Here is a 144,179-nt window from a genome sequence, read left to right on the forward strand (position 1 = left end):
TCTGATCTTTAGAGTTTGCCCGCATGCCACTTTCATCAATGAGACTTTGGGTCTGCCGAGGACCAAGCTGTCCTCGGCTGTATCCCCGGGCCATTTTGAGCTTCTTATCTTTGAGCTTGGGCCATGGCCTTCTTCGGCTTGGGCCTGTGGACTCCCCATAAGCAAGCGGGTGGGGCCCATAAATTATTGGGCCCCACATTACTAATTTTAATTTTTTTTATTTTCCATGAAAGCTAACCGTCTAACACATGCCAAACACTTACGTCCAGCTTTTTCCTACTCCCAATAAAACATTAGTATTTTAATGTAATTTTATACCATATTGACAAGACCCATTCAATAAAACTATTTTGAAAATAAATTGTGCCGCATTCTATCATTTCAATTAAAGAATGGAGGCAGGTATGTCAAATCTTCTGCGGCAGAGTAAATGGGAGTAGGACAATACTGAAAAAGTGAGACGGGTATCGAAGCCAGATACCATGACTGACGTGACCAGCAAAATGTTACTAAAACAAACTTAGTTTAGTTAGTTTAGCTCCTCAAAAAAAAAAAAAAAAAAAAAAGTTTAGTTTGTTTAGCCGTTCAAGGCGGTTCGAGGATGTCCTGTTGGCTGTGGGCAAGGTACATGGGCCGTGTAAAAAAAAAAAAAAAAAAGTTTAGCTCTTCACAAAAATAGCCCTATTTAATTCGAAAATGAACAAAAACAACACCACTTTACTGATGCTTGTCATTGTCAGAGCATAAAAAAGAGCAAGTATTGTTTACTTTTACTTAAATACCCTTTCAACCATTTTTACCATTTTTTTTTATCTCTACCACATCCTATAGCTTCTTTATTCATTCTTTTTTTTTTTCACCCTCTCCCACGTAGCAACAACATCTGGGTGAAACTTAGTTTAAAAAAAAATATTTTTAACAAATTTAATTCAATTTAAATTGCTTTTTTATTATTATTATTATTGTTGTTGTTGTTGTTATTATTATTATTATTATTTATATATTTTATATATAAAACTGAAGTCTCTAACTTGTAGTTAACATCTCTCTAATTTTACAAATTAATAATTTTTTTTTCTAGTTTCTAAATCTAATTTATTTTTTTCTATTAAATATATGCTCTCCTCTCTCTCAAACCCGATACTCTCCTCCCAATAAAACATCTTTCTTATTTTTTTTAGTCAACCTCTCGCCTGTCTCTTAATTTGACAAGCCGATGAAAAATTGCAACGCGAATGTGATTGATCGGTCCTTCATCAAAAGATTTTCTGAGATATCCTAGATACGATTGGACTGTTCATGACTCTGTATAGGTTTGGTTGCTTCTATACATAATCTTTTTCAGTCCAGGGTGTCTTCTGTTCCCAAAGAAGTTTGACACCCTAGAAAGTCTCAACAAAAGTAACACTAAATACTAATGCCCCAAATTCAATAGTTCCTTGTTAAGGTTATATCAATTTTATAACCAATAAGTCAACTTAATAAAATTATTATCAATAACAATAGTAAAATTAATATTTTTTCATTAATAACAATATGTCACTACACAAATTTTGTAATCAATTAATTGGAGCTTGCATTATCCTTTAAAAAAATAAATATATAGAAGAAATGGAAAGAGGACAAAAAAATAAAGTTAGGGTCTATTTGGGATCTGCATATTTTGCTGAAACTGAAAACTTTTTGCTGAAAGTACCGTAAATAAAGATAAAAGTTAGCTGAAATAGTAAAGTGGGATCCATGAATAGTACTAAAAAGTGTAGTGAAACTCATGAATAGTAGTAAAAATAAACTAAGTAGTAAAATAAATTAAAATAAACAAGTGTTACCAAACGCACACTTAGTGACTTTAGATATATATATATATATATATATTTCTAATTTTAGAAACAAACTTTAGATAAATCTAATTTGGTTATTCCATGGAGCCGTTTAATACAACAATTTTTAGTATTTATATAAAACATTAGTACAGATGAATTTTTTCAAAAAATACAAATAATATTACTAATTTTAATTTTTTTTATTTTCCTTGAAAGCTAACCATCTAACACACGCCAAACACTTACGTCCAGCTTTTTCCTACTCCCAATAAAACATTAGTATTTTAATGTAATTTTATACCACATTGACAAGACCCGTTCCATAAAACTAATTTGAAAATAAAATTTGCCGCATTCTATCATTTCAATTTAAGAATGGATGCAGGTATGTCAAATCTTCTGCGGCCAAGTAAATGGGAGTAGGACAATACTGAAAAAGTGAGACGAGTATCGAAGCCAAATACCATGACTGACGTGACCAGCAAAATGTAACTTAAACAAACTTAGTTTAGTTAGTTTAGCTCCACACAAAAAAAAAAAAAAAAAGTTTAGTTTGTTTAGCCGTTCAAAGCGGTTCGAGGATGTCCTGTTGGCTGTGGGCAAGGTACATGGGCCGTGTAAAAAAAAAAACAAGAGGTTTAGCTCTTCACAAAAATAGCCCTCTTTAATTCGAAAATGAAGAAAAACAACAGCACTTTATTGATGCTTGTCATTGTTAGAGCTTAGAAAATAGCAAGTATTGTTTACTTTTACTTAAATACCCTTTCAACCATTTTTACCATTTTTTTTTATCTCTACCACGTCCCATAGCTTCTTTATTCATTCTTTTTTTTTCCCCTCTCCCACGCGGCAACAACATCTGGGTGAAACTTTGTTTAAAAAAAATATTTTTAACAAATTAAATTCAATTTAAATTGCTTTTTTTAATATTATTATTATTGTTGTTGTTGTTGTTGTTGTTATTATTATTGTGGGTTATGGGGCCTGAAATTTGAAATCCTAGCCCACTTCACATTAAGGGCCCAAAGCCCAAGCCAAGGAGGCCTACTGCCGAGGGCGATCTCACACTCAACACCTCACAAAACGCCTGAAGAAACGGACAAACCCAGTACAAGAGCAGTACAAACGAGAAAGCTGCTAACACCATAATGTGGAGCCCAACGCCTGACGAGCCCATACTCCATACCATGCTATCTAGCTTTTCCCAACCACTCTGACGTATGAATTGATAGGACGAGTAAATACCCCAAACCAGGAAAAACTGACACGTAGATGAAGAACGGGAGGTAAATACTAGTATAAAAGGGAAAGAGAGCAAGGAGGAAGGGGATCCTGGAAAAAAGGGAGGAAGAATGGTGAGAATGTAATGCTCCTCGGACTAATTCCGGGGAGCCAAACCTTTCGAATCACATCAATGTAAGGCTCAGCTATACAGTCCAAGCCTACCTTTGTATGAGTTCTCATGAAACCAGGATCAGACCCTGCCCAGCGCCCAGGGGCAGGCCTTTCCAAACCCACTCTCTACAAATCGTATTGTTCGGGCCCTTTACATACGAGCCCAATGTCATCCTTGGGTCGTTAAAAATCGTGTCCCTACAATTATTATTTATATATTTTATATATAAAACTGAAGTCTCTAACTTGTAGTTAAAATCTCTCTCATTTTACAAATTAATAATTTTTTTCTAGTTTTTAAATCTAATCTATTTTTTTCAATTAAATATATGCTCTCCTCTCTCTCAAACCAGATACTCTCCTCCCAATAAAACATCTTTCTTATTTTTTTTAGTCAACCTCTCGCATGTCTCTCAATTTGACAAGCTAGATGAAAAATTGCAACGCGAATGTGATTGTTCAGTCCTTCTTCAAAAGATTTTCTGCGATATCCTAGATACGATCGGACTGTTCATGACTCTGTATAAATTTGGTTGCTTCTATACATAATCTTTTTCAGTCCAGGGTGTGTTCTGTTCCCAAAGAAGTTTGACACCCTAGAAAGTCTCAACAAAAGTAATACTAAATACTAATTACCCAAATTCAATAGTTCCTTGTTAAGGTTATATCAATTTTATAACCAATAAGTCAAATTAATAAAATTATTATTAATAACAATAGTAAAATTATATTTTTTCATTAATAACAATATGTCACTACACAAATTTTGTAATCAATTAATTGGAGCCTGCATTATCCTTTAAAAAAATAAATATATAGAAGAAATGGAAAGAGGACAAAAAAATAAAGTTAGGGCCTATTTGGGATCAGTATATTTTGCTGAAACTGAAAACTTTTTACTGAATGTACTGTAAATAAAGATAAAAGTTAGCTGAAATAGTAAAGTAGGACCCATGAATAGTACTAAAAAGTGTAGTGAAACTTATGAATAATAGCAAAAATAAACTAAGTAATAAAATAAATTAAAATAAATAAGTACTACCAAACGCACACTTAGTGACTTTAGATATATATATATATATATATATATTTCTAATTTTAGAAACAAACTTTAGATAAATCTAATTTACTTATTCCATGGAGCCGTTTAATACAACCATTTTTAGTATTTATATAAAACATTAGTACAAATGAATTTTTACAAAAAATACAAATAATATTACTAATTTTAATTTTTTTATTTTCCTTGAAAGCTAACCGTCTAACACACGCCAAACACTTACGTCCAGCTTTTTCCTACTCCCAATAAAACATTAGTATTTTAATGTAATTTTTTACCAAATTGACAAGACCCATTCAATAAAACTATTTTGAAAATAAATTGTGCCGCATTCTATCATTTGAATTAAAGAATTCTATCATTTCAATTAAAGAATGGAGGCAGGTATGTCAAATTTTCTGCGGCCGAGTAAATGGGAGTAGGACAATACTGAAAAAGTGAGACAGGTATCGAAGCCAGATACCATGACCGACGTGACCAGCAAAATGTTACTAAAACAAACTTAGTTTAGTTAGTTTAGCACCTAAAAAAAAAAAAGTTTAGTTCGTTTAGCTGTTCAAAGCGGTTCGAGGATGTCCTGTTGGCTGTGGGCAAGGTACATGGGCCGTGTAAAAAAAAAAACAAGAAGTTTAGCTCTTCACAAAAATAAGCCTCTTTAATTCGAAAATGAAGAAAAACAACACCACTTTACTGATGCTTATCACTGTCAGAGCATAAAAAAGAGCAAGTATTGTTTACTTTTACTTAATTACCCTTTCAACCATTTTTACCATTTTTTTTTATCTCTACCACATCCTATAGCTTCTTTATTCATTCTTTTTTTTTTTCACCCTCTCCCACGTGGCAACAACATCTGGGTGAAACTTAGTTTAAAAAAAAATATTTTTAACAAATTTAATTCAATTTAAAATGCTTTATTATTATTATTATTGTTGTTGTTGTTGCTGTTATTATTATTATTATTTATATATTTTATATATAAAACTGAAGTCTCTAACTTGTAGTTAACATCTCTCTAATTTCACAAATTAATAATTTTTTTCTAGTTTTTAAATCTAATTTATTTTTTTCTATTAAATATATGCTCTCCTCTCTCTCAAACCAGATACTCTCCTCCCAATAAAACATCTTTCTTATTTTTTTTAGTCAACCTCTCGCCTGTCTCTCAATTTGACAAGCCAGATGAAAAATTGCAACGCGAATGTGATTGATCGGTCCTTCATCAAAAGATTTTCTAAGATATCCTAGATACGATCGGACTGTTCATGACTCTGCATAGATTTGGTTGCTTCTATACATAATCATTTTCAGTCCAGGGTGTGTTCTGTTCCCAAAGAAGTTTGACACCCTAGAAAGTCTCAACAAAAGTAATACTAAATACTAATGCCCCAAATTCAATAGTTCCTTGTTAAGGTTATATCAATTTTATAACCAATAAGTCAAATTAATAAAATTATTATTAATAACAATAGTAAAATTAATATTTTTTCATTAATAAAATATGTCACTACACAAATTTTGTAATCAATTAATTGGAGCTTGCAATATCCTTTAAAAAAATAAATATATAGAAGAAATGGAAAGAGGACAAAAAAATAAAGTTAGGGTCTATTTGGGATCTGCATATTTTGCTGAAACTGAAAACTTTTTGCTGAAAGTACCGTAAATAAAGATAAAAGTTAGCTGAAATAGTAAAGTAGGACCCATGAATAGTACTAAAAAGTGTAGTGAAACTCATGAATAGTAGCAAAAATAAACTAAGTAGTAAAATAAATTAAAATAAATAAGTGTTACCAAACGCACACTTAGTGACTTTAGATATATATATATATATATATATTTTTTTTTTTCTAATTTTAGAAACAAACTTTAGATAAATCTAATTTGGTTATTCCATGGAGCCATTTAATACAACAATTTTTAGTATTTATATAAAACATTAGTACAGATGAATTTTTTAAAAAAATACAAATAATATTACTAATTTTAATTTTTTTTATTTTCCTTGAAAGCTAACCGTCTAACACACGCCAAACACTTACGTCTAGCTTTTTCCTACTCCCAATAAAATATTAGTATTTTATTGTAATTTTATACCACATTGACAAGACCCATTCCATAAAACTAATTTGAAAATAAAATGTACCGCATTCTATCATTTCAATTAAAGAATTCTATCATTTCAATTTCAGAATGTAGACAGGTATGTCAAATCTTCTGCGGCCGAGTAAATGGGAGTAGGACAATACTGAAAAAGTGAGACGGGTATCGAAGCCAGATACCATGACTGACGTGACCAGCAAAATGTAACTTAAACAAACTTAGTTTAGTAAGTTTAGCTCCTCAAAAAAAAAAAAAAAAGTTTAGTTCGTTTAGCCGTTCAAAGCGGTTCGAGGATGTCTTGTTGGCTGTGGGCAAGGTACATGGGTCGTGTAAAAAAAAAAAACAAGAAGTTTAGCTGTTCACAAAAATAAGCCTCTTTAATTCGAAAATGAAGAAAAACATCACCACTTTACTGAACAAACTTAGTTTAGTAAGTTTAGCTCCTCAAAAAAAAAAAAAAAAAAAAAAAGTTTAGTTCGTTTAGCCGTTCAAAGCGGTTCGAGGATGTCCTGTTGGCTGTGGGCAAGGTACATGGGCCGTGTAAAAAAAAAAACAAGAAGTTTAGCTGTTCACAAAAATAAGCCTCTTTAATTCGAAAATGAAGAAAAACAACACCACTTTACTGATGCTTGTCACTGTCAGAGCATAGAAAAGAGCAAGTATTGTTTACTTTTACTTAAATACCCTTTCAACCATTTTTACCATTTTTTTTTTATCTCTACCACATCCTTTAGCTTCTTCATTCATTCTTTTTTTTTTCCCCCTCTCCCACGCGGCAACAAAATCCGGGTGAAAATTAGTTTAAAAAAAAATATTTTTAACAAATTTAATTCAATTTAAATTTCTTTTTTATTATTATTATTGTTGTTGTTGTTGTTGTTATTATTATTATTATTTATATATTTCATATATAAAACTGAAGTCTCTAACTTGTAGTTAACATCTCTCTAATTTTACAAATTAATAATTTTTTTTCTAGTTTTTAAATCTAATTTCTTTTTTTCTATTATATATATGCACTCCTCTCTCTCAAACCAGATACTCTCCTCCCAATAAAACATCTTTCTTATTTTTTTTAGTCAACCTCTCGCCTGTCTCTCAATTTGACAAGCCAGATGAAAAATTGCAACGCGAATGTGATTGTTCGGTCCTTCATCAAAAGATTTTCTAAGATATCCTAGATACGATTGGACTGTTCATGACTCTGCATAGATTTGGTTGCTTCTATACATAATCTTTTTCAGTCCAGGGTGTGTTCTGTTCCCAAAGAAGTTTGACACCCTAGAAAGTCTCAACAAAATTAATACTAAATACTAATGCCCCAAATTTAATAGTTCCTTGTTAAGGTTATATCAATTTTATAACCAAAAAGTCAAATTAATAAAAAAAATTTTAATAACAATAGTAAAATTAATATTTTTTCATTAATAACAATATGTCACTACACAAATTTTGTAATCAATTAATTGGAGCTTGCATTATCCTTTAAAAAAATAAATATATAGAAGAAATGGAAAGAGGAGAAAAAAATAAAGTTAGGGTTTATTTGGGATCTGCATATTTTGCTGAAACTGAAAACTTTTAGCTGAAAGTACCGTAAATAATGATAAAAATTAGCTGAAATAGTAAAGTAGGACCTATGAATAGTACTAAAAAGTGTAGTGAAACTCATGAATAATAGCCAAAATAAACTAAATAGTAAAATAAATTAAAAAAAATAAGTGTTACCAAACACACACTTAGTGACTTTAGATATATATATTTTTCTAATTTTAGAAACGAACTTTAGATAAATCTAATTTGGTTATTCCATGGAACCGTTTAATACAACAATTTTTAGTATTTATATAAAACATTAGTACAGATGAATTTTTTCAAAAAATAAAAATAATATTAATCATTTTAATTTTTTTTTATTTTCCTTGAAAGCTAACCGTCTAACACACGCCAAACACTTACGTCCAGCTTTTTCCTACTCTCAATAAAACATTAGTATTTTAATGTAATTTTATACCACATTGACAAGACCCATTCAATAAAACTAATTTGAAAATAAATTGTTTCGCATTCTATCATTTCAATTAAAGAATGGAGGCAGGTATGTCAAATCTTCTGCGACCGAGTAAATGGTTGTAGGACAATACTGAAAAAGTGAGACGGGTATCGAAGCCAGATACCATGACTAACGTGACCAGCAAAATGTAACTTAAACAAACTTAGTTTAGTTAGTTTAGCTTCTCAATAAAAAAAGAAAAAAAAAAAGTTTAGTTCGTTTAGCCGTTCAAAGCAGTTCGAGGATGTCCTGTTGGCTATGGGCAAGGTACATGGGCCGTGTAAAAAAAAAAAAAAAGTTTAGCTGTTCACAAAAATAGCCCTCTTTAATTCGAAAATGAAGAAAAACAACACCACTTTACTGATGCTTGTCACTGTCAGAGCATAGAAAAGAGCAAGTATTGTTTACTTTTACTTAAATACCCTTTCAACCATTTTTACCCTTTTTTTTTTATCTCTACCACATCCTGTAGCTTGTTCATTCATTCTTTTTTTTTCCCCCCTCTCCCATGCGGCAACAACATCCGGGTGAAACTTAGTTTAAAAAAAAATATTTTTAACAAATTTAATTCAATTTAAATTGCTTTTTTATTATTATTATTATTAATGTTGTTGTTGTTATTATTATTTATATATTTTATATATAAAACTGAAGTCTCTAACTTGTAGTTAACATCTCTCTAATTTTACAAATTAATAATTTTTTTCTAGTTTTTAAATCTAATTTCTTTTTTTCTATTAAATATATGCTCTCCTCTCTCTCTCAAACCAGATACTCTCCTCCCAATAAAACATCTTTCTTATTTTTTTTAGTCAACCTCTCGCCTGTCTCTCAATTTGACAAGCCAGATGAAAAATTGCAACGCGAATGTGATTGTTCGGTCCTTCATCAAAAGATTTTCTGAGATATCCTAGATACAATCGGACTGTTCATGACTCTGCATAGATTTGGTTGCTTCTATACATAATCTTTTTCAGTCCAGGGTGTGTTCTGTTCCCAAAGAAGTTTCACACCCTAGAAAGTCTCAACAAAAATAATGCTAAATACTAATGCCCCAAATTCAATAGTACCTTGTTAAGGTTATATCAATTTTATAACCAATAAGTCAAATTAATAAAATTATTATTAATAACAATAGTAAAATTAATATTTTTTCATTACTAACAATATGTCACTACACAAATTTTGTAATCAATTAATTGGAGCTTGCATTATCCCTTAAAAAAATAAATATATAGAAGAAATGGAAAGAGAACAAAAAAATAAAGTTAGGGTCTATTTGGGATCTGCATATTTTGCTGAAACTGAAAAGTTTTTACTGAAAGTACCGTAAATAAAGATAAAAGTTAGCTGAAATAGTAAAGTAGGACCCATGAATAGGACTAAAAAGTGTAGTTAAACTCATGAATAGTAGCAAAAATAAACTAAGCAGTAAAATAAATTAAAATAAATAAGTGTTACCAAACGCACACTTAATGACTTTAGATATATATATATATATATATATTTATTTTTTCTAATTTTAGAACCGAACTTTAGATAAATTTAATTTGGTTATTCAATGGAGCCGTTTAGTACAACAATTTATTTTGTTCGTTTAGCCGTTCAAAGCGGTTTGAGGATGTCGAGTTGGCTGTGGACAAGATACATGGGCCGTGTAAAATAAAACAAGAAGTCAAACTGAAATGATAGATTTCTTATCACATAAATGAGTGTCAGGAGGCTATGGCTCTAAGAAAGGAGGAGATATAAGTACTCTCCCTGACAGAATAACCTAAAAACTCTAATCGAATCTAATGACTTTTGAATCATTCAGATCGTAGAGTCGATGCGAGCTTTTAGAACTTCCCATTTATATAATAAAAAGTATCTACATCAGGCTTAAAAACACTTCAAAGAAAGGCTTAGAAGACATCTACGACAGACTACAGTTACTTAAAAAAGACTACAAGTATTTTTTTTTAATATATTTTTTAAACGGCATTATTTTTTTCTTCGGAAGACACAAGTTGCAAGACTGTAACCCTGTAACCCATAGGGCAAGACTAGAGTCACTAGGCAAGACTGGAGTTAATTTTTTTAAATTCAAGTAAATAGAAGCAAATGCCATTTTTCCTCATACGGACTACGGAGTCATATCTCTAGAAGAAAAATGATGCTGCTTTAAAAGCCAGCTATTATAAAGTTAAAATTAGCAGAAACACACGTACACAGAGTTTAGACGAGAGAAGTGTTAGCAAATTGTCAAATACATTGTCAAGTCCGACTTGGTATTTAGAAACATATTTGCAACAAAACAAAACTATATTTTTAAGGTACTGTAGACCGTGGCATGAAGTCTTTTATTCCTTATGTATAAGCCTTATGTATAAACTTTTTATTATATAAATTTTTTTTGCCCTATCAAGAAATCCTCTACCGTGAATTTTTTTTTTTTTTTTTTTTTTTTTTTTTTTGAAACCGAGAGTTTTAATGAGTTAAATGACATCTTAGTAATTACGTTCAAATTGTCACACTTTAATTTTAGACCCAACCTTCTTTCTTAGTTTTTTTTATTACATTTTTTTGGGAACTTCATCTTATATTTCTGGTTGAATACTTGAACAAATTCTGTTGGCCCTTATACTTACAATAGAGAATAATTGTGGTTTAGAGTGCATTGAACAAACGATGCTGGAACAATTGATTGATTAGTGCCTGTTGAGAATTCGTTAATCAGAGACTTGAGAATCTATGGGACTCTATAGTTACTGCATAAGTGATTATTGCACCAACACTGTTTTTTTGATGAACTATCGCACCTACACTGTTAAGGTCTAAAAGAACAGCAGCTTTATGTTAAAGTTAAAGGTAGCTTTTCATAAAAATAATTAATTATTGTGGGCTCTTATGCTACACGTTTAGCAAAATCTATTTATTAATTTCTTTCTTCAAGAATGTATATTAGCAAAATTCAGTACAGATATGTTTTTTTTTTTTTTTTTTTTTTTAAGACTTGGTACGCCGACCTCTATTTTGTTGACAGAATTAATAGTCATATTAGAGTCCAAATCATCTATCCTACTCTCCCTGCAGCATTATATATTTTACAAATAAAAACATGACACATATTTATTTATTTTATTAAATGCTAAATTTATGCATTTCATTATTTCAATTACTTAAATATGATAGATTATTTATTTATTTATTTTAGAAAATAGAAATAATAGAAAATATAAATTTAACATTTAATAAAAAAGATAAACATATAATATATTTTTATTTGTAGAATATATAATAGAGTAGACAAAAAATTTAGACTCATCACATCGTGCTCTAGTCTTTAGACTCTATACTTCATAAAGTTTTGATTCAAAATATAATTTTAGCCTTTTGTTGACAGGATTGGGTAGTCACATATAATACTTAAAAAGTCATCTTGAATGCTATTAACTTTTTTTTTTTGGATTGAAAATGCTATTAACTTTACAAAAGTACAAATAACGAGTAGTCACATATAATACTTAAAAAGTTTGAACGTTTCACTTTCACACCTACCAAGTTAACTACGTGGTCCATATATCTGTCCTTAAAATTGTTTTTTTTTTTTTTTTTTTTTTCGAACTTCACACATTTTGCTTTCTTTTATGGAATTTTTTTTTTCTAAATAACAATAAATATTAAAAAATTTAGTTAGTTATCACGTTTCAAAACAATGTTGAAAACTAACATCTCGAGTATCTAAAACTCGAGTTTTAAGATAGAACTCGAGTTTTTAAGTCTCGATTTGTAAGAGGATGGGTTCATAGCAAGAAAAAAATCGACGTGAAAATCGAGTTTTAAAAACTCGATTTCCATAAATTACAGAACAACGCCGCTATAGGGCTTTAAAACATCACTATAGGACTTAAAAACGTCATTATAAGACTCCTTAAACCTGGTACTTATAAAAAAATTTTTGCAAGAAAACGCCGTTATAGGGTTTTAAAATATCACTGTAAGGCTTAAAAACGCCACTATAGGTGAAATTTTTTTGGCATAAAACTCGAGTCTTAAAAACTCGAGATCTATGTGGCATTTTCACACTCGCAACGCGAGTCTTTCGGACTCGAATTCTAATATGGATCTCGATTTTCTAAAACTCGAGATGCTATTTTCCTTTATTGTTTCAAACGTTGTCTAACTTACTATATAGAAAGGCTGAACAATGTTAGAATGCTCAAAACCTCTCTTTTATGTCTTGTCACTTTGCTTCACCGCATTGTCTTGAATGACTACTCAATTTTACGTGATAATTTATAGTAAGCAAAACCAAAAAAAAAAAAAAAAAAACAGTAATTGCAGGGTTGAGAGGTGTACTATGCACTACCTTTCAATGGTTGAAATTAAAAAGTCAATTTTTAATATCAACCATCCAATAAGAAAGTTAAAAAAAATTAAAAATTAAAAATTAAAATATAATTAATAATTTTACAAAAGTACAAATAATGAGAGAGAAATTGCATGATGTAATAACTCTCCATCCATAATTGTACCCTAATTCATTCCATACACACCCAACAAGAAAATCCCACAGGATTCTGTCCACATATATATATATATATATATATATATATATACCGCAAGCAATACCACAACCAAAATGGTGTCGTTTTCTACGTCTTCTCATGTATTGCTGGTATGTATTGCTGGTACTTATTCACAAATTTAAGTTAATGAGATTGGTGGAGATGAGCAAGCAAGAGAATGGGCGAAAATTGGAGGAGAAATAGTCTTGGCCATGGAGCACAAAGAACAAAGCTAGCTTGGCAGTTAGAAAGGAGAAGATGAGGATTAGAGAAAATTCAGCAAAGGAAGATAAAGTTCTCCTTTGGCTTAGGTTTTTCTGTGAGAGAGAAGATAAACGAAGAGTACTTCGGAGTTTGGAATGAGAGGATAGTATTCTCTATTTTCTGAATCTGGAAAGGATGTGAGGAAAAGAAATCAAGTTGTTTGGTGAGAGTTTGATAGAGTAAATGAAAGTAAATGAGGGTAGGTAGTAAAAAAATTCAAAAAAATGAACATTTTTTAAGCTTAAAATAAATATTTAAAAACTAAACATTGCTATTATGTAAATATGTAAATATGTAAATATCTAGGAGTTTTGTTTATGTTGATCTTGTAGTTTAAATTTAAACATCTATATTGTAGTTATCCAGATCTGTAAATCAAATCTAGCGTATAATATCTATACAAAAACCTTAACCATTGTTTTGGTAAGGCAGAACATTACCTCATATTTGTTCAGTCACAATGGCCTAATGCTTGTCGTGCTGCTTTATCTCTTAAGCTTTATCTTACGTCTGGCTTCCTGGACAGCTTCTACATCTGCTTGCCTTCATGCTTCCACTCACCTTAAACTAATATCAGAATTAAGAAGCAATTGACCAAAAATTCAGTTCAAGCCTTTCAGAAACAAAATTAATGGCAATGCAGGCAATCCATAGTAAAAGGGAGAAAAGAATAAGGATTTCCTAAACTCTACACCACAAAACACAATACCACTTCCAAAATGACAATAAAATGTGACATGCAGGTTAGGAATTAAAATAAAATTAAAAAAAAAAAAAAAAAAAACTGACTTTTCTAAGTTTTCTCTTTTAATATGTACATGTGTTAGAATTTTAAACGTGATTTTCTCTTAACTTGGCAGCACCTCCTCCTATTACCTGTGCTATGCATGGGGTACCCTTCTATTCAAAGAAACCATCTCTAGATAGATGCTAAGATTTGAAAATATTTGACCCAATACACTAACATATTCCATAAAGTTTCAATTCCTATGAAAATCAAATGCCTTTATCTAAAATATGAAATTCCCAATAAGAGAGAGGATAAATGTCCAATTCCATGCAAACCAAGAAAAGAAGACATACTGGACTTCAACCAAAAGATTCTCTCGATTACACTAAGCAGGAAAAGAAATGATAAAAAACAGCCATTCACATGTATTTAATCGTGACATATTTAGTAATCATGTGCCTTGTGTAGATGATTTAATGAATAATACGATTTAATAGATGTAGATAGTCATCTAAATCTCTATGTAATGTAATTGATTGGCAGAGATTCCTTCAAACAAATTTGGCAGAAATGTTGTCCAAGAAATAAGGCTGCATATTCTAGCAAATACAATTGCAAAAAGAGAACCAAAACAGATGAAAAGCTTTGCAGTTCTCCACTGTTGAGAAACTGAAGCACCACTTCAAAAACCAACAAAAGCTTTTTAATTTCTCAAAGCTTTTCTAATCAATCTAATGAATCACAAAGTCAAGCAAAAAACAAAAGTTAGCATCTTGTTATATTTTAATAATTTTCCTCACACTTTTAATAGCAATTGAGAGACTACAAATGCCTACTTTTGGATCAGTACAACAACAATGTAAGAAAAGGGAAAATGGAAAGTTTGAAGCGAGGATTTTCAGGCTTGTCATGATTCTTCTCATAGCAATTAGTTTTTAAAGGATCAACTGTGTTAGTTCAACTCAAAGACATTTTAACTTCAAGTTCAATAATATGATGGTCATTTTATTACCAATAAGAACTGCCTTAAACATTAAGAACTTCCAAACAAACTCAATGGTATTGGACATCCTTCGAAATGACCACATCCTTCAAATGACCTGTATTTATTATTTAAGAAAACTTGCTAATAAAGTTATTATGATTTATGAAACCACTTGCAATTATGATAGCATCACACAATAAATTTTAAAATTTCAATCATAATTAATAGAAAAGATCACCCAAAAAAGAAAAAAAAGCCTACTCGGACAAATTCCAGCAATGGAATTACACAGTTGGTTGGAGTTTCGACCGTCCATCTAAAACATACATGGGAAGAAAAATACAAATTTTCTCCCATTTCCATTGAAAAATCAATACATAAAAACTAAAAAAAGAGGGTTAAAAAATTGAACAAATCTCACCTAGATTCTTCAGTTGGGATATGATTCCAATATCTTCAATCACCTATCCTGGTGATTGCTAACCCTTTTGAAGCAATGGACAAACAAACACCACCCGTTCTTTTATGCAGCCAAACTCTGCATAAAGCCAATTTTTCAACAAATTCATCAGAAATTGATCTTGTGGGGCCCGGCCCAAAATAATGGGCTAGTTAAATATAGGCTCATCCGAGGAGCATCATGTCCGAGGAGAAGTCATAACCAAAACATTATTCAAGCCCAACTGCGGTAAAATAAACCTGTCCGAGGAGTAACACCTTTTCGGACAACACGAAGTCCGGATCAAAAAGCTCGCCCCAACCACTGCAGCTCGTCCTCCGAGTATATAAAAAAGAATAAAACCCAAAATATCTCATGGAAAGCTGCTACCACCACATTAAATGTGCCACAACCACTCTCTTGGCCGCATTAATGAGGAAAAGACCCCTGAACAGTACTACCTTGGCCACTGCAACTCACAAAGGAGTGATAAAGGTGTCTGATAGGACAGGTGCTCAAGTGGGGGCTTAGATGATCAACAAGTGTAAGGTTCAGATAAGAATGAGAGAGCTATATAATGTAAGGGAGTCCCTCAAAGAAGGGGACGGAAAAAACTGTATTCAGCATTCAGGAAATAGAACTTTCTGTGGAGTATCCATTCTGGTGTTTTTATACTTGCAACAACATTCTCCATACCTTAGGCCGACTAGGTTCACTGAGGCTAAGTTCTTTGACCCATCCTCTACAAGTATTTATTGTATGTTGTATCTTGGGCCAGGGCATGATCAAAAGGGTTTGGGCCAAGAAATCGTGCAACTACAATTGGCGCCGTCTGTGGGAAGAACTACAGCATCAGCTAGCACAACGGTCGAAGTATGGCAGAACTAGGCCCACACCAGGAGAATCCTCACCAGGCAAACTCCCAACAGACACAACCCGCCGAGTCCCAGAGGCAGAATAACCCCACCAACCCAGGCAGAAGGGGGAATCGTGAGGGAAGTGTGCATACTATTCGGACGAGCCAAAGTCACACTTAGACAGGCAGTCACGTGTCCCAGAGGCGAAATAGTCATCAGGCCATGCAGCGGGAGATAGATGACCTGAAAAGGGAGTTACGACGTGTGCGGCGAAAACAATCCCCCTCTGACTCAGACGAGTCTTCTAATGTGGAGGATGCGAGTTACCGACGGAGGTCAAGGACCCCCCCAAGTGAAACCTTTTCCTACGAAAAGGAACCATGCCCTGTACGGAAATATGAGAACCCATCCAGCAAGGGTTCAGGGAACGATGTTATGAAGAAGGCGCTGGACTAGGTTTCGAGATCACCCTTCACGTACAGAATTGAAGGGGCTCAGCTGCCCCGACGCTTCAACCAATCGGCGTTCGCCATTTATAATGGCCGAGCAGACCCGGTAGAGCATGTGAGCCAGTTTAACCAGAAAATGGCAATCTACTCCCAAAATGAAGCCCTAATGTGCAAAATCTTCCCATCCAACTTGGGATCAATGGCGATGAGGTGGTTTAACAGCTTGAAGACAAATTCCATAGGCTCCTACAAGCAGCTCACTCAGGCTTTCTGCTCCCGTTTTATCACAAACACCAGAGTCCCTCGACCCCTTAGTTCATTATTGTCCTTATCCATGCACGAAGGAGAAACCCTAAAAGCATACTCGGATAGATATTGGGAGGTGTATAACGACTTAGATGACAACCATGATGATGTTGCTATCAGCACGTTCAAGAGCGGCCTCCCCACCGAACATGGCTTGAGGAAATCAGCACGTCCTTAGGGTGATGCTTTGCGCCACCCCATTTGATCTCTTTTGCAGTGTGGGACCGGAACCAGAACAGGAAATCCCTTTTTGTGATATAAGCAACAGCCATTCCACAAACTTCATCTCCAAGTAAGGCTACTCCATCGTACCCAGCATCACCCAAACTGTCTGTGCTCAAACCTGTGGAATCTCCATGGAAAGCCAACAACCACTCTACTATGTCCTTTATCTGGGCCTCAGTTGGGGTCACACCCAGAGGGTAGTACTTCCCTTGATAGTAGAGGGCTGCCCCATCACACTCACAAGGTCCATAATACTAGGGCTTTGAGTAACAATTCCAGTAGGTGAGTCACGAAGAAGCATATCACACAAGAGGGTCTGTGTCCTTAAAACAAGTTTCTCCAACATCTGTGATGACAATTGCAACTCCATATTCAATTGGAGTCCAAAAGCCTGCATTAAGAACTCACAAGCATGGCGAAGAGGGAATGGAATACACCTAGCAGAAGTGTGATGACAAACCACCAAACCCCATAACCTCATTGCACTCCGCCCACCAACTCCTTCCTCATCATTTCCATTGATAATATCCACCATTGCCAATGAGGCAATTGAGCCCATATTAGCCATATACTGAGCATGACAGCTATGGGGAGCATGAAGCGTTGAACCAACCAAACATGAAGGCTGCATAAGCCTATCATCCTGAATCACCCTAACTAGCATGGCATTACAATCCACAACCATCCTAACCCTATTCTGCTTAAACAAAAACCTCAATGCCTGAGGTATATCCGTGGCCAGATAATGCAACCCAATATACGGCTCCAAATCCGCCCTTTTACTCTCTGCCACAACCTCACCATGCTCATCCTCGTGGAACTTATACACCATAACCCTATCATACTGAGTAAGCTCCCTCACACTCTCCACTTTATAATCTTTTACTATTATGAAATAAAGGAGCTAATAGTTACATAAGTCAAAACTGTAATTAAAGAGGATACATGGCAAATATGAGAAGTCAAAATAAGGGGCTGCTGGCTGCCCTAAGAGGTCAGAAAGGTTGGCTGGCTGTTTGGCTTGTAGAGGTTGGCTGGTTGTCAGTCCTAATGGTAGAGGGGGGGTTGGTTGGCTGTTTGGCTTGTAGAGGGTGGCTGGTTGTCAGTCCTAATGGTAGAGGGGGGGTTGGTTGGCTGGCCTGCATCAATGAGTTACTCAGAAATTACCAAAGGGTATAGTAGTAAGAAATTTTGAGTTCAATGAATCAACTATTACTCTAACATTCCCCCTTCACGTGTAGGCCCAAACTCCCCTCCAACATCTAGGACCCAATGTGTGTAATTTCGAAAACTTAAATGGGGTTAGAATGATGAAAAAGTTTGAACCTCAAGACCACCTGCTCTATTACCATAATAAACCATCACTTGTCCCAAAAGAGGGAAATATTCGGAAAGGATGAAATTCATCATTCAACTACTATTTTAAAACTTGTCAACTAGAAAGAAAACAAAAGTTGCTCCCCTGAGAGAAACTTGGCACAAATTAACTAATGAGAGGAAAATTTAAGATGAGTCAATAACATGAAACAATGGCTGCCATTCATGCACCAACTCAGAGAAATCTGTTTTGCTCAAGTTGGAGGCAGCATATACTCAAGAGAAACTCTAAACGTACGTCAACAGAGGCAAACTAGGATTTGACAGAGGATATGACCAAAGATGAAACAAATTCTTATAAAAAAAGTTGAACTCAAATATATTGTACATGGTCTTAATATGCCCAACGATCAGTTGTAATGATGGCACCCTATGTATGTTAAGGGAGAACTTCAAAAAAGTGAAAGCAGCTGCCCCTTAATAGCTTTCCACCCAAAAAAAAGCTGAGGAAGAATGTGTAATCGCACTTGAGATATTTATAATTTTTAGAATTGATAGGGGCAAAATGGTGAACCAGTAATCAGCATTGTCAAATAACACTCTCTATACAGTAACACCCAAGAGTACATTACTGTATAGGAAAAAGAAATCATTGATAAAGCAGAAATGAGGAGTTGCAAAAGAATGTACTTCCCAAAAACTTAGCATAGCATCTACAATGTGCGATTGGTTTGGGTTGGAAAATCTACAGAAAAAAACTATTAAGAAACTCTGACCAAGAAAGTGTTCATTAAATGCATTATCTTCCACAAACATGTACTTCAAACTTATCTACCTAGCTCATTTAGGTAACTTATCTACCTCTGCAGAGCAATACTCTTAAGCTCATTTAGGTCACCAACAGGGGGAACCCATATCTCAGTAATTACACTCATAAGCTGACAAACCATCTCCATTGAAGCTAAAGCCTAATTAAACCTAAGATTCGCTTGCACCATTTAAGAAGATCCCTGCCATTAAGAATCAATAGCTTCAATTATAATATTCGAAATGAAGTCAACATGCGAATTAGCAATGATAACAGCTTTAGACACCTTAATGAGAATCTGCTGAGAAAACTAACAGCAGAATTTCTGGGGTGGAATCCCGCTAGTTGATGTACAGGAGAAGAGTTAACCCTTTCAAAGGTTCCTATAAGAGAAATCATTCAATACATAGGTAAAAATCATTCTATATGAAGCTATTAATTCACAACATATATAACCCACCTATGAGTTTCTCAGAAATTGGCTCTAAATTTGGATACCAGGCTTTTATTATATTTTGCAAGTCTTCCTTACTTGGAGGCACAATCATCACTTTTCCTCCAAAAAACACCAAGTTTTCCACCTGCTTCCAAAGAAAAACATCTTCTAATTCATATGAAAAACAATTTTTTTTTTGTACTTTTATATAATATTAATAATAAACACAATAGGCACTATAAAAAGTAAAATACTATGAAGGGGGGGAAGACTGATTTACATTGGAAGGCAACAGGCAGGGTTAGGTGAATTTCTTCAAACCCATTCCCACCATGCCAATCAAACAGCCATTAGTATTCCTGTTCCATAACCAAGAGAAGACTACATTGATCCCAACCCTGCTTATCAATATATATATATATATATATATATACCCGTGCCCTGCACCCACAATGAACTCTTCATCAACCCTCACCACCCCATTTGTCAAAGCAACAGATTGGGTTTACAGTAATTAACATGGAACTGGGAAAACCAAAATGATAGTATAATCATAGTGTGGTTGGAGAAACAATATCCTCTTTGAAAGACAAAGGTTAAGCCCAAGAATAAGTGTCGTTGATAATTAATTAGGTTTTTTTTATTTTATTTGGTTTTTTTTTTTTTTTTTTGTTTGATAAGTAATAAAATATATTGATAATTATTTTTTATTTGGTTTTTAAAGTTAATGGTATTATAGTAAAGCAGTAATTGTTGGGTGTAGGTCATAGTTTTGGGCATAGGGTTTTATACACAGGTGTGTTATTATACTCGAACAAAGGGAAGTTGATCAATAAAATATTGCGAGAATTGAGAATTGAGCCACATTGGCCTTATTGCTCTTTTCTTCTTATTTTTCTCTCTTTACTGCCTCCCAGGTTCAGTCCCATGTCTTGGTGCTTACTCTTCCTTAAAGATAATTCCTTGTGCGTGCTATTGGGTTTCCATTCCCCTTCTGAGTACTGTACACAAACTGTGGACATTCAATATTAACTCCTGTAAACTCTATGCAACCCCAAATCAATTATTTGCTCTTCCCTATAAAAAACCCTAGTCATTCTTGAAACTTAACCCTTCTTTCTAAAGGTTCTAAACCAGAAATTCACAAATCCTCTGAACCCAAAGCCTACCACAAGTACGCAAAGACAATTTCCACAATTTGTCCTAAGTCTCAACAAGAAGAAGCCTGTATAAGTTGGATAGAAAGGGGGGGGAAGTGAAAAGTAAGAGTGATGTACTGGATCTGCATTTGCAAAAAATTGAGTTGGTAAAGAAGAAAAATATTGCAATGAACTGACGAGTATCATGAAATATGGTCCATTGAAGAAATCTTTGCATAAAGAATTTGAGAGCAGTTATAGAGGCAGTTCTACAGAAACCAAAAAAAAACATCTTGCAAGAATTTTACAATAATTCCAAAAAGCCTCTATGCAGCCCAAATCTGTTCAATAGAAGGATTACTATCTTACCAGATCCCATATCCAGTGGAAATAAGTCATAAGAAAAATATTGCAATGAACTGATGAATAACACAAAATATGGTCAATTGAAGAATCTTTGCATAAAGGATTTGAGAGCAGTTATAGAGGCAGTTCTACAGAAACCCAAAAAATATCTTGTAAGAATTTTACAATAATTCCAAAAACCCTCTATGCAGCCCAAATCTGATCCGTAGAAGGATTCCACACTTACCAGATCCCGTATCCAATGGGAACTAGTCATAATAAAAAGTGGAGACATGTACACAAAGTCCAAGAATTGCAAAGAGTAACACACCTTCTGAACTGTGTGATATATCAAATCTAAAAGTTGAAATTGTGGAAAATAGTCAAAAACTTTCTGCCACCATTATTTCCTGCAAATGTAAGAACAATGCTTCAACATTAAGGCACTACATATGTTTTATAAATTCAATTAAGCTAAAAGCGAAGTACATTAGACTATGGGGTTATAAAACAAGTCGTACTGAAAAATACCAAATAAGTAAACATTCAACTGGAATCATGAATCAAGAGAACAAAAAATTTGTGAATAGAGCAGAAGGAAAAAATGACAAATCAATTATTGAAGTAGACACCATCCTCAGAAGCCTATTGAAGCAGACACCATCCTCAGAAGCCTATCTTTCTCTTCTATGTGTTTTTTTTTTTTTTTTGGGGGGGGGGGGAGGATGGGTAACTTGCCCAAGCATAGATGATAATTGTGACTTTTGTACCCTAATTATTTCCCTATTTATTGTGACTTGCACTACTTAGGTTACTTGTGAGAAAAATATCATGCAATTATGAAGATTAAATTGACAAGCAAAATAAAAAATTATAGTATATAATATACTCACATAAACAGCTCATAGTAGACAATAATTACAATTACCATTAAAAGAGTTGAGTGGCATACATACTACTTTGGCAACACTAAGTTTGATTCAAACACAGTTATGTAGCATTGGGGGTTACCATCTCAGATTAAGGACAGCCCTACAGGACCTTTTTCAAGCAATAAAAAGACAAGCAGTTACCTCCCTATGCCCATTTGAAAATGATTTTGCACCTTCCAGCAAAGGTAGTATGATGGATTGCACATCAGATGGTGCTTTGTCAACATCCTCAAATACAACCCAAAATCCATTCTGAACAGCCTGTAGAGAAGAAATTTTGAGGTTACCGTACATAAAAATCTCCAATTTTAAGGTATTACACCAATAAATCGTGTTTCATTCATTCATTTCAATTAATGGGACAGTACACTTCAATCATTCATGAAATGGAGGTTATAAAAATTTTAAAATTTATATATAATAATAAATTTTCTTGTCCAGGTGGTCACTAACATGAAGAAGTCGGTGACCTCCAATTATATTATGGTCAGTTTAAATAGAATTTATTTTGTTAAAATTAAAAATTAAAAATATTATAGTAAAATAATTTATATATATATAAATAATACCATAAATTCTACTTTTAATAAAAAATTACTGAAAAGTGGAATTGGTGAGTTACATAAACAGTATACAAAACCATTAATAAACTGAAGAGTCAAATTCATAACTACTGTTAATCTTTTGCTCTTGAAATGCGTGCAAAAAAAAATACGCTACAGAAAAAAAAATCAGTCAGCCGTGGATGTGAATCTAAATCCACACAAAATTCGAAACTGGAGTAGTCATTCAAAACAAAGTGTCGAAGCAAAGTGACAAGTCACAAGACATAAAGAAAGCAAAACGTGTGAAGGTGAAAAAAAAAAGAAAAAGAAAACAACAACTTTAAGGACAGATGTATGGGCCACATAGTTAATTGGGTAAGATAAACATGGATTCATACCTAGGTATTGCACGGGGTGCAATAGTTTTAATATCAGCCATTGATTTAATCCAATGGTTTTAAAGGGTTGCCACGTCATCGATCCGTGTCTCACTAATTTTTTTCTCCACTTTCTCCTACTTCTCTTCCCTTTCTCTTTCAAATTCACCAAATTTCAAAATTTTTCTCTCTTCCACCAAGCGTTGCGTGGGACACCAGCATCGAATCTCCATGATCATGCCTATAAATGGAAGCCTCTAAGGCCAACACGACCACCACCAGCGGTGCTTGCCGACTTGACCTTCTCCTCTCTCAAGGTCTCTCTGTTTTCTCGTTCTCTCAAGTCCAGCTGTGGCCAAGCTTCTGCTTGCCCCTTCTCTGGCAGTGCTTCTCAACGGCGTCACTGGCGCTGGTGGCCATTGGGTCCTCTCTTTTTCCTTGATTTATTTTCTCTTTCTATTTTTTTTATTTCTCTTTATGTTTGCTTTTAAGACATGATTGAAACCCATGGTTTTATTCATTTAGTTTTGATTAGTTTGATATTGGGTTTTCTTTATGCATGTAAAGTCTGGTGATTTTTCTTGGGTTGGGTATTTTTTGGGTATGGCAGAATATACTGTGATTAAATGTAAAGTGGCATATGATAAAATGGAAAGTGGCATGCTTGAAGGTTGCTGTATCTATGGGTCTCTTGGCTTTTCCATTAAAACATTTTGATATTAGATTTATGAATTCAATTTTTCTTCCCTTGACTTCTTTACCAAAGATCATTATCTTTCATTTATAGGCATAAAGATTATGACTTTCATTGAAACATTACTATGCTTCTTATCTCAATAATAATTTTTGAAATTGGAATTTATCACGGTGTGTCAGTTTTCTCTCATTGTCTTAGTTTGTTATATTTTATAGTTTCTCTCATTGTCTTAGTTTGTTACCATCATGTTTATTTTATTTTAAAGTTGATTTGGAAATGCACGGAAGATGTTTGTCAAAAAATCTATTTGAAACTTTGAAGTTAAGCTAATTTATATGCATATTGTGTAGTCTTGAGGGAGGTCATCAGATTGTGAAATGCACCAGGATGCTCCCCCAATAGGTTGATTCTTTTCACTTCATGCTAACAAGAGAAGGAACTAGGCTCTAGCTAAGGTGGGGAACAGAGTTAACGGCTGATTTGTTTCACTTCCTGCACCAAGAAGACTGTCAAGTTCTTGTATTTTCAATTTCAATTGGCCAATTCCTTGACTATGGGGAATCCAAGAATCAACTAACGGCTTTGTCAACAATAATGTATCTTGTATTTATCACCATATATCTTTTGCAAATGAAAAAAAAGAGAGCATGAAATGGACTTGTTCTGGCCAAGGTGTTGTGTTTTTGCCTTCTGTTGTTGCTACGGAATTGAATAGCTAAGCAAGTTGTTGCATCTTCCTAACAATGAATTTTAGTTTTTCTCAATTCAGCTCGAATGTTATCAGTTCCGGTCTTTTATAGCTGATTTTGTGTTGCTAAGTTGATTTTGTGTTGATGAATATATGTGAGGTATACAATTTTGTTCGTGTTATAAGCCTTCTTAATACATTTCAAAGTTTTATCTAGACTAAATGGTGTTGCTTTTTGTGTATGAATTTGCTTGGAGCAAGAACTAATATTGACAATGACTCAAAAACACAAATTATATTAAAGTGTTTACTTGACTGTTATTCTTTCGAAAACAAGGAAAACATATCAAGAGTTTTCAAAGGATGCTTGGCCAATTTTACAATCAAAACTTAATTCAAGAGAGTAGACAAGAAATGAATTTGATATAAAAATGAACAAAACTTTATTAGAATGTACACCTTGACCACAAGGCCATATAACAATAGTTTTGTTGAAATATACACTTTGTTAACAAGAAAAAATTATTCCCATCATCATAAATTCATAATACACAATTCCCACAAAAGAAAAAAAGAAGGTCTTGTAAGCTTCAAGATCAAGTTCTTCAACAACCTTAAATGGCATGACCTGCTCATTAAGTTCCAGCTGGTGTGCCTCCCGCTTCTTAACTGTACGTTACAAATGTAATTATAAGTTTATAACTAAGCCACACATCACATGCATAGACATAAGCAAAGTAAACCTTTTAAATTTAAAGAAGCCTACATAACCTCTCTAGCTTTCAATGTTCCAATCTAAAAGCATTGTTTATTTATTTTTAACTTTTACATATATTTAACAAAACAACTTCCCCCACCCCTCCATAGGTTTTGCTAGCATAAATATTTCTAGTTCTTAAAGAGATTTGTTGTTCTACTATTGACAGAGAGCCCCTTTTACTTCCACACATGTAGTCAAAATGGAATTTCAACAAGCATGTTGTTCATGTCTATATACAAGAATCTAGGGAAACAAAAATCACAATGTGGCCAACAACTTTATTTTAAGGCAAACAAGAGGAACAAACCCCACATACCAAAACAACAAAAATTAACAAAACCCCCAATTATTTTTATCATTAGTGAGCTTAACATTACTTCAAAGTTTCTATCATACATTTTCACAAACATCTTCTGTGCATTTCCAAGATCAACATTAAAATAAAATAAAACATTGAGGTACTGCCAATTGTACATTCTGCCATACCCAAAAAAACGCAACCCAAGAAAAATCACCAGACTTTACATGCATAAAGAAAACCCAATATCAAACTAATCAAAACTAAATAAATAAAAACCATGGGTTTCAGTCTTGTCTTAAAAGCAAACATAAAGAGAAATAAAAAATAGAAGAGAAAATAAATCAAGTAAAAAGAGAGGACCCAACGGCCACCAGCACCAGTGATGCCGCTGAGAAGCATTGCTAAAGAAGGGGCAAGCAGAAGCTTGGCCACAGTTGAACCTGAGAGAACGAGAAAACAGAGAGAGAGAGGAGAAGGTCAGACCGGCAAGCACCGCTGGTGGTGGTCATGTTGGCCTTTGAGGGTTCCATTTGTAGCCAAGATCATGGAGATTCGACGCTGGTGTCCTACCCAATGCTTGGTGGAAGAGAGAAAATTTTTTGAAATTTGGTGAATCTGAAAAGAGAAAGGGAAGAGAAGTGGGAGAAAGTGGAGAAAAAAATTAGTGAGACACGGATCGATGACGTGGCAACCCTTTAAAACCATTGGATTAAATCAATGGCTGATATTAAATCTATTGCACCCCGTGCATAAACATTCAAACTTTCCATTCTAAAGTTTTTTATTTTCTGGTAAATAAGTGATTGTTTTTGTCAGAAGTGGGATTTGAGAACCCACGCCGTTTAGAGGGCCAGAACTTGAGTCTGGCGCCTTAGACCACTCTCTCTCTCTCTCTCTCTCTCTCATGCCTCTAGGACCTCTTTTCTCTTTCTTTATTCTATCATTCATGCCTAGAAGCTACTCTGTCACGCAGAGTCCTCTCCAAACTCCTCTCTCTCCCTCATTCACAACAGATTCATAAATTTTTTGATTCAAATCCTACTTCAGATCTCTTAACAAATGCTTCCCAGCTTTCTCATAAATTCTTTAGACTCCTCTATCCACCATTCCCAGAGCCAACCTACCACTGTCCAGTCTCCCCTCTTTCCCTTTCGTCTTCTTTTCACTCTCACATTCTCACTCCCCAGGATTCTCTCTTTCCCCAATGGCCTGCTGATCACGTTGTCCTTCACTCCTTCTCCCCCAAAATCAAAGCCCTAATCTGCTTGCACAGCCCAGCTACACCCTTGATCACTGAGATTTTGATACTAATTGGTTTGCCAGTTTTGGTATTCGCAATTCAAATTTCAAGTTACGTCTGGCATTACATATGGAGCTCGTTTCGTCCTTCTCAGTCTTTGCACCATCTTCATCATCCTCCTCCAACGACGTTCCTGCACCTAAGGTTAGTGTTTAATGTTTCTGTTAAATTCAAAAATGCTATGTTTACCGTTACTGAAATTTGTTCTTGGTTGCTATTCATTGTTGCTTGTTGCTCTTGATGTTGGACACCTTTTTCCTCCATGCCCTTCTAACTGTTCATATATGTATAATTTCTGAAATGGGCTTCCTGAAGCTAACAAAGGTCTAAACTGGTTACTTGCTTCCCTGCAATTAATTTTTAATTGGGATTCTGGATTTGGTTTTTTTTCCCTTGCTGTGTGTAACTTGTCTGCAAAAGAATGTCTTCAAAATATACTTGTAATAACTGCTTTGAGTTAATCTTCACTCTGTGTTGCTCTGGATGCATCACTTTCTTTTATACATAACTCTACAACTTGTTTGGTACAGTTTTCTGTTCAAATGACCAAATATTTAGGGCTCAAGTGTGTATGTCCTATTAGATGGCAGACCCATCCGCTGCTGAGGGTTTGAAGTTATCATGGACTGCACCATTAGAAAAGCAGTTTATTGATTTTTTGTTGGAAGAAAAAGCTAAAGGGAACATTCCTAATGGGAAAATGAAGAAAAAACGTTGGCCATTTGTCACAGATGTGTTTATCCAACGAACCGGAAAACACTGTCGCCAGGAGCAAATAACCGAAAAATTTAAACGGCTTAAACAGAAATACCGTGCGTTTTCCCTACTAATTGGTAGATTCGGAATGGAATGTGATCTTGTTACCAACACCGTCACAGGTAGTGAAGCGGCGTGGTCAGAAGCAGTGGCCGTGAGTGTTATACATTTAATTTATTTTCATGCCATTCATTATTTAAATTCTTCATGTAAACAATCCCATATATACCAGTGTCTCTAATCCCATGTATATCACATGTTGTCTGTTTCTAGTTGAACCCTAGGTGCAAGGGCTTTTATAAAAAGGGGCTGGACCACTATGAGTTGCTAAGACAGCTCTTCCACACGGGCATGGCAACCGGATTTTTACAAACATCCTCTGTGCAGGGAGTACATGTCAGTGTTGAACCTTATAGTTCAGATGATGTGGTCAAGCTTCCCCCCCCAGATATGGGGCAATGCAGCAACCCAAAAGGGAAGCAGCCAGCTCACCCCGACACCTCAACCGGGAAGAAGAGGAAAGCTGGGTCCTTTGATAGAGCCACTAATGCTATCGTGGAGACGGAGATGTCAAGAATATCGCGTGATAAGGACAGCGAAAGTCGAAAAACCATAGATTCTGCACAAGTTCTTGATCCCTTATCAATGGTAATGGCCACGGAAATTGTGAACTCTATGTTTGACTCTCTTGGTGATGAAACCATGTTCGAGGTCCTCGAAAAATTAGAAAAGCCCGAATGCAGGCAAGCTTTCATCAAATTGAAACCGGAAAGACGACGGGGCTGGATTGAGCAATTGACTAGTTTACCCTAGGGGAGTTGGTGAAGGAATGAGTAGGTGGGTTCATTGTTTTTTTTCATTGTTAATAAGGAGCCCCCATGTTTTTCATTGTTTTCTCAGAATTATAATCAATGAATTGTAAAAATTCTAAACAAGGATATAACTAAAGCCTGGAATCCTAGTTGTGCTTCTATCTAGACTAGAAACACAGTGCAAAAAGGGTTTTTTGCAAGTTGCAACCCCATAGAGCACAACTTTCTTGATAGTTACATATCATAATGTTTAGAAATATTAAGCAATATTTGAATCTCTTCTTGCTGTATTCGTGCTGGCATTTGTGTAATTGTCTATTTTGCTATTTGGATATATGTTTCACTTGTCTGCTGAACCACTATGACACTATTAAGGTCAGTCAGTCTTTTTGTTTCGACTTTGTAGATTTCTTTTGCCTTGTCAGATGTTCTGCTAATAATTCATGCATATGTGGCATAGTTTTACTTTTATATATAAGTTTCTTAATGCATTTTATCTACATTTAAAGCATAACAATTACTATACTGTTTGTGTCATGTTCCATAATATTTAATTTTATTGTGGATGATATTGGGAGATGGCATTGTAAAGAGGTGTTTGCTGTGTCTTATTTTACTTCTTTTAATGTGTTCTGTTGCTTTACATTTCCAATTCATGGTGGCACTGTTGTAGGTGCTTTGTTTTTTATTTTGGAAATTGTGATTAATCAGAAAAAGGAATTCTCCTGTTGTTTAAGTCATCGCGAATAGTCTTTTTTTGTTCAAAATTTCCAATTACCCAACTCCAGTTTAAACTATGTTTTTCTGGGTTCAGTCAATTTCTTATGACTATTCTTATTTTAGATATTTGCATTTTTTTCTCAACGATATCTTTAACCATATTGAAATAGCTTTGCTATTTGCCTTCATATGGCCATTTTCTTGGATATTGATATGTTATAATGGTTGTTGATTCCCCAATTAAATGTCGATGCTGAGTAACTTACTGGATAATGTTTAGAAATATTAAGCAATATTTGAATCTCTTCTTGCTGTATTCGTTCTGGCATTTGTGTAATTGTCTATTTTGCTACTTGGATATATGTTTCACTTGTCTGAAAGTTAGACTATGAAGAACTTGCCAGGGTTAACATTGTCTGCATATTATGTAGTCATTATTAAGTGATTGTTCTTCGTTGACTAATTAATTGTTGTGTGAGTGCTTTCTAATGCTTTTGAATCTCTTTGCTCCTGCAGGAGCTTGAGAGGAAGAGAAAGGAGAGAGGTCAGGTTGCATATGAGAGGAAGAAGCAGTTGACAAAATTGAGGGTTAAAGCTGAGAAGACTGCTGAGGAGAAGCTTGACCCCCAGCTTGAAGTTATTGCACCTATCAAGTACTAAGCATTGAAATGCGGTTATTTATATTGAAAAAACCTTGGGACAGCTGAGTTGCAGTTAAATTTCTTTAGCATTTTGTTACAATGTTTCTGTCGGTTTGTGCAGGGTACATCTGCCTTGCTGCAATTTTTCAAGTAGAAGATGTCATGTTATAAATTGTTATCTGGGTTTTCAAATTAGCTATGTTTGTGTCATTAATTGTCTCGTACTCCATTATACATTTTTTACTTAGTTTGTGATATCATTTGTATTTTTTGCTTGTGGATTGGATGATAATATTTTCATGTTATTTCTAGAATGTTTACTTTTTTGGGTATGTTTGTGTATTTTTCTGTGCATGTTAAATGTGTTCACCTCCACTGTTGATCTGCCTCCAAGTTCCCACTATTTGTCATTCATTGGACCAATGATTTCCCTAACTAATTCTGGGATTAGTAGAACCTACAGCTAGATATTAGTAAGAGAATACAGGTTCAGATGCTTGGGGTATGCTATATCAGATTGCCTGGTCTCTGGAAATGCTAAATCAGATGGCTGAATTTTGTGTCTTATTATCTCCTTGTGAACTCATTCCTAGAAGAATTACCGTTTCATACTTTCATAAATATGGAAATACACACAGATGACCTCAATCAGCAGAACGAATACAACTTTGATTGCCAATCCTCAGCTGCTTGACATTCTTTTAGTAAGCATATGAAACGTTTTTCAACCCCCAAAGAAAAGGGTGTCAAAGAATTTTAAAAATAATGTCACGTTCTTACAAAATTGCAGATTAGCTTGTATATTCAGTTAGATAATTTAATGAACGTATTTTACATGACGTCTACCAAGCTCACTGTAGTTGGCATCTGCCATACTTGGTTAAGAATTTTGTATGAAAATTTAAATTCATTAATGAAATTACTTTTTCGTCTGCTGTTAACAGTTAATAACAATTTTTTTTTTTGAGAAGAAACATCTCGTAACAACCTGTTACTTAAGATTTGTTGTGAAAATACTGTAGGTATAACATTTCACATTTTATCTAAATGACTTATTGGCTATACACTCTTGTGCATAGTTACAGCTTTCAAGGTTAGATAATCAAATCTAACTGGGAAAATTTAAGCTGCAACCTAATGAATTGTACCTTAATTTAAAAAAAAAAAAAAAATCCCTTTTATCTTTTTTCACCAATGGTGTCAATATCTTTTTTTTCCACTTCAAATCACCCGTGTGTGTTTTTGTATGTTTTTCTTCTTGGGTTCGCTTAAAAGCAGGTAATAATGGAAGAAAAAAAGGAATTAAAACTGAATTTAAGCTTGACATAAGCTAAAATAAGAATAAATCAAGCTTGGGGGTTGGATCGAATAATATTTTTATGTAGTTTTAATATCCATATAATTTGGATATTGGATAATGTGTCTTCTTGAGAGAAGTTACTTTTGAATAAATAAAAAGCAATAATCCAAGAAGATTGAGTAAAATTATAAATAGAAACTACAATGGGAATTGCGTTTTGCTTTTATGATAAAGTAGTTAATGTTTACTAAGTTAATGACCACTACCACCTTTTGTTTGTTCAGTTGCTTGTATTGTGCTAAGGAACAATTATGTTATTATATTTGAATATGTATGTTAATGACCGTACTATTTGGTAGTTTGTTATGTTTATTACCTTCTCTTGTTTCAAACAGTCTGTGTTGCTGGCTTATTATTGTATAAAAAAACTTGTGACTTATCTTTTAATGCACTATTTCTGCCCAATTTCTGTTTTCGGCACAATATCTGTTTTCTGCACAAAGTTACAAACTTGCAATCTGCTCCTTTTCTCTTTGCTTTATCAATTTTATCCTAGAAAGCAAAACAGTGGACTAATTGAGTTATATTTTTAATCTATATTGAAACAGGGTCACTAGCATTGCCTCCTCTACAGAGCACAACAAATACCTCAGTAGTTACAAATCATTCTGCTTCTGGTAACTAGGCAGAGTGGTCTTTTACTCTTACTCACCACTATTTTTAGTTAAATTTACAAGTCCCTTAATGCACAGATATATTTGGATCACCAATTTCCCATTTCTTTGAATGATTTACTCTTTTTTAAATCTTAGCAACTCATGCAAATATTAATTAGAAATTAGATTTTAGGGTATATTTTATATGCTTCATTTGCTGTGAGATAGTGTCAACTTATCAGAGAATCAAGTGAAATTCTTGTTTTCACAAAAAGAGTTAAACTTTAGGGGCAGAGGCCATAGTGGTTATTTGACTTATCTTTTTACTTAAAATTGCATAGCTCTCAATAATTATTATATATAATATATATATTAGTTAATAAACCAATTTATTTAGCAAACTATCTTGGAAATTACATTTCCTTTAATGCAATTATAGTTAATAAACCAATTATAGTATCACCAATTTTCCATTGGATTGAATGATTTAATCCATCTCAGTTATTTATTTATTTATTTTATTATTATTATTAGAGTATATTATGAATGCTTAAATTGTTCTGAGATAATGTCAACTCCTTAGAGAATAAAGTTTTTCATTTTAAAAAAACTTGATAGTTGGGTGAATTGTAAGGGGGCATAGGCCATAGGGGCCATTTGTCTTATCCTTTTAGTTAAAATTATTAACATCATGCCCATGATACCCAATGTAAATAATAAACTGATCAATTATCACACTCTGTAACCATGTCAATAAATACTTATCTTAAATCCCAATTGTAACCAACTCATTTCACTGTTATTTTGCTATATTGTCATGCATCTGTTGAAACCATAATTTTTTCTGTTTGTGTTAAGGGATTTGGATTGATTGCTGTTATTAGTTATTATGTAGCCAAAGCTGGCAGCTTTTTTTAAGCTTTTGTGGATAAAAGTAGCCGCGTTATATACACATCACCAATACATTGCAGGATTCATCATGACAGGAGCTTTCTGCCTTCATCAAGTCAATAGGAAATAGGGGGAAAATTGATCAATTTTTTTTTTTTTTTCTAAAGAATTTTCCATTTGTTTCTTGGACCTCTATATATGCTACCTACAAAATTTCGTGCAAAAATGACGACATTGCATTTCGGTTAAAATTATAGACCAATGGGACATTGGGGAATTTTCATACAAAATTTACCCGAGTTTTTTTTTTTAATTTCTATTTTTTCTAAAGAATATTCCATTTGTTTCTTGGACCTCTATATATGCTATCAACAAGTTTTCATGCAAACACGCCAATATTGGATTCAGGTCAAAATTCTTGACCAGTCTGACCCAAGGGCATTTTTGTACAAAATTGATACTTTATGGGGTGAGTTCGAGTCTTGAACTCATGGGATGGGCAACCATCCATTTTAAACTGTATTAAAAAAATGTTTATAATGCATAGTTGTGTACGAATATTTTAGACTCTAAATATGGTGGGTGGATATCCTAAATTATTCTCAAATTAGAGCTAATGGTTTAATTTGGAATTGTATCTCACACTTTTACCTCCAAGATGCAAATTCCATAAAATTGTATATTTCATTTTAAATGAGTAGACAAACATCATCACCACACGTGCCTTTACATTTAACTTTTAGCTTATTTTACTAATATATAATTTTTTAAAACCTTACTTCTTTTTAAAAGTACAAATAAATTTTAAACAGTTTTCAGTTAAAAAAAAAAAAAACAACAAAAAGTCAAATAAGTTGAGACTCTTTCTTTCTATCTCTCTCTCCAAAAAAAAAAAAAAAAAAAACTAATATTCATTTGAAAATTGTTTATTTTCAATAGTTTATTTGCATTATATAAACCAAAAAGTTAAAAGTAATGTGAGACTCGCAAACACTTGCTAATTTAAAAAATAAATAGTAAAACTTATAATTGGTTGCCAAATGCACACTAAAGTGAAATGCACTTATAAGTTAGTTTATTACTTTTTTTTTCCTTACTATTTACAAATATCAAAAAAAAAAAAAAAAAAAGAATACAAAAAAACAAAAGCCTAGAGGGCCCAAAATGAAAGGGGTATCAGAAGAAAACCACCACAAGAAGCAACCCAATCCACAAAATTCTAGAAAACACCACAAGCACCACAGAATTCTAGAAAGGGGTATTTGTTGCATGGGTCTAACCGTCCAGGTCTTAATTCATTTGTGACTAAAGTTGGTAACAAGTCCAACTATTTTTGCCTTTCCCAGCAATTCCATCAAATAATCTTGATGTCAAATCATTCAGATTTTTTTTTTATTACAGTGGATCCAGACGAGCTGAGAAGACGAAACTCAGAAGGGTATCCTACACTTTACGAGACCAAATATTATTATTGCCTTAAAGGATACCAAGGAAATCCTTATCTTCCCATGGGATGTCAAGGTCAGCTACTGCAATTACCAACAAGCTTTAATTTTCTCGCTTTTTTTTTTTTTTTTTTTTTTTTTTATTCGTCTAGTTTTTACTACTTTTATTTATTTATGTGTAATTATATGAATGAAAACCATGTAATTTGGGGGAAATTTTTCTTCATTTCATGCTCCTTTGAAAAGTACTTAGCAAATATATTTGTCAAACTCAATTTAGATTTTCTATTATATTTAATGTACGTACTTTGATTACTAAAAATGAAATAATATCATGAAAATGTATATGATATTGTAGGGACACGATTTTAGTTAACCCGGTCTTGGACGGTCAGGCCCTGGCCCAAAAGGTCGCACACAATGTATCTTGTAGAGTATGGGCTGAAGAACTTGGTTCCAGTTGGCTTAGACGGTCCGTTGCACGTTCTTAGCAGAAGTAGAAATGTGAATTCAGAAAATGGATGTGAAAGTGGAAGTTTTATTCATGGCTATGCATTCATACAATGAATCCTTGCTTTTCTCTCTTCTCTCCCCTCCTTTTCGTCCCCCCCTTCTGAGGGACCCTTACATATTATATAGGCCCTCTTTTATCATCTGGGCCCTACACTTGTTGATCATCCAAACCCCCACTTGAGCACCTGTCCCATCAGACGCCCTTACCAGTTCTTTGTGAGTTGCAGTGACTAAGGTAACACTGTTCAGGGGTCTTCTCTTCATTAATGCGGCCAGGAGAGTAGTTGTGGTGCATTTAATGTGATGGTGACAGCCTTTGTTGGGATATTTTGAGCCTCCTTTCTTTTTACGTGTTTGGAGTGAGGGCTACAATAACTGGGATGCGTCATTGACCTGGACTTTGGAATGTCTGAGGAGGAACTACTCCTCGGACGTGTTTTCTTCGCTCCAGTTGGCTTGGGCAGGGGTTATGGGCCGTGACGTCTCCTCGGACAGAATGGTCCTCGGACGGGCCCAAGGCCTAGCCCACTTGTTATTCTGGGCTGGTCCCCACAGATATATTTTGTTAAATTTATAAAATATATTTACACAAAATAAAACTCATTGAACAATACAGAGACGGGAAGTTAATATATATTATATTAGATCTAACCTCATAGCTTGAAAATTTGGACAACCCTTTTTTCCCCTTCTATTTGTTATATAACCTGTGGGGACCGGCCCAGAATAACAAGTTGGCTGGGCCTTGGGCCCGTCCGAGGACCATTCTGTCCGAGGAGATGTCGCGGCCCATAACCCCTGCCCAAGCCAACTGGAGCAAAGAAAACATGTCCGAGGAGTAATTGCTTCTCGGACATTCCAAAGTCCAGGTCAATAACGCATCCCAGTTACTGTAGCCCTCACTCTAAACACGTAAAAAGAAAGGAGGCTCAAAATATCCCAACAAAGGTTGTCACCACCACATTAAATGCGCCACAACTACTCTCTTGGCCGCATTAATGAAGAGAAGACCCCTGAACAGTATTACCTTGGTCACTGCAACTCACAAAGAACTGGTAAGGGCGTCTGATGGGACAGGTGCTCAAATGGGGGTTTGGATGATCAATAAGTGTAGGGTCCAGATGATAAAAGAGGGCCTATATAATATGTAAGGGTCCCTCAGAAGGGAAAAAACGAAAAAGAGGGGGGGAGAAGAGAGAAAAGCGATTCATTGTATGAATGCATAGCCATGAATAAAACTTCCACTTTCACATCCATTTTCTTGATTCACGTTTCTACATTTGCTAAGAACGTGCAACGGACCGTCTAAGCCAACTGGAACCAAGTTCTTCAGCCCATACTCTACAAGATACATTGTGTGGGACCTTTTGGGCCAGGGCCTGACCGTCCAAGACCGGGTTAACTAAAATCGTGTCCCTACATAACCCTTGGAATGTTGCTACATGATATACTTCATTATTTGTTAATTATATTTTTGAAAATTTTTGCGTGGTGTTTTAATTTTCCCAGTATTGCATTTGCTCTTCTTTGACTTTTCTCTAAAAAATTCTCAAAAAAAAAAAAAACTTTTCCCTACAAAAAAACCCACTTTCAAATTTATCCCAAAAAATACCCTACTTTCAAATATTTAACAAAACTTTCAGATAACTACGGCTGGTCACAAAAAAAAAAAAAAAAAATCTAGAATTTTGATGTGTATTATGCGTTTAACTCCCAGCATTACTCCATGTTTTCACTTTTCTTTCTTCAGTTTAGTTTTTTTTTTTTTTTTTTTTTTTCAAGAGATACAGATAGACTTGGTGGAATTTCTTGACCCCACAAGAGAGCTGATTAGTTTTTACCTCTATCATTACTTTTGAGAAAATTTATTAGGGAAAGAGAGAAACTGACGTTAAGAGAGAGAGAGAGAGAGAGAGAGAGAGAGAGAGAGAGAGAGAGAGAGAGAGAGAGAGAGAGATTGAGACTTTTCAAAGAAGGTTCAGTCTTTCCAAAAAAAGCCTAAAAATTTAGGCTGCAGAAGATGATTGAGGCTTTTCAAAGAAGGTTCAGTCTTTCCAAAAAAGCCTAAAAGTTTAGGCTGCAGAAGATAGACATTGAGTGACAAGCACAAGTGAGAATCTCAGTCTAACTGAATTGTTTTTTTTTTTTTTTTTTTTTTTTTTTTTTTTTTTTAAATAATATAAGTGAATTGTAAAGTTTAACATAAAACCAAAAAGAGTAAACATTAGGTCCGGAGCTGGTTCTTTTATGCCACCAATAATAATGCGCCACGTCATCCAATAACTTTAAACTTAATAAACCTTATTACACATGATTATAACCCACAAAATATCCCAAACTCAAGTGTATTCTTCTCTGATCCCTCTCATCTCTGTTGCTTTCTCCCTCTCATCAAAATCCAGCGTCGATCTGCCATCACCCACACCACCTCCGATTTGCCATCACCCAACGATGATGCTCCAGCAACTGAGTCCAGAAAATTGGGAAGCACGACAGCGGAGTGCGAGAGCGTGTTTTTCCAGAAAATCTCTCATCTTTACTCTGAAGGGCTACTGGGTATGTTCAATTAAAATTTAAAAAAAAAAAAAAATCTTTAAAATTAGAACAAGCAAATACCAAATGGAAGTAGAGAGTCAAAAAAATTCCCCTCCCTTTTCACATTGTATCTAAAAATTTCTCTCATTACAAATATATCTAATGTATCTGATGCATTAATCTTTAGCTTCAAGCTTCTTGGTCAAATTGGTTTTACTTTCTGAGCCAATAGAATCTACGAAACTTCTTGAATCGAGAGAAAGAGAGTGAGAGAGAAGGAATAACCAGAATTTCACACCATGGAAGGTAATTTTTTTTGTTTGATTTTTCAATCTCAAATTCATATTGGCGCATTGGGTTTTCATTTTCTGATTGATTTGTGTCGATTGGCTGCAAAAAAATTCTTCTTTGCTAAAATTTGTTTGATTTGCTGGGTTTTTTGTTGGTTGGGTTGTTGGGGGGTTTTTGTTGCTAGATGCACAGAATGATTAGGGGGTTTTGTTGATTGTGTTTGCCGGCTCAATCTGGATTATATATTGTCAAAAAAAGAAGGAAACATGCAATATGTGCTTAGCCTTCCATTGCTCACAAATGATATGTAGGGATCTGGAATATAAAGCTTAAATGCTTTGGTCTAAGAAGCTCTGGCAGATCGGCGCTAGGTTTTGATGAGAGGGAGAGAGCAACAGAGATGAGAGGGATCAGAGAGAAAAATACGCTTGAGTCTTGGGATATTTTGTGGGTTATAATCGTGTGTAATAAGGTGTATTAAGTTTAAAGTTATTGGCTGATGTGGCACATTATAATTGGTGGAACACATATCAGTAAAATCCTATTAAAAATTGGTGTGAAAACCCAAGAAGTAAATTTATTATTTATGCGACAAGCTTTTTGTACTGATGAGCATGTGAGCAGTTTTTTTATTAGTAATCGGTAAGAAAATCATTTTCTCCAAGCAAAAGATCTGGAGGTTGACATTTAAGACTAACGCAGGGCCCCAGAGAGCTATCTACCATGCAGTCAAACTTTTTTCTTTTTGGAAGTTGTTGCAGTGCCTTAAATCGTGCTTCATTCATTCATTTCAATTAATGGTAATTTCAATTAATGGGACAATACACTTCAATCAAAACAAAGTGGTGAAGCAAAGTGACAAGACATAAAGAAAGCAAAACGTGTTAAGGTGAAAAAAAGAAAAAAACAACTTTAAGGACAGATATATATGGGCCACATAATTAACTGGGTAAGATAAACATTCAAACTTTGAATTCTAAAGTTTTTTATTTTTTGGTAAATAAGATTGTTTTTGTCAGAAGTGGGATTTGAGAACCCACGCCCTCGTTAGAGGACCAGAACTTGAGTCTGGAGCCCTAGACCTAAATAAAAATTGATTAGGTTAACATTTTTAAAAAAATTACAAAATAATTTGACATAACGAAAAATTAACATTTAGATAAAAGGATTTTATTAATGTGTGTCCTAAGGGCACACAATAGTAAACCAATTTTGGAAAAGTTTTATCAGAAATTGAAAAAGTTTTGACAACTTTTTCAATTCTCAATTCTTTTTTTAAGCATAGAGTGATGGTACTGAATTGACGTTTGAAATCAAAACTCTAAGCTTAGAGTCCATAGACTCTATGATGTGACTACTTAGTTCTCAGTAAAGCTGCTTCTTGATTGATGAATTTGCTATGGTAAGATTCTTAGGTGATTTTTTTTTTTTAGGTTGCTTTATTAAATGGATTTTACTAACGTGTGCAAAATTTTGGAAAGGGTCCGGTTAATGTATGCTCTAATAAATTCATTTTTGGATAAGTTTTATTGGAAACTGAAAAAGTTGTCAAAACTTTTTCAATTTCTGATAAAACTTTTCTAAAATTGGTTTACTATTGTGTGTCCTTAGGGCACACACTAGTAAACCAATTTTGGAAAAGTTTTATCAGAAATTGAAAAAGTTTTGACAACTTTTTCAATTATCAATTCTCTTTTTAAGCATAGAGTGATGGTACTGAATTGACGTTTGAAATCAAAACTCTAAGCTTAGAGTCCATAGACTCTATGATGTGACTACTTAATTCTCAATAAAGCTGCTTCTTGATTGATGAATCTGCTATGGTAAGATTCTTAGGTGATTTTTTTTTGAGGTTGCTTTATTAAATGGATTTTACTAACGTGTGCAAAATTTTGGAAAGGGTCCGGTTAATGTATGCTCTAATAAATTCATTTTTGGATAAGTTTTATTGGAAACTGAAAAAGTTGTCAAAACTTTTTCAATTTCTGATAAAACTTTTCTAAAATTGGTTTACTATTGTGTGTCGTAAGGGCACACAATAGTAAACCAATTTTGGAAAAGTTTTATCAGAAATTGAAAAAGTTTTGACAACTTTTTCAATTCTCAATTCTCTTTTTAAGCATAGAGTGATGGTACTGAATTGACGTTTGAAATCAAAACTCTAAGCTTAGAGTCCATAGACTCTATGATGTGACTACTTAGTTCTCAGTAAAGCTGCTTCTTGATTGATGAATCTGCTATGGTAAGATTCTTAGGTGATTTTTTTTTGAGGTTGCTTTATTAAATGGATTTTACTAACGTGTGCAAAATTTTGGAAAGGGTCCGGTTAATGTATGCTCTAATAAATTCATTTTTGGATAAGTTTTATTGGAAACTAAAAAAGTTGTCAAAACTTTTTCAATTTCTGATAAAACTTTTCTAAAATTGGTTTTCTATTGTGTGTCCTTAGGGCACACACTAAATAATTTATGAAAATTTATGAGAAAGCTGGGAAGCAGTTGTTAAGAGATCTGAAGTAAGATTTGAATCAGAAAGACTTCATTTATGAGAATAGGCCGTTGGTGGATAGAGGAGTAAATATGAATCTAAAGAATTTATGAAAATTTATGAGAAAGTTGGGAAGCATTTGTTAAGAGATCTGAAGTAGGATTTGAATCAAAAAATTTATGAATCTAAAGAATATGAGGTAGAGTCCAAATGAATCTGTTGTGAATGAGGGAGAGAGAGTAGTTTGAAGAGGACTTTGTGTGACAGAGAAGCTTTAGGCATGAATGATAGAAGGGTTCGGTTAATGTGTGTCTTAAAGGTACATATTAAGTTTTCTATTTTTGGAAATATTTTTTTGGGAATTGAAAAAACTGTTATTACTTTTTCAATTTTCAAGAAAATTTTTCCAAAAATGGAAATTAAATTCTTAGAGCACACATTAGTAAAATCCAACTTCAAATTGAAACTTTAAATTTCAAACAAAAACAAGAAACAAACAAACAAAAAAAAAAAATTTACAGCATACTTCATCTTATTTAATTAAAAAAAATTACTATTTCCAAACAATCCACTCATATGTGATGGTGCCAAACTGCTCTCTCATATTATAAAATCTCAGTGCTCACAGTGCTGTCTCATATTATAAAATCTCACTCTCCGTTCTCTCTACTCTCATTCTCAGTCTCAACTCTCTAGTCTCAATCTCAGTCTCCGTTCTCTCTACTCTCAATCTCAACTCTCAAGTCTCTCTAGTCTCAATCTCAGTCTCTTTTCTCTCTGCTCTCAATCTCAAGTTTCTAGTCTCAACTCTCAACCCCTCACTCCATACCCTCCACCTCCACGGATACAGCCATCTCGTCTTCTTACGACAAAAACCAGTGAAATAGATGGCAGAACCATCATCCAATGCTGACGATGCGAAGTTATAGCCCGATGCAATAGAGAAAAAGTTCATTCTTTTTTTTGTTAAAGGAAGCAGTTGATGGGAACGCTCCTTACAAATGGGCAACTGTCACAAAAAACTTTAACGGCATATCCGAAAAAAGCTATAGCCTCCAACAAATAAGTGGAAAATATAGTCGGCTTAAAAAGAGATACGTTGCGTTTACCTATCTAATGGGTTGTGATGATATGAAATACGATTACCGTACCAACACCTTCGAAGGAACTGCGGACGCGTGGGCAAAAGCAAAGGGGGCGAGTGGTATACATTTATTTAATTTTCACGCAGTTCATTCTTTAAATTCTTCCTATAAACAATCCCATATATAACGGTGTCTTTAATCTCATGTATATCACATCTTTTCTGTTTTTAGGTACACAGTAGGTGCATTGACTTCAAAAATAAGGGACTGGACCACTACCCGTTGCTAGGGCAGCTCTTCCAAGCAGTTGCACAAACATCCTCTGCCCGACGGGTCCGTGCAGCTGATGTGGACTCCTCTGCCCGACAGGTCAATGCAGCTGATGTGGACGAGCAAGGCAGCGACCCCAAAGGGAAGCAACCAGCTCGCTCCGACACTCACCCCTCTGGGACGAAGAGGAAGGCAGTGTCCCAAAAAACTGTAGAATCTGATGATCGCTTCTCATTGGAAAGGGCCACGAATGTTTTGGCCAGTCTTGATTTTGATAATGAAACCATGTTCATGGGCCTTACCAAACTAGAAAATGACGCAAAGAGGCAAATTTTCTTGGCCTTGGATCCGGACAAACGACGGGACTATATCAATTATCTGCGTCGTTCTCAATAGGGGAGTTGGATGTATTGTTTTACTAATTTCTTCCCAATAGGAGGGAGGTGAGTGAACTTTATCGCATTCCATGCTTTTAATATCATCGTTATTGCTTAGCTAAGAGTTGGGCATATATTATGGAAGTAATAAGATATATCTGACCTATATAACCAGCACAATAGTTCAGCAAAAAATATATGTATCACCAGCACAATATTGTGAAAGTTAAAACAGACTTTAATAATAATAATAATAATAATAAAATTAGAACGTACTACATCCAACAAACAGACTTGTTCTAATAACAATTCATTCAAAACTTTTACATAAACGAATTAACAAATAGCCTTTGGTGCATATGCTAAGGAACTTTCACATGCATTATCATATGCTAAAAAACAAACCAGAATTTGGTCTTGTATCATGTTGATGTGCTCTACATCCATTTCAATGAAGCAAATACAGCCTGAATTAACTTACTTGCTATGATTCTCGGACTTTATAAATGTGGGCCCCTAATTTTGGTTTTAAAAACAAAAAATTGTAATTATATATAGATACCAAATAGGCCTAAATGCTCTAATTTGAATTTTTATTTATTAATATTTACTAATTAAATATATTTTATATAAAAAAAATTTTCAAACTTCCTCTCACAGTATTAAAATATATTTTATACCTTTTTTGTTAACTCTTATATTACCATGTAAATTTCTGATAGCATACATATTTTTATTTTATATTATCAGTGTGAGACCCAATAATTTATGGGCCAGGCCCACTTATTCATGGGGAGTCCAAAGGCCTAAGCCAAAGAAAGCTATGGCCCAAGCTCGATAATATAAAGCACAAAATGGCCTGGAGATGCAGCTGAGGACAGTTCAGTCCTCGGCAGACCCAAAGTTCCACCGAGAAGAGGGGCAAAAAAGGTATAGGAACAAACTTGAAAGAAAATCTAAAATATCTAGGGAAAGCTGCCCTTACTACCCTTCCCATACAATACTCTGCACCTAACAGAGCCGTATTCTTCGGCTTTTTCAACCACCCCCAACGACTTTGGGTTTGGACTGACGGGACAAGTATCAGTCTTGGAAAGGTTGACCCTACACGTGGACGAAGGACAGCGAACGCAGGCTAGTATAAAAGAAAAAGTAAGTAATCTGGAGAAGGGGGGGCTGGAAAAAATGGCCAAAAATCAGGGCCTCCCAGCCCACCTCCAGGAGAAAGACTCCAGGGGTGAAAACACCTTAACCATGTATGAACACCACAAAAAACCCACCGCCGGATAACCAAGGTCTAGCCTTTCAAAACCCACGCTCTACAAATGATATTGTCTAGGCCTTTTCACGTGCGAACCCAACACTGTCGTGGTTCGTTGCGAATCGTGTCCCTACAATTGGCGCCGTCTATGGGGAAGGCTTGTGTGTTGGCATAGGCAGTGGGTCGAGAGAGTTTCCTTTGCCATTTCTAACTGTTGATTATAGAGTTCTTGTGTAAAGTTCCGCTAGGGGCTACGTTTGCTAGCGTTGATCACTTAGATGGCTCTAGGGGCTTGGCCGAGGATCTAATTCCCCTAAAGCCAAGCTCCCATTCCAAAAACTAGGTTTTGGACAGAACCAAGGCATTGCATGGTCCTCGGACTCAAGCCTGTGGGGAAACCAACTACTTGGATGAGAAAACTAGGTTTTGGACAGAACCAAGGCATTGCATGGTCCTCGGACTCAAGCCTATGGAGAAACCAACTACTTGGATGAGAAAACTGGGTTTTGGACAGAACCAAGGCATTGCATGGTCCTCGGACTCAAGCATATGGGAAAACCAACTACTTGGATGAGAAAACTGGGTTTTGGACAGAACCAAGGCATTGCGAGGTCCTCGGACTCAAGCCTGTGGGGAAACCAACTACTTGGATGAGAAAACTGGGTTTTGGACAGAACCAAGGCATTGCGAGGTCCTCGGACTCAAGCCTGTGGGGAAACCAACTACTTGGATGAGAAAACTAGGTTTTGGACAGAACCAAGGCATTGCTTGGTCCTCGGACTCAAGCCTATGGGGAAACCAACTACTTGGATGAGAAAACTGGGTTTTGGATAGAACCAAGGCATTGCGAGGTCTTCGGACTCAAGCCTGTGGGGAAACCAACTACTCGGATGAGAAAACTGGGTTTTGGACAGAACCAAGGCATTGCATGGTCCTCGGACTCAAGCCTGTGGGGAAACCAACTACTTGGATGAGAAAACTGGGTTTTGGACAGAACCAAGGCATTGCATGGTCCTCGGACTCAAGCCTATGGGGAAACCAACTACTTGGATGAGAAAACTGGGTTTTGGACAGAACCAAGGCATTGCATGGTCCTCGGACTCAAGCCTATGGGAAAACCAACTACTTGGATGAGAAAACTGGGTTTTGGACAGAACCAAGGCATTGCGAGGTCCTCGGACTCAAGCCTGTGGGGAAACCAACTACTTGGATGAGAAAACTGGGTTTTGGACAGAACCAAGGCATTGCGAGGTCCTCGGACTCAAGCCTGTGGGGAAACCAACTACTTGGATGAGAAAACTAGGTTTTGGACAGAACCAAGGCATTGCTTGGTCCTCGGACTCAAGCTTATGGGGAAACCAACTACTTGGATGAGAAAAATGGGTTTTAGACAGAATCAAGGCATTGCGAGGTCCTCGGACTCAAGCCTGTGGGGAAACCAACTACTTGGATGAGAAAACTAGGTTTTGGACAGAACCAAGGCATTGCATGGTCCTCGGACTCAAGCCTGTGGGGAAACCAACTACTTGGATGAGAAAACTAGGTTTTGGACAGAACCAAGGCATTGCGAGGTCCTCGGACTCAAGCCTATGGGGAAACCAACTACTTGGATGAGAAAACTAGGTTTTGGACAAAATCAAGGCATTGCATGGTCCTCGGACTCAAGCCTATGGGGAAACCAACTACTTGGATGAGAAAACTAGGTTTTGGACAGAACCAAGGCATTGCGAGGTCCTCGGACTCAAGCCTGTGGGGAAACCAACTACTTGGATGAGAAAACTAGGTTTTGGACAGAACCAAGGCATTGCATGGTCCTCGGACTCAAGCCTATGGGGAAACCAACTACTTGGATGGGAAAAGTCCTCGGCTCAAATATTGTAAAAGGTTAAGGCCAATAAGAGTGTTAAGAAGATGGTGAAACGCCCCACTATTCAGTAGCCTAAGGGGGCTGTTCATTTTGCAGGTGATATGCCTTCGGATGGTTACTTCGTACACCGCATCGAGCATTCAGTTCTCATCTCGGCTAGTTTTGGGGTAAGTATCGTTCTTCACAGGTCGGCATTGTTGTGCCAAGCAACTCTATTAAAGTTATGGTGACATCTTTTTCTTAGCAAGTATTTTGGCCCTAGTTGTCATTGATTCAAATGCTATATTATTGTGCCGAACAGCACTTGCAAATTCGTAAAAACGCCCTTCTCTTGGATAAGGGGTTAAGGCCCCAAGTATTGTACTCTGAGGTCGGCGGTATTGTGCCCGGCCGATTCAGTAAGCTCATCATAATGTCTTTTCTTTTCCTGCCTAATGAGAGTTTCAGCCCTAAGTATCATTTATTCGATTCAGTATTATTGAGCGGGATTATTTTTATAAATACACAGCAAGATCTTTTTATTAATTGGAACTTCGGTCCTAGATGTCGGTCACGGTTTAAAAATAAAAAGAATTCATAAGATTGTATGTCTATGCATTGCGCTATCATTTCGGAAACATAGAGATAGAACATGCGAAGTAAAATGATAACAATTTTTATTAATATAAAGATGTATTACAACGTACAAAGAGGGGCTTAAACAAGCCTATACAAAAGGTGAACTGCCGAAACAATTAAAAAAAAAAAAATCAGCAATACAGATAAGTAAACAGTCAGGTGTCTTTTAAACTCGTCTCCGAAGTCCCTCCAAACTCTGCCTCAGTATCGCCCATATTGAGAGAAGGACCTTCTTTAGAAAAAGATGGAGGAGATGAATGAAAAGAAGGAGGAGAAGAAGAGGGAAGAGATGAAAAGAAAGAAAAAGGAGCAAAAGAGGGAGAAGGAAAAGCACCAGGATGGATCTGGTGGTGGAAAAAAGAAGAAAGAGAGGCAAAAGGAGGCACCAGTGAACGAAGAGAGGAAGAAGCAAGGGCACTTAGTCCCTGCCTCAGTCCTGACTCCTAACACACTGGTGCCATGTTAGATATGCTCCTGAGAGAACAGGTGGTACTGATAATGGGTGTCCTCGGCTCAGTCACGCCGAAAATGTGACGTGACGAGTCCCTATTTCGGATTTTGGCTGAAAGGAAGGTGAGACAAATCTTGAGTCTCCGCCATCTTTGCCCTGACCGAGCCATTTCGAGCTTTATTAGAACATGGTGTTTTTGGGAGGGGTATGGCTCCTTCATTGCTCATTACTATGGTGAACGTATTATAGGTTAAGGTATAACTAGAGGGTAAAAGTAAACTCTGGGAGGAATCTAAGGGTTTCAGATTTCGGGGGGATTAAAGGGATTCATGTATGGGAGAAACAACTCTCGTCTTTTCTTTTTATATGAGGGACGAAGAGGAGGGTACTTAATATGTTCAGATCTCCAAGGAAATTTGCAAACAAGAATATGCCCGTTCCGCTCCCCCACACCATCAGTAACCATTAAATCTGAGAGGTCTCGTGAAGGGAAACTATTAAAGACACGCTTCGGATAACCAAACGGCATGAGCGTATCGTGAATAAATTAAGAGGAACATCTCGTAGACCGGTACATTTCCTGGGCAGGTGGAGAATCGCCAACGTCAGTCAAAGGCTGAATTAAATGAGCCATAATAAAGGCTCGGTATTACCAAAATCCCCCTCTCCAACCAGGAGGTCGGACAGCAGGGTTTTGAGGGGCTATTGTGAGGCCTAATAATTTATGGGCCAGGCCCACTTACTCATGGGGAGTCCAAAGGCCTAAGCCAAAGAAGGCTATGGCCCAAGCTCGATAATATAAAGCACAAAATGGCCCGGAGATGCAGCCGAGGACAGTTCAGTCCTCGGCAGACCCAAAGTTCCACCGAGAAGAGGGGCAAAAAAGATATAGGAACAAACTTGAAAGAAAATCTAAAATATCTAGGGAAAGCTGCCCTTACTACCCTTCCCATACAATACTCTGCACCTAACAGAGCCGTATTCTTCGGCTTTTTCAACCACCCCCAACGACTTTGGGTTTGGACTGACGGGATAAGTATCAGTCTTGGAAAGGTTGACCCTACACGTGGACGAAGGACAGCGAACGCAGGCTAGTATAAAAGAAAAAGTAAGTAATCTGGAGAAGGGGGGGCTGGGAAAAATGGCCAAAAATCAGGGCCTCCCAGCCCACCTCCAGGAGAAAGACTCCAAGGGTGAAAACACCTTAACCATGTATGAACACCACAAAAAACCCACCGCCGGGTAATCAAGGCCTAGCCTTTCAAACCCACGCTCTACAAATGATATTGTCTGGGTCTTTTCACGTATGAACTCAACACTGTTGTGGTTCGTTGCGAATCGTGTCCCTACAATCAGTATAAACTTATTTTATTTTATTTTTTATTACATTAATTAAAATGTATAACTATAAGAACTCAATATTTTGTCATTATCTATACTACTATTTAACGGGTTTCCCCTATTTGGATTCCTCATTTTTTAGTTTAAAAATGTCCTTACACCCCTATGTTTAAGAAGAGACAAAACTAAAGGACAATCTGATAAAAATGCAACCCTAACTCTTACTAAAACATTGTCTAAAATACCCTCATCATATTCACATACAAGTTTTCAACTAACGAGGATAAATATGTAAATTAAAAATCCTACACTTTAAGACCCACAAATTCACGTACACTACCAGTTTCTATCTCTCATTCTTCTTCAGATTGAAGACATTTAGTTTAGCTCTACATCCTTCTTTATTTTTCTTCAGATTGAAGACATTTACTATCAGAGGCTCAAGCAACTTTTCAAGTTCTATCTTTTGCAAGGGTACGGTAATTTATTACTGTGGTTGACTTCGAGATTTTAAATAGGAGGGTTTGTGCTTGAACTGGTTGCTTGAAAAAGGATATTGTTAAATATTGTTTCTTTTTATTTTGGCCTAGAATTAAACACAAACTCCTTTTTTAAGTTTTTTTGTGTGGAATTTACTGTATTTTTATTAAGGGAATTAAGCTACTTGGATGAGAATTAAGATTGATTGGTGTTGCATTTATGTGTGTAGGTATTGGATAAGAATCGATTTGAGAGCCTCATAGACACAGTCAACAAGACTCTCTCTATTTATGTGTGCAGGTACTTATATATTATTCTTCTCTGTTTTGGTCCAAGAACTTAATATTTAATGTGATTTAGATTGCTAACACTTTTTCTAGTTTTAGGGTTAGAGATTTGGTGAACAATTTGGGTACAATTGCAAGGTCTGGGACCAAGGAATTTATGGAGGCATTGCAGGCCAGAGCAGATATAAGCATGATTGGTCAATTTGGTGTTGGGTTTTAAGGGTGGTAATTTACGCTATTCTTTTTAATGTAATTTACGCTATTTTTTTTAGAGGGTATTATGTAAACAAGTTTTTCCATGTAATTTACACTACTTTAAAAAAAAAAAAAAAAATAATTTATGCTACTTTTTTAAAAGGGTATTATTATATTTTTGATGTATCGTGTTAATGGTTATCCAATTTAAACCTCACATGAAGTGGTTGTTATCTAAGAAATTATTGTAAAAATATTTCTTTTGTAATATAAATTATATTTATCATTTGTATAATTCTATGTGAAATTCAATATACTTTTTTTATTTTATAATTATTAATTTACTACTCTATAAAAAATGTTACGTATCTTTTCTCAGTTTTAAGGGTAGTTGATCTCTTTGAAATTTAAACTCTTTTTCACTTTTGTTATGGATGTGTAGTAAGTAGCTAACTTTTAGGATTATAATAATACATGTAGTTATCTACAAATGTGTACAGTTTTTAAACTTTGAATACAATACCAATATATCTATCAATAATCATGTAAGGGAAATGAAGAGACCACATTTTATTTCTTATATCTAACTGTGTATGTGATGTCATTGATTTGTAATATTCAATCTAAAACATGAAATTGAGAGTAAAAAAAAAAAAAAAAAACCATTATGTTGCTACGCATGGACAAAGCAAAATGTACGGATCAATTACTTGATTCTAATGTTAGTACTTAATGAAGAGCATATTATATGTCAAAAAAAAAAAAAAAATGAAGAGCATATTAATGTTTAATTGATCCTAATGTTAGTACTCAATGAAGAGCATATTAATGTTTTTGTTCTTTGATATCGAAATTTGTTTGAGATTCTGGAGCATAAGAGGGAGATGAGCAAGAAGGCATTGGCCGAATGTTTGAAATGTGATATCCCATTAGTTAGATGTTGAAATTAAAATGAAACATAGAATATATTCTAGAGAAAGTAAAAGTGAGAACATAGAAAGTTGTATAAAACCATTGATGACTAAATTTTTTGGTATAAAAAAAGTGATGACTACGTCGATCTAACAAAATAGCATCATATTATCAATTATTTCTTACAATGAACCCTCTATAAGAATTAGGATTTGTTCTATGTGGGTTTTAGACTAGACTAGGGCTCTTGGGCCATTGTACATAATACACCATAATCCATATTCTTTTAACATTAGGTGCCAACTATATTGCTCACATTGTTGGGCGTAGTAGGCCTGCTTGAGCTCTCCTCCTAAAACCGGTTTTCCTAATCGATAGTCAGTTTGTCATTCTTACCGATCAGGCTTGTTTGATCCACAAAAAGTGTTCTTTGCCTTTGGTGTAGGGAACAAGTTTGAGCGATCGACCTGACATGTGATTTAGGTGTGAATTGAATCGATGGGCTTAAGAGTCCAAACAAATTTGATTGGTGGGCTTAGGAACTTAATCCCCGACAAAAATATATACAATTTTCATGGAAGACTAATTAAATGGGTCCTTAAAATATTTAATAATCTTAGAAGTTGATTTTGTGTATAATTAATATTTAATTTATATATATATATATATATATATATAAAATATTAATTTTTAGTTAATTTGAGTGCATAAGTATGGGAAAAAAAAGAAAGAAAAAGAAATTATAAATTATTACAAAAAATACGTCACAGGTACCTTCTATTAGGGGTGTCCACGGGTCGGTCCGGGTCGGGTTTGTGCCCAACCCGAGACCGACCCGATAGAATCGGGTTGAGAAAATCCTGACCCGCCGCCGACCAGCGAGGGAGTCGGATCGGTGCGGTCGGTTTTGCGCCGGAAACACGGTCGGTTCGGTCGGAATCGTCCACGGTGAAAAAACCAGCCAAAATAGTTGATTTTAGGAGAAAAACGCCAAATCCGGCGGAGATCTAACCGAATCTGGTGAGATCTCGCTAGATCCGGTGAGATTTCACTAGATTTGGACGAAATATCACTAGATCTACTTGATAAGTCGCCGAAATATGAAAGTTTGCACTAGATCTACTTGATAAGTCGCCGGAATCTGGAAATTGTGCCGGAATCTGGAAAATATCACCGGAATCTGGAAATTTTTTGATGGAAATCTTAGTATATCGGTCGGATCGGGTTTTTTCGGGTTTTGGGAGGAAAACCGAGACCGACCCGCCGGAGTCGGTTTTTGGAACAAATGACCTGCCGCCGACCGGTGACTTGATCGGGTCGGCCAGTTTTCGGGTTGGATACAGTCGGAATCTTCGGGTGGATCGGGTCTTCGGATTGGATGGACAGCCCTACCTTCTATGGACCCTAAGGTTAATAACCTCTTCAATATGGTTAATAAACCATGGATTCTCTCTTTTCCACCTTAATTTTCCTCCTAATTCCAGCTGATTAACCATCCTAAAGGATGTATTAGTATTTTAATCATCTTTGGCCTTATATAATGGAAAATTTCACTCCCTTATCCTCACCTTTTAACTGACTCATTCTATTGTTATCTTTTTCTTTAGCTGCTAATCTATTTCTTTTCAACTAGTGAAGTGTCTCTGTTCATCATAGGCAAGGTGGTCTAGTAGGACTTATATACATGTTGTACCCAAATGCCTCACAATCTAACTCGAAGACATCATAATTAATTAATAGGCCCAATCATCATATAAGTAACAGGCTACAGATATGAAATATTGACCAGGTTGGCCTGTACAAAGTACAAACTAATGTCTATTTGTGAAGCTCTTCTTAGCCATTAGAAATATTGGTGTTGAGAAAGTGATTATTAGGACGTGCTGTCTTGCACATATTTGCTGTTGTTAGGTTGGAAAGTCCCTTTTCTCCTAACTTTTTGATTCCCTCCACTTATGATATGAACCCATTGTTTATTTGGTTTCTCTAAAACACACTCAAAGAGACATGGCCGCCAACTTCCCATTTTTCTTTGGTTGACCATTATGCCCTCTACCTTATCGTAGAACCCTTTTGTTTCAGTAATTATTAAACCAAAATTATAGGCCTTAATTAGATAGATTATCAAAAGGTTAAATGAAGAATATCACTGGCTTTGCTTTTACAATTTGAAGATTTTTTTTTCTTTAATATTCTATAATTATTATATCACCAATAATGCACATAATATTCTTTCCTGTAATAACCTGATGCTTGTAGAACAGAAAGAAAACTGCATACACTCGAAGAATTATTCAAATACTTGAAGAGGTTTGAGTACTCTTATTTATATTAAAATATATATATATATATATTGGTTAAAATGATTTAACAATAATGCACCATAATAATTTTAGCTTTTGAGATAATTGTTAATTTATCCATAGATACCCTCTTCAAACAGAGTGAATATACATCCCTTTAAACACTAGTTTGGACATTTCACCGAATTAAAATTATGTACTCCTAAGTCCTAACACAAGGCAATTATGGAGAATTGGGCCAGAAAAGCTCATTCTAGCCCAGCTAGTCCCCATTTAATGGGACTAATTACACTTTCCTATAATGGGCTGATTATTTTTATTGAGGCCTGAATCCAGCCTAACCTTATTAGGAGTTTTTCCTTTTTAATTTTTCCATTTTCTCAGGTACAAACCATGCGTATGTGAAGTATTTTAATTTTTAAGCCACCAAGACTCCAAGAGGGTTTTTTATTTATTATTATTATTATTATTTTTTAATATGGCCACAAAGAGGAATTTATTTATGTAGTTTAGCAAAAATCAAATTAGAGGGGAAAAAATTTTCCAAATATCATTTTGGAAAAAATAAAATGACACTACTTGCTTAGACTTGAAAAATCTTATGTGAAATTAGATGTTAATTAAACATGTTAATCTCAGGTAATGAAGTTATATTGCCACCCTTCCTTAAAAGTTACCATGGCTTTTGAGTGGAGTTGTGGTGTGCCTTTGTGTTAGAACCTGTAAGGCCTGATAATTTGTGGCCCACACCCATTCTGCGCTTGGGCCCAAGGCCTAAGCCGAGGAGAGCTATTGTCGAGGACGCATAATGAAAGCCCAAGAAGGGCACGAGGACATGGCCGAGGACGATCTTATGCTCAGCACCTCTCAAAACGCCTGAAGGAAAGGGCAAACTCTGTACAGGGGTAGGGCAAGGGAGAAAGCTGCCAACATTGTAATACAGAATCTTGCATCTGACAAGCCCATGCTCCAAACCATGCCATTTAACTTTTCCAACAACCCTCAACCACTCTAGGTATGGGTTGATAGGACAGGTCTGCACCCCAGAAAGTAAGAACTTACACGTGGACACTAAAAGGGGAATGAACACTAGTATAAAAGAGAAAGAAAGCGAAGAAGAAAGGGGCCGCTGGAAGAGGAAAAATCCTGCAAAGGGGAGAAAAAGGGAAGGGTACAGAGCTCCTCGGACGCTGTCCGAGGACTTAAACCTTGCAACTCACTCTAATGAGAGGCTTAGCTAGTCAAGCTAAGTCCACCCATAGAGAAGCTTCCATAGAAACCCCGACTAAACCGTTAACTTGCGGCTAAGGTCCTGCCTTTCAAGCCCACTCTCTACAAATCATATTTTTAGGGCCCTTTACTTACGAGCCCAACGTCATTCTTGGGCCGTTAAATAAATCGTGTCCTTACAATTGGCGCCGTCTGTGGGAAAGGCTTGCTCGTTGGTACAGGTAGCGGTGGAGTTGAGCCTCTGTCGAGCAAATGTCTGTGAAGGTTCCTACATTTCCAGCGACGTGCTGTTGTTGCTCCGACATAGATTTCCACTAGGGGCTACGCCTCACAGTGCCAATGGCATGGGCAATTCTAGGGGCTTCAAACATCAAGCTAGCTCCCCCCACCTTGGTCGAGGGGCTAACCTTCGGAAAATAAATAAATAAATGAACGAATACAAGTTTTGGACAAAACCAAGGCCTTGTATAGTCCTTAGACCCAAGCCTCTGGGGAAACCAACTACTTAGAAGAAAACTACAAGTTTTGGATAGAATCAAGGCCTTGTATGGTCCTTGGACTCAAGCCTCTGGGGAAACCAACTACTTAGAAGAAAAACTACAAGTTTTGGACAGAACCAAGGCCTTGTATGGTCCTTGGGCCCAAGCCTCTGGGGAAACCAACTACTTAGAAGAAAACTACAAGTTTTGGACAGAACAAAGGCCTTGTATGGTCCTCGGACTCAAGCCTCTGGGGAAACCAACTACTTAGAAGAAAAACTACAAGTTTTGGACAGAATCAAGGCCTTATATGGTCCTCGGACCCAACCTCTGGGGAAACCAACTACTTAGAAGAAAAACTACAAGTTTTAGACAGAACCAAGGCCTTGTATGGTCCTCGGACCCAAGCCTCTGGGGAAACCAACTACTTAGAAGAAAAACTACAAATTTTGGACAGAACCAAGGCCTTGTATGGTCCTCAGGCTCAAGCCTCTGGGGAAACCAACTACTTAGAAGAAAACTACAAGTTTTGGACAGAACCAAGGCCTTATATGGTCCTCGGACCCAAGCCTCTGGGGAAACCAACTACTTAGAAGAAAAATTACAAATTTTGGACAGAACCAAGGCCTTGTATGGTCCTCGGACCCAAGCCTTTGGGGAAACCAACTACTTAGAAGAAAACTACAAGTTTTAGACAGAACCAAGGCCTTGTATGGTCCTCGGACTCAAGCCTCTAGGGAAACCAACTACTTAGAAGAAAAACTACAAGTTTTGGACAAAACCAAGGCCTTGTATGGTCCTCGGACCCAAGCCTCTGGGGAAACCAACTACTTAGAAGAAAAACTACAAGTTTTGGACAGAACCAAGGTCTTGTATGGTCCTCGGACTCAAGCCTCTGGGGAAACCAACTACTTAGAAGAAAAACTACAAGTTTTGGACAGAACCAAGGCCTTGTATGGTCCTTGGACCCAAGCCTCTGGGGAAACCAACTACTTAGAAGAAAAACTACAAGTTTTGGACAGAACCAAGGCCTTATATGGTCCTCGGACCCAAGCCTCTGGGGAAACCAACTACTTAGAAGAAAAATTACAAATTTTGGACAGAACCAAGGCCTTGTATGGTCCTCGGACCCAAGCCTCTGGGGAAACCAACTACTTAGAAGAAAACTACAAGTTTTAGACAGAATCAAGGCCTTGTATGGTCCTCGGACTCAAGCCTCTAGGGAAACCAACTACTTAGAAGAAAAACTACAAGTTTTGGACAGAACCAAGGCCTTGTATGGTCCTCGGACCCAAGCCTCTGGGGAAACCAACTACTTAGAAGAAAAACTACAAGTTTTGGACAGAACCAAGGTCTTGTATGGTCCTCGGACTCAAGCCTCTGGGGAAACCAACTACTTAGAAGAAAAACTACAAGTTTTGGACAGAACCAAGGCCTTGTATGGTCCTTGGACCCAAACCTCTGGGGAAACCAACTACTTAGAAGAAAAACTACAAGTTTTGGACAGAACCAAGGCCTTGTATCCTCGGGCCCAAGCCTCTGGGGAAACCAACTACTTAGAAGAAAAACTACAAGTTTTGGACAGAACCAAGGCCTTGTATGGTCCTCGGACTCAAGCCTCTGGGGAAACCAACTACTTAGAAGAAAACTACAAGTTTTGGATAGAACTAAGACCTTGTATGGTCCTTGGACTCAAGCCTTTGGGGAAACCACCTACTTAAGAGGAAAAATGCAGGGTTTGGACACAACCTGGACGTTATATGGCCCTTAGAATCTACCCCGGAGAAGGGTTACCCATTGATAGTTGGGTTAATCCCTAGACTGAATAAAATCCCCAGCCTACCCTCGGATCCTCAATGCTAAGGGAATTGGTGCAACTGTTATAGGGTCAAATGTTATCAAAAACACGGCCGAAGTCCCTCACTGCTCGGCAACCCTCTCGGATGGTATATTTAGAGTTTATCGTTCTCGGACGGTCGCCTCGCATGCATTACGGAGTATTCAGCTGTTATCTCGGTTAGTTTCATGAGTTTAATCTACTGGGAATTATCATTATTATGCTTGATAATGTCGATAAATTAGAATTAGTAGGGTTCTGTTTCAAGGTATCTTGCTCTAAGTATCATTAAAGGAAAACACACATGTAGCACACCCATTCACAAAATAATTGCTGCAGAAAGGAAAAGTATTTAAAAAGAAATAAATTCATCTTTTATTAAGACAAAGAAATAATACAACGTATAATGAAAGAGCTTGAATAAGCTAATACTAGAACTGACTACATAAGCAAAAAGAAAAAATACAAGGGAATGAAGAAAAAGCCGAGGAAGAGGCGCAGAGAAGGGGGATGCTGCCGTTCCAAGATGTTTTCTAAGGAAACCATTCCTCAATACTTTTACATGCCTATAACTCAGGCAGCAAAAGAGCCCAACTTAGGGCTTGCACCGTTGAAGAAAAGGTGCAGAGAGCCCAACTTCGGGCTAGCACCGTTGAAGAAAAGGTGTAGGGAGCTCAACTTGAGGCTAGCACCGTTGAAGAAAAGGTGCAGGGAGCCGGAAGTTGATGAGCCTCCGTAAAACCACGCCTGCAATAGAGCAGACGGCGCTGATGGTGGAGAACCTTACTTCTGACGCACCAAGAATCTGATGTGACCAGTACCTGCTTCGGATTTTGACTGAAAGAGAGAGAAATACCATTTCCCCCTTGTCAAAACGGAGGATAACCTTGAATCTGTGCCTCCCCTGTCCAGACCACATCACCTTGAGTCTCGGAAGAACCCGGTGCCTCTGTGGCGGGTGTAGCCCCTTCACCCCAACCCGTGCCTCAAGCATATTACACTAAGGGTGGATAGCACCGGATATGGAGGCTGTGATTATGGCTGAAGGATTATGATTTGGGAGTGAGCCAAAGGATTTATGTGTAAGTGGAACAACCTCCTATCCTATTTATTTAAAAGATAAGGAGGTGGTATTTAATTCACGCAGAGTTCCAAGGAACGCTACAGAAAAAATGGTTTTGGCTTAATTCCCAACGCCACCTGCAACCATAAGATTAAAAGATCCTCGTGAAGGCGCGCCTCAAATACTGAAACGTCAAAGGGCACCGCGTGACTAAAAACTAAAGGGATGCCTCTTAATTCGGTGCATCTCCTATGCAAATGAAAAAGCCCAAACATCAATAAAGTACATAATCTGAGTGAGTTGTGATGTGGGCCCAGCATTATCAAAACCCTCCTCCCCAACTAAAAGTCGGGCAGTAGAATTTTGAGGGGCTATTGTGAGGCCTGATAATTCGTGGCCCAGACCCATTCTACGCTTGGGCCCAAGGCCTGAGCCGAGGAGAGTTATTGCCGAGGACGCATAATGAAAGCCCAAGAAGGGCACGAGGACATGGCCGAGGACGATCTTATGCTCAACACCTCTAAAAACGCTTGAAGGAAAGGGCAAACTTTGTACAGGGGCAGGGCAAAGGAGAAAGCTGCCAACATCGTAATACAGAATCTTGCATCTGACAAGCCCATGCTCCAAACCATGCCATTTAACTTTTCCAACAACCCCCAACCACTCTAGGTGTGGGTTGACAGGACAGGTCTGCACCCTAGAAAGTAAGAACTTACACGTGGACACTAAAAGGGGAATGAACACTAGTATAAAAGGGAAAGAAAGCAAAGAAGAAAGGGGCCGTTGGAAGAGGAAAAATCCTGCAAATGGGAGAAAAAGGGAAGGGTACAGAGCTCCTCGGACGCTGTCCGAGGACTTAACCCCTGCAACTCACTCTAATGAGAGGCTTAGCTAGTCAAGCTAAGTCCACCCATAGAGAAGCTTCCACAGAAACCCCGACTAAACCGTTAACCTGCGGCTAAGGTCCTGCCTTTCAAGCCCACTCTCTACAAATCATATTGTTAGGGTCCTTTACTTACGAGCTCAACGTCATTCTTGGGCCGTTAAATAAATCGTGTCCTTACAGAACCCATTTTCCTCTCCCTTGTGTGTGTGTGTTTGTTTCTCCAAAAAAAAAAAAAAAAAAAAAAAAGGTTAGTTATATTGTTTCATTACATCAAGAAAAAAAAAAGTTACAGTGCTAAAAAAACCTTACTAATGTTTAGTATTTAATATTTATATTGATAATTTGATATGTTCTTCATGTTACCCCCTTGCAGACACTCCTAGATGTTTCAAGATGGGTATGTGATATGAAGGATATGGAAAATGTACAGAAAGAGGAGGTAAGCTTTCTTAAGGGGGGTTTCTTTATTGCGCTTAAAGATCAAATGCACACCGTTATGGAACTCAAGCCAGGCAATAATGGGCCTTCCATACCTGCACATAGGGCCTTACTGGTTAGTCTCTCTTTCTCTCTCCTTGTCTTTTATATATAACTATGTAGGCGATTTTGGCCCATTAGCATTGATTTTTAAAATATTTAGGCCCGAAACACTGTTTGGGAAATATATAGCAATATATCACTTTTTTAGGTACTCGAGATTGACAAGCTCGAGTACCATGTTTTTTTAATCCACTATCGCCCCATATTCAAGGAGCCCTATAGTGGCGTTTTTAAGCCCTATAGTGACGTTTTCGGGCAAAAAAACGCCACTATAGGGCCCCTTGAGGTTATGGGGACTTATAAAAAATTTTGCAGGAAAACGCCGCTATAGGGCCCAAAAACGTCACTATAGGGCTTAAAAACGCCACTATAGGGCCCCTTGAACCTGTTATGGGGACTTACAAAAAAATTTTTGCAGGAAAACGCCGCTATAGGGCTCGAAAACGTCACTATAGGACCCCTTGAACCTGTTATGGGGACTTAAAAACGCCGCTATAGGGACCGAAAACGTCACTATAGGGCTTAAAAACGCCACTATAGGGATCCTTGAATATGGGCGATAGTGGATTAAAAAAACATGGTACTCGAGTTTGCCAAGCTCGAGTACCTAAAAAAGTGGTATATTGCTATATATTTCCCAAACAGTGTTTCGGGCCTAAATATTTTAAAAATCAATGCTATTGGGCCAAAATCGCCTAACTATGTATATAAAGTGGGTCCTCTAATAATTTATAATCTCTATAGAAAAATCTGAAGCCAGAAGTAGCTTGATTAACTCACTTGTTTGTTGCAAATTAATATTCTTCAATAATGATTGTATTTTCTACCTTAATTATGAACTATTACATGTTTAGTATATAAAAAATAATCTTAAAAACTTATGTGTAGTCATTTATTTAAGATGTTGTTCAAGTTGCACTAATCACATTTATTATTACATTTTTTTTATAAGTCTTTTATGATAAAACTAATTAATAGTAACTTTAGTATTTATTCAATAAAATAGTAATGAAATCATATTAATGTCATGTATTATGTAACAGGTGACAAGATCACAAATATTTAAGAATATGCTAGAGTCAGATGTATGTAAAGCGCCACCAAAGGACAATATAATTACAAAATTGTCTGAGTTAAACCATGAAGAGCTCGAGTCTCTTCTGCAATTCCTCTACACTGGGAGCTTGCCTGAAGAGAAAATGGAGAAGCATGTCTACTCACTATCACTAGCAGCCGATAAGTACGAAATCCCATACTTACAGAAGTTTTGTGAGCGACACATGCTAAGGTCTTTGAAGTCATCCAATGCTCTTAATGTACTAGAGATCTCAGATGTTTGTTCCTACCTATCTTTGAAAGAGACAGCTTTGAAATTCATTGTCAAAAACATTGAGGATATAGCCTTCTCAGATAGATATGATGAATTTGCACTCAAGAATCCGCATCTTTGTGTTCAAATTACAAGGGCATCGTTGATGGAAGCCAGGAAAAATTGAGTTTATTGTAAGGGCATAATGTGCATACTTTTCTCTAGTAAAAAATAACTAGGTTATGCATGGAGCTGTTGAAATTTCTTTATAAAATCAACTTACATATTGAAAAAGTAGTCAAGCACCATAAGGGATTCTTTGTAGATGAGATTTATATGAGCCCGTTTGGTTCCACTTTTTGTGCCCAAAAAGGGCGTTTTCAAAAAAGCTCAACCAACTTTTGCGTTTGGTAAGCTCAAAACGCAACTTTTTTTTATAAAAGTTGCGTTTTGAACTTTTATAAAAAACTGAGGACAAAATGCAGAAGGAATATGGACCCTCAGGGGTCCATAAATCAAAACGCGCTATGCGCGTTTTGTATATTACCGTTGCAAACCCCAAAAAGACCGAAATACCCAGCACTTTCTCTCACGCCCCTCATCTCTCATCTTTGCTCTCCCTTCGCAGTTTGACGCCTCCATCTCTTCTCTTTGCCTTGCTCTGCCCTCTCCGTAAGTCTCTCTACTCTCTGTCTTTTTTCTTTGTCTTCCTTTTCTTCTTCCGCTTTGTCTTCCTCTTCTTCTTCTTTCTTTCTTTCTTTCTTTCTTTCTGGTTCTTCCTCTCCGTAAGTCTTTCTGTAGTTTTGGATTGTGGTTTGTTTTATGGGTAATGATTTTTCTGTGTGTTCTTTGGGTTGATTTCTCATGGGTATGGGTTGTTTTGATTTGGACCGAACCTGGGTTGATTCTCATGGGTCTGATTTGGGTTGTTTTGGTTTTGATTTCTCTGTTCTTTGGTTGATTTCTCATGGATTTGGGTTTTGATTTCTCTGTTCTTTGGTTGATTTCTCACTTTTGGTGTGTGGGTTTTGATTTCTCAGGTACCAAAAACACTGATCTGCTACCAAAAACCAGGTACCAACACTGATCTGATTTTTTTTTTTTTTTTACCGAGTGTGAGAAAAAAAATTTCGGATCTTGCTATGAATGGGTATTGTTCCTTTACTTGTTTTGTTATTTGTTTTTGCTGATTGGAATATATAATGAAGTGTTTAGTTAGTAAAAATATATAATGAAGTGTTTAACACCGATCTGATTTTTTTTTCTTTTTCTTTTTTTACCGAGTGTGCTATTTTAATAGATAATGAAGTGTTTAATGAGTATAGTTTGTGAATCTGAAATAGCCGAGATTAATCTTAGCTAGCTTCTAGCATGTGTAATTTGACTTCTTGTTATACACTAATGAGCTTAATAAGTACCATCTTCAATCTTCAGTGTATGTCTGCTAGGCTTGCATACTATAATAAAGGGGATTAGAGTCTCTTTATGATCTAAGACGCAATTAGAGAGGATAAGCTATTATGCTTAACTACGAGTAGATTTTACTATGTTATTGACATGGTAATTGGATTAGATACAAATAACTGACTAAGGAACTTTGTAATGATTGGAACTTTGTCAAGTGTTTTACTGTATTTATTAAACAGATTGGAACTTCGATTATGATATTGACTTAGTTGGGTGGTAGTTTTTATTCTTTGGATGATGATATTGTAGACATTTGTAATGTATTGGTTTGGGCATAACAATCATTACTATTATATTTGTCTATTTGAAGGAGAGGTGGAAGCCCTAGAACTAGATATGAAAAATTTAATCATGCTCACTCATCTCTTCGATGTACGATTGAGCGCACTTTTGGTGTGTGGAAGAATAAATGGAGAATTATTAGAAACATGCCATCTTTTCCATTCTATATCCAAATGCTTATTGTATCTGCTACTATGGCTCTTCATAATTTTGTTAGACTAAATGATAGGGATGATAGGGGCTTCATAAACGCTAATCGAGATTCAATTTCTAGAAGAGAAAATAATAGTGAAGCAGATAGCAGTTATGAGCAGAATTCAGGATCTTTAACAGACCCTACGATGGTGGTTCTTCGTGATTCCATTGCTAATTCCATTTGGGGGGGATAATAATTAGTAGTTGTCTTTTTTTTTTATAATATCCTGTAGTACAATTTAAACTTGGGTTATTGGTATGTATTTTATCATCTTTTTTACATTTTTGTGTTGTACAATTTAAACTTAGATTATTGATATGTATTTTATATGTTTTTACATTTTTATGTAGTACAATTTAAACTTAGATTATTGGTGTATATTTTATCATCTTTTTACATTTCTATTTTGTGCTTCATGTTGATGGAAATTATTTAGATTTAATTAATATTATTATTATTATTGTTTAGTAAGTATATGAAATAGATGATTTAATAAGTATGAAATAAACTCACATCCACAAAAAAAAAAAGTTTGAAATAAATTCCCTTATATATACATTGTCCTTTTTGGTCATTTACCCATCAAAAAGCCACTTTTATCAGCTTTTGCCAAACACTTAGCTTTTTCATTATGCACTTTTTAACAGCTTTTACCAAACACTTAGCTTTTTGAAACTCCACTTTTTCATTATGCACTTTTACAAAACTCCACTTTTTCATTATACATTTTTTCAAAAAGCTGAACCAAACTCACTCATAAACTATTAGTAAATTTGTATTGGTTTTTTATATGCCTCTGACATGAAAATCACTAATGTCTCCGAATACAACACATCATTTATTTGTTTAATACACCATTTGATATCAACTAATTAATTTTATATACGCCCTAGCTATGGCTATTATACTGATCACCTAAAACAGTAAATTCCTCTAAAGATCCTCTTAAGGAGGATATACTATCTTTTAATCCATTGTGGTATTATTCTAAGTTTCTTGGAATTGCTTTCCCCGCCATATGGTCATAACCAAAGTCCCTGTTATATCACTATCGAAAACAAAAGGTAACTTTATTTGAAATTTAAGGTCAAACTTAAATTTTAAGCTTGCTTGGTCTTTTACTTCAAATTCTCTATTTCTATCTCCGTGTCCATTGTATTTTAAGGTCATTTTTCTTATATATATATATAGATTAGATATGTTTTTTATTAATAAGGTAAAAGATCAAAGTTTCTTTTTTGGTCAAGATTGAAACATCGTAGATGAAATTATATTATATCAATAAGATAATTGATAACTTGCATGCTATGCACGTCAAATACTCATGTTTTATGTTACAGGTTTTTACTTACCGTATCCATAGCAATTTATAGATACTTGTAAAAAAATTTTGTTCCTGAAATATTTTTTAAATATCAAAAGTTCCTTTGTTCTTATTACCAACACATAAGATACGAGCGAGCTATAAGCCCATGACAAATTCCTATGGCCGTGATGATTAGTTATGAGTTAAGACAGGTTGAATATAGTCCTCAAGTGATAATTAAGGTCCTGATAAGTATCCTATAGGTCAATAAATTGTGATCATTAAATTCCTTGTTTGTTTTTCCCTCTATCTTCTCAATTATTTCAAACTATTAGCCATAGATTCAAAATTATGTACAGAGACTTTTTAATTTTGGTCAGACCAGTTTGAGGCTTAAAGCAGACATGCACAATAAAAACATCCATTGCGGAATCTACGAACTTCCTCACTGCATAAACATCAGAGGAATAAAAAACAAAGAAAGTAGTCTTATGTATGGCTTTATTGTTGTGCCCGTACTTCATGTTATACAATCACTGCTTGTTTAGTCACATGACTCTTACATGTAGCGAATATTAGTTCTACTTGGTCAGGAAGGTGTCACATGTACTTCCACGTTATGTGCAACTCCATGAAGAGACAATTTGTTTTGTTCCTCTTTGTGTAATTGCTCGTAGCTAGCGGCTCTGGTTTTATAGGATACCGCACTGTATTCAAACCCAAGTGGCAACTTTTTTTAGGGTGTTTCTCAATAAGCATAAATTACACAATCTAATAAAAAGAAAATTTTGTATATTGACAACAACAACAACAATAAAAAAATACGCAAATACATAAAGTTTATAATTGCCTTTTACGAGTTTTCATATTTTGAAATCGTTACATGATAGTCTCATTATCAATGCTACAATAATAATAAAATTATTAATTATTGTTGTTCAGTTGTTTCATTAATTTGTTTGTCTTTTATAAACTATAATTTTTTATATTGTTGTTTCATTAATTATAAAATTATTAATTGTTGTTTAGCCTAACATAATTTAATTTGTTTGTCTTTTATAATGTATTGGTTAATTAAATTATTAATTATTATTTATTAATTGCACTAGCACACACCCCATGTGTATTTACTTTCCCCAATTAAAACCTAGAAGTGTATTATTTTCTGAATTATTATATTTCTTTCTTTTGAAGAATGAATTAATGATTATTATCTTTGCTCATATTATCAATTAAATTATAACCCACTAAGTATAATGACTGAGATTTAGCAAATACCAATAGTAGACAAATTGTTTTTCAAATTTCAATGTCTAAAATGCTTATAAAAAATTTAAATGTATAAAAATCTTATTAAATACAAATAATTAAATTTTCTAGTATTATTTTAGATATGATATACTGTAGTATATTATATTCATTCATAATGTTATATAATATAAAATACTTTAACAACAAATAAGCATGAAAAGGAAAAATCATATGGCCCATACCTAACCACTCTGTGGGTATTATCAATTGCTTTTGAAGACTTCAAGTTCAACCATACACGTGGTAGAGGCAATAGGCAATTGATAAGTGTTTCTTGGTTGGGCAAAATATAACACTCTAGTACTCTACTTCGTAAACAACGGAAGAACCAAAGAAGTAATGAAAAGAAAAACAGAAGGAAAAAAAAGGGCAGATCAGATTAGGATGCCAGAGACTGAGAAAAGTGTGAAGACTCACTTGTTATGGTTGACATCGTTGCATCATGCATATGTTGTTCTATTGCTTTAGGTACGTTGGAATGAGATTTTAGCGAACTTGTGGCTATGGATGAAAAGCTAGATGAATCTGTTGTCGTTGATGTGGCTCCCCCCTCACCCCTCAGCCCCACCAACGTGGCTCTGCCACTAGCGACGTGACCAATCCGATCTCCATCTGTTGGCTTAAGGCTCAAGCGGCGTTGCTCTGAGGGATTGAGGCGTTGTTCTGTCTTTAGGTTTGCTTTAGGCCTTTAGTGATTTTTTTATTTTTATTTTTTAATTTTTTTTTAAATTTTATAAAGCCTTTAGTGATTTCTGATTTAAACCTTTAGGGACTGAGGCGTTGCTCTGTTTTTTTTTTTTTTTTTTTTTTTTTTTTTTTTTTTTTTTTTTTTTTTTTTTTTTTAGAATCCGTGGGTTTGCTACCTTTGTAATCTGTTGGGCTTGCTGTGGGCTAGGCTCTATTACAATAATTTTTTTTTCCCCAAATTTTAGTTCAAAAATTTTTTTTGGGCTTTTTTTTTTTTAATAATTTGAGGGTGTTCCTAATTTTATGATTAAGGGTGTTCCTAATACAGAGCAAATATAAAAAATTAAAAAATAAAAAATTTCAGGTTTTTCTTCAGGCCAGGGTGTTCCTAGGAACACCCTGAGTTGCACGTGGCGTTGCCACTGCCAATACTCCAACCCATTTAAAGTTTTGAAGTGGAAAAGATCTAACCACAAAGAGGGGAAAACAATGACCAACTAACATAGGATTAACTTTAAGAGCAAAACTTAAATACAATTTTTTAAGTGTCGTATATTAAGTTTTCAATTAAATTCAAATACAGAATTACATTCAAACACATGATTGTATTGAATTTAATTGTATTTGTAAAAGGTAACATTGTTTATATTGCATTGGTTGATTAATTTAACTAATGTCAAGATTTAATTGGAAAACTGAATGTATAAGAATTATATTTAGATTTTGCCCTGATTTTAATTCATTGAACTTTTCCAAAGGCACAGATAGAATTATATACATAATTCATGCAACTAACAAAAAGTTTAGTGAAAATGTACCGAGGCATTAAGTGGAAAGCAGATTGAAATTCCATGGAATTTAAGCAATAAACACTTCCACAAAACAAAACGATAAGCATACATGATAAGGAATCATCTCTCAACTCAAGAAATTTTGTTGTTGTTGTGCAATATATATTAAAAGCCAAGAAATGCACGTGCCCACTGCCTAATAAATTCTGGTAAACCTAAAGTTATTTGTTTTCTTGGTACTTGTTTGTGATCTTCAATCTACTTCATAGTAAATGACGAAAATGCCCCCAGAAAGACAAAAAAATGTCCAAAACACACCCGACACCCAGAAAAAGACCGATACACTCCCGAAACATAAAAAATGACCAAAATACCTCCTAAAAGCTAGAAAATGACAAAAGTACCCCTATGCCTGAAAAAGGTGGAAAACCCCTCGATTACTTGAATAATACCAAAATAGCCCTATAAATCGAAAAAATGACCACAATGCCCTCGTAACCACAAAAAATGTCCAACATACACCCGATACCGAAATAATGACCAATGCATTGCAGGAAAAAAGGAAATGACCAAATTACCTCTGAAACCTAAATAATGACCAAAACACTTTCGAAACTTTAAAAAATGACCAACTCCACCCCCTAAAGCGCATAAAATTAGCAAAATACCCTCGGAAACATGGAAACCGACCATAAATATCCCCCAATGTTTAAAAAAGACCAAAATACCCGATGACTAAAATAAGACCAATATACCCCTATAAATCAGAAAATGACCACAACACCCCCTAATCGTTGGAGCTGTCTAAAAAACACTCAGAACATAAAAAATAACTGATACACCCCTAAAGCATAAAAAATGATTGAAGAACCTATGAAGGCAGCATTATAATGACAGAAAAATTAGAGAAATGTTATAGCATGATCGAAAAAATAATATTTTTCCTTCAAGTTCAAAATAAAGAAGATATTTGAGGTGAAAAAGAAAAAAAAAACCAAACCACCAAACCGATTAAACCAAGCTGATCAAACTGCACCATTATAGGTCAGAAAACCGATCCTAATCAGTATGCATTGGTTTTAATTATTACAAAATTGATATCTATCGGTTCGGTAACAAATTTGAAAAAAAAACCATGTCGACCGAAATGCGCACACTCCTAAATGTGAGGATGATTTTTTAGGATAAAGTAACCCAAAAACAAGGAAAAAATTGCCAAACAGACTATTTTTAGGAAAAAATTAGGCGTGTGGCACGTGTTCAAAGTTATTTAATAAGTTAGACTGTTTTTGAAAGTCGAGTTTGGCAAACTCGACTTTGGGCTGGAAAACGCACACTATAATGGCGTTTTTTTTAGTGGCTATAGCAGCGTTTATAGAAAACGCCACTATATAGAACCTATAGTGGCGTTTTTAAAAACGCCACTAAAAAAAAACGCCACTATTGTGTCTGTAATCCAGCCCAAAGTCGAGTTTGCCAAACTCGACTTTCAAAAATAGTCTAACTAACTAAATAAGTTTGGATGCGTGCTGTCCGACTAAAATTTTTCAGAATTTTCACTGTTTGGCAAATTTTGCCCAAAAACAACAACAACAACGTAAGCTTCTTTTGAATACAGAGTGTGTGATTGTGACTGCCGCCAATGAAAATTCAGGGTTCCCACTAAATTAACTTTTGGTCTCCAACGTGTGCACACTTAAACAAAACACTCTCTCTCTCTCTCTCTCTCAGTCATGAAAAAAAAATCAGACCTCACTCTCTCTCCCTTGCCGATTAACCTACCTTCGAATCGCTGTCCATCACGCCGCCGCTGTCCTCCGATCTAAGGCTTTACAGCGTCCAATCCGGCGCTGCAGCTTTTCCCACCCATCTCGCCATCGCCGTCCTTCATCTCCACTGGGAATCAGGCCGGTATAATCGGTCCTACCCTCTGCCACCGCGGCCATCCCCGGTCTCTTCCCCTCCCTCAGCCGCCCAAAACGCTCCTGAAGGTATACGAATCCCTAAACTTTTGTGCATTTATTTGCTTTGATTTTATTTAAGTTTGTGATATACTGATATTATTATACCTGAGTTTGTTAGGTTTTCAGCACATATATGGTATGATTTTGGACTTAGGGATTTCGGTTTGGATTGTTAAATGCTTGAATTTTGATTTAATTATTTCAGTCCAAATACTTTATTTGTAACGTGGTATATATTGTTGAACTTGGATTTATATTGCAATAGGAATTTATAGTTTTGTGTATTGTGTGCTTGGTCCATTGGATGCCACTTAGGCCTCTTGACTACAAAGTGGTGGTGGCTCTTTAACCTCTGTCCTTGGTGAATGAAGGCGTTGAGCTATAGGTTCTTTGTGTGGCAGTAGTGCTAACAAAAATTTGACCATAGGCAATCTTGTTAAGGGGAGTATACCATTGATCACTTGGTGTTGTGTGTGTAAGGCAAGCACTGAATCAGTGGGTCATCTTTTGCATAATTTTTATTTTGTAGACTTTTTGTACTTGTTATTTGTCACCAAGTATCTGATTTCATTAATAGGCTATGATACTTTACAAACCAAGTACTTTCTTTGGCAATGAATGTTGTCTGAGTCGTGTTAAGGATGTTTATACTCTACATGCTGTATTTTTATTTTATTTTTTTAATTTTAGCTACTCTATATGTTAGTGTGACTATGGCTATGCTAGACATGACATGAAATTTTTTGTTTTTATGTAAAATTGAGTCAAATACACTAACACTAGGCAACTAATTTTGTTGATTAAGATCATCTTTCATGTGTATCATGTATGGAACAAGACATAATTAATTTAAGATTGCATGATGAATGGCATAATTAACTAATCTTCTTTGTGTTACTACTTAAACCCACAAAAGCTTACTCCAAATGCCGTTCACTCCATCTGGCATGGCATGGGTAAACTGTGTATGTATAAATTACCAAATCCTAGTTAGTGAAATTCCTAGTGTTCCATTTCCCTCACATTATCAATCTTTAGCTTTTCATGACTGCAACAACAAACTAACTTATATGCTCATATGGATTTCCTAATTTTTCACTCTATACAAACGTAAATCAAGTCTCAACTAGTCGCATTCTTACTATTACCAACTCTCTCTCTCTCTCTCTCTCTCTCTCTCTCTCTCTTTTTAAATATATTTTATACTTTCATAGTTGGGGAGGAGGGGACTTTCTGCTTGGATATCTCCATTAGAAACACTAGAAGGTGCCAGTTTAGCTTCCAAAAAACAAAAAAATCTCAAATGGCACTTCCTTCTCCCTTTATAATAGGATGGATTCAAGGCCCAAGAGTGTGTATGTAACTTACCACTCAACAAAATATGTGTTAATTATTTGGTATGAATAATTAGTCATCTGAAACCAATGGACATCATTTAATTTTAGTTTTCTTTTTTTAACTAAATTAGCACTCTAAAATGGGAGCATTGAGTACTAAGTACTACCTTTTATGCATTTAGAACACCTTCATAGTCCAATCGTATGAATGGGCTATCAAGTTTACCTAGGACATGTCATCTCACATGAATTATTGCCCTTGAGCTGATTATGAGATATTGGCCTTTCTTTCTTCTAATGGATCTTTATTTTTGATGAGTTAGGTAGCTGACATTAAAAGGATGAATGGCTTGGCAACAGATCTTCAAATGTTTGCTTTGAAGACATTACAAATACCATTACCAGGAAGACATCCACCATCTCCCAGTTTGTCTAATGGGTCTGCTTCTCAAGGGTATGATATACTTCATCTCTACAAATAACTATTTTTACTTATAGTCGAGCTTTTTATCATCCCATTGTTAGCCCTTAGTCTGCAAGGAGTTACTTATAAAAATAAACAAAAGAAAAATGGATTTTTTTTTTTTTTTGGGGGCCTAGGATTTGCTCTAGCATGTCTTGTGTCCACTAGTATACAATGCCATGATGGCTTTGTCTTCCTCTCACTTTATTATGCATTCATCAATTTACTTGCCCTTGAGTTTATGACACTTCATTCTTGTAGCATCCATATTTCCAACACCTTGCTTTCTTATTGCATATATATGTTTAAGACATTACAAAAAAAAAAAAAAAAAAAAATTGTCTTCTTTGTGTCTATTGATGCATAGACAACACTATAGAGTGCCTTATTATAACTGTTTTTTTCATTGTTGGAGGCAATGAATTGTTCTTCTTATAATTGTGCATTTGCTTACAAAGCCAAGTGCACAATAGTTGGATATGTTCATTTTATTATTATACATTGCTATGCTCCATACCTACACTTTTGGAGAGAGCCTGACACTGGTGTTGGTGTACAAAGGCTAAATATCTACCCTTGCTCTTATCTATAAAAAAAAAACTCTTGCTTCTTAGTGATTGTGATGGGATCTCAAAACTAATGTACAATGGATGCAAAATTATTTTAGTATTTGTCCCCTTTTGACTGTGTAAGCCTGAGATCATAGAGATCATGAGTTCATGATATACTTAAATTAATGAGATGTAGTGTGGAAGTTTACGGGGCCTGGTCCTTTTTTTATAAAAAAAATGGTTAGAAATCTCCTAAGCTACTACCTGAATCCCTCCCCTGCCCCTCAACCCCTAGGAAGTACCTAGAGTGGTGCCATTAGACCAATTGGGTCATTGGCTATTCTTTTTACAATGCTAATAGCGAGTATAAAATCCCGCGACACACCGCACCCAGGGTTGTGACATACTAACTACAAGGAGTTCAAACATAGCAGACCCCAAACTTATCAACAACAAAAAAACTGAATGAGATTTTTTTTTTTTTTTTAATATATTTACATAAAAGGTGTTGTTGAGATAAAGAGGCGTGTGGCCCATGTACACAGGAAGTATTACAATGAGAAATTAAATCTAATAAATTTATAATTGAAAATAATTCTTACGCTGTCATCCATTCGGTCAAGGATCTGAAAAACATACAATTTCAGCTTTAAAATGGTCCTTTCACATTGCTCAAGATATGATTGAGTTTAAGACTTGTTCTTATATCTTTTGATTGATGAACTCCTTCATGTTTGTTTGAGGATTATTCCTTGAGCCCCTTATGACATATTCAAAACTACAAGCAGTTCAAGTACTAGAGGCTTGCACCTGAACATATATATTTTTTGATTTGGGAAAAATGTTACATTAATCTGGCTAAAATTTAAAAATAAACTATTAAAAAAGTTTGTCATGTTTTCTACGGTCAAAGAATTTTGGACCCTTCATTGATGGATCTTGATGGTGTGACAAATTCTCATTATGGTTTGCTACGGTCTATCTTGGGGAGGTATATAATTGTATACAACTCTACAAAATCTCTGGTTTTTAAAGTAGAATAGAAGTAGCGAGTTCTATTGGATCCTATGCCACATGTCTATTATTAAAAACATTAGGGCCTTCTATTGGATCCTCAGCTTTAATAAATGATTTGAAAATTGTCTTTTAACTTTCTTAAGTTTGTCACATGTCTATTATTAAAAACATTAGGGCCTTTTTTTTGGTGAATCCTATGCCACTAACTCTAAAACAAGCACAGCCACGGATTCTTCCTCTAATTCATGCCATGTTGATAGGATTTGCTAGCTAAACATAATTTGCTTTGCAGCTAGATGATTAAGAAATCCAAAGTCTTCTATTTGATGCCTATAATATTCCTTATATGCCTGTCCATTTGATACAGAGTTAATCATAGTTGAGAAAAGTACCTAAAGGAAGTAGAATAAAAGAGATCCAAGAATTATTGGCTCATCCCACATACATGGAACATATCTTTTTTTATACCATTGCATTTTGGCTGCTTAATATAAGGCAGCTATTTTTACCCTCCACTTTTGATACATCCTATTCCCTTCCTATCTTGTCAATGATTTTCCCTTTCATTCACAAAGTTGAACGTGTAAAGCTTAAAAGTGGAGCATGGAGCCAATGACCTTTCTACCAGGTGACACTTCCCTCTCTAGTGGAGGGCCATGTCCAAGGGTCAGATTCCCTTGACAACTTTACCTAGGCCAAAAAAAATGGTGGAGCATGTATTGTAAAGTTCACATGGCTCATCCCACATACTGGTAATTTTTAGTTTTATTGTTTCTCTGATTTCTCTGTGTTACCTGTTTACCAAAGCTTATTGAGCTTGGTATAAAATAAAAAAGGCTTATTAAGCTTATTTGGCTTATGTACATCTTTTTAAAACTTTAATTTTTCTAAATACGTTTGTATATTTACCGAGCTAATAGTTAAGCCCAACAAACCAATGAAAATAACCTTTATTCATTATGCTGTGAATTTTTGTGCTATGCAGGAAGCTAATTGGAGCAAGGTAATTTAACAAAGGTTATGCCTTCTATGCTGGCACTCTCAAATCCTCCTTCTTTTTCACTGCATGGGACTATGATGGCCATGGCTCTCACACCTTATCAACAGTTGGTGGTAACTTTGTTCCTGGAGCTAGGCTTTTAGGATGGTACTAGCAGAGATGGAGAGGACAACTCAAACAATAACATAGAGGTTGAAAACAACTTGGAGGGTGACTCGGAGGAAGACTAATATATATCTTGTCATAATTCTAGTTGTTTAGGTTTAAATTAATTTTAGGATTTCTTTATATATTTATAATTTTAAAGTTTGAACTTATATGAATTTTTATTTTTCGATGGATCAATTTTTAGTAATTATTGGACTATTGTATCAATTTTTAGTAATTATTGTACTATTGTAACATGATAATTAAACAAAAATGATATAAAATAAATAAATAATAAAATATTGCAAAAATTATATAAAGTATTACCACTAATGATATAAAAATTTGGTCATAAATAATTTTATAGCGACGACAAAGTCTCTCGCAATTAATAGAATAGCGAAACCCCTTAACCTCTTGCAAAAATGTTTTAAGTGACAGCTTAATGTCATCATTATTATTTCTAACTAATTGCGAGGGGGTTAAAATCATTTGCAAATAAATTTTAGCGACATCAATATTTGTTTCGTTGTTAATTTGAAATTTGCAAATAACTAACTGCAGGGTATAAAGATCCTCACAAATAGTTATTAATGACAACTGTTTTCTCTCGCTAAAGATAAGTTGCAAGGGGTTAAAAGCTCTCACAAATAAATTTTACCGATGTCATTATTTGTCACTAAAAGGTATGTCATCAATTTGAAATTCGCAAATAACTAATTGCGAGGATATAAAAGTCCTCACAAATAGTTGTTAACAACGATTGTTTCCCCTCGTTAAAAATAAGTTGTCGACTTTTCTCGTCGTTTGGTAATATATTTGTGAAGGCGAATTTGTTTAGCACCGATGGTGGATTACCCTCGTAAATTATTTATTTGTGAAATATGACGACTTTCGAGGGCCATATCCCCTCGCTAATAACCTTTTGCGACGATATTTGAATTTTTGCAAGGGTATTTTTATCCTCGTCAGTAGACTCTTTTCTTGTAGTGCACTACAAGAAAAATTGCCTATTAGCGACCAAGAATTTTTGACGGACCCAAAAAACCCTCTCAAAAAATCTTATTTGCGATGGCAAAATAAAGCCCTCGTAAATACTTGGTAAAATGAAAAATTTTTGTGACCAACAAGAAAAGCTATCGCAATTATGTGTTTTAGCCGTCACAAATACTAATATTTTGGAGGGAAATTTTCCCTCCATATTATGTGCGAGAGACAATTAAAAATCTCTCGCAAAAAGTTTATTATTTGTGACGGTTAAAAAAAAGCCGTCACTAATATTAAATTATTTGCAAGGGATATGATTGACCTCTACAAATAATCATTAAAATGTCAAAATTTTTGGAGGGAAATGTTCCCACCAAATTATTTCTGAGAGACAATAAAAATCCCTTACAAAAAGTTTATTTTTTTTGTGGGTTAAAAATATGCCCTTACTAACACTAAATTATTTGCGAGGGCCACGATTGACCTTCGTAAAAAATCATTAAAATATTAATTTTTTTTTGGAGATAAAAGTTATTCTAAAATTGAAAGAAAAATAAAAATAAAAAGAAACGTATAAACATATAGCACTTTGTATTCTTTGGATGAACCTTTTGTTTACAGTCTAAAAAAAAACATTTTATATATATCCTATATAAGAAATGTCTGTCTTTATTTTCTAAACAATTGTACCCATAAAAAAATGATAGCACTTTCAACTTCAAAATGATAGCCTAAAATTCAAGAATTTCAGCCTTTTGTACTCTCTCTCTCTCTCTCAAAAGTGAATAAAAATTTATTCTCATTAAAATAATGCATAAAAGATGAGTTTATAGATTAAATGGTAAATTACGTCCGATTGGAATAAAAAACGGCATGCATGTTAAGACCATATAGAACATATAATCCAATAGTTGGATTTTCAAAATATAAATTCAATAATAAGTTATTGGGTGACGTCACATTTTTTAGAGTTACATCACGTCTAACTTGAACCCAACTCTATCTTTCTTAATTCGATGTGAATTTTGACATATCTACCATTAGATTACATTATCTTCATATATTTTTCATGCTTATCAAATTTCAAGGTGATGAAATATTAATTGTCATGTCATCAATTAATTGTTTAAATTCAAGATTTTGTAGTTTAAAATAATGCATAAAATATGAGTTTATAAATAAATGGTAAATTACATCCGATTGGCATGAAAATTGGCATGCATGTTAAGACCATATAGAACATGTAATCTAACGGTTGGATTTTCAAAATATGAATTCAATAATAAGTTATTGGGTGGTGTAACATTTTTTTGAGTTACATCATGTGTAACTTGAGCCTAACCCTATATTTTTTAATTCGATGTGAATTTTGACAAATCTACCATTAGATTACATTATCTTCATATATTTTTCATGCTTAAGAAATTTCAAGGTGATCAAAGATTAATAGGCACGTTATCAATCAATTGTCTAAGTTCAAGTTTTTGTAGTTTAAAATAACGCATAAAAGATGAGTTTAAAGATCAAATGGTAAATTATATCTGATTGGCATGAAAATTGGCATGCATGTTAAGAACATATAGAAAATGTAATCCAACGGTTGGATTTGCAAAATATGAATTCAATAATAAGATATTGGATAGTATAACATTTTTTAGAGTTATATTAGGTGTAACTTGAACCCAACATTATATTTCTTAATTCGATGTGAATTTTGACAAATCTACCGTTAGATTACATTATCTTCATATATTTTTCATGCTATGCAGAAAATCAAGCATAAAGCAATGGCCATTGAACTCAACCTCTACAGCAGATTTCTTAAGCTGAAAATCTTCCTTAACCACATCAACCACACTCTGGGGGAAATCAATCCATTCGCCATTCTGATAAAACATTAAATGCTTTGGTGTCCCAGTTTTGTTCAAAAGTCAAAACCCTACAAATCTTTATTTGTTCACTTGAAGTAACATTTCCACTCCCCAGTCCATGCTAGCCCACTTTTGATCCACATAATGAAATTACTGCTTGCAATAAGTAATCAGTGCACAGCCCAAGAGCACACAAAGTAGTTTTCAAGATCAAGTATGAATCATACCTGGCATTGCAGACTTGTTATTGTAGGCCTCAATAAAGCATCCCCAACTATCAGTCTCAACTTTTTAATGAACTCATCGCGGCCTATCTTCTTTGTCTGATTAATGTTAGAGATATATATTATTCATATTAGCCCAATGTAATAGGCCCAACCCTAATTCTACTTTGTGTGCAAGTCAAGTCTCCTACTTGTACTAGAAGTCTATTAGTCTAGGGTTTAGTCGCCTATATATACTCATGTTAGGGTTCATTGTAACACAGGAGGTTATTGTACTACACTCTTACACAATAAAGATGTAGCCCTTAAGGGATTCCTCCGTGGATGTAGGCCGTAAGGCTGAACCACGTAACCCTCGTGTTCTCAGTGTTCCTCTTCTATGCTTCCTCTTCCGCATCCACTCTAGCATACACACATTAATATACAGACTATTCAGTCTTTCTCACACTTTATATTCTTAACATGGTATCAGAGCCAAACTTCGTTCTTGGCATCAAACAAACATCTCTAGCAAGCAAAGAAGATTCTCACGTGCACACCACCATCAAAAGTCATATGCTTGTCGGCTGGATCTAGACTCCACGCATCCCGCAACCGCCATGGCTCACTGCTGTGTCCAAGATCCACAAACTCAAGCAAAGCCGTGACTTAACTTTTCAGATCTGTGCACATCAAGACTTCGCCAGTCGAAACCGACACCACAGGCGTGCTCCTCGGCCTCCCGTGAGGAAAACCTAGAAATCCGGTCACCCGAAGCCCTGCCACGCGCCGCCACGCGCCTCAGTTGTCTTCGGAAAATATCCACGCGCCGCCTCAGATTCTGACTTCCGGATCGTGCTCTTGGTACACGCGCTGCCATGACGGCCTCCTCGTCCATCGATCTAGAGAACCTGATATTCTGGGCATCAACCGAGCTTACACGCGCCGCCACGCGCCTCGCAAGTTTCTGGCTTCTCCCCCACGCACCGGCGATGCCGTCACGCGCCTTCCACTCGCCGGAAAACTGCTGCTGACGTCATCCGATGACGTCATCACTCCACGTCAGCAGCCACGCAAGCTCGTCCACGTCAGCCCTGGTCCACGTCAGCGACACGTCATCAACCACGTCAGCAGTGTCGTCTCGTCAGCACCACGTCGTTGACCCGGACCGACCCGACCCGGACCACCCGGATCTGACCCGTGAGCACTTTGACTGTTGACTTTGACTCTGACCAGTTGACTTTGACTTTGACTTTTGCGTTGACTTTTGACCAAAAGTCAAAATTTCTAAAAGGGCTTATCTTGCTCAGTTTTTCGCGTAGATTCTGATTTTGGCCTCCGTTTCTTCATTTGAAACTTCGAAATTGGACAATTGGCACATTCTTCATTGTGGTTTCTTCAAAGGCATTTTACAAGGCATCTTCAAGTGATCTTCTTATGCTTATCCAACCTCAAGTCTTCATCAAGCTTCCGCCTTGAGTTTGAGGGAGGGTGTTAGAGATATATATTATTCATATTAGCCCAATGTAATAGGCCCAACCCTAATTCTACTTTGTGTGCAAGTCAAGTCTCCTACTTGTACTAGAAGTCTATTAGTCTAGGGTTTAGTCGCCTATATATACTCATGTTAGGGTTCATTGTAACACAGGAGGTTATTGTACTACACTCTTACACAATAAAGATGTAGCCCTTAAGGGATTCCTCCGTGGATGTAGGCCGTAAGGCTGAACCACGTAACCCTCGTGTTCTCAGTGTTCCTCTTCTATGCTTCCTCTTCCGCATCCACTCTAGCATACACAACATGATATAACACATCGCGTTGCTAATATTTAACAATTAATATCCAAAAAAATACCTGAGGAGCAGTTAAGATGATTCAATCAAAACAGAAATTTTTTTTTTTATTGGAAGGAAGCTGGGGTGGAGCAAAAGAGCTAACACCAAAGTTACTAAACATACCCTAAACAACTCATAATGTTCATTAATCTCGTCCATGACCTCAGAAGAAACTTTCTTTGAAATGGCAGCAAACAACATGGGAAAAGGCATCCAAGGAGATTTAGGAGCTCTTGTATTGCTTGAACCCAGACTGGGAGCTTTCCCCTCAGATCTCCCAGAATCTGAAACTGGTTAACTTATGCTCTGCTAAGAGAAATCACGTTCAAATGTCAAAAGCAGTTAATAATTGCAAATTTGCATAACAATAACATCAAATGCTGCAAACTCTTCAAAAACCAACACACGCACACCGATCAATATATATTTATATATAAACAAGGGTGGCTAAACTCTGTTATTTTGGTTCAAAAATCAAAAGACATGCATTCTCCAATTTACTTTAATAAGTACAAGCTTCAAATATCAGGGGGAAAAAAATGCATGGTAGCAATCATCTTAAATCTATGTAGGATGCAGAAGATAAAGGGCTAAAACTTGCACGGTGTAAAACAGAGCACAAAGACGAAAATCCTAACCAAAACAGGATAAACAAATTGACTATGATTTTTTTACTAATAACAAGTAATAAAAACAAAGCATCACCAAAATATAGAAAGATTAATCTTTTTTAAAAGTAATAACTTCAAGATTAAAAAAATTAAAATAAGTAAACAATAGAAAAACTTTGCAGCAATAGACATGCATAATAAAGATTAAAAACCTCCACCCCCACCAGCGTAGTCAAAGGTGAGCTGACAGCTCGTCTATGCACCAAGACGAGGTGAGGCACCCTAGAGCTTTAAGGTAAAGTGCCTTTGGTGAGGCACTCGCCTTTAAAGCCTAGGTGAGCACCCAAGCGCTTCGAAACAACTGTAAGGCATGTGAGAGGCTCAATGAAACTTGTTCCAAAAAAAAAGGGCAGTTCTGTAATCTACCGTTAGATTACATTATTTTCATATATTTTTCATGCTTATAAAATTTCAAGGTGAACATTGAGACTACACTCATCAAGTGATTCGATTGTTTAGAACTTTAGCTAAATAATTGCATTACGCCTTTTATTTTATTTTATTTTTTTGGAGAAAAAATTGCATTACTGAGCTACAATAATTTGTCATCTATGGCAAATCACTATAGGCTGTAGCTCAATTGGTGAAAAATTTAGAAATGACCACATCAATGTAGATCTTTTCTTGTGATGTTGGTAGTTAAAATTAGTGATTTAGCTTTTTAGCACCATCAAATTAATGTTAATGCTTAGAATTGTTCAATTATCAACGGTCAATGCATATAAAAGTCAAGAACTTTTGGAACTTTAGCTAAATAATTGAGACTGCACTCATCAAGTGATTCGATTGTTTAGAACTTTAACTAAATAATTGCATTACACCTTTTATTTTTTATTTTTTTTGGAGAAAAAATTGCATTACTAAACTTACAAGCATTACAGAAAAAGGGAAAAATAAATGGAAAATGCCATTGTAGGGCCGGGGAGCTTATGATCCAGCCCATGCTCTATTCGGGCTCAGGGCCCGTGCCGAGGAGGTAGTGTGCCGAGGACGAGGTGTCAAAGGGAACAGCTGAGGAAGACCCTATCCTCGGCACTCCAGGACTTCAATGGGAAGAGCAACGTCTCGATGGAGGCAATCCCCGAACATTCCCCTGAAGGGGATGTGAATGGAATGGGGCCCACGTAGAGGTACAGTGCAAAATTGGATCAAGGACAATACGTCCCCTCCGCATTAAATGCACCCGCCAGCGTCCTGGTCATGTTAATGAGAAAAGACGCTTGGACGGTGTAACTTCGATCATCGCAACTAACAGAAAGTGAGAGGGGTAGCTAATGGGACGGGTACAGAAATAGGCACCTGCCTGACCAACAAGTGGAGGGCTAAGATCAACCATGAAGGACTATATAATGTAAAAATTAGTGCACCAAAAGGGGCTGGGAAAAATGGCCAAAAACCAGAGCCTCCCAGCCCGCCTCCAGGAGAAAGACTCCCAAGACGAAAACGATTTAAACCATGTATGAACACCACGAAAAACCCACCGTCTGGTGACTAAGGCCTAGCCTTTCAAACCCACGCTCTACAAATGATATTGTTTGGGCCTTTTTACGTGCGAACCCAACACTGTTACGGGTCGTTACGAATCGCGTCCTTACAATTGGCGCCGTCTGTGGGGAAGGCTTGTGTCTTGGCATAGGCGATAGGTCAAGACAGTTCCCTTGTCATTTCTAACAGCCGGTTATAGTGTTCTAGCGTAAAGTTCCACTAGGGGCTATGATTCTTGACTAGGGGCTACGCTTTGTAGCGTCAATCGCATGGATGGTTCTAGGGGCTTGGCCGGGGAGCTAATTCCCCTAAAGCCAAGGCCCCATGCCAAAAACTGAGTTTTGGACAGAACCAAGGTATTGCATGGTCCTCGGACTCAAACCTATGGGGAAACCAACTACTTAGAAGAAAAACTGAGTTTTGGATAGAATCAAGGTATTGCATGGTCCTCGGACTCAAACCTAGGGGGAAACCAACTACTTGGAAGAAAAACTGAGTTTTGGACAGAACCAAGGTATTGCATGGTCCTCGGACTCAAACCTATGGGGAAACCAACTACTTGGAAGAAAAACTGAGTTTTGGACAGAACCAAGGTATTGCATGGTCCTCGGACTCAAACCTATGGGGAAACCAACTACTTATCAATATCTATCAAGTTTTGGACAGAAGCAAGGTATTGCATGGTCCTCGGACTCAAACTTATGGGGAAACCAACTACTTATCAATATCTATCAAGTTTTGGACAGAACCAAGGTATTGCATGGTCCTCGGACTCAAACCTATGGGGAAACCAAAGACTTATCAATATCTATCAAGTTTTGGACAGGACCAAGGTATTGCATGGTCCTCGAACTCAAACCTATGGGGAAACCAACTACTTATCAAAGTCGAGTTTTGGATAGAACCAAGGTATTGCTTGGTCCTCAAACTCAAACTTATGGGGAAACCAACTACTTTAAAGAAACCTGGGCACTAAGCAGGACTTAGCGACTACACGTGACATCTAAAATGATGCCTATATCTTCTTTGAATGAGGGTTAGAAATGAGTCCGAGGCTCTGCGGGTGTAGGTAAGCTAGGGTTTTGAAACATGATGTTAAATGTATCACATGCACAAATATTCATGCGTGTTAAGATAAATTAGTTCAGAATTCATAAACAATAGTAAGTATCGACGAGGGCAACTAACAAGTAACCAAAAGGAAAAAGGAAGAAAAAGATTTCATATATACATGTTCAACAGGTTCAAACTACTAATAGATTACAAAGTTTTCAAAATGAAAAAGAAACAAGTTAATCGTTAAACTAAAAACAAATACGGAGCCTAGTCAAGGTTTCTATTTCTTTAGTTTTGTGTCGGCCACGTCCTGGGAAGGCGGAACGGAATCAGTTTTGACGCCCTGGAGGATAGTCCCTTCTGGGGAAGGCTGAACAGGGTCAGTATCGGTACTCTTGGGGACCACAGCAAGGGGAATTGCCTGTGGGGGCTGGGCAAGTATGGCTGGCTCCTCAGCATTTGGCATTTGAGTGCCAACCACGGGCTCAGTAACCTCTTTAGGTGCCTCAGGATCCGTATGCTGAGATATTTCTATCACATCCTGAAGTTCTCCCTCTTTGAGCGTCTTGCCAAGAGAGCCGCCGACCTGTAAGTCTTCTGACTAAGTGACCCTTTCCTCGGGTTGGTCACCCATAGCCACGGAGCTGGAGGAAGTGGCCTCGCGGATGGCTATAGGGTAGAATATGTTTTCCGCCTTCCACAAATCGGATGAAGCATTCACCCCAGCTCGCTTCAATGCCTCTTCCCAAACCTGGGAGCAGTAAAGCCTGCATACTCCGGGAATCTGGGCTTTAAGGATGGCTTGGGTTTCAGCTACCCCCGCATTATAACCATCATCCTCGGCCGTTTCCTTGGCAACCTCAGCCTCATTTCTGGCAAACTCGGCCTCCCGCTTGGCCCTTATGGCTTCGTCACGGGCATACTCCGCCACAACTTTGTCATGCTCGGCCGCGGTCAGCTTTTTACTTAAATCCTCGATCAGATCTTTAGTTATTTGCAACTGATCCTTGGTTTCAAGTAGACGTTTTGTTTGGTCCTTGGTCTGTTTTTGGGCGCTAGTTAGGCCCGCCGAGGCGCTATCCCTTTCACGGATAGCAGCTGTTAGGTCAGCCTTGGCCTTGGCGAGTTCATCCTCAGAGGCTTGGAGAGTCTTCGCGGCCGTTATGCGCTTGGTGCGTTCATTCTCGGCCGCCTTACTCTTATTATTCACCTCTTCCTCCATCCTATAGGTGGCCTGGAGAGCCTGGCAAGGGAGATAAATGCATAGTTAATGACAAACCAGGAGCGAGAGTTAATAAAGTTTTAGATTTCAAGAAACCTTACTATGCCCAAGTACCTCTTAGTACTGAGGAAGACCTCCTGCATCCTCATTTTCCTCAGACCATCCATGTTAGTAGGAAGTAGCATGGTTCTCCCTAGTGCGTCTGCCACGTAGCCACCCTCACCATCTCCAAGGTCCCTCATGGATGCAGTTTCCAATAGTGGACCCTCGTGAAGCATTGGGGCAGGAAGCCAGGCGCTTGGCAAGGACTGGGCCTCGATCCCCTTTCCCTTGCCTTGAGAGGATTGGACTTCAGTCTCTTTACCCTTGCTTTGGTGCCCAATCTTCAGTTGTTTTGTACGCGGAGCCTTCTCTTTCTCCTTAGAAGGTTGGGATTTTCCCCCGTCCATGGTTTCCTTTCCCTTGGGGCTCCTATTTCTCTTTGAATCAGTGCCTTCCGGCCGAGGAGGTAGAGATGGTTGGGAGGAAGCAGGAAGTTTGGGGCGGGGGGATTGTGGCTGTGACTTGGTGGAAGATGACCTAGTCTAGACAATCTGGGGCTAAGGTGGTGAGGAAGGAGCCTTAGGTTGTGGCGTTCCATGCGTATCCTTCCCAGGTTGACCCTCGAGGAGTTCGAGTAGGGGGGTCGGGGGCTTTCTCTTGAGTCCCATCTCGGCCTGAGAAGAGGTGCCTACTGACGACAATTCCGCCTCGGACAAGGACGGGTCACCTATATCACCAGAAGGATCCTCGGATTGGTGGGCTAGGTCAAATACCCCAAAACCTTTCTCGGGCCAGTCTAGCTTGCCTTCGTCCTCTGCTACTTGATGAGATGAGGAGGGGCCCACTGGTGGGATGTTCTCAGGGACAGATGGTTCCTGGGAGATTAAAAATCCTGTCTCGACCACGGTAATTTTTGGAAGCCAAGGACGGCTGGCGCTGATCACGTGCCTTGCATCCGCAAATGACTTCTGAACAGGAGGGTACCCTAGTATTTTGTGAGCAGCTCGGACTTGACCATCTCCGTCATTTACAAAAACTGCCGCTTGTAAGACAGTCTCCAAGTCCGCCCGGTTGACTAAGTGAAAATGCCGTTGGTAGGCGTGTGGATCTACAAAAAGAAAAACACATATGCATGGTTAGTTACTGAACAACATCAGATTAGAATGGTGTAAAGGTTCATCGTCCTTCCATTCCCAGTACCCCACCTGGTTCTCCTTCTACTACGGGGCACGGATCGCCATCGTGCCATTCACCAGAGACGATGAGGAAATCCTTGTTTAATCCCTTGTTGGAGTCAGGGAGGCACTGGATTAATCGAACCCTTTCGTCCCTCGTCTTCATGTAGTAGGTTTTCCCCTTTAAGTTTTGGAGATTATAGCACCAGTTCACATCATGGTGGGTTAGTCTTAACCCCATTTTCTCATTTAAAGCGTCCACGCAACCCAGAATCCTAAAAACGTTGCCGGCGCACTGGGTGGGGGCTAATCAGAAGTGCCTAAGGTAACCCCTCGTTACCGACCCCATAGGGATTCTCATACCCCCCTCTACAAAGGCGAGGACGGGAATTACTATCGCGCCCGTTTCCCTCTTATAGTGCCATTCCCCCATCTTACAATGCCTCAGAATTACGTTGGGAGGAATCCTATAATCGACGATGAACTTATTCATCGCCTCTTCAGTATCGACTAATTTCCTCAGTCTCAATTTAGCCATCTCTATGATTTACTAAACAAACCCAACTTGCGACGGGAGAAGAAAGGGAAACAAAGAAAAACAAACCCAGAAAAGAAAAAGCACGAGTTAATGGAGGTAGGGAACTTACATAAAAGAGGAAAGGCGCTTCAGATAGGCTTTTTGTGCTGGAGATAGACTTGAATTTGGACGAAAGTTCAGATGAACCCAGAATATACGCGCTAGAACTCTTAAGTGCAAAACTGAAGAGACAGATCCGTTCCAAAAAATCTCTTATACTTTCTAGGGTAACTGCACAAATTTTCCCTACCATAAAGACCAAGAGATCACCACCGTTCGATCTTCATCATGCCGTAGAACGTGGGAAACACAAAGCCGCCCGTATTTAATGAGGCCACATTTCGTCTTCCAAGGGCTCTAGGAATGTGTCTCGGGCAAATAAAAAGTTTCGGGAACCGATAGGTGACAAGGATGGACAGGCATTAGCAGATGTCTGATGTCATCAAAACCCTCCTATTCGTCCGAAGAGTCGGATAGCAGGATTTTGAGGGGCTATTGTAGGGCCGGGGAGCTTATGATCCGGCCCACGCTCTATCCGGGCTCAGGGCCCGTGCCGAGGAGGTAGTGTGCCAAGGACGAGTAATCAAAGGCCGAGGTGTCAAAGGGAACAGCTGAGGAAGATCCTATCCTCGGCACTCCAGGACTTCAATGGGAAGAGCAACGTCTCGATGGAGGCAATCCCCAAACATCCCCCTGAAGGGGATGTGAATGGAATGGGACCCACGTAGAGGTACAGTGCAAAATTGGATCAAGGACAATATGTCCCCTCCGCATTAAATGCACCCGCCAGCGTCTTGGTCATGTTAATGAGAAAAGACGCTTGGACGGTGTAACTTCGATCATCGCAACTAACAGAAAGTGAGAGGGGACATCTAATGGGACGGGTACAGAAGTAGGCACCTGCCTGACCAACAAGTGGAGGGCTAAGATCAACCATGAAGGACTATATAATGTAAAAATTAGTGCACCAAAAGGGGCTGGGAAAAATGGCCAAAAACCAGAGCCTCCCAGCCCGCCTCCAAGAGAAAGACTCCCAAGGCGAACACGATTTAAACCATGTATGAACACCACGAAAAACCCACCGCCTGGTGACTGAGGCCTAGCCTTTCAAACCCACGCTCTACAAATGATATTGTTTGGGCCTTTTTACGTGCGAACCCAACACTGTTACGGGTCGTTACGAATTGCGTCCTTACAGCCATTTTAAGTTTGATTTTATATATATAAATTTCCATATGGTAGTGATAATAATCAATTTGGTGTGTTTATTTTTTTGTCCAAAAAGAAGAAACACTATTTTTTATTTTTATGAAACAAAGAAGAAACACTCATGTCAATAATTCATAATTCAATGTGATTGTGTAAATATTTTTGTATAGCCTGACTTTATTTTATGTGAAAATGAATAAAATCATTATTGAATGAAAATTTAAACAAACTTATTTTCTACCTTTAAAACACTCATTAACTTAATTTTTTTTTTTTTAGAATACTAAATATTTTAACACACACACATACAAAGAGAGAAGGTTTTAAAGAAACTAACAGTGGTTTGTTAACTTAAACTTATGCATGAAAAATTAATGAATTATTATTAAAAATATATTTCTTATTTTGAAAAATATATATTAAAACTTATAATTATTAAAAATTTATTATTGTTACTATTATTATTATTATTATTATTATTATTATTATTATTGATAGGATTAAATATTTATTATTACTCTAACATGTAACCACAGCATTCTCCAAAAAACAAAAAACATTCTCGATCCAAGTCAAGCGCATGGACAAGTGTGTGTTCATGTTCACCTTCTAGCATGAGGCTGACCTCCATAAAGCATACTAGAGAAAACCGCGGTCTATCCAAGGAGGCCACCTGATTCTCAAGCACTGGAGCCCTTCTCTAGCGTAGCAAGAAGTTTCCTTTTCTTCCTCCACATTCTGGGTCTAAATCCTTGGTCTCCCAGACCTTTGGAAATCTAAAGATAATCTCCTGAAGATTGGTGCAAAAGCCGACAACGTGGTGGAAGTGAACTTAGCAGGAGAGCAAGAAAGTAGCCAGAAAAGATTCACTGGTGTGCAAATTGATATAGATATAAGCCGACCTCTCATGCCAGGAGTTTTCCTTCCTAAGGCCAACCTACCAGAACTTTCGATTGGTTTGAAATTCGAAAAGCTTGCAAATGTGTGCTATGGATGCGACATTATTGGACATGAGCTCCAAACATGTAAAGATAACATTTTCAGACTCAGAAATCAATTTGATTATGAGTTTAGAGCCTTGGGCCCTTGGCTGAGGGCAAAAAACAACAATATTTCTACAAAGGCTTTTGTTGTACCCAACTGCTACCCCCACCCATTGGAAGTAGTTGAAATATCACCCACTTTGTCTAACATCGGCGCTTCCCCGAGATCAAGATCAACCAGCAGATCGGCAGACCACCCCAACCACGTCCTGTCCATGACAAAATGTCCTTCCCAGGATCACTCACTCAAGGACACACAAACGGCCAGCCCTGACATGTCAGTGCAGTACCACCCCAAGACCCGTAGTAGTGCTATTGAGCAAGGGACCCTTTGTGAACAGTCTGTTAGCTTATCCTAAGACGTCAACCTCTTCCCTCTTATCTCTTTGACCCCAGCAAATAGCCCACACTAGCCAACAACCCAATACCTTCCCACCCATACATCAAAGGAATATCAAAATGGAAGTCTAAGCCCAACCATTCCACCAGGATTTGGAACACATCAAATAAGCCTAAATCCAAATAACTTAACTAAGTCAGACATATATGCTCAACAACTTGACCCTTCCTCCCATAAACATATCACAAACCATTCTTCAATCTCAACCCCTTGGGCAAAATACTACTTTTTAAGGAAAATTATAGGAGAATAGCATGTGAGTGAAGTTATTTAGTTACGTAGACTCTTTTTTAAACTTGAGTTTCAACTCAAAATCGAGTTTAGCAAACTAGATCTTCAATTTGTTATACAACGTCAGATTGCCATAAAACCTAAACTAATTGAAATTTGAGTTTAATAAACTTGATTTTAGGTTAGAACTCGAGTTTGACAAATTTGAGATCTAAGAAGAGTTTACATAGCTAAACGATAATGTGTTTAAACAACAATTTTCAATTTTTTTGAAAATACGTGTGAGTGAAAAAGTGTATGAAAATACATGTAATATTGTTTAAAAACTAAAAACATGCGTTTAAACACATGTACCAAACGGCCTAAATAACTTCACCACCATCGTGCTATCTACCTAAAGTTGTCATTAAAAACTACTATTCAGCAAATTTTGCCCAATCCCTTCTTATGATCCAAGCATCCCCAATCCCTTCAATTCACGACTCTTTCCTCAAATCCTTACAAAACCTATCCTCCAACAAAAGCGAAAAGTCACCAAAAAAGAATTTGCTCTATTTGCAAAGAGATTAAAGGAAATATGTGACGCCCCTGAAGCAGTTTCCTCTGACCTCGAGACCATCACGATCATTCCTCAAGTCAAGCTTGAACACTCCATCCAAGAGGAAAGGCACAAATAAAGTGTTTGCCTGCTTTTTAATGACATTGGAGTTTAGCAAAAAAAAAAAAAAACTGCAGAACCAGTGACTGCAGAAAAACCAGGTCCCTACCATATATAAACCCATTTCCAAAAGCTTCAAAATGTCAACTTTTACCTTTTTTACTCAACCTTCAACCTTCAACGTTTATCATCTTCATTTTCTTAATCTTTAGCTAGTTTCTCTCACTCTTCAATATCTACTAATCTCTTTGATCCAAATAACATGCAACCAAAAGCCACACTCAGCGTTCATATTTTCACATTTTGGATCAATTTCAGAGGCCCAATTGACCACTTTCCCCAGTCAAATCGATGATCTGCATATGGGCTCTTCAACAAAAAATAATCTTTTTTGTGAAATTCAATCAATTCTCTATTTGGGTTTTGCTAGTGTTGATAAGATTTTTTAGACTTTGAGTTTCATGGGTGTTTTGGTGTTTGTCTTCTTAGGTAGTAGAAATGGTGGATCAAGGGCTTCATCTGGAAAATTAAAGATTTAACTGTGAATTATTTGCAACTTACCATTGCCTTTGCATCAATTATTTGCAAATCTTTTAAGTGTTGCCCACAAAAGAAAAGTTTAGGATAAAACGGGCATGTATTATTATTATTAAGAAAAACAGAAGTTCACTAGAAGTATGGGCAAGCACTGTAAGCCCAAGCCCATATGATCAAATGCAAAACAAAACATTGTGCAAAATTAAAATTGGGCTTTGAAGTGGGTGGGTTGGGCCCATTGTGAACATGTATGTTAGCATGGCAGCCGTCTGATCTGATCGAAAAAGAACCCTAAAAAGGAAGAGATTATATATAGAAGGGTAAATTCTAGAAAACACCCCTGAGGTTTGGATTAGTTACAGTTAGGTCCAAGATATTTTAAAAATGACCAATTTGATCCTTAAAAGCATTGTTATTAATACCGTTCCGTTCCGGCCGGAATGGCCTGAAAATTTCGTACTAGTCCTTAAACCGGTACGAATCACCCTTTTGTTCCACCTCGAACCAAATTTCGGTTCGTACCGGCCCGTTTCGGCCATTTCGGCTTGTTTTGGTGAATTTTGGCCGGTAGACATATTTCGGCCAGTACTGAATCAACTGATAAATGCAGAAAATTTTTCCTTTTCAAGTTTTAATGGCTATTACCTGAACCCATCACAGCTCATCTTACAAGTTGAATGGCTCACGTACTCATCCCTTTATAGCAGGTTTCCACCACGTCGACGGTTGCTGAAATGAACCTAGTGGCAGCTGTTGCTGCTTCATCTTCTTTTTCTTCTTCTTCTTCTTTCTTTTCGTCCGCTGGTCCTTCAATTCTATTTTGAATTTTCTTTGCCTACTTTCTATGTTTTTTTTCTTGTTTTGTGAACCTAGCACGTGACTAGGTGTTGGAAATGACAAAGAGACCTGACAAGTTTTAGGCTTTGTTTATGTGGGTTCACACTTAGGCTGTGTTTGGTTCCCGTAAAATATTTTCCGGAAAATAAATATTTTCCAGAAATGCTATTTTCGGGAAAGGAAAATATTTTCAAGTGTTTGGTTGCATTATGAAAATTGTTCTAGAAAATATTTTCATGTGTTTGGTAACATTCTGAAAATGCTATTTTCCACCACCACCCACACAAAACCGGCCACCACACAACAGAAAAACCACCAAAACACCACCACCCACACCACCACAACAACAACAAAAATCAAAATCACATAGAGAGAGAGATCGGTTCATGGGTTTTCGGCGAAGTCGAAGGCTCTAGGTCGCCCGAAGGCTCTGGGTCGAAGATCGGTGGGTCGAAGGCTTTGGGTTCGTGGCGTGATCTGAGCTCTGGGTTCGCCGGCGAAGTCGAAGATTGGTTCATGGTGTGAAGGCTCTAGGTCGCCGGTGAAGTCGAAGGCTCGTGGGTCGAAGGCTCGTGGGTCGAAGGCTCTGGGTCGAAGATCAATGGGTCGAAGGCTCTGGGTTCGTGGCGTGATTTGGGCTCTGGGTTCACCGGCGAAGTCGAAGATTGGTTCGTGGGTTCGTGGTGCGAAGGCTCTGGGTCACCGGCAAAGTCGAAGGCTCGTGGGTCGCCGGTGATGGGCTCTCTCTTCTTCCTCTCTCTCTCTCTCTCTGTTTTCCGGAAAATGAGATTTGAAGGTAAAATAAAAACGAAAATGATTTTACACTTCAACACACGGTCAACTGAAAAGCATTTCCGGAAAATTTATTTTCCATGCGTAACCAAACACCCGCATTTACGGAAAAGCATTTCTGGAAGTGATTTGAAGCCAAAACAAATACAACCTTAATATATAAATAATAAAACTATTTTAATATTTAACTTTACTTTTATATTTTAGTTTTTTAATAGTAATTTTTTGTGAGAATATTTTAATAGTAAAATTGTTTTAATAGTATTTTATTTTATTTTTGTGTGAATCAATAGTATTATTATAATTATTGGGTAGATTTTTATACTTGAAATTGATATATTAGCTAAAATATGGAATTATAGTTTTAAGACTCAATAAATATATGGTTTTTGGACCAATAATATATAAGGAAATATAAGTATATAGAATTATAAATAAATAAAAGTATAAAAAAATGTAACTCCAAACAGTATGTCAAAACAATTCGGTACCAATTCGGTACCGAAATATTCCATTCCAATAGACAAACTGAAATAAGCGCATGAACACTAAGCATCCATTTCCGTGCTCCTGCTAAGATTCTATGGCGCACTATTTGTGGGTACGCATCGCATCACATCAACACAACTCAATCTCTTTCTTTCTTTCTTTCTTTGTTTAATATATAATATGAGTTTTGATTATTATTATTATTATTATTATTATTATTATTTGTAGAATGATTCCTCACAAGACTAAGCGTGGAGCTGCTGCGCTTGCTCGGTTTAAGGCTTATGAGGGGATTCCACCCCCATATAATAAGATGAAGAGGATGGTCATTCCTGATGCTCTCAAGTCTGTTTCTTTCTCTCTCTCTCTCTTTTCATTTTTTTTTTCCTTTTCTTTAGTTTTCAAATGTTTTAATTAATTGTCTTGTGCTTTCTATAAAAAAAAAAAAAAAAAAATACATATATATAATAATAATAATAATAATAATAATAATAATAATAAACACACAGTTTTGAGGCTTCAGGCTGGACATAAGTATTGTTTGTTGGGCAAGCTTTCATCTGAGGTTGGATGGAACCACTATGACACTATTAAGGTCAGTCAGTCTTTTTGTTTCGACTTTGTAGATTTCTTTTGCCTTGTCAGATGTTCTGCTAATAATACATACGTATGTGGCGTAGTTTTACTTTTATATATAAGTTTCTTAATGCATTTTATCTACATTTAAAGCATAACAATTACCATACTGTTCTTTGTGTCATGTTCCATAATATTTAATTTTATTGTGGATGATACTGGGAGATGACATTGTAAAGAGGTGTTTGCTTTGTCTTTTTAATGTGTTCTGTTGCTTTACATTTCCAATTCATGGTGGCACTGTTGTAGGTGCTTTGTTTTTTATTTTGGAAATTGTGATTAATCAAAAAAGAGGAATTCTCCTGTTGTTTAAGTCATCGTGAATGGTCTTTTTTTGTTCAAAATTTCCAATTATCCAACTCCAGTATGAACTATGTTTTTCTGGGTTCAGTCAATTTCTTATGACTATTCTTATTTTAGATATTTGCATTTTCTGGGTTCAGTCAATTTCTTATGACCATTCTTATTTTAGATATTTGCATTTTTTCTCAACGATATCTTTAACCATATTGAAATAGCTTTGTTATTTGCCTTCATATGGGCATTTTCTTGCATATTGATATGTTATAATGGTTGTTGATTCCCCAATTAAATGTCGATGCTGCGTGACTTATTGGATAATGTTTAGAAATATTAAGCAATATTTGAATCTCTTCTTGCTGTATTCGTGCTGGCATTTGTGTAATTGTCTATTTTGCTATTTGGATATATGTTTCACTTGTCTGAAAGTTAGACTATGAAGAACTTGCCAGGGTTAACATTGTCTGCATATTATGTAGTCATTATTAAGTGATTGTTCTTCTTTGACTAATTAATGGTTGTGTGAGTGCTTTCTAATGCTTGTGAATCTCTTTGCTCCAGCAGGAACTTGAGAGGAAGAGAAAGGAGAGAGCTCAGGTTGCATATGAGAGGAAGAAGCAGTTGACAAAATTGAGGGTTAAAGCTGAGAAGACTGCTGAGGAGAAGCTTGGCCCCCAGCTTGAAGTTATTGCACCTATCAAGTATTAAGCATTGAAACACGCGGCTATTTATATTGAAAAAACTGAGTTGCAGTTAAATTTCTTTAGCATTTCGTTACAATGTTTCTGTCTGTTTGTGCAGGGTACATCTGCCTTGCTGCAATAAGTAGAAGATGTCGTGTTATAAAATTGTTATCTGACTTGGGTTTTCAAATTAGCTATGTTTGTGTCATTAATTGTCTCGTACTTCATTATACATTTTTTACTTAATTTGTGATGTCATTTGTATTTTTTGTTTGTTTGGATTGGATGATAATATTTTCATGTTATTTCTAGAATGTTTACTTTTAGGGTATGTTTGTGTATTTTTGTGTTCACCTCCAATGTTGATCTGCCTCCAAGTTCCCACTATTTGGCATTCATTGGACCAATGATTTCCCTAACTATTTCTGGGATTAGTAGAACCTACAGCTAGATATTAGTCAGAGAATACAGGTTCAGATGCTTGGGGTATGCTGTATCAGATTGCCTGGTCTTTGGATATTGCTATATCAGATAGCTGAATTTTGTGTCTTATGAGCTCCTTGTGAACTCATTTCTAGAAGAATTACCGTTTCATATTTTCATAAATATGGAAATACACAGATGACCTCGTACTGTTTGCTATTTGGTATCTTAGCAAATAAGTCTGGAAGGAAATCAATCAGCAGAACAAATAAAACTTTTGATTGCCAATCATCAGCTGCTTGACATTCTGAAAGTAAGCATATGAAACGTTTTTCAACCCCAGCACATTAAATTATTAACGCCACTATGAACACTTGGCTGCCACAAGCCAGTTATCCCTGTGGTAACTTTTGACACCTCTAGCTTCAAATTCTGAAGGTCTAAAGGATAATTCCGAATGTCTAAAGGATCAATAGGCCATGATTTCATGGTTCGTGTTTATACTGGAAATCAGAATCAAACGAGCTTTTACCCTTTTGTTCCACACAAGATTTCTATTCTCATTGAGCTCATCTTAGGACACTTGCGTTATCTTTTGACAGATGTGCCGCCCTAGCCAAACTCCCCACCTAACAACGTCTTCTGCCCAAATTGGCTTGCCGAGGCAAGCCTTGGGTCCAAAAAGAGGGGCAAAGCCCCGCTTCTGATTCATGGAATAAGTAAAATAACGTTAAAAGTAGTGATATTTCACTTTCGCCTTTTGACTCCCACTTATCCTACACCTCTCAAGTCATTTCACAAAGTCAGACTGGAGTCAAGCCTATAACAATGCATATCCTCCCATTCCTTCTTGCAAGCCAATAGTAGTTGCAAGAGTTACCATGATTGCTCAATGCCATAAGAGCATTCCACTGATGGTCATAACTCAAGCATCCTTCTTCTATATTCAATCTCATGTGTGTCAAAAAATTTTAAGAATGAAATTTGTCAGTTGGTGGTTTCAAGTAAAAGTCACATTTTGCACAAAATCTAAGCAGCCTAACTCACTAACTTGATGAAAGAAAAACCAAAACCTCAGCTGAAACTTTTTTACTGCAAAGAGGCAATTACTTTTAGCTGAAAAAAGAAAAAAGAAAATGCAAGTCTAAAACTCTTCCCAAACCTATAAAAAAAGAATTTTTTTTTTAAAAAGAATGAAAGAAAATTCATATCAAAGTATCATTCAAGGTAAAATATATATTAGTGTGCAAAAGAACTACAAACATCCAAGACAATTAAAAATTAACAATATCCACCAAAAAAAAAAAAAAAAAAAAAAAGCTTCATGTGAGGATTATGCTTGATTATGCAAGTTGAACATATGAAAAGCAATGAATTTAATTTTATGTATTGAACACTATTATGCTACTAAAATCTCATACTAAACTAAGAATATCTACAAAATCTATATAACATTATAGCTATATTGGTTAGGTTCAAACACCGTCTTCTTGAATTAATTATTCCCAATGAGAAAAATACACACATAGCCTTGCATGCTTATATACATGTAGGGCAGGACAATAGCTAATCATAGCCTCACTCTCAAGCCATTTTTGAATTCAAACATGTTCCAAATTTCTCTAACAAAATTAGAAATATTTTGCTAAAATCCACATCATAAAACACAAATAAGTCATTCTATCCAATAGAGTGACAATTTGTGAATGCAGTATTATACAAAATATGAATGGTTTTGATTCATGGGCAACTAAACAGGCCTAAGAGATGTGCCTAATGAGGGAAACATGCAAAGAAGAATCCATTATCAGGTCTAATGTTATTTGCCTTAGTCAAATAGTTCGATAGTCAATAGATTCATAATTTCTCTACAACTATTAGTAATGGCTAATAGGTATTTATCATGACCAACTCTAGAACGTGACAGAGACTAATTTTACAACAAAAGGCTTGCATTTCTTCTTAGCGTCAAAACAAAGGTTATTATTTCAAATTTGTTGTTAATTAATATAACACCATGGTATCATCCAAACTCACTCAAGCCCTTAATAGGTGGATTTCACACAAGTTAGGAGCAGTGTTCAGTTAGTGAATGGTTTATATGTAGGCTCTATAAAGTTAGAGGAAGCACTAAACATCATATACCTGTATTCATAAAATTAAGGACTTCACATAGCGTGAAAAATACCAGAATTGTTTTTTTCAAGAGAAATACCTGTTGGGGAATGAGTCGTGGGCAACTCATTCCCTTCGTGGCCTAAACAAAACCTGAAAACTCCTGAATAACAATAAAAAATTAAGCTATAATCAAATTAAGTAATACAACTTTGACTAAAACAATCAAATCAGGGAGGAGTAAAATAAAAATCAGATAATGATTCATAGATATAAAACCCAAATCGCCCATATTATAAACCAACCAATCAAATCTTCATTAATTTTGACCCTTTTTCAAGTAGAGAAACCCCCTGATAGGATTAAAATCAAAAGCACATTAAATTATCAAGTAGATTATAAAGTAACAATCGGAAATTAAGCGAAAATTGAAATTAGTAAACATATATTTGACTAAAAAAATCAAAACAGGAAGGAGGAAAACAGAAATCAGATAATAAGTCATAGATATAAAACCCAAATTGAACAACAAAAACAACGAAATTTCCCATTTTTTAAGCAAAAGAAAGCAAACCCAGATTATAAATCAATCAGGATTGCCCAAATTTTGATCGCATAAACACAACAAACCTAAAAACCCTAGAATATGAAACTAAGATTAGTTGAAAATTACTGAGAAAGAATGGTCTTAATTATATCAAGGCTAGTTCGGGCTTTGAAAAAGATAGCATCCATCCCTCGCACCATCCTCAAGTTTTCAAGAAAATAAAACTTACCGACAACTGTGTGGAACCGGAAGATGGAGGGAGATCGGTCTAACAGTAGTGAAGATGCCTCCCTCAGGTTTCTCTCTCCAACACTCTCTGAATCTGATTTCTATCTCTGTGTTTTACGGCCACAACTCACAAATGCTCTCTATTATATATCTCTCTCTAATCGTTTTTTATTTAATATAATATAGAGAAGCAGAGCATCAGGTTTAGGATTTAGAAAAGTTTTATTATTATTATTTGTTTATTGTTGTGCTGATGTGAAAAATGGTAGAAGTTTCAAAAGATTCGGTTATATATATATATATATATATAATAATAATGCAATAAAATTCAACTTGCAGATAATACTTAATATATATCTTTTTTTTGATGAATTACTTAATATATATCTTGGGATATACTTATCATAAAAAAAATAAATAAAAAAGAAAAAAAAAACTTTAAACGTTTATAAACTAACATTTAAATTTATAAATAAGAAAAATCTTATAAATTTATAAATAAGAAAAATCCGTGCAACGGGCCAATAATTAGTTTGCTTATAAATGCCTGTATCTCTTATATTCCGATTCTCTCCTCCTTTATTCCGCGGGTCCATGGCCACCTCGTTCCATGACTTCATGAGCCCCATGCCCATCCCCCATTGATGTAACAATACATGATATAAATATGTATGGAAATGATGAGTAATGAGGATAAGGATGAAATATATATTTTGATAATCTTTTCTCATATTTTTCACAACAAATGTCAATCCTTATAGCGTCATGAACATGTAAATGGGACACGTAGTGTATAAACTTTTTTTTTATTATTAATAGTTAAAATATCTTTTATTTATTTATTTATTACATAAAAGTTAGAAAAGAAAATACTTTTTGTGCATATAAACTTTTTTATTTTTTATTCTTAGAATCTTAGTTACATATTAAATCGAAGTCCTCTTTTTAATAGTTATATATATATATATATATATATATATAGAGCTATAGGGTCTCAATTCAAGGCCTAAGCTCAACAGGTATGGGGTTCTGGCCCAAGGAGCTCGAAACAATGAATTTATAGAAAGTGAGCTACAAAACTAGGTCTCAACGAAGTGTATACTAGCTAAAATTTGGGCCATGTAACAATTGAAAGCAAGAAAATCCCCTTCATGTCCATTAGATATTCAGTCCGAAGAGACGTAGAGGATGTATATCGGTCCCTACTTAAAGGCTATGGTTCTAACACTGTTCTTCTATTCTAAGTTCCTTTTTTCTCCGTCCCCTACTTCATGGAAACTCCCCTCTCTTATATAGCCCTCTTGAAGTCATCAGGGCCTTACGTAAAAACTCAGGTAACTTTTGTACGTAAAACCCCCCTGGACCGAACGGTTGAATTTTAACCGGAATGCAATTTCGTCTAACAAATTTCTTTACTTCCCAACTTTTTAAGTTTTCTTAAATTTTTGTATTCAAACTTCAAAGTCTAAGATTGAAAGTGCTTTCTTAATTCTCAATCTCAATCATTGAGAAGTAATGCACTTGGTGCAATACCCCAAATCTCAATCCTATTGTACATATGTTGCAACAATGGCAGCTCTTGACACTTCTAATGTTCTCACTCACTTGTAATAGTTCTAATAGTCTCCCTTCTTGTAATAGTCCCCTCAAGATGCTGTGAATGTTTATAAAAAACTAATAATGTTGAGAATTGTTGAGAAGAGAGGGATGGGCAAAGAGCAATTGCAATTATGTACAACAGGATACAATTACTACGAGGACAGGTTATGTACTACCACAGGGCCATTCTTAAAGACAAGGCATCAAGGCCACAAGGTCAACGATGGCACTTGCAACCTTCAAATTTGCATAAAACGTGCGGATGTTGTAAGTTCTTTTTTTTGAGAAACGGATGTTGTAAGTAAAATGCTGTGACAATCTCTTTGAATTTTTTTATATCTTAAAAATGTTGTTTGGTTTAAAATCAAAGTGATAAAATTAGTTTTTACACCCCTGGAATCAGAATATAACTCCGGCTACTGGCCATGGGAGGAGGAGGGTGGGGACTGGTGGTATGTTCATGCAGCAAAATCTTCCCCCTTTATTATAAAGGAAATGTTGGGATTTAGGGTCCGTTTGATTAGAGGGTGGAAAAGTGAGAAAATAGAAAATTAGAAGGTGATAGAAAAGTTGGAGGGTAGAAGAGATTTTAATTTTCTTTCATGGTGTTTGGTTGGGAAAATGAAAAAGTGAAGGGATGAAAATTTTTTTTGTTTGGTTGAGAGGAATTTGTATAAATTTACTGTCGTGTCCCAATTAGATAAAACAAAAAATAATACGTTAAATTTCTATTAAAAAATTGTGTATGAATGAAAACTTTATTTTAAATAAATAATATTCAGTAAAAAAAAAAAAAAAAAAAAAAAAAAAAAAAAAAAAAAAAAAAAAACCTGTTGAGAAAAGAAAGGATGAGCACCAAAAAAGAAAAGGAAAAACGAAAAGAATGATAATATCAGAAAATACAAAAAAAAAGGATGTGCACATAAAAAAAGAAAAAAGAAATGATAAATTATGAAAAGACGAAATAGCAAAGAGTAAAAATACAAAAAAAAAAAAAAAAAAAAAAGAAGAAGAAGAAGATTTAATAAAAATTTGAACATTGGACGGGCAATTTTGTCCAAAAACCCAACTCCCCATTTTCCCTCATGTTTTTTTCCCTAGGAAGATTAAGTTTTGGTGGGCTTGAAAAGAAAACTATTGGGCCGCACCATTTTCTCTACCCCTTTCCACTCCCAACCAAACACACATTTTTCCCATTTTCTCTCTCTCATTTTCTATCCCTCTAGTTTTCACTCCAACCAAACGGACCCTAAAGATTTTCACATTGTTGTGTACCCTAGAAACTCTAGAGGATATTGATACATTCTTTTCAACAACTTTTCTTATTCAATGATTGGCAATTAATTTCATTTTTCCTCATCTACCTTGTTCAACAATGCTTTTACTGAGGTTTAACTAGCAGCCCATTGTTTCCTTAGTGTTGGTGGGGTAATTATAGAATATTCAAGGACTATGATCAATGTGTACTCTCCCATATAATTGTATGTTTTGCTAATTAAATTTATGAAGAGATCCACTAATAATGTTGAAAGTTAAAAAACGTGTACAAAACACCTTTGAACGTTTAGACCCCAAATTACAACTTAACCAATACAAGCAATATGTCAAACAACTAGTGTGCGGAAACTTAACACATGCTATAATATGAAATAGGTTAAAAACTATCTAAGCTATAACAAAATAAAATTCACAGCAGATAATAAATAGGCAAAGATAGAGAGGAAGGAAGATGCAAACACAAAGACAACACGCGATGTGTTATCGAAGAGGAAACCGAAGTCCTCGGCGAAAAACCTCTCCGCCACCCTCCAAGCGGTAAGCAATCCACTAGAAAATACAGTTGGGATACAAGGACAGCAATAGACCCTCCAAGCCTAATCTACCCAGTGCACCTAAGCCCTCCAAGCTTCTTGCTCCAACGAGGTTGCGCCGAACCTTTTTCTTTTCTAGCTACCCGGATTCTGCCACTAGACCGTAGCATCAACCAATGAAGATTGGTTCCTTCCTAACTGCTTCCCAGAAATCCAAACAACTGTCTCACAGTGATGATGATGGTGAGAACCAGGTTTGGTATAATGCCTCTCAAGGATTTGACAATGGAGAGGAAGAGAGTTGAGGAATTTGAAGAGACTCTAAGGTAGAGATTGTGGGTGATACAATCTGGTTTTTCTTTAGGGTTTCTCTCTCAAAATTCTCTCTGGAAGCTCTCTTTCAATCGTGGGTAAAAGGGGTATTTTTACTGGAGTGGGAGAGGAATGTAAAACGTCAGGTTTTACAAAACAGGGGTGGCTCGCGGCTTGACCTCACGGCTTGACTAAGTCGCGAGATCCAGTCGTGAGTTAACCGTATGGCCAGTTGTCCTGTTTTGTCCTGCAGTGCTCCAGCTAGCATGACTGTTCATCTTCCAGCATGCTTGGCACGCGTGCTGCTTCTGGCGGCTTGCAGCCGCGAGTCACCCGCGAGTCCCAGCCGCGAGTCTCTGTTTTCTTGCACACTCTTGAGCAAACTTCACTCTATCTCACTCACTACCCTTACAACAAACCCACCTAAATACAGGGTTACTAAATACTGAATTACAAGCAAATTTGGCACGGAATAAAGCCAATTAGATGGTTGAATAAATTCAACCTTACAATCTCCCCCTTTGGCTATTCCGTGACAAAACCCTAAAACAGACTCTAGACTTAACATGTGAGTTTGGAACAGTTGAACAAAACTCACTCACACCTAACTCTAGAAGTTGTGAAGCACTTGAATCATATGAACATAATACTCCTGAAACACAACAATACACCATGATCATTGTAAGCAGAAAATTATAAATGCATATGAAACAGGCAATATGTGATCAAGCAAAGATGGAGTTAAGAAACAAACCATGGCTTGATCAACCAAGTGAACAACACAAGGTAGTGATCACAGTGCTCATTCACACTTGGAATGACCACAAGGACATACAAGTTAACAAGCACAAGGCAAGACACTTGTATGCACAACACTCAACCAATGCATAACACACAAGGCATATGCATCTAGGAACAATCCTACAAGGGCATAAGAGTGACAGTACATAAACCAAAATGCAGAACATTTAGATTAAAGTACTGATTTCAACATAGCATAAAGGCTGCATTAAGCAAGGTACATACCATAAAGCCTACAAACTATGCATAAACCATTAACCCTAAAAGCTTACAAAAGCACATGGGTACAAACACAAAAACATCCTGAAAAACATCATCAATATATTAAAGTTTAAACCAAGAGTATAAGTAATGAGTTAGAAACAGCTATACACCAAAACACAGTGTATCAAACCCATAAAAACCTAAAACAATAAGTTTAGAGGATAAGACTAAAAACAAAAGTATGACAAAAGTATGACAAAAGTATGTGTGTCCTCCCCCTATCACTATGCACACTTCCCTTTGAACTTTTCTCCCCCTTACTGAATGCTCTCCCCCTTTTTGTCACGAATAGCTAAAGGCTTTCGTCCAACTTTCGTTGAATTTCATCTAGCTGATTCTCCATAATCTCGAGACGCATTTGGACATGGTTGTTTGTGGAGTAGAGAAGTGCCACAAGCTCATCAACGCGTTTCTGAATATGCTCAAGTACACTGCCGACTCTATCAGTATGAGGAGCAGTCTGTGCTTGCGGAATACTAGCCGGTGAAGCTTCAGGAACAGCACGTGATGTAGATGTGGTATGTGCAGGTGTCTCTGAGTCAGGGGCAGATGGGGTAACCGGAGAGATGTGAGCACTTCTTGGTGATTTAGAGGAGTGACTTCTGCTAGCTTGAAAAGTGAACAATGAAATGGGACGTTGACGAGTCAACATTTTTCCATCTGCAGGAGGAATAATGCCTGCACGAAGAATGAGCTTCATGATGAGACTGCAAAATGGAATAACTCCTCGAGCTGCAGATCGACATGCGGTCTTCCTCAATGTGTAGTAGATGTGAGCACATATATCAATGGGGGCTCCTGTAATAAGGTCACAAAGAAATAGAGCTCTCCCAAGATTGATGAATGTAGTGTTGGACAGTGGGTAGAGATTGGTGAACATGATCAACTTCAGTGTGGTCAGCTCAGGTGCAAACTTTGCGGTGCTGATGGATGTTCCTGCACTGGATACTTCATGATCGTATCCTAGGATTTGTAAAATTTCTCCAACTTCTGGATTTCGTTCATCATAAGGAGTGATATTCACATTCTGAGGTCTGGTGATGCCGAGAAGATCTGCGATGGAGTCTGGGGTAACACTAAACTCTGTTCCTCTGACCCAGAAAATGAGTACAGGTCCAGGATCAGTTGCATTGGAGAAGCATTCTTTGACCAGCTCATCCATTGGATCATCAAAGTTCCCGAACAAGTTTGTCCAATCTCGTTTCGAAAAGATTTGAGGGATGAAAGTGGTCCCTAATGTGTTGAACTCTACCACCCGTTCCACTATAGTGGTTGACTTGTCAAACACATTTGAGTAGGCGTGTGAGTTAAGCGGAAGTCTGAACCTATCCTCATTAGGATCTTGAGATGCCTGAGACGATAGACGAGTCCTTTTAGCAACTGGTGTTGCTGGTTCGTCAGCAACAATGTCTTTACCCCTAGAAGATCGACGAGATATCTACAAGAGAACAGACCCACAGCAAAGAACCAAACAACAATACCACACAAGATAATTGTCAACAAGATTCAGTGTAAACAAAATTTCAATATATAGACACAAACTGAAGATAGTGCAGACCCAACCAAACTTCCAACAAAACAAAGAAGCACAAAAAAAATAGGTGCAGCAAAATGGTGATAGTGCACCAAGACATAGACAGACAACACAACTGACAAAACTGTCAATGAGACAGGTTATCATGACCATGATATGCAAACAGATACATCATTCGAACATTTAGAGCAGATAACATAAATCACTCCACCAGAGATGTGAATAAGGGGAAAATATTTCAACATGAAGAAATCAATCATCCACACTAGAGCACATGGTTGAGAGACATTATGTTATCATAAAAACTCAGTAACCAATACCGAACACCAACATCAATACTTAAGCAAGTGAAATGAGTAAGTCAAATAGACACCAAACCCATATAAGAAAAGATTTTCAGACTCAATAAAAGGAAAAAATCAGAACAATGAAACACACATTGTGACCGCTCAGCATGAAAACAGGTGAGAATAATATCAAACACGACACTCCATACCCATTACACAAAGAGAGAAGTATTTCGAACACACTATCTGTCCAAACAGTAACAAAAATATGCAGGAAAAAGGAAAATGAGATTGAGAAAGCAAAACCCATACCTTTTCTTGATGATGTGGATAAGAAAAGAAGCACCAATGAGGTTTGAAAATGGATTCACGAAGTGTTTGGAAGGAAGATAGTTTAGAGAGAAGATGAACAGTTACAAAAGTTCGAGGGAAAACTGAAAAGAGGTTTAAAAACTGCTCCTGTTTCTGCAAAACACGCGTTTTTCGCGACTTGATTAAGTCGCCACACAGTCGCCAGCTCAAGCCGCCAAAGCACTCAAGAACAAAAATTTGAAAAATTTTTCTAAGTGTTTTTCGCGACTGGAAGGTCTACCCGCGAGTTAGTCGTGAGCTGAGCCGCGAAAATCTCTGAGTGAACCTCGCGACTGGACCTTCCACTTGTGAACAAGTCGCCAAAAATGACCAGCGAAGATGCGACTGGGGCTCGCGACTTGACATACCCGCGACTGAGCCGCCAAAACAGGGCAAAACAGGATTTTAGAAATTTTCAGATTTTTCAAATAAAATACTTTCCAAAAACACCTAAAACACTCAAAAATCTTTTTGTGCTTGAATTAACAAAGATTGAGCATGTGAAAACACATTTCATCAAGTACAATCACACAAATGAATATGGTATTTATTGAACATAAACTTGTGTGTTGTGTGTGGATATCAACAATGAGATAGTCCTTCGTCTAATGTGAAGCTTCAATGATCAATTCAACCAAGGCATACACAATTAGCACTAGATCATGTGACCCATCTCAATTATAGAAATATGTATATATGACCTCCCACACAACTTGATAACATAACTTGGAGCTTATCATTTGACTCCACTTTCAATCATAACATTTGATCTGTTTGATCTCTTGAGGCAATCACCTCTCATTGTGAGAGTGATATTTGACATTTCATCTTACTGAACAAGCCTTTGGCTTTTTGAATAAACATTTCACTTTAATATAAAATCGCTTACCCTTTTTCCTAGTCGAATACTAGAATGTGCGACAGGCTTTTGCAGCTCAATATCTCTTTTCATTTGGAGATTTACATTTGGTGAGCTCTTTTTAGCAAAACAAAAATAAAAAGTGGGAAGATATATAGACACAAGTCTATGCATGTCTCAAGATCAACATAACCATTCACTAATCATTCATGACAAGTTTGAAGATCTATTTACAACAATCACATAGATTTCAAGATTTTTCCCACAGTGATATAAGTGCATGAAAACAAGCAATGCTCGAAAATGCACAAAGCCATTAGCACAAAGGTACAAGGCAAAACAAGTTTTGAGACAAAACTCAACAAAGTCAATCAAGCTTTTTGATTTTCTACTTTTTTATGTGATTTTTGGATTTTTGACACAAGAAACAAAAAGATTGATAAAACAAAATTAAAAATATACACAAGTAGACAAGCAAACAGCCAACATCAAAAACAGCAAGCAAACCAAACAAACATTGTCGCACAGCATAGGAAGTATTAATGCATGGACATGTTGTAATGCTTATGCATGAGTACCCTTTTTCACCCACACGTCACTTGCGTTTGGGGTGATTTCCTTATAGGATTGGGTACGGGAGTTAGGGCTTTCAAACCTTCGTGAGAAGCTTTCCAAGCAGTTGGTGAATGCACCAATTATCTTCATCACGTTCATCATTCCGGGATCTCCATTTTGATCTCTAGATTGATCCCCTGCCCAAATTCTCCTATCATTTCTGGGTCCTCCTGACCTTTGAGGAGTTGCACTGTTCTTTGCTCTCAGCTTTTGGCAATTTGGTCGAGTATGCCCTTGAAGTCCGCAATAATGGCACACATAAGTTCCTCTAGGACCTCTTTGTGATCGTGGACGTGACTTGGCACGAGATTCAGACCTGCCCACAGACTGATTACGGGGATTCAGCATCCGTTGTTTCACCACATTCTTCTTCTCCTCCACCTCGAGCTTCTCACCAGTAAGGTCAGCTACAACTGGATCTTTGGCCTTTACAAACTTCACTTCTTTAGTGACATTTCCAGATGAACTACTTCCTCCGGTATATCCCAATCCGGATTTGTCTGAAAAGCTCTTTTGAGATGATATAACATCATCTAGCTTCTTGGTGGTGACCCTCTCTATTTTAGCATTCGCTTGCACAACCTCATTCTCAAGAAATCTCACTTTTGTGTAAGCTTCGGACAACTCACCATTCAGTGTTTCTATCTCACATTTGGCCTCCCTATATCGAATTAGGAGACTTTTGTAGTCCTCCTCAGCCTTCTTCATTTTTCTCACAGCAGCCTTAGCCACCCTTGTGTACTCACCTGACTTCTCCAAGAGTGAGTTATAATTCTCTTGAAGATTTGATGTGCTTTCATCTTCTTCAGCATCTGATTCTTCAACAATTCCTAGTGATTCATCATCACTATGTTCTCCAAGGTCTTGTACAAGCAGATTCAACTCATCCGAAGACTCAACATGAGCAATAGTCATAAAAGCTGAATAGTTCCCCTCTCCATCACAGCTCTCTTCAGATTCTGAGTCAGACGAATCTGAGTCACTCAAGGTCGTGGCATACACTTTACCTTTCGATTTCAAATAATTCGGACATTCCTTCTTAAAGTGTCCATGCCCGTTACATTCGAAACAAGTGACACCTTGTGTGGGTTGGGATTCTTTTCCATCTTTCTTTTTGAAATCCCTCTTCTCCCTTCCAGAACTTTGGAATTTTCTTTTATCATCAAATTTGCCATTATTTTTGAATTTCAAGAACTTTCTGAAAATTTTGACAAGGTAGGCTACATCTTTGTCAACCACATCTTCTCCCGATGAGTCTTGATCTTCCACCTTCTCATTAATGGTCTTTAGAGCAAGGGATTTACTCTTCCGTTGATTGGGCAGCGACATCTCATAAGTCTGCAGAGAACCAACCAGCTCCTGTATTTTGATGTCATCAAGATCCTTGCTCTCTTCAATTGCTGTCACTTTAGTACGAAAACTTTCCGGCAATGATCGAAGGATCTTCCTTACAATCTTTGAGTCCTCCGTTTTCTCCCCCAAGTTGAACTTACTGACAACCACTTCATTTAGCTTTCCATAGAAAGAGTCAAAAGACTCATCCTCACTCATTTTGAGCTCCTCAAACCGAGTGGTCAGCATTTGTAACTTGGTGTCTTTCACTTTCTTCGTACTTTCATAAGTGGTTTCCAGAATCTCCCATGCTTCTTTGGCAATGGTAATGTGAGAAATCCTGTGAAATTCATCTGGAGACACACCACAAAAAATAGCATTGAGTGCTTTACTGTTAGCATTAGATGTAGCAAGTGCTGCCTTATCTCATGGGGATTTGGCTGCCTCAGGTTTAGTCCAACCAATCTCAACAGCATCCCAAACGGATTCATCAATAGAACACAGAAAAGCTCTCATGCAAACCTTCCAAAAAGCATAATTACTACCATCAAAGTATGGAGGTGCTTTTAGGGATTGAGACCTATCCATCTCAAAAGGGAGTCAAGGATCACACAATGGTAATGAAACCAATAGCAGTGTACCCGCTCTGATACCAATTGAAAGTTCAAAAACGTGTACAAAACACCTTTGAACGTTTAAACCCCCAAATTACAACTTAACCAATACAAGCAATATGTCAAACAACTAGTGTGCGGAAACTTAACACATGCTATAATATGAAATAGGTTAAAAACTATCTAAGCCATAACAAAATAAAATTCACAGCAGATAATAAATAGGCAAAGATAGAGAGGAAGGAAGATGCAAACACAAAGACAACATGCGATGTGTTATCGAAGAGGAAACCGAAGTCCTCTGCGAAAAACCTCTCCGCCACCCTCCAAGCGGTAAGCAATCCACTAGAAAATACAGTTGGGATACAAGGACAGCAATAGACCCTCCAAGCCTAATCTACCCAGTGCACCTAAGCCCTCCAAGCTTCTTGCTCCAACGAGGTTGCGCCGAACCTTTTTCTTTTCTAGATTCCCGGATTCCGCTACTAGACCGTAGCATCAACCAATGAAGATTGGTTCCTTCCTAATTGCTTCCCAGAAATCCAAACAACTGTCTCACAGTGATGATGATGGTGAGAACCAGGTTTGGTATAATGCCTCTCAAGGATTTGACAATGGAGAGGAAGAGAGTTGAGGAATTTGAAGAGACTCTAAGGTAGAGATTGTGGGTGATACAATCTGGTTTTTCTTTAGGGTTTCTCTCTCAAAATTCTCTCTGAAAGCTCTCTTTCAATCGTGGGTAAAAGGGGTATTTATACTGGAGTGGGAGAGGAATGTGAAACGTCAGGTTTTACAAAACAGGGGTGTCTCGCGGCTTGATCTCGCAACTTGACTAAGTCGCGAGATCCAGTCGCGAGTTAACCGTATGGCCAGTTGTCCTGTTTTGTCCTGTAGTGCTCCAGCTAGCATGACTGTTCATCTTCCAGCATGCTTGGCACGTGTGCTGCTTCTGGCGGCTTGCAGCCGCGAGTCACCCGCGAGTCCCAGCCGCGAGTCTCTGTTTTCTTGCACACTCTTGAACAAACTTCACTCTATCTCACTCACTACCCTTACAACAAACCCACCTAAATACAGGGTTACTAAATGCTGAATTACAAGCAAATTTGGCACGGAATAAAGCCAATTAGATGGTTGAATAAATTCAACCTTACAAATGTGAGAAGTGAGGGTACAATGTTTATTATACTCTCACATAAATAACAAGTCTCACCTTGAGTTTAATTAGTGAGACCTACAATTATGTGAGAGATTACACATTTATTATACTCCTAGAGTAATTTATAATTTTCTTGTGTTGGTGGCCTTCTTCCTCCTCCCTCACTATGAAAGTACTTCACCCTCATAAAAAGGGCTTTCATGAGTATTTTGTGTGTGTGTGTGTGTGTGTGTGTGTGTGTGTGTGTGTGTGTGAACTTTATGCTAATTAATAAATGTTTTTGATTGTCCCAATATTATATTGGTAGTTATTAAAGGGTAGTATAAAGTATATTGTATACGTGGTAGCAAAACAAGCCCAACACTTTTTTTTTCCTACCAACAAGGGAGTCTAAAGCTCTCTTAATATCTAACTCTTTAAGCCCAATACCCTAATTAACGACCGTGATACAGTTGTATCTGGAGCCGACCCTAGGCCTAGGCCATGTCCTAGGGCCTCTAATGGATAAAGGCCCCCAAATGGGAAACTAAGCAATATTTTTATAAATGAGTTATACATTTTCCCTTCCACTTTTAGAATGCTCAAAAAATTGAATGATGTTAGAAATATTACAAATTTTACTAAACAGATCTTACAAAGTATTGTGTCATGAATCAAAATAAGCAATTTCAAATACTCGTTTATTATCTTATAGTTATTGAAGTACTACCAATCACATTCTCTTCCATATCAGTTTGTAAGTTTTTTGTAGTAAAATTTATAATAGATTTAGTATTTTTTTTTTAAAAAGATGATTACAATATGTTGCTAATCTTGTAGTTTGAACATTTTTTCCTTCTAAATCTCCAAACACTTTGTACATGAAAATGTGACAATTAAGTTACAAAGCTCTTGACTAGTAGAGATGCATCTTAAAGTACCTATAAGAAGGTTATAGATAATTAATATGAAACAGAAATTGTTAATTAGGTAATTAGATACCTATAATAACTTCTTGAACTATGAGTACATAAAAATGCTTTATTTTTTATGGGGAATATAGATGAAACACAATCAATAACTGGCATGTTAAAAAGAAAATTAATAGTGCCAATCAATGAAATTCACTATTCAAAATTAAGAGGGTAGTCCATAGAAATAGACAACTCAAAAGAGAAAATAATATGGCATACAATCATTTAATTACCTTTTTTTTTTTTTTGATAATGATAATCCAAATCATTTAATTACCTAAGCTTTCCACTTCTTTATATGCATCACTACTAAAACAAGACAGCCATCTGTTCAAGCCAAACAAGAAATTAAAAGACCATCATCTCTTTTCTCTATTTTTCTAGCCATGGAGAGCAAAAAGACCAAGGGAAAACAAAAGATTGAGATGAAGAAAATAGACAAAGAAGTTAATCGTCTTGTTACTTTCTCAAAACGTAGGTCTGGACTGGTATCAACAAAAAAGCTAGTGAGTTGGTGACTCTATGTGGTGCTGAAGTTGGTGTGGTAGTTTTCTCACCAGCTGGAAAGTCCTTTTCATTTGGTCATCCCTCAGTTGAGTCTGTGGCCAACCGCATCCTAAAACAAAACCCTCCACAAGCCCAAGAGGATAGTAGTACCCATCCTTTGGAGGCTCAATATTGGAGGGTGAGAATCAATGAGCTCAACCAACAATGCGATGAGTTTCTCAGGCAACTCGAGGCTGAGAAAGATCGAGAAAAGGCACTTCAGAAACTGAAAAAGGCAAGAGAAAATAGGGGTTGGTGGGAGGTTCCTTCTGAGGAGCTTAACTTTCAAGAGTTACAACAAATGAATGAATCATTGAAGGTGTTCCACAAAGTTCTGTGCGCTCGTATGAAGGAGAAGACTATAGCTGGGTTACCCTCTTCTTCTTCTACCTTTCTTGCTGATATTTCTGCCCAAGGAACCGTCCCTTTTGCCCCTAATGCCAGTAGAACTAATCCTTCTAGCTTTCCCTCTGGCTATGGCTATGGACAAGGGCACTTCTGGACCTATGTTTGGATACGGCTTATTACTAAAAACTGAAAACTTTTTGCTGAAAACATTGTAACAAAATAATTTTTAAAAGTATGAATAGTATCGTGAGCAGGGACGGACCCACGTTGAGGGCAAAGGGGGCCGGGGACCCCCTGGGCCCAAAAATTTTTTTTTTTTTAGCATGTAAAATTTTCAAAACAAAGGCCTGGGCCCCTTGGTTTTTAGCTCAGGCCCCCCTTAATTTTTAGCTCAGGCCCCCCTCACCTCCACCATACCTATCCCAGCCCAGGAGTTTTCAAAAGCCCAAGAAAACCTTAAAAAATATATATGTAAAAAAGAAAAAAAAAAAACCCAGCAGTTAGTATTCAGTAAGACCCCAAAACCAAACAGAAAAGCCAGAAACGAAGGAAAAAAAGAAAAAAAAAAAAAAGAAAAAGAAAGAAAGGGAGAGGTGAGAGCGAGACAGAGAAAGGAGAGAGCCATCACACCGTGACGCCGCTGCCCACGCCATGACGACACTGCCCGCGCTAGAGAGACCTATCTTGCTACCTAGTACCCACACTGCCATCAGTTGTTTTATACCCAAACCGAAGACCCATCTTGCCGCCATCGCCGCCGGTGCTCGATCTACACTACCTAGCCCAACTTCATTGCTCTACTGCTCCAGCCTTCACAGTTCACAGGTATTTAATCTATCATTTCCTTCAAAACCTAATATAATGTTTGTGAATCTCAAAATCTAAAAATCTATGCTTTGTGGACTTGTGGTGTTTGTGTTTTTATTGATGAGTGATGAACTGATATTGGTGATTCCGTGATTGTGAATCTAAAAATTTATTCTGCCTGTGGTTTTTTTTTTTTGGGCATTTTGTCTTTGGCTTTGTGACTCTCTGTGACTCTATGTTTGTGACTCTCTATTTTGTATTATATAGAAAAGAGAGATAGAGATAGAGTAGAGTCTGTAAAGATTAGAGAATATATTACTGTAGTGTTTGTCTGTTTGTTCTTTGTTGACCGGTAGTTGGGCAACAATAAAGACAAGTGACAGAAAAAAGAAGAAGGTAAAGTTAAGAAATTTTTTTTTTTAGTAGTGCAGAATAAATTTATAGCATCTGCAATGGGATTGGGTCAGTGTCTGAAATATGGAGAGTACAAGACAAAGACAAAGACAAAGATTAATAAAGGCAAAGATCAAAGGCAAAAGAAAAAAACAAATCATAAAATATAGAAAATTGTCACACATCACAAATTTAAGAAAATAAAATGATTCATTTGCGTATATTGTTAATCTATAATGCTAAATTAAATAAATTTATAAATTGAAAAGAAGTGAGAAATACTAAATTTATAATTAAATGCTTCATGCATGTTACCTAGATTATAGTATTTGTCCTTAGTTAGTAACAACAATCATTTGTGAGATAATATATATGATTCTTATTTTATTTGTAGATCATGAAAAAATCAACTACAATGTTTGATTTTTTCAAAAGAAAATATTCAAATTCTTCCAAAGTTAACGTGGGATTGCCAACAACTAATATTGCTATTCCAATTCCAAAAAATGTGGATATTCCAATTCTAGAAAATATTCATTCCCCAATTCCGGAAAATGCCGATGTTCCAATCCCAAGAAATATTCATTCCCCAATTCCAGAAAATGCCGATATCCTAATTTCGGAAAATAACCATATCTCTCAAATACAATTTCAAAAAGTTGATCTTGATATATTAAGAAACAATGATTTTTGGGTATTTGTCTTGGTTGATAGTTTATTAATACTATATGGATGCGTATTTGAAATTTTTTTTTTTTCACTTATCTCCGACCCCCCCCAGCTTGAAATCCTGGATTCGTCCCTGATCGTGAGACCCAATTTTAAAGTTAGATTTATGTTTTCCAGTACTTGCGGGTCCCATAAACAGTGTACAGGACCCAGTCAAAAAACGCAAATGCCAGATGCAATGCAAATGCGTTCCTATCCAAACTCACGCCTAGTTATAGTTTATTTTCATTATTTCAGGTTTTTTAAAATTGAAAAAATAAAATGAAAATGGAGGGAAAACTGAATATTTTTAATTCTCCTCTTTTTGGAATATGTAATGTGGGATTTAAAGATCTTATGATTTTCTGTAAATTATTAATTAACTTCTATATTTTCTTCATGTACCATAAACATTAACAATGTATATTTATGAATACTCTCTTGTTACACAGTACAGATCCAGCCACTTAATTATATTTTTAGTTGTCACTACCAGTTTTTATTTATTTATTTATTTATCTATCCACATGCTTATCAAGGAAAATAGGAACTGATGGAATCAAGGATATAAACTTGTATTATGTGTTTCAGTTTGTGATGCACAAATTATAATTTGTTGAGTGTCTTTTGTCCATATCAAACTTTGGTTGCTTTATAAAAATTTTAATAAATATAAATAATGTCGTATTTCCTCTTTTCACATAAATAGTGAGTCCCACACTCGCACTAGTTAAATTTCATGGTGAGATATACTATTTAGATGAGACTAGAGAGTATGACATTATTGCACTCCTGTATAATTTTTTCGATCAGTAGAACACTAAGAGTGGACTAGTGTTTACACTTTATTTTCCACCAATTGTAGTATAAAAAATGCTTAATTTTTTTTTTTCAATTTTAAACATTAATTACTAATTTATAAGGAATAATACAGATATGAAGCAAACTATGGTTGATAAAACATAAAACAGAATACTAATGCCACATATTATGAATGAGAGGTCTTACGAGACCTTCTTGAGATACCTTGTTGGTATTTGATGATGTACAAAAATCGTCAGTGAGTTGATCGTCCACACATGCGTCAATGGGTGCACCTGAAGAATAAAAAAGAAAAACCAATCAAAGGGCACCGATGGGGTACCAACCAAAAACCCTCTGAAGGTTAAGTCAAAAGAAAGCTCCAACAATGCTAGAGAGTATGAGTTTTAGAGAAATTGTACGTACCTTGTTTTCTAAGGGCCTTTGGGTTTTTATAGCAGTGTAGAACCAACCTGCGTTTCTTGTGTAGCAAGGCGTTTCCTTATGGATAAGATCATCATTAATGGGCGGATATTATGAGATCCTCCTTATGTTAGGATTCTATTCGTATTGGGACTCTATAGGCTAGGGTTAATCATGAGACGCAAGTTGTTTCCATTTAAGATTCCTTGGAGATCACTAAAACCAGGTGGATGCCATGTAGCCTTTAGATCCATCCACTATGTGTCCGTGCATTTTGGATCCGTCCACTATCAGCCCACTGATCTAGCACCGTCAAGTTTATTTAAATGGATCCGTCATCACTAATTTTACCCTCTTCAGTACCGGAGAAAATATCTTATTCAGATACCTTGTTGGTATTGGAGAAAATATCTTAAGAGTTGATCTCATAAAATACCTTCCATTGTTATTGATGATAACAGTGTTAGGTATTGTTTATTATTATTATTATCATTTTTTTGGATAGGATTGTTTATTAATATTAGCATTAAGACTTTTACCGGTTTTGAGTCATTAATTAGTGTTCTAGATGTACTACTTTTTCTTTTTTCTTTTTTTCGTTACAGAAATAAAGCTAATTTTTTTTTTAAAGACATGTTCAGTAACTCTTATTACTTAATTTCATCACTATAGTAAATAATGAAACTTCTTTGATCACGTACTCTATGAAAGAATGTGTGTGTGTGTGTGTGTGTGTGTGTGCGGGGGGGGGGGGGGGGGGGGGGGGGGTTCTCATTCTTAACCCTAAACTCTTTAAACCCTAAATAGGGACGGAGCTAGGATTTTGAGTGAGGGGGGTGAGATACACTCAAACCCAAATGCTTAAAAAATTTGTTATAGCCTAAAACTGCATATTGTAGCTCTAGATTAACCCAAAAACAACCATGTTTTTTTATCCAATCTACTTATAAAAGAATATATGTGTGTGTGTGTGTGTGTGTGTGTGTTTTAATCCTAAACTTCTTTGGAGAACTTCATCAAACACTCAAGCTACAATTATCCTATGCTAATTCTTTAAGATAAATTTCATAAATCATTTGAAATCCAGATAGAAACTCACAAAAAGAATCAAAATTTAATGAAAATTTGAATAAAGAAAGTGTACTTTTTGTGAAAGTATGGAAGTATTAAACAAAAATTGAGCATGAAAATTCAAATCCAAACTTTATATATTTTATATTTTGCTTTTTCTCATTGCATTGGGGGGACCATTGCCTCCCCTGGTCCAAGCATAGCTATGATAATTTTTTACTAAAACTTTTGTATTTAGTATTCCACCATGATCCTTTCTCAAAATTTTTAATAAACTTATCAAGAAAAAAAATTCTTATAGTTTTTGAGTGATTAAAATATGTTATTTGTGGAAAGCATATGTTAATTGATTAAAGTTGGGTTCAGCTTGTTATTAAACAATTATTAGAGTATGAAAAAGGTGTTGATGAGCTCCTATATATTACATTTACATGTCCAGGGACCAGGGTAGAGGGCACAATGAGATGTCCATGCCTTAATTGTCACAATTTCTTTCATGTTACTCAAGATGATGTCAAAATGTTATTTTTTTTTTTCTACTATATATATGTAATGGATTAGACGTATAACCATGAATACATAATGAAGAAATATTTTATGGCACATAATTTGAAAATGAAGAGGATGATGTTCATATGTTGTAATGATTGCAAGATCTGATGCGGATTAAACATTGAAATGTTATTTAACATCCAAAGAGGTGAGCATTGGGGGATACATTTTATGATGGAGATGATCAATTGAAAATACTCGTGATTTTGAGCAACCGAATGTTGAAGTTTAGAAGCTTTTATGATTGTTAAAGGATGATAAACAGAAATCATATCCAAATTGTGAAGGTAATTATCATTTGTTACATTTTATTTTAAAATTCTTATATAAAATTTGTAAATTATAGCCATATAATCACTATTTTGTAAATATCAATGCACTTGTACGGGCATTAGTTATAAGCCCAGTCCATCAACCTGCGCATGCTTAAGAATATAGGGTCCAATGTAAGGTCAGGGCCCATGTCAATTCGAGGGACCAGTGCCTGATCGAGGTCTAGTACCAGGTTAAAGTTTGTATAGGACGGTAATGGTATTGCCTTGGGGAAATTGCCTTCCAAGCACCATTTGGCAACGGGTGCAACTTTCAAGAGAGTCACATTTGTCATGGGAAGTGAGTCCCATCTGGTCAGGAATCCCAGAAGGACCCACCAACATGAAAAGCAACCCTTTCATCATGACAACCCCACTTAGGGAAGTCTATAAATAGGGGTCAAAGGTGTGAGAAAGGGGGTTCGCAATTTTGGGGGGAAGAGAGATACACGAGAGAAAAGAGAGGAACCATTAAAAAGAGTAAACTCAGTACTACTTATCTTGTGTCTTCTCGGGAAGCACACGCACAGGGTCAAAGAATTCCAATTAGGCTTGAAACATCTTATCTTGGGCTGTTAGGTTGGCTTTCAGAGGTTTTCCCATTGTAGGGAATTTCATACCCCTCAAAACAAGTAAATTGGGATTCAAATTCAAAAATTCATATAGTATTTTGGGTTTGGCACCACAATACTACTTATAGATAATTAATACATGAAAATCAATGCAATTACCTCATCAATACATAGGAATAAGGGTCTTTTTAATGAGTGCCCGGACAAGTTGAGAATTAATAAATGCTCAATTATGACACATTTTTCAAAGAAAAAAAATTGTTAATTATTCATTGACTTACATGTACAAATTATTATCATTGTGTGTACTTTTTGGATATATATGTGTACAGCTTAACTTTATTTCTTCAAAAATATATAAATATATGTGTACAGCTTTTTTTTCTTTTTACATAAAAACTTTGTTTAAATGGATTGTTAACCAATGCGTTAAGGGCATTCATTAGCATTTCCCATATATTATTTAATAAATTAAAAAATGCACCTTAACTACTACTTTAGAGCACTTGTTAACAAAAAGATAGACCATTATATCTAAAATTAACATCCAAAGAGGTGAGCATCGGGGGATACAATTTATGGTGGGGATGATCAATTGAATACTTAAGAACCTAAGCAACTGAATGTTGAATTTCAGTAGCTTTTATGATTGTTAATGGATGATAAGCAGAAGTCAAATCCAAAATTTGAGGATAATTAAATTATTATGATTGTTAATTGAAAGTTCAAAAACGTGTACAAAACACCTTTGAACGTTTAGACCCCCAAATTACAACTTAACCAATACAAGCAATATGTCAAACAACTAGTGTGCGGAAACTTAACACATGCTATAATACGAAATTGGTTAAAGACTATCTAAGCCATAACAAAATAAAACCACAGCAGATAATAAAAAGGCAAAGATAGAGAGGAAGGAAGATGCAAACACAAAGACAACACGCGATGTGTTATCGAAGAGGAAACCGAAGTCCTCGGTGAAAAACTTCTCCGCCGCCCTCTAAGCGGTAAACAATCCACTAGAAAATACAGTTGGGATACAAGGACAGCAATAGACCCTCCAAGCCTAATCTACCCAGTGCACCTAAGCCCTCCAAGCTTCTTGCTCCAACGAGGTTGCGCCGAACCTTTTTCTTTTCTAGCTTCCCGGATTCCGCTACTAGACCGTAGCATCAACCAATGAAGATTGGTTCCTTCCTAACTGCTTCCCAGAAATCCAAACAACTGACTCACAGTGATGATGACGGTGAGAACCAGGTTTGGTATAATGCCTCTCAAGGATTTGACAATGGAGAGGAAGAGAGTAGAGGAATTTGAAGAGACTCTAAGGTATAGATTGTGGGTGAAACAATCTTGTTTTTCTTTAGGGTTTCTCTCTCAAAATTCTCTCTGGAAGCTCACTTTCAATCGTGGGTAAAAGGGGTATTTATACTGGAGTGGGAGAGGAATGTGAAACGTCAGGTTTTACAAAACAGGGGTGGCTCGCGGCTTGACCTCGCGGCTTGACTAAGTGGCGAGATCCAGTCGCGAGTTAACCGTATGGCCAGTTGTCCTGTTTTGTCCTGTAGTGCTCCAGCTAGCATGATTGTTCATCTTCCAGCATGCTTGGCACGTGTGCTGCTTCTGGCGGCTTGCAGTCGCGAGTCACCCGCCAGTCCAAGCCGCAAGTCTCTGTTTTCTTGCACACTCTTGAGCAATCTTCACTCTATCTCACTCACTACCCTTACAACAAACTCACCTAAATACAGGGTTACTAAATCCTGAATTACAAGAAAATTTGGCACGGAATAAAGCCAATTAGATGGTTGAATAAATTCAACCTTACAATCTCCCCCTTTGGCTATTCCGTGACAAAACCCTAAAACAGACTCTAGACTTAACATGTGAGTTGGGAACAGTTGAACAAAACTCACTCACACCTAACTCTAGAAGTTGTGAAGCACTTGAATCATATGAACATAATACTCCTGAAACACAACAATACACCATGATCATTGTAAGCAGAAAATTATAAATGCATATGAAACAGGCAATATGTGATCAAGCAAAGATGGAGTTAAGAAACAAACCGTGGCTTGATCAACCAAGTGAACACCACAAGGTAGTGATCACAGTGCTCATTCACACTTGGAATGAACACAAGGACATACAAGTTAACAAGTACAAGGCAAGACACTAGTATGCTCAACACTCAACCAATGCATAACACACAAGGCATATGCATCTAGGAACAATCCTACAAGGGCACAAGAGTGACAGTACATAAACCAAAATGCAGAACATTTAGATTAAAGTACTGATTTCAACATAGCATAAAGGCTGCATTAAGTAAGGTACATACCATAAAGCCTACAAACTATGCATAAAACATTAACCCTAAAAGCTTACAAAAGCACATGGGTACAAACACAAAAACATCCTGAATAACATCATCAAAATATATTAAAGTTTAAACCAAGAGTATAAGTTAAGAGTTATAAACAGCTATACACCAAAACACAGTGTATCAAACCCATAAAAACATTAAATAGTACCCAACAAACATAAACCTAAAACCATAAGTTTAGAGGATAAGACTAAAAACAAAAGTATGACAAAAGTATGTGTGTACTCCCCCTATCACTATGCACACTTTCCTTTGAACTTTTCTCCCCCTTACTGAATGCTCTCCCCCTTTTTGTCACGAATAGCTAAAGGCTCTCGTCCAACTTTCGTTGAATATCATCTAGCTGATTCTCCATAGTCTCGAGACGCATTTGGACATGGTTGTTTGTGGAGTAGAGAAGTGCCACAAGCTCATCAACGCGTTTCTGAATATGCTCAAGTACACTGCCGACTCTATCAGTATGAGGAGCAGTCTATGCTTGCGGAATACTAGCCGGTGAAGCTTCAGGAACAGCACGTGATGTAGATGTGGTATGTGCAGGTGTCTCTGAGTCAGGGGCAGATGGAGTAACCGGAGAGATGTGAGCACTCCTTGGTGATTTAGAGGAGTGACTTCTGCTAGCTTGAAGAGTGAACAAGGAAATGGGACGTTGACGAGTCAACATTTTTCCATCTGCAGGAGGAATAATGCCTTCACGAAGAATGAGCTTCATGATGAGACAGCAAAATGGAATAACTCCTCGAGCTGCAGATCGACACGCGGTCTTCCTCAAGGTGTAGTAGATGTGAGCACATATATCAATGGAGGCTCCTGTAATAAGGTCACAAAGAAATAGAGCTCTCCCAAGATTGATGAATGTAGTGTTGGACAGTGGGCAGAGATTGGTGAACATGATTAACTTCAGTGTGGTCAGCTCAGGTGCAAACTTTGTGGTGCTGATGGATGTTCCTGCACTGGATACTTCATGATCGTATCCTAGGATTTGTAAAATTTCTCCAACTTCTGGATTTCGTTCATCGTAAGGAGTTATATTCACATTCTGAGGTCTGGTGATGCCGAGAAGATCTGCGATGGAGTCTGGGGTAACACTAAACTCTGTTCCTCTGACCCAGAAAATGAGTTCAGGTCCAAGATCAGTTGCATTGGAGAAGCATTCTTTGACCAGCTCATCCATTGGATCATCAAAGTTCCCGAACAAGTTTGCCCAATCTCGTTTCTCAAAGATTCGAGGGATGAAAGTGGTCCCTAAGGTGTTGAACTCTACCACCCGTTCCACTATAGTGGTTGACTTGTCAAACATGTTTGAGTAGACGTGTGAGTTAAGCGGAAGTCTGAACCTATCCTCATTGGGATCTTGAGATGCCTGAGATGATAGTCGAGTCCTTTTAGCAACTGGTGTTGGTGGTTCGTCAGCAACAATGTCTTTACCCCTGGAAGATCGACGAGACATCTGCAAGAGAACATGCCCACAGCAAAGAACCAAACAACAATACCACACAAGATAATTGTCAACAAGATTCAGTGTAAACAAAATTTCAATATATAAACACAAACTGAAGATAATGCAGACCCAACCAAACTTCCAACAATACAAAGAAGCACAAAATAACAGGTGCAGCAAAATGGTGAAAGTGCACCAAGACATAGATAGACAACACAACTGACAAAACTGTCAATGAGACAGGTTATCATGACCATGATATGCAAACAGATACAACATTCAAACATTTAGAGCAGATAACATAAATCACTCCACCAGAGATATGAACAAGGGGAAAATATTTCAACATGAAGAAACCAATCATCCACACTAGAGCACATGGTTGAGAGACATACATTATGTTATCATAAAAACTCAGTAACCAATACCGAACACCAACATCAATACTTAAGCAAGTGAAATGAGTAAGTCAAATAGACACCAAACCCATTTAAGAAAAGATTTTCAGACTCAATAATAGGCAAATATCAGAACAATGAAAAACACATTGTGACCGCTCAGCATGAAAACAGGTGAGAACAATATCAAACAAGACACGCCATACCCATTACACAAAGAGAGAAGTATTTCGAACACAATATCAGTCCAAACGGTAACAAAAATATGCAGGAAAAAGGAAGATGAGATTGAGAAAGCAAAACCCATACCTTTTCTTGATGATTTGGATAAGAAATGAAGCACCAATGAGGTTTGAAAATGGATTCACGAAGTGTTTGGAAGGAAGATAGTTTAGAGAGAAGATAAACAGTCACAAAAGTTCGAGGGAAAACTGAAAAGAGGTTTAAAAACTGCTCCTGTTTCTGCCAAACACGCAATTTTCGGGACTTGATTAAGTCGCCACACAGTCGCTAGCTCAAGCCGCCAAAGCACTCAAGAACAAAAATTTGAAAATTTTTCTAAGTGTTTTTCGCGACTGGAAAGTCTACCCGCGAGTGAGTCGCGAGCTGAGCCGCGAAAATCTCTGAGTGAATCTCGCGACTGGACCTTCCACTCACAAACAAGTCGCCAAAAATGACCAGCGAAGACACGACTAAGGCACGCGACTTGACATACCCGCGACTGAGCCGCCAAAACAGGGCAAAACTGGAAATTTTCAGATTTTTCAAACAAAATACTTTCCAAAAACACTTAAAACACTCAAAAATCTTTTTGTGCTTGAATTAACAAAGATTGAGCATGTGAAAACACATTTCATCAAGTACAATCACACAAATGAATATGGCATTTATTGAACATAAACTTGTGTGTTGTGTGTGGATATCAACAATAAGATAGTCCTTCGTCTAATGTGAAGCTTCAATGATCGATTCAACCAAGGCATACACAATTAGCACTAGATCATGTGACCTATCTCAATTATAGAAATATGTATATATGACCTCCCACAAAACTTGATAACATGACTTGGAGCTTTACATTTTACTCCACTTTTAAACATAACATTTGATCTTGTTGATCTTTTGAGGCAATCACCTCTCATTGTGAGAGTGATATTTGACATTTCACTTTAATGAACAAGCCTTTGGCTTTTTGAATAAACATTCACTTTAATATAAGGTCGCTTACCCTTTTTCCTAGTCGAATACTAGAATGTGCGACAGGCTTTTGCAGCTCAATATCTCTTTTCATTTGGAGATTTACATTTGGTGAGATCCTTTTAGCAAAACAAAAATAAAGAGTGGGAAGATATATAGACACAAGTCTATGCATGTCTCAAGATCAACATAACCATTCACTAATCATTCATGACAAGTTTGAAGATCTATTTACAACAATCACATAGATTTCAAGATTTTTCCCACAGTGATATAAGTGCATGAAAACAAGCAATGCTTGAAAATGCACAAAGCCATTAGCACAAAGGTACAAGACAAAACAAGTTTTGAGACAAAACTCAACAAAGTCAATCAAGCTTTTTGATTTTCTAATTTTTTATGTGATTTTTGGATTTTTGACACAAGAAACAAAAAGATTGATAAAACAAAATTAAAAATATTCACAAGTAGACAAGCAAACAACCAACATCAAAAACAGCAAGCAAACCAAACAAACATTGTCACAAAGCATAGGAAGTATTAATGCATGGACATGTTGTAATGCTTATGCATGAGTACCCTTTTTCACCCACACGTCACTTGCGTTTGGGGTGATTTCCTTATAGGATTGGGTATGGGAGTTAGGGCTTTCAAACCTTCGTGAGAAGCTTTCCAAGCAGTTGGTGAATGCACCAATCATCTTCATCACGTTCATCATTTCGGGATCTCCATTTTGATCTCTAGATTGATCACCTGCCCAAATTCTCCTATCATTTCTGGGTCCTCCTGACCTTTGAGGAGTTGCACTGTTCTTTGCTCTCAGCTTTTGGCAATTTGGTCGAGTATGCCCTTGAAGTCCGCAATAATGGCACACATAAGTTCCTCTAGGACCTCTTTGTGGTCGTGGACGTGACTTGGCGCGAGATTCAGACCTACCCACAGACTAATTACGGGGATTTAACATCCGTTGGTTCACCACATTCTTCTTCTCCTCCACCTCGAGCTTCTCACCAGTAAGGTTAGCTACAACTGGATCTTTGGCCTTTACAAACTTCACTTCTTTAGTGACATTTCCAGATGAACTACTTCCTCCGGTATATCCCAATCCGGATTTGTCTGAAAAGCTCTTTTGAGATGAGATAACATCATCTAGCTTCTTGGTGGTGACCCTCTCTACTTTAGCATTTGCTTGCACAGCCTCATTCTCAAGAAATCTTACTTTTGTGTAAGTTTCGGACAACTCACCATTCAGTGTTTCTATCTCACATTTGGCCTCCCGATATCGGATTAGGAGACTTTTGTAGTCCTCCTCAGCCTTCTTCATTTTTCTCACAGCAGCCTTGGCCACCCTTGTGTACTCACCCGACTTCTCCAAGAGTGAGTTATAATTCTCTTGAAGATTTGCTGTACTTTCATCTTCTTCAGCATCTGATTCTTCAGCAATTCCTAGTGATTTATCATCACTATGTTCTCCAAGATCTCGTACAAGCAGATTCAACTCATCCGAAGACTCAACATGAGCAATAGTCATAAAAACCGAATAGTTCCCCTCTCCATCACAGCTCTCTCCAGATTCTGAGTCAGACGAATCCAAGTCACTCAAGGTCGTGGCATACACTTTACCTTTCGATTTCAAATAATTCGGACATTCCTTCTTAAAGTGTCCATGTCCGTTACATTCGAAACAAGTGACACCTTGTGTGCGTTGGGATTCTTTTCCATCTTTCCTTTTGAATTCCCTTTTCTCCCTTCCAGAACTTTGGAATTTTCTTTTATCATCAAATTTGCCATTATTTTTGAATTTTAAGAACTTTCTGAAATTTTTGACAAGGTATGCAACATCTTTGTCAACCACATCTTCTCCCGATGAGTCTTGATTTTCCACCTTCTCATTAATGGTCTTTAGAGCAAGAGATTTACTCTTCCGTTGATTGGGTAGCGACATCTCATAAGTCTGCAGAGAACCAACCAGCTCCTGTACTTTGATGTCATCAAGGTCCTTGCTCTCTTCAATTGCTGTCACTTTAGCACGAAAACTTTCCGGCAATGATCGAAGGATCTTCCTTACAATCTTTGAGTCCTCCGTTTTCTCCCCCAAGTTGAACTTACTGACCACCACCTCATTTTGCTTTCCTATAGAAAGAGTCAAAAGACTCATCCTCATTCATTTTGAGCTCCTCAAACCGAGTGATCAGCATTTGCAACTTGGTGTCTTTCACTTTCTTCATGCCTTCATAGGTGGTTTCCAAAATCTCTCATGCTTCTTTGGCAACGGTAATATGAGAAATCCTGTGAAATTCATCTGGAGACACACCACAGAAAATAGCATTGAGTGCTTTGCTGTTAGCATTAGATGCAGCAAGTGCTGCCTTATCCCATGTGGATTTGGCTGCCTCAGGTTTGGTCCAACCAATCTCAACAGCATCCCAAACGGATTCATCAATAGAACACAGAAAAGCTCTTATGCGAACCTTCCAAAAAGCATAATTACTACCATCAAAATATGGAGGTGCATTTAGGGATTGAGACCTATCCATCTCAAAAGGGAGTCAAGGATCACACAATGGTAATGAAACCAATAGCAGTGTACCCGCTCTGATACCAATTGAAAGTTCAAAAACGTGTACAAAACACCTTTGAACGTTTAGACCCCCAAATTACAACTTAACCAATACAAGCAATATGTCAAACAACTAGTGTGCGGAAACTTAACACATGCTATAATACGAAATTGGTTAAAGACTATCTAAGCCATAACAAAATAAAACCACAGCAGATAATAAAAAGGCAAAGATAGAGAGGAAGGAAGATGCAAACACAAAGACAACACGCGATGTGTTATCGAAGAGGAAACCGAAGTCCTCGGCGAAAAACCTCTCCGCCGCCCTCCAAGCGGTAAACAATCCACTAGAAAATACAGTTGGGATACAAGGACAGCAATAGACCCTCCAAGCCTAATCTACCCAGTGCACCTAAGCCCTCCAAGCTTCTTGCTCCAACGAGGTTGCGCCGAACCTTTTTCTTTTCTAGCTTCCCGGATTCCGCTACTAGACCGTAGCATCAACCAATGAAGATTGGTTCCTTCCTAACTGCTTCCCAGAAATCCAAACAACTGTCTCACAGTGATGATGATTGTGAGAATCAGGTTTGGTATAATGCCTCTCAAGTATTTGACAATGGAGAGGAAGAGAGTAGAGGAATTTGAAGAGAATCTAAGGTATAGATTGTGGGTGAAACAATCTTGTTTTTCTTTAGGATTTCTCTCTCAAAATTCTCTCTGGAAGCTCACTTTCAATCGTGGGTAAAAGGGGTATTTATACTGGAGTGGGAGAGGAATGTGAAACGTCAGGTTTTACAAAACAGGGGTGGCTCGCGGCTTGACCTCGCGGCTTGACTAAGTGGCGAGATCCAGTCGCGAGTTAACCGTATGGCCAGTTGTCCTGTTTTGTCCTGTAGTGCTCCAACTAGCATGACTGTTCATCTTCCAGCATGCTTGGCACGTGTGCTGCTTCTGGCGGCTTGCAGCCGTGAGTCACCCGCCAGTCCAAGCCGCGAGTCTCTGTTTTCTTGCACACTCTTGAGCAATCTTCACTCTATCTCACTCACTACCCTTACAACAAACCCACCTAAATACAGGGTTACTAAATGCTGAATTACAAGCAAATTTGGCACGGAATAAAGCCAATTAGATGGTTGAATAAATTCAACCTTACATTAATGAATGATCATTTGTTAATTGTTACATTAGGAAAATTGTAATATTACAAATCAAATTTCTTTTTGATAAAAAAATATTCTTAATAACCATATAAGTACTATTTTGTAAATAATTAATGCACTTTTTATAGACAATTACTTGAAAATCAATGCATTTTTCTCATTTATACATAGCAATTAATAAATACATAGAAATAATGGTCTTTTTAATGAGCATATGTTTTTTTTTTTTTTTTGAGTAAACAATAATACTTATTAGAACACACATGAAAATAGTAATATTAGTACTTTAAACTGGGTTTATAATACATTATTTAACTAAAGTACAATTACAAAAGGGCCTAACCTTTGTTGATACTCATTTTGGAAGCCCAGTAGCAAGAAGAAACCCAATAATATGGGCTGAGAAAAGTTAGTGGATAGAAAGAAAAATCATTAAGCCCAAATGGCAGAAACAATGGATCATAGGCCCATAAAGTAAATAAATGTGCCTAAAGGAGCCCGGAGGGAGAAGTAGTAAACCCATGAGTATTATGAGATGTAGAAAAGTAAAAATGAGCCATATCAAGCCTGAAATAATGAAGTAAGAAAGTAAGGGGTTGATGGAAAGCCCACAAGTCCCAAGGATGAAGGATAAGTTAATTGGGCTAAGGAAGTCCAAAAGAGTTGGTAAAAACCCATGAGAATGTAGAATTAGAAAATGGGCCAAGGATGACTAAGGAAAGCAAATGGGCCAAGGATGTCTAAGAAGAAAGAAATGGGACAAAGGAGCCCACAAGCAATGTAATGGGTCAAGAAAGCCCAAAGTAGCATGAGTATAAATCCAATGGCCATATTCAGTCATTGAGAGAAAAACAAGCAGTAGGCTCAAAAGAGGCCTAGCAAGCATGGGTTAAATAATACCACGGCAGGAATAGCAAAGTGGTATGGCAAGAATGGCAACAAGATTACAGAATGAGCAAAGAATGGACTAAAGAAGGGAAAACCCACAATCAAGTAAGGCCTAGCCCTCGAAAGGAGCAAGCCAATAAAGAATAGAAAATCAGAAGATCAGTTCACACCATAAGAGGTCAAGGATGAGCGACAGAATGCATAGATGAGCCTCCAAACCGTGGCAAACACATGAGCAGCAGACAGGCTTTTGACGTACATGGGAAGTGGAGTACATGCAAGGTCCAAGCACTACCAATCTGTACCTAGCCAATATAGGAGTGGTGGGTCATGGGTCAGAGGTAATAGAGGGTATGGTCTGGCGGTGGGGAGAAGGGAAAACCTATTCTAGGATTCCTGCTTGGATTCTTTAGGGGGTGATGTCCTGTTGAGATGACATACTACCCAAAAGAAAGAAGGATGAGTTGGAACCACTAGGTGCATGCCATGAAGGATAGTAAGAGAGAACACCTATGTTGTGGTGGATAAGAATGCTACAATGAGCAAGCAAACAAAACAATCTTTTTTGTCTAATAATAGGAAGTGGCACAGCCAGCACAGGTAAGTGGTGGTGGCTGGGCAGCTAACAAACCAATGAGTAGTTGGGAAGAAAACCCTAAACCAGACAAAAAAAGTTAAAGGCTAAAATGGTAAAAATCAAACATGGCAGGCAGTATATAAAGGGTCCTTGCTGTGCACAGTAACATCATCAAAACAGTAGCAACCACTAAGAGACAATCATAGCACCACCATCACCATAACACTACACAAGTAAGCACTAAGAAAGAAAGGAAAGGAGTGGAGGGAAAGAATCAAGGTAACAAAACGGAGAAAAAAAAGAAAGGGGAGGAATAAAGAGTGTAAAATGGCAAGCATGCACCAATAGGCTAATCCTATCTCTCCCTCTAAAAGCCTACCCTCTATTGAGGATAAAGAACTCGTTTGGGCACAAGCCATTCAGCCTATTCCCTTAAAGTGGATAATTTCTACAACAAGATCCTTCTGTGAAGTTACCCACGTTAAGGAAGTAGTTCCTTCCTAGGCCTTAGTTCGGTAATACAACTGAACACGACAAACTGATTTTTTCCTTCTTTGATTTTATCGCTTATTGCTATTGTTTCTTCTCTTGTCTTTGCAATTTCACCTATAATGTGTTTCTTGTTGCCATATCATTCTTTTTCCCTATTTTAATTAAGGATCTCTTACTTGCTTTACTTGACAATAACGTATTTCTTTTATCATTGTTTTATTACATTTATCTGCCATAACTCTTTTATAGCAAGCTTTGCTTGTCATGGGCATGTTGACCAAAGTTTTGGCAAACGGGGCATAGTTTGTGCACAAGCTAGACCAAGGTATATTGCAAGTGGACCAGTCCTAACTCTCTTATCCAGAACACTTAGGCCTAGTGCAGTAGGAGGCAGTCTAGCCCAAAATCACAAAAGGCCCACCACAACCTTTATAGTTGTAGACTAGGATTATAAACAACGGATACTATACACACACAACCAATGTATGTTAAGAATTAATAAATGCAAAATTATGAGCTATAATGCACATATATATTTTAAAAGACAGTTATTACTTATTAACGATTTATTGGCTTACGTATACAAATTCATTGTCATTATGTGTGATTTTTTGGGATATGAGCTGTTTGACTTTATTTGTTAAAAACGTATAAAATATTATTTAATAAAGTATTAAATGCACCTTAATTGCTGTCCTCAAAGCATCATTAAGAAAAGCCTAGAAATAAATGATTTTTTTTTTTTAATTATCTTGATGAGGTGGTAGGCTAACATGAAAGAGGATTTTTATTCATTTTTTAAGGAAAGTGCTACTTAACAAAACGATAGACCATTATGGCTAAAATTAGCATTAAAAGGGTTGAGCATTAGGGGATACGTTTTATGGTTGAGATGAACCAATATATAATATGGAAAATTATTGTGTACTCCTAGAGTGCCATAAATGCGTATTCTCTCATCTCACATAAATGGTAGGTCTCACTAATTAAATTCATGGTGAGACTCACCATTCATGTGAGAGGGGGGAGTACGCATTTATGGTACTCCGGGGAGTACCTAATAATTTTCCTATATAAGATAGGTTCAAGTTGTATGCCTAACATAACTTAAAAATTACATTTTTTTTTTAAAAAAAAAAAAAATTGTAGGTTTCTAAGAGATCTAACAGTTACAAAACACTATTCTCCATGGCATGAGTAAAGACTTATCGCTTTCCTTGGCAACTTACTTAATTAATAGCTTCTAAAAATAAAATAAAATTAATAGCATTTTTTTTCTCTCTTTTACCACATAGGAAATGTTAATGAATGCCCTAAAGGTATTGGTTTAGAAACTATTTTTAGAAACATTTTATTAGAAAATGATAAAGCAAGTAATTTTTCTGTCAGATTTTTTATATTTCCCATGAAAGTGGTAAAAACTTTCTTGATATGGTTTATTAATAATTGCCTTAAGAGCACCCGTTAACATGACCCCTTATCCCATTATGTTTACAGCCATAATCGTTTAGAGAGAGAATAACATATTTAATAGTGACAAGGTCCATATCATACTTCAATTGTATAACATATATAATATTGTTCCATTCATATTCAATATCACCAAGCAGACAAGAAATAGCTAATCAAAACATCGACATTCCAATCAAAATAATGCATTATAGAACCCAAAAAAAAAATGACACAATAAATCATTTCCTTTATTTTTCCATAAATTTTACAACATTGAACTTCTAAAATTCTATGAAATCGTTTTCTATTAACCTATCATCAGATATTCAGAGGACGTAAACTAGGATCTAATATGTCACATGTTATATTTCATTTTTTTTTTTTTTTATAAAAGGGTTAATTTTTTATTTTGAGGAAAAAGGGGTTAAAACTTAAAACTTAAAAATAAGAAAGAAGTTAAAACATAAAACCCAATAAATAAGTAAAAAACGAGAGAGATATTAATATTTTTCATGGGCTTTTAAAAATCTTCCAGAGTGTATTAAACATTGAGCTCTGGCCCATTCATTATAGTGAATATATTGCACTAGTGGACCATTGACCTTATAAATCAAGCCCAAGTTATGCCGAAAGAAAAAAAAAATGGTCGAATTTATAAGGTCTCCACGTAGCTTCTAAAATTGCAGACTTGTCCCTGATCAGTAGAGCCTAGCACTGCCAGCATCGAACACGATTACGGTAAGCTAGTTTCTTTATCTTGATTCCTTCTTTGTCATTACGTGTGTATATATATATTTTTCCTTCAATTAACTCTCATTATGATGCAATTATTTTTGTAAGATATTATGTACACCACATGTTTGATGAATGGTCCAAACGAAATTTTACCGCTAATGTGTTAAGGTGGGATTTGGGTTTTGATCCAAAAGTTTGTTTTATTATATATAAAGGAGTCTGGGCTGGCTTATGATGGTGCACACATATATACAGAAGCTTGTCCATGGTACAAAGTGTTTAAAAACTAAGCAAAATGGAGCTGCTTATATGAATGTTATGCTATATCACTGTTCAGAAGTATCCCATCAAGAGCCTTTACATTGTGAATGGTATGAGAAGGAGTTTCCAAAGATAACAGAATTGAGCCACTTGTTGAGAAATGTGGATTGGCTTGATGGGAGGGTAGTTCATGTCAGGGACAATTCAATTGTCTTATATGGTGAAATTGAACACAAAATGCAAACTTTCAAGTCCCTGGCCAGGGTCTTTATTGGGTCTCCATCAATTCAGCAAAAGATTCAGAAAAATGTGATGGCCTTATCATTGGCAGCAATTAACAACTGCACCCCATTTGTTTGTTTCAGTGAACCTAGTGAAAGAGAGCCTATGATTGTGAATTCACTCACTAAAGTGTGCAACTTCCTGAACATTTCTGCACAACAAAGGAAGGTGGTTCGGCACACAATATGCCCACAGGTCACGCAAATGCAGATATGGACAGGTACACTTGAGGAGATACTAAATGGATTGAAATCTGAGTTGGATTTGTTAAGTTGTCAATGCTCTAGCAAAGGGACCAAGATGGGTCAGCAGATTGTTTCTAGCTGTCTAAAGTTCCTGGCTGACACAGCTATTTCCTTTGACCATGATTCTGCTTCATGGACGCGGCTTGCGCCTGCAAAAGCTATTGGCTCCTCTGCTTCACATAAATGGGAAGATGTTCTTGAGATGTTCAATGATCTCATTGAGTGTTTGAAAAGTGAAAAGGAATTATTTCTTCTTGTGGGGGAGGTTGAGGTCATGAAAGGAGGACTGTCTCAAATCAAGGACATATTGATTGATAAAAGTATTGGATACAAAGAAGCTCGGCATCAAGAAAGCCTAGTGCAGAAGAAGCTCTCCAAGGCATTGGGCCACTCGTCCAAGTGCTTGTTTACTCTTTTATTATATTACCTTCATGGACATGCTAGAGATATTGAAGTGGATTTATGCGGTCAAATTTATAGTGTTGGTGGTGAGGATAGGTTTTGCTTGTACATGGGAAAGATTTTGACTACAGAAGAGGATAAGATGGTTTGGAGTGGGGTGAGGCAATTGGACAGGGCTCTTCGGCTTTTCAAGTTTGTGTGGGAAACTGCGGGAATGAGAGGAGTTTTCAGCTGCAAGGCCATTTGTGGGGTGTTGGTGCTGAGGGCAGGATGCTTACCTATAGAGGAAATACATTCTTTGTACATGGGATCAGTGTTTGACAAAAAATTCCCTATACATATTAGTTCAGATGGTGAAAAGATATTTCATGGTGATTCATGGATCAGTGCACACTCTATGCAAGTCATTTCCAGATACTTATACTCAAACTATTATTCATATGTGAAATAAATTGATATGGAGTCATTCGTGTACTATTTAACTAAGGAAGAATTTCGCAATACACTCTACCTTCTTTTTCCTCTTCCATGCCAAATATTCTTAGAATGCTAATGAGTTCTAGTTCAAACGGCACATCTTCCCTTGTAAGAGTAAGATAGAGGCTAAGGTCTTATGCTTAACACTCACCAAGTGCGTATGTAATATCAAAAGAAAAAAAGTCAAATATTCTAACAAAAGAATTCACTTACTCTAATGATTTGAAAGCCTCCATGGTATATCAAGTAGGGAGGACAAAAAGGTTTACTAGTACTACTCTCTACTGCCACTTATATAACAGCAGTAAAGTACGCTTGAATGCATAATTTAAGATAATGCCATTAGACCACAACAAATTAAGAGAGAAAATCTATAGTCAATTTATCTTCCATAAACGACCTGAACTTTGCTAAGAAATGGTATTGGGTTTTCTCATATTTGAGGGTGATGGAGGTAAGTAATTTTAGTAATTTATTTTCAGCTGTGGCGGAGCTGGTTTTGCAGCCCTTTGATGTTTCTCACTAATGTCAGCTTGTTATTGTTATGAACTGATAAAATAGAATGGTAGTTTAGTGGATTCAAGGTGAGGTGACTAGCCTCCTAAGAGGGAGAAAGACAATCCGAGGGTTAATTTTTTGTTTAATTCTCATTTGGTAGGTGGGGTTGTATATCCGTAGTTTACTTCTTAGTGGTGAGTCTAAAGGGCCCCCTGCCTTGGTGAAGCTCCATATCATGAAAAAAATGTATATAAGTAATAAAAAATGAGATGACCTCATCACAATCTAATCTTAAAAAAATAGGAAGCAATTCCCATCTAAATTCAATTTGAAATAATGCAAATTATAATCCACAACTATAATTATTTAAATTTCTAACTTCATCAATTTGAAATGATAAGCTCAGCGCCTCGTGAATTATAACAACATATTATATGTTGTTATGATATGATATTATTGTGCAGAGAAACAAAATGTTTGACAAAATCCATCCATTAAGCATGGTTGTTGAAATTCCTCACTCAAAAGCTGTATTTGCATTCTGAACTTGAAAAGATTCTTTTGCTTGAAATTAGGTCGCTGCGAAATGGAGTATCAATCTTCAAAAGTCTCTCTTTCAAACGTTCAGTACCAAAAAATATAACAACAATATTCATTAAAAAAAAAACTTCAAGATTTATTGTCTTGTTTTGAAGCCCGAGTTCCTTTAAATTTCATCAAGACTTGAGAAACTGGCATTGTTCCATTAAACATACTAGAGGACAAAGTGGCATATTTTGGAATAGATCAATTTATGTGAACAAGTATATTTTTTCTCTCACTTTGATCATGGTGACAAGCGTTGACTAAAAAAGAAAGAAAGAAAGATTGTGCTAGGTAGGAATGTTAAGAGGTGATGGGATCTTAGGATGACAAGTTGCCTTCATCTTATCCTGCCTTGACCTACTGTACTCCAGGTTTGTGTGAGTTTTTCTTGTCTTGCCCCATTACAATCCTATTGGAAATGTTAGAAATAAAGAATATGAGCTACAACTTTGATCCAATTACAAAGGCTTACACAGGAGTACAACTATAACTTTAGAAGGCTTTGTAGTCCTATCGGAGGCTTTAGAGTTTAGGAGGTATTTGGCAAACCACAAAATCATGCCAACTAAGAACAAAATAACTTGTTTTATTTAATTTTTTGGTTGGATATTGTTTATGGTGGAACTAGATATATTGCTATATAAAAACTAGTATTTGTAACTTCAGTTCTTTCAATAAATTCCCTCAATCAAAATTTCAAATTTTGGTGATTTCACATTTATACTCCCATATAAAAGTAGCTTTAAATTTGAAATTTTATAAATTTTATGTTAACTAAAAATTGGTTATGGCTTAATTATATATATAAAAAAAAAAAACTTTAATTTTGAACTAGTTTTATTTCATATCAGAAGATTTAGAACTGAACTTATTTTGTGATTTGCCGAAGACCTCATTCAGTTGGATATCCAAATAACGGATCTTTTTAATTATTAATAACTCAAACTCATACAAATTTTACAATATAATGCTTAATTTAAATATTCATTTATTAGATTATTGAAATTTACTAGTCACATTTATACACATCATTTTGTAAGATTTATGTAATAAAATTAGTAATAATTTTGACATTTTTCTTTTCTTTTAACATCGTTTTACTAGTAATTGATTACTTGTTCTTATCCACTTTTTTTTTCCTTGTAATAAGTCTAATCATGTTTACATTATGATATTGCAAACAAGTCCATGTTATATAATATAGTATATAGATACAATTTGTCAAAACGTAGTATTGTATTTTGCATACAGAATTTCTTCGAGTGCATCATATCGATGATCATTTTAGGTAAGTAACACTCATATATATATATATATATATATATATATGACGACTCGGAGAAAGTGTTATTAAAATTAAAAGTGAAATAGAAACATGAGCAAAAGTAAAAGAGAATTAGAAGAATACTAAGGTTATGTGGTTCAGCATAAAGTCCTACGAGCACAAGATAAATTTCTTGACAACTACATCTTTAATATATCACTATGTGTATAACAAATTTACAACGAATCCTAGAAGGGTATATATAGATACTACTGGGTATAGGGTTTAGGTAGATGGACTTTACACTAAATTGGGCCACTTGGGCCATTACACATAATAAACATAAACCTAATATAAATATGATCTTTAACAAAGGTACTACTGAAAAGAACCCATGGGATAGATGTGGGGATTTGTTGAGTCCAACCCATACACTTCAACACCCTAAACTATACCCCGATTAAACTTTGCATCCTAAACCTTCAAAATGCTTGGTTTGCATCCCTAAACTATAACCCACGTTAATTACGTTTTTCACCCTACCTTCAATTCTACCATTATCTTGAATGATACCACGTGAAAAGACCAAATTGCCCCTCTTCTCAACCCCTTTAAAATAAATGAGAAACTACATTGTACTACTCTAAACTATACTCTCGATTACACTTTGCACCCTAAACTTTGGTTTTTCTTCCAAGATAACAGTAGAATTGACGAATAGGAGCAAAGCGTGACACAGGTTATAGTTTAGGGTGCTAACTTGTATTATGAAAGTTTAGGGGTGTGAAATGTAATTTGAGATATAATTTTGGGTGATAAATTGTAATTACCCCCATAAATTCATTATTGGTTTTGTAATCCCACATCAACTATTAATTATATTAAAAGTTTTAGTCCCACGTTGAAAAAAGTTCAAACTTCAAAGAGCCGGTTAGACTTCCATGGCAGCAAAGCCCTAACCAGAGGCGGCTTGATGCATTTAGGGGCCTTAGGTGAAAATTGACTTGAGACTTTTCATATATTTAAATATGATTTTTTTATATAAAAAAATTAATATTACTTAAATTCTATAATCTTGTTTTAGATGCAAAATTATTAATTAACCATGTAAAATCTTTTTTTCTTTAGAAAATCTATAGACACAAAAAAATTGATAAAACTTTGCACAGTTGTTGATGTGGCAGATTGGTAATGGTAAGTAAAAATGTGATGTTAGTGGTAGACCTAGATGAAAACTAGTAAAAGTTTGCTAGCTCAACTGTTGTGAAATTCTTTGTATATTGCTTTTTTTTCTTTTTTTCTTTTTTCGTGTGAAAAGTGTTATATTCACAATATTTTCACAACAAATCCTAAATATTAAGTTGTTACTGGTTCTAATTTAAACCCACCACTGAAATTACTTTTTTCCCCACTAATAACAACCAGTAACAACCTTCTACTTAGGATTTGTTGTGAAAAATGTTGTGGACGTAGCATTTTTCTCTCTTTTTTCTTGTTTTTTATTTGATAAAAATGTTATTTTATTTATTGGCTAATATTTTTGGGCTTAATAAATAAGTTTATAATATAAAAAATTATTGTATTGGCCAAAATTTAGGGGCCTTTTTCTACTTGGGGCCTTAGGCGACCGCCTCACTTGCTTTCATACTAGAGCCGGCCTTGGCCCTAACCTTTCAAAATTCTCTTAAAAATCATCACTTTGAATCAGCATCATTATTGAAATGGCCATGGTCATGGTCATATCATAATGGACACAGACATTTCCCGGTGGATTTTAGAATTCCTAATGCGAAGCACGGCGGTGCAAGACCACGTCATCAAGAAACTCCTCCAAGTCCTCCCACTCTCCTCCTCTGCTGTCGAAGACCCTCGGTTCAAGAAGGTCGTCCTCCTCCGCACAATCCAATCCGAGATATCTGACGCAATGGTCACCAAGACGACGCTCCAGGCACTGGAACTGATCGAAGAGATGGACCGAAACATTTTAAAAAAAAAAATTAATGTAAAACAGTGCTGGCATATTATTAAAATACCTAAAACATCAGGAGATATATATATATATATATTTTTTTTTTTTTGCTTGAAGTTGTAAAAAAATAGGAAACCAACGTTGAAGGACTCACCACCCTCAAAAAAAAAAAAACAAAAAAAAACCGTTGATGCAAATTTATTAGCTGAGAACATGTAACAGTTGATGCAAATTCAAAAGGCATGGTTTTTTTGAGTCTTTTTGTCTCTTGGTAAGTTATTTTAGATCGGATTAAATTTTACCAATCTTTAAAATTTAAAATTTAAAATGAAGCAACATTTTAAACTGTCTTATAAAAATAAAGAATAAATTAAAAATAAATAAATAAATAAATAAATAACCTATCTTATATTTAAGGTTGTCCTTAAAGTTAGTCTATAATTTATTTAGAAGGAAGACAAAGCACCACTTAAATTGTTCGGTAATGGACGCAGACATTTCTCGGTGGATTTTAGAATTCCTAATGCGAAACACGGCGGTGCAAGACCACGTCATCAAGAAACTCCTTCAAGTCCTCCCACTCTCCTCCGCCACCGAAGACCCTCGGTTCAAGAAGGCCGTCCTCCTCCGCACAATCCAATCCGAGATATCCGACGCAACAGTCACCGAGACGATGCTCCAGGCGCTACAACTGATCGAAGAGATGGACCGAAACGACGGTGTGGAGATCGGAGAGTCATTGAAGACAGCGTATTTCGTGGCGGTGGTGGAGTGCACGGTGAAGTACCTGGCTTTGGAGGGAAGCAATGGGAAATACTTCGAAGCGATGAAGAGAGTGTGGAGGGGTAGAATCGGTATTTTGGAGAAATCGGGGACGAAAAGCGAGTTGGTTAGGGATAACGCCGAGTTGACTCGGTGGAAGAACAATTTGGAGGCGGAGCTTCGGGATGCCAAAACGGTGAAGAGGATGATGAATTTGAATACAAGGGCCAAGGCTCTGCAAAAGCTTAGGGCTTTTTTAGGGGAGGCTTGGGCACTCATGGGCCCTTCCTTTATTGAAGCAGCGACGGTGCAAGAGGCGGCGGCGAATGAAGAGGATAAACTTGTATCAGGGAAAGGTAAAGTTTCAAACTTTACTATGACTGCATGCTGTGTGTTAATAATTTCGTATTCTCAATGCTCATAATAGAATGAAAATGTTCACATTCCCCTATACTTCAGTTGTGTTGTGTAATCCAAATGAACTTTACACTGGTCATAGTATATACGTGTTGTAATGCATTGGTGACTAAACCAACCAAGATCACTAGGGTGTTTGGATTGGCCTATTTTGAGTTACATAACTCAAAAACCTTAACTCAAAACTCAAAATCCGTAGGACCCACCAGTTGAAATATTGTTTGGTTTAGTTTCCAGTATTTGTTTCCAGTTCTCATACCTCCGCTGAGTCTCCATTTACTCCATTTACAATTTTACACCTTCATTTACTGCTGAGTCTTCAATAAATATTTCATTGCTTCTGTCTCCCTTCTTTTCTTTATATCGATGGTTTATAAGAAATTTCATATTTTGAAGCACTCCTTTATAATCACTTGAAGGGACTCTGTGTGTGATTTATTATAAATTCAATATCTATGGTCATTTCTTCTGGACAAGAGTGGCTATTTTCTTTCTAATAACAAAGTGTACAACTGGGTTTATTCTTTCTCTTGGATCAGACTGAGTCATCACTTTTATTTTGTAACTTTGTTTTGTAATAATTCTATAAAGCTTGAGGTTTTGTCTACTTGAGATTGCATCCTCTGGATTTGTTATGGATCTCACTTTCTGTACATAATTCTGGAAGACAAATTTTGTTTGATCTTTCAAAAGGCCAAAAGGACCCACATTGACATATTTTTAAAACCTATGATCTATAAATTTACACATTGTTGTGCTGGGATATTTGTATTAGATGGCTCATGAATCACAAGAGGTGGATGACAAATTGTGGCCTCCCCACATTGAACAAATTTTCATTGAGATTATGTTGGATAAATAGCTTAAAGGGAATATGGAAAATGATGTGTTTAAGACCCTTGTTTGGGAATCTATTACCAAGCAGCTTAATAACCAAACTGAGATGAATTTCCTGACTAAGAAGGTGATTCAAAAGCATAATAGGCTAAAGCAAAAACAACGAAAGTGGGGGCAATTGTTGAATCATACGGGGTTAGGGTGGGATGAGTTAACACAAACTGTTACCAGTTCTGAAGAAGTGTGGGCAAATGTGGTTGCGATATTTTCTTTATTCCATTTGTTGTTTACATATCTCTATTAACTTCCCAGTTGTCTTTCGTATGTCATATTGTTTGATGTCAATTTGTTTTGTTCTTTTTAGGGAGATCCAAAAGCACCATTGTTACGGAAGGAGGGCTGCCCCCACTGTGACAAACTAAGGCAACTATTTGCCCCTACCTGATTATGAGCGTCGTCGCCATTGAATCTGGAAATATGTGATGGCTTTTTGTGTATTGTGGAGTATTTTGTTGGGTTGTTGGTGCCATTACTCCACCTGGCTATATAGTGCCCTATATGGGTTGTAATATTATAGTTATGAACTTGAACAATTCCGTTTTAGGCTAAGTGACACCTATTCACTAATTACAATGTACATGATGCATCTTTTGGATGATATGATGCATTATGTTGATGTTATTTAGGGGGTCAGTATATGTCTTCATTGTCAAAGCCTTGTTGACAATGTATTTTGTAACTTATATATTATTCCTATAACTTGACAATGGAATATGTTATATCATCTTTATGTTAATATTCAAATGTTTATTTTTGTGTGTGTGTATATATATATACATATATATATATATATATATATTGCTTCTTGGATATGTAAACAAATTAGATTGTTTACAATGCACAAGTTATGTCAAAGCATTGTTGATAATGCACAAGTTATTTATGTATTTGATATATATATATACATACATATACTAGTCCCAATGTGTATGTGAAGATATCACTATTAAAGCAGGCCTCTCTATTTATGTATTTGATATATATATATATATATATTTCAGTAATGTTTTCTGTCTCTCATCTTCATTTGGTTTTTGTCAATACTTAGTATATGTCCATTAAGGACAGATTTTTTTCCCCCTGATGAAAGAGCAAATTTGATGCCACAAAGAAGGCTCAATACGGATCAAAGAATCTTAAACAACAAAAAGTTATAAGAGGATTGGAAAGAATCTGAAACAACAAAGAATCTGTACACAATTTTCCATTTTCACAAACTTGGAAACTGGCAAAACAGAAGGACTTGTTATAAGAAAAGAAAAAAGCTCAGACCTTTCTCTTAGGTTTGGCGTGTGTGTGTTTGTGAAGATAGGAAGACAAAATAGTATTGGGTGAAAGGAGAGAGAAGAGGACACGCGGGAGAGAAAACCAACCTTCTGACCTGTGCAGGCTATGGGCTCCACCAAAAAGTAAAAAAATTGAGGACTGAGATTTGGGGCATGGTTTTGAGATATTGGAGCCAAACAATTTTTTTCAGTTTTGGGTTTTGAGTGAGATAGAGTTTTGAGAAATGAGTTATGTTTTCGAGTTTTGAGATACTTCCAATCCAAACACCCTCCCTCACATCTTGTCGTATTAAATGAAGGTTTTTTTTTTTTTTTTTTTTTTGTGGAGAATTCTAAGTATTAAATGGAGTTTAATTCATCTTATTAGATGGTGATATAATTATTATTATGATATTTAAAATATAGAAATTTTGACTACCAATATAGAATAATTTTAATGCAAATAAGTTAACACATTAAACATTCAACATTAACAATATTTTTGAACAAAAGGAAAATTATACATTTTTTTTTTAGAAAAAGGAAAAATTATACCTAGTGTGACAAAAATTGTCATTTTTATTATCTTTAAGTGGTGGTGATTCTCCTTACCTTATAAATTTTATAAAGAAAGTGATCATTCAAATAATTTAGGTTTGCTTAAATTTTGTGAACAAAACTAATTAACTTTTACCAGTAACACAAAACTATAAAATTCTATTATTAAAAAATTATATCAATATTAGCTAACAAATAATTATTTGCAAAACTTAAATGAATTTGCACAAAGCATGCATTTTCAAATGAAGAGTATCCAGAGTCATAGTACTCATGTCTTGAGTGAAAGGAGAGAGTTTTAATTATTTATACCTTTAGAGCACCTTGCCCTCCACAAACCTTTTCTTAATCCTAAACATAAACAGGTTGTTAAACATAAACTTTATTTGAAAATTAAATAATTTGCACGTTCATTCCATGGGTGCATTTTTTTACTATGCGATATAAATAAAAGAGAAAATATTAAAAAAATTATACCCATAACCCAAATTTGAGCTACGAAATATGTTTTTGAAACCTAACATGTAAAGAAAAAAGTTCTAAAAAGTCAAAAAATAATAATAATAAGAAGGGATAAGAGTATACATATTTTTCTAGATTTTAACTTGTATGTAAAAATTAAAAAAATTTAAAGAAGTGGGATTATGATCTTAGTCTTTCTAAGTTTAGATTTTTTTTTATATTTTTTATGCCTATGAAATACAAATTGGTGCATGTGCAATTTCGTGTTATGGTTTTTTGTTTTTTTTAGAAGAAAATTCGAATTATATTAAAAAGAGGAAATTGGCCATAGTCAACTAGAAGTACATCATTTAGGTGTGGAGTAACATCTTCCATCCACACAGCTAAACTATTGACATGTCTTGCATGCCTAGCTAGTTTATGCACAACAGAATTACCTTGTCTACAGGTATGAAAAAAAGAAATATGATTAAAGGTAACTGTATACAAGATAGCATAGGTAATCAAGAGGCCAAAAGAGGCAAATGAGTTGTCATTCTAGAGCTGTCATGAGTCATGACCACTTTCAAATCTCCCTCAAGAATGATGGAAGATAGGCCAATATCTTGAGCAAAGGCTAAAGCTCAAATAGTAGCCATAGTTTCTACATTTGCCATCAAAGGGGGGAGGGTACTTTCTTTGATAAAGAAGCAATGACCAGACCTAGATTGTTTCGGATAACCATACCAATACATGCCTCGCTTGAATCATTGAAGACTGCACCATCAAAGTTCACTTTGAAGACCGAGGGAGGTGGGGGTGACCAACTAACCTGAGTAGCAGTAGTGGGGGGCTTTGTTAATATGTGTTTTTCACTATATTATGTATGAGACATATATTATTATCATATTTTAATGTAAATAATTCTAAAATGGATTAAAAAAACCCTTTATGGTGTTTCGGTGTACTTTGGCCAAAACATGAATTGGTTAATGAAGGAAAATGGGTGAAGAACACTATTGCAATAACCACAAATGTGGCAGCCATTTTTGGTGCTATCTTTAGCGTTAATCAATCTTATGGATAAATTTGCTAGAATAAAAATAATTTTATTTTAAGATCTCCTATATATATATATATATGTATATATATAATCCCTAACATTTACTAAATCAATCCATTATATTTGTTTAAAAAATAAATTATAAGTAAAATAATTAGAGTAAGACTTAGATACAGGACTTAGGTGCTGTTCCCTAGGTTCCCCTTTTAAGATTCTACCATATGGATTTTTTCTTATGAGATAGAAGCATATTTTTTAATTAAGTAGCCACATGGCTGAATATTAAGAGGGAAACCTAAGAAACAGCATCTAAAGTACTGTACCTAAGTTTTGTCCAAATAATTAACTACTATTTTTTTTTAGAAACTAATGCAAATATTATAATAAATGATGTTCAACTTATACTCTAAAGTATCGTCAAACCATAAAGTAACAAGTTGCATTTAATTATTTGATAATTCTCAAAATACAAAAATAAATCAAACCATAAAATTGAAAAAGTAATAAAAATAAACTTATATATATAATGGGTTGGGTTGGATTTGATGGGTTGAAAAAATTATCAACTCAATCCCAACCCAACCCGAGACTCAAGAGTGGCTTGATGCTTTTGAGGGCCTAAGGCGAAAAAATGAATTGAGGCCCTTTATCTCTATATATTAAAAGGATTTAGAAAGTTAGTTATGACTTCAAAAAATATCAAATATACTCCTAATCTAATTAGATAATCTTTATTCCTAAAAAATAAAAATAAGGTTAAAATTGTAATTCAAAAAAAATTCAAAAACAGAAAACTACCCTAGAAACATTTTTTCTAAAAATTAGCACACACTCTCTATATAAATATATCTCTCACACACATATTTTATGTCTCTCTCCTCTTTTCTCTCCTTCTTCTTCTTCACATAAAACATAAAAGAAAAATATCAAAAAGCAAGTCAAGAGATCGACTTAGTAGCAGAGCAACCTGATTGTCTAATCGGTTGAGATCAAAACAGCGGAGAGTGGTGGATCAGTGGATTCAAATTTTTTGGGGTTAATGGATTTGTGGGTTCGAATTTTTTGGGTTGGTTTAAATTTCCTTATGATTGGTGGGTTAATGGATTTGCGAGTGTAATGAATTTCTAGGTTGGTTAGTTTTTAGGATTTGGCAAATTTGTTCTATCTATGGCTTCAAAAGAAGATGGAGAATCTTCTGGGTTCCTTCCAATAATAAAAAAAAAAAACATGGGTTCCTTTTTGTTTTCCCTTGCTATCTGGGTTTGTAACCTAAATTGATTTTTTTATTTTATTTTACTTATTTTTTAAGGCAAGATTTGATGTATATTGTTGGTAGTATATACATCAAGAGGGAACCAATTATTGTGTTGATTGAACAAGATTCGGGTCACGAAATGAGATAGTGAGAGAGAAGTCGTTCTTCAATATGTTGCTTCTAATTCTATTCTTATTGGGGCTTATATAGTAAAGGGGATTTTTTAACGGAAAGGACAGAGGTGAGTAACGGGTGTCTAACGAAGGTTACCTCAAGTGTATTAAGTGATAATTTTTAAATCACGGGTGGGACTGTTAAAATGGGCCAAACCACAAATTGGTAAAGTGCAATTTCCCCTAAGTGATATTATTGATGCTGTTGTTGTTGTTACCATTGTTTTTTTATGGGAGTTGTTACCATTGTTTTTTTATGGGAGTTGTTACCAATGGAACTATTGTTATTATTATTATTTTTTTTTTTATGGGAGATGTTACCAATTTTTTTTTTTTATGGGAAATTTGTACCTTGTAATAGTTTCATATGATAATTATATGGAATTGCAGATAAAGGAGGTAAGGCCAGAGGTGAGGATGGTCAAAACAGTAGGCACACAAACTTGGGTAACATGCTGACTTCAATATTGATTTCAATCTTACTTTGAGCTTTCTCAAATTATCTTGACAAGTGGGACTACTAGGAGTTCTAGAAGTGAAGGGTGTGACTAATATGATATACTCACACATATCAAATAAAGAAGGATGTGCATGGCACATTGTTAGTAGAAAACACTATTGGCGTGTGCCACGACTAGGGATGGAGCCATAAATCTTCTCTTGAAGGGCTAGATTCTATGACAAAGATGATACTATATAAATCCATATCACATGATGAATACACAAGTACACTCGTACATAGTTCTATATGCTTTTGTTATTTTACTTGAAAAGATGAGCAAAATTTTGCATATTATGCAAGAGATAACAAAATTAAAACTATAGAAAAATTTGTAATTTAATATCTTTTTTATAGATGTTTTAACATCAAAATTTTGTTTTATATATTGATTTATTTCATATAAAATAGGATAAGTCATACATTACTTAATTAGATTAATTAAGTAGGTGAAAGATTTTTCAGTTTTATGTAAAACTCAATTAACATTGATCACGGATGCTGAATTTCTAAAATATTTATAGTTTTATTCATGCGTTATGGGACAATTTTTGGCTATGAGATAATCAAATATTTAAAGGTTGTGAGAGTGCTTTTTTGTGACACTCAGACCCAAGGATCCCGGGCCTAAATAAAAGGTTTGGTGAACCGGGCCTTGACTCACCGCAGCTAACGAGCTGTTTAAGAATCAAGTGGTATACAGGGGATGCTCCTGACAATATAAAAAATGACAAGCAAGGATATTCGTATCGAAGAATGCCAAAAAAAATCAACAAGGTAAATTCAGAAGGAAAGAAACAAGATTAGCAAAGTGATAAAAAATTAATGCTGAGGGGATCCTGGGAAATATGAAGCATATTTCATTAATACATTATCTGTTAAATTACAGAAAGCTCACTAGGACGTGATACAAGGTTCAATCAAGCTCAAAAATTACAGTCTTGAGTGGCTATTTCAGCCTTCAAAACTTGCAAAGTTTGATTCTCTTTGAATCCGAGTATGTGCAATAGTGGCTTTTACAGGATACCGGGAAGAAATATTTGTTTTTCCCTTGGTGTTTTTCTTTCTCTTCACCACAGATTTACTGATAGTTTTTCTAGAAAATCTCTTCTTTTTTGTGTTTCTCTCTTTTTTCGCTGCCCTTTCTTCGCAACCCATCCCTTCCTTTTATAATGGAGTTTTTGGTCTTCCCGGGGAACCGTTGGTTCCCCTGTTTTACCCTTTTGCAAACAGAGCACGTCCTGTACCCATCACTCGGTAAGTCCCATTTCCGTTTTTTCTCATTCTTTCCTTCTTTCAGCTCTGATTCTTTTGAAAGTTCCTGGTTGGCCATCTTCTTTGGGATGTGCTAAGGTATGCCCTTCTCGGCATCCCCGTTTTTGGCATCTTCCACTTTTCCCTTTTCTTTCCCATCTGGGCGGAATCCTATTCTGCCAACTTGAAAGCCGCTTGTTATCATTCTTTTTTTTGTGCTTCCCTGTTCTAGTTTCCCGAGGCTTTTTCTGTCTGTGCCATGAGAGGTCGCTGGGTTCTACTAGCGCTTGCGTTCTTTTGCTTTTGTTTCTTGTTTTCTTCTTCTGTCTTTTTCTTTCGAGCTGTCCTAGTCTTCCTTTGTCTTTGTGCCTGAAAGGATCCGCACCTCTTGATGGTTCCTAAGGATCCTTACTTCTTATCCCTTGCCGTGGTTCTCTTTTTTTTTTTTTTTTGGATGCTTCTTCATCTGGGCTTCAAGATCCCCTGGGCCTTTTTATTCCTTCATCTGCTACTTTGGGCTCAGCTTGATTTTTTCTTTTGGGCTTGACTCATTCTTTTGGGCTTCCTTCACTATGATCCTTTTTAGACCTCAACAAAGGTTTAAAAGTTCCATTAAAGCAAAAATTACCTCTTGACACATGAATAAAACTAAAAATATAATACATTGATCACTATTACCATTGGTGTCATTGCAAAAATTTTGTTTCTCTCTGGCTTAGGACAGAGCAACTCTATCCTGAAACGTTAACAAAAGCTTGTTTGACTCTCTTATAGTATATATACAAATTGAATAGTTTATTACTTTATCTGTAATATACAATATACAAAATCTGATTTGATTTTTTTATACGTAGGTTAAAAATTATAACTCAAGGTGACAGGGACGGAGCTACTGGGCCTAAGGGGCTGAGGCCAAAATATTTTAAAAATAGTAATATAGTATATACATTTAATGAATATTTTAACAATGGAGCCCTTTGTATGAAAATGATTATTTTTGGCTCCCCCTCCCTCCTATGAAAACGATAAAACTCAACAGGCAAACACCCACACTATGGGTAAAACTTAGGTACAGTTCGTTAGGTGCAGTACATTAGGTTCCCTACTTAAAATCTTGACATCTGTCCAGTTTAACAAACCAAGCAAACAGTGTTAAAACTTCTTTTTTTTTTTTCCCCCTTCTTCCTTCTTTTTCCTGCACTACACTTGCAAGAGAACCCACGGCTTCATATTTCAGATCTTTCAAATGGTAGGATATGTGGCTTCCGCTGAAGAATAAAGAGATGAGCTATGCTTTCTACTCCAAATAAATCCAAATAAAGTAAAAAGCCAAAATTCACTGTGGGAAATCCAAATAAATCCAATAGTCACGGGCTCACTGCAACTAAAACCATATAAAATAATAAAAATAACCATGAAGATAGTGGAGGTACTCCTTTTGAGAGAAGAAAAAGGAAAACAAGGAAATCCATCATCTATAAACTTGTTCTCATCTCAGCCGATCAAAAGCTATGCTTTCTACTTTCCCACGGTGCTCACCAAAAAGCAAACAAAAAATCTCCAACAAAAAAATAAAAAAGAAAGGAGAAAATAAAGAAGCCGGCGATTTTTTATCGTTGGAGAAACTATGGAAACCCTTACTTTAACTATTCTAACACTAGATCTAGCCGGAAACCGGCGGTCTGGCAGGAGAAGAAGAGGTACGTCACCACAGTGGAGCCATCGGTCTTGAAAAGGTTGAGCTTTGCAGACGATTTGAGAGTGGCGAAGATCAGTCCGGCGATGGAGAAGGTGACGATTTTGAGAAGAGGCGAATCGTTGGACTCAAAGCTTTCTGCTTTTTTTCCCCTTTCTTCCTTATTTTTTTGCTGAGGCTTTTTTGTTTGCGTTGGATGATGATATCTATTTATTCTTCAGCAAAAGGCACTGATCCTACAATGCCAAGATCTTAAGCCATGGGTTCTCTTGCAGTTGCAGTATAGGGAAAAGAAGGAAGATGGAAAAAAAAAATTAAGTTTTAACGCCGTTTGTGTGGATCGTTAAACTGGACAGATGTCAAAATTTTAAATAGGGAACCTAATGTACTGCACCTAAGGAATTGTACCTAAGTTTTGCCCCCACACTATAACATCTGCAGCATACCGCGTTGGCTGTACGTCTCTTGCTCTTTCTTCTCATATTTAAGCTACTTTTTCTTTTTCTTTTCTTTTTTTTATGAGTTCTAAGATTGGTTAAAATGAGAAACAAAAAGATTCTGAAATCATGACTGGCAGCTGAAATACCCTAAATAAAAGAGAGACAATGGAGGTAGGAGATAGAGGGGGAGTTGCTTCAAGCTTGCAGTGAATTAACAACTGTCAAGCAATGATCACCTTCCAAAAGTGCTAAAACTACTATAATTTTTTTTTTTTTTTTAATAATTGATGATACATTAATTTATAAAATTTATATAGTAAAATTTGTAAATACTAATGGCTACACACTTCACATTAGCACCAATTTATTAACACAACTATTCAATTTCATAACGCCCCACATAAAATTAACACTAATTTAGGCTGTGTTTGTTTTGGCTGAAAATAGATTTGGGAAAATATTTTACACCTTGATGTGTGTTTGGTTGCACACGTAAAATTTAGTCAAACTAAAAACCATTTTATTGACTGTAAATTTGGAGAGGGTACTGTCGGTGATGCCCAGAACCACCCCTCGACACACGTCTCCGCTGTCGTGCATGCAAGCTACTCCGCCGACCCATCCCTTTCCTCACAAACTCACACCAAGCCAAAGGAACTAGGGAGAGAGCTACCCAAGGTCAAGCTTGTGTCCACCACGGGTCAAGCCTGTGCCCACCTGCCTCTTCTCGCCGATCTGCCTTCTCTCTTCCCTCCTACCAACCAAGGCCGAATGACATTGCATGTCACCAATCTAGTGACTTCACTCAAGAACCACACCTTCTCTTCCACTCTCACTCACGACACTCTCGATCTGGATCAATCTCACCCTCCCTCCGCAGCAAACCCAAGGCAACACCACTCCCCAGTGGTCTTCTCTCTCTCATCTCACTTTTTCTCTCTAACCTGAACCAAACCCCCCACTTATTTTTGTGTCTGACTTTCGTTTTGTTTGATCTTTGATTTTGTTGTTGTTGTGGTGGTGTGGGTGGTGGTGTTTTGGTGGGTTTTGTCTGGCTGGTGGTTAATATTGTGTGGGTGGTGATGGGTTTTTTCTGGAAGGTGGATTTTCTGTGGCGGTGGTGGCAATGGAGTAGTGGTGGCGGTTTTTTCCCTCTTCCCAATCTGGATTTTGTGTGGGTGGTGATGGGTTGTGCTTATCTGTGGTGGTCGTGGCGGTGGTGGCGGTGGTGGGTGGCTGGCTTAGGCTTAAATTTTCTGAAAATAGATTTTTTACATCCAAGACCAAACACAAGAAATAATTTTCCGGTGTAATTTTCACAACATAGTCAAACAACAGAAAATGTTTTCCTTTACATAAAATTTTTCAGTTGAAAATATTTTACACTTAAAAAATATTTTACATATTGCTAAACACAACCTTAATAACAAACAACCAACAATAACCAGGAAGTTATAAAAAAGGAAAAAAAAAAGAGTTAAATATTTTAATTTTTTGGTTAAAAATTAATAGACACATACACGGATACACCTGCCACCCCACCCACTGATTAATTAATGGCCACACGTGCACCCCCAATCTCACTCGATCTCCAAAACACACGCCTATGTTTTTTCCGTCTCATCCCTCTTGTTTCGTTCTTATGGTATATATATTCCTCCTCATGCATAGACGAT

The 144,179-nt window shown here is 36.3% G+C and overlaps 7 protein-coding genes, 3 long non-coding RNA genes and 1 pseudogene across 17 annotated transcripts; 8 read left to right on the top strand and 3 right to left on the bottom strand.

The window, feature by feature from the left end:
• Positions 1-15,511: 15,511 nt before the first annotated feature.
• LOC126713303 (phytochrome B-like) lies at positions 15,512-18,646 on the bottom strand. Its single transcript, XM_050413032.1, has 2 exons — positions 18,589-18,646; positions 15,512-18,124 (listed from the first exon to the last, which is right to left on the bottom strand). Exons 1-2 carry the CDS (start codon positions 18,644-18,646, stop codon positions 17,424-17,426), a joined length of 759 nt encoding a protein of 252 aa, XP_050268989.1. The 3' UTR covers positions 15,512-17,423.
• Positions 18,647-19,240: 594 nt separating this feature from the next.
• Positions 19,241-22,537, bottom strand: LOC126691989 (midasin-like). Of its 6 annotated transcripts, none has more exons than XR_007644919.1 (7): positions 22,358-22,537; positions 21,616-21,694; positions 20,081-20,159; positions 19,825-19,945; positions 19,651-19,747; positions 19,418-19,566; positions 19,241-19,301 (listed from the first exon to the last, which is right to left on the bottom strand). XR_007644919.1 is itself a non-coding variant. In XM_050387334.1 (5 exons), the coding sequence occupies exons 1-4, from the start codon at positions 22,508-22,510 to the stop codon at positions 19,518-19,520; spliced, it is 420 nt and encodes a 139-aa protein (XP_050243291.1). In that variant the 5' UTR covers positions 22,511-22,537; the 3' UTR covers positions 19,241-19,301; positions 19,418-19,517. The 6 variants fall into 6 exon arrangements, 1 of the variants encoding a protein (XP_050243291.1); XR_007644920.1 differs by having other exon boundaries at positions 20,081-20,241; XR_007644922.1 differs by lacking the exon at positions 22,358-22,537 and adding an exon at positions 22,296-22,337.
• A 653-nt stretch (positions 22,538-23,190) lies between these two features.
• On the top strand, positions 23,191-24,653 carry LOC126692014 (uncharacterized). The gene is made up of 2 exons (XR_007644924.1): positions 23,191-23,561; positions 24,186-24,653. It is a non-coding gene; the product is annotated as an uncharacterized LOC126692014 (long non-coding RNA).
• A 289-nt stretch (positions 24,654-24,942) lies between these two features.
• Positions 24,943-26,397, bottom strand: LOC126692018 (uncharacterized). 2 transcript variants are annotated; one of them, XR_007644926.1, is made up of 2 exons: positions 25,950-26,397; positions 24,943-25,192 (listed from the first exon to the last, which is right to left on the bottom strand). It is a non-coding gene; the product is annotated as an uncharacterized LOC126692018 (long non-coding RNA). The 2 variants fall into 2 exon arrangements; XR_007644925.1 differs by having other exon boundaries at positions 25,945-26,397.
• LOC126692000 (uncharacterized) lies at positions 26,375-30,118 on the top strand. Of its 2 annotated transcripts, none has more exons than XM_050387371.1 (4): positions 26,375-27,028; positions 27,468-27,794; positions 27,914-28,477; positions 29,689-30,118. In XM_050387371.1, exons 1-3 carry the CDS (start codon positions 26,954-26,956, stop codon positions 28,451-28,453), a joined length of 942 nt encoding a protein of 313 aa, XP_050243328.1. In that variant the 5' UTR covers positions 26,375-26,953; the 3' UTR covers positions 28,454-28,477; positions 29,689-30,118. The 2 variants fall into 2 exon arrangements, with proteins under 2 accessions (XP_050243328.1, XP_050243339.1); XM_050387382.1 differs by having other exon boundaries at positions 26,376-27,028; positions 27,415-27,794.
• Positions 30,119-50,269: 20,151 nt separating this feature from the next.
• LOC126713311 (BTB/POZ domain-containing protein At3g56230-like) lies at positions 50,270-58,909 on the top strand. The gene is made up of 4 exons (XM_050413045.1): positions 50,270-50,484; positions 51,763-51,775; positions 57,247-57,426; positions 58,457-58,909. Exons 1-4 carry the CDS (start codon positions 50,270-50,272, stop codon positions 58,907-58,909), a joined length of 861 nt encoding a protein of 286 aa, XP_050269002.1.
• A 7,554-nt stretch (positions 58,910-66,463) lies between these two features.
• Positions 66,464-71,479, top strand: LOC126692009 (uncharacterized). Its single transcript, XR_007644923.1, has 3 exons — positions 66,464-66,753; positions 68,387-68,517; positions 71,080-71,479. It is a non-coding gene; the product is annotated as an uncharacterized LOC126692009 (long non-coding RNA).
• A 17,333-nt stretch (positions 71,480-88,812) lies between these two features.
• LOC126692001 (60S ribosomal protein L13a-1-like) lies at positions 88,813-90,346 on the top strand. The gene is made up of 3 exons (XM_050387397.1): positions 88,813-88,907; positions 89,072-89,157; positions 90,063-90,346. The coding sequence occupies exons 1-3, from the start codon at positions 88,898-88,900 to the stop codon at positions 90,204-90,206; spliced, it is 240 nt and encodes a 79-aa protein (XP_050243354.1). The 5' UTR covers positions 88,813-88,897; the 3' UTR covers positions 90,207-90,346.
• Positions 90,347-106,368: 16,022 nt separating this feature from the next.
• LOC126713320 (agamous-like MADS-box protein AGL61) lies at positions 106,369-107,066 on the top strand (annotated as a pseudogene).
• An 18,594-nt stretch (positions 107,067-125,660) lies between these two features.
• Positions 125,661-127,517, top strand: LOC126692028 (uncharacterized). The gene is made up of 2 exons (XM_050387435.1): positions 125,661-125,803; positions 126,016-127,517. Exon 2 carries the CDS (start codon positions 126,032-126,034, stop codon positions 127,439-127,441), a length of 1,410 nt encoding a protein of 469 aa, XP_050243392.1. The 5' UTR covers positions 125,661-125,803; positions 126,016-126,031; the 3' UTR covers positions 127,442-127,517.
• A 4,724-nt stretch (positions 127,518-132,241) lies between these two features.
• On the top strand, positions 132,242-134,434 carry LOC126714405 (uncharacterized). Its single transcript, XM_050414544.1, has 2 exons — positions 132,242-132,901; positions 134,164-134,434. Exons 1-2 carry the CDS (start codon positions 132,268-132,270, stop codon positions 134,211-134,213), a joined length of 684 nt encoding a protein of 227 aa, XP_050270501.1. The 5' UTR covers positions 132,242-132,267; the 3' UTR covers positions 134,214-134,434.
• Positions 134,435-144,179: the final 9,745 nt, after the last annotated feature.

This window comes from Quercus robur, chromosome 1 (assembly GCF_932294415.1).
Source record: "Quercus robur chromosome 1, dhQueRobu3.1, whole genome shotgun sequence".
In the NCBI taxonomy this organism is placed as follows: domain Eukaryota; kingdom Viridiplantae; phylum Streptophyta; class Magnoliopsida; order Fagales; family Fagaceae; genus Quercus; species Quercus robur.

Excerpts from the sequence above, each read along its gene's own strand:
- LOC126713303 (XM_050413032.1), bottom strand. The coding sequence starts at position 18,646 with ATGAATTTCATCCTTTCCGAATATTTCCCTCTTTTGGGACAAGTGATG. Across the intron at positions 18,125-18,588 it reads ACAAGTGATGGTTTATTATG|TAAAAGATTATAAAGTGGAG; the intron begins GTAATAGAGCAG and ends ATTTCATAATAG.
- LOC126691989 (XM_050387334.1), bottom strand. The coding sequence starts at position 22,510 with ATGTACGGTAACCTCAAAATTTCTTCTCTACAGGCTGTTCAGAATGGA. Across the intron at positions 19,946-22,357 it reads TTTCAAATGGGCATAGGGAG|GTGGAAAACTTGGTGTTTTT; the intron begins GTAACTGCTTGT and ends CTTTGGAAGCAG. Across the intron at positions 19,567-19,650 it reads CTCAGCAGATTCTCATTAAG|GGATCTTCTTAAATGGTGCA; the intron begins GTGTCTAAAGCT and ends TCTTAATGGCAG.
- LOC126692000 (XM_050387371.1), top strand. The coding sequence starts at position 26,954 with ATGGAGCTCGTTTCGTCCTTCTCAGTCTTTGCACCATCTTCATCATCC. Across the intron at positions 27,029-27,467 it reads ACGACGTTCCTGCACCTAAG|ATGGCAGACCCATCCGCTGC; the intron begins GTTAGTGTTTAA and ends ATGTCCTATTAG. Across the intron at positions 27,795-27,913 it reads CGTGGTCAGAAGCAGTGGCC|TTGAACCCTAGGTGCAAGGG; the intron begins GTGAGTGTTATA and ends GTCTGTTTCTAG.
- LOC126713311 (XM_050413045.1), top strand. The coding sequence starts at position 50,270 with ATGGAAATCTTAGTATATCGGTCGGATCGGGTTTTTTCGGGTTTTGGG. Across the intron at positions 57,427-58,456 it reads CTGCACATAGGGCCTTACTG|GTGACAAGATCACAAATATT; the intron begins GTTAGTCTCTCT and ends ATTATGTAACAG.
- LOC126692001 (XM_050387397.1), top strand. Across the intron at positions 89,158-90,062 it reads ACCACTATGACACTATTAAG|GAACTTGAGAGGAAGAGAAA; the intron begins GTCAGTCAGTCT and ends TTGCTCCAGCAG.
- LOC126692028 (XM_050387435.1), top strand. The coding sequence starts at position 126,032 with ATGATGGTGCACACATATATACAGAAGCTTGTCCATGGTACAAAGTGT.
- LOC126714405 (XM_050414544.1), top strand. The coding sequence starts at position 132,268 with ATGGACGCAGACATTTCTCGGTGGATTTTAGAATTCCTAATGCGAAAC. Across the intron at positions 132,902-134,163 it reads TAAACTTGTATCAGGGAAAG|GGAGATCCAAAAGCACCATT; the intron begins GTAAAGTTTCAA and ends TGTTCTTTTTAG.